Source organism: Elgaria multicarinata, chromosome 11, assembly GCF_023053635.1.
Source record: "Elgaria multicarinata webbii isolate HBS135686 ecotype San Diego chromosome 11, rElgMul1.1.pri, whole genome shotgun sequence".
Lineage (NCBI taxonomy): Eukaryota > Metazoa > Chordata > Lepidosauria > Squamata > Anguidae > Elgaria > Elgaria multicarinata.
The window spans coordinates 4,519,776-4,638,299 of NC_086181.1; the positions used below are offsets into that span (position 1 = coordinate 4,519,776).

At 45.2% G+C, this 118,524-nt stretch overlaps 1 protein-coding gene across 4 annotated transcripts; it reads left to right on the forward strand.

Annotated features, from left to right (window-relative positions):
* The first annotated feature begins 20,827 nt into the window (after positions 1-20,827).
* On the forward strand, positions 20,828-87,604 carry UBTF (upstream binding transcription factor). Of its 4 annotated transcripts, none has more exons than XM_063138292.1 (21): positions 20,828-21,187; positions 24,992-25,143; positions 29,278-29,453; positions 31,297-31,380; positions 37,628-37,783; positions 39,355-39,419; positions 40,926-41,046; positions 42,576-42,686; positions 42,990-43,123; positions 45,247-45,388; positions 48,748-48,789; positions 49,749-49,862; positions 50,588-50,743; positions 54,940-55,095; positions 70,359-70,469; positions 71,056-71,144; positions 72,098-72,287; positions 72,912-72,959; positions 75,376-75,444; positions 85,179-85,319; positions 86,396-87,604. In XM_063138292.1, the coding sequence occupies exons 2-21, from the start codon at positions 25,086-25,088 to the stop codon at positions 86,507-86,509; spliced, it is 2,277 nt and encodes a 758-aa protein (XP_062994362.1). In that variant the 5' UTR covers positions 20,828-21,187; positions 24,992-25,085; the 3' UTR covers positions 86,510-87,604. The 4 variants fall into 4 exon arrangements, with proteins under 4 accessions (XP_062994362.1, XP_062994365.1, XP_062994364.1 ...); XM_063138293.1 differs by lacking the exon at positions 20,828-21,187 and adding an exon at positions 21,518-21,535; XM_063138295.1 differs by lacking the exon at positions 50,588-50,743 and having other exon boundaries at positions 20,830-21,187.
* The last annotated feature ends 30,920 nt before the right edge of the window (positions 87,605-118,524 follow it).

Genomic DNA, 118,524 nt, shown 5'->3' on the forward strand with positions numbered 1-118,524 from the left:
CCAAACCAGGAATTGTTTTTATATGATCTAGTATAATGACTGCCCTGATTCCTACATGCCTGTTTTCTATGTAGAAGCAATTATTATTGCTTTTACACAGAGGAGCATTCAATAACATGACCTCACTCCCTTCTTCAGTCTGAAACCAGCTATTTAAAATTTCCAGAAGTATTGAAGCCACAAGGAAGGAGATGGGTGGGGGGGGGGGGCTCATTTTTCCTAGGGTTTTTTTTTTTTTTTTTTTTTTTTTTTAGGAAAATATATATGAAAGTTTGGGGGGAAATTTCCTATCAGCCCTAAACCAATTGTACTACTTTAAGAATCTGAAATACAGTCCTGTATATGTCTATTCAGAAGTAAGTCCCATTAGGTTCAATGGCACTTACTCTCTGGTAAGTGTGTATAAGATTGCATCCTTTAAGCTACACATGCTTATTCAGAAGTGAATCTCACCGTGTTTAGTGGCGCTTACTCCCAGGTAAGGCACAGGGTATTTAGCCCTTTTCAGATCTTGTCCCCTTATAGGATTATAATTATGTGAGGCTGAGAGGAAGGCCATGCTCACCTGCCCTCGATGGTCCTGTCCATGTGTTAAGGGGGAAGGTCTGCAGCAGGGAGCCTACTTTATGCATGTGGGCTCTTGATGTGATTTTGAACCCTTTGCAAACGCACGGCAGGAATAGGGTCAGTGGGAGAAATATCAAAGTGTTCCCCTAACATACGGGGGGAGCAGGGTCAGCAAACATGCAATATAAACCAGTAATCAGGAAGAACCCCTAAAAAGTGCTTGTATCACAATCATCTGAGGGAAGAGGTAAAAAGGAAGACCACAAAGATGGGGGCAGGTCAAAAGAACAGCAGGTGCAGGATACTTCCAGTATCTCCAAACTTGATCAAAGATTATGAGAAGAAGGCATGCAACCACTTTCAAACAATTAAGGCCTTATATGCTTCTCTTATGAAAGTGGTAGCACCCTCTAGGTGCAGAAATGCATTTACACTGAGCGTGACTTATCTATGGCAGTGGTAAGCAACCTTTTTGGGTCGTAGGCAGATCTGCAAATTTGAGAATCTGTCCTGGGCACCATCAGGAAATGGCTGCCATGTGAGTTGTGGCCAAACACCAGCACCCTGCCCAAAAAGCTGTGAACAAGACAAAGGAGAGGGTCTGAGCTCCAACATATGAAACAACTACTTTGCACTCATGGGTTTCAGCATCAACCGAAACCTATTTCACAACAATCCCAGCTGTGCCAGTAAGAAAATGTGTTAATTTAAAAAGGGGGGGGGGAGAGGTAGGATATCTTGGTGGACACCAAGAAAGATATATGGGGGCAAATTGGATTTCGATTCTTAGATAGCTTGAGTGAGAAACAGCTTGAGAGAAAACCCTTGTCTTAAAAAGCACTCATTCCAAAAAAGAAAATACATCATAGCAGTCCCCCGCTCCTCACCAATTCATTTTTTTCTGTTGAGGGCAAAAGGGAGGAAATCTCCCCCACCCACCAATTTCTCTGTGTTGTTTCCAGGCCTTCACTTCTCACCTTAGTGAGAATTAGGAGAAAAGAAGGTTGAAGAGACAACTTGAAGTCAGGGAAGGCAATGCAGGTTGGTTAGGCTGATGTAGAGAGAAAAGTGGGCTGTGATGGAAGTGATGGACTGAAAAAGTAGGGGAAGGTGCACAGTGACAGGAAATTTAAAATATTCTTTTGCTTAGGAGACCCAAGTTTAATTCCTTGAAATTCAAAAAGGGCTTCGGGCCAGACACTCTCACTCAGCCCAACCTCCCTCACAGGGTTGTTTTGAGGATCAAATGGTGAGGAAAAAACCAATATATGCTGACCTGAGCTCCTTGGAGGAAAGGTGGGGAAAGTGTGATAATAATAACAACTAATATTAAAAGCTGGGTCAATGTCAGGAATAGAGTTTTATTTTAATTAGATTTTTTTTAAAAAAGAATATTTTTACAGGGTTTTTAAGGACTATACCCCTTAATGTTTGATGCAATTATTTATTAAATAAGCTTTAAATACTACTACGGGGCAGCTTAAGACAAATGTCTTTATCGATATTTTAGACAGGTAAGGGAAATGCACCCTTTAATTATCCAATTGGGCATTTAAAAGACCTAAAATGTGTTTAGAAGTAATTAAATTATGTTAATATGCAGCCTTGGAGTGCTTTTTTGGTTTTTTTTTACAAATCTTGCGGTGGTGGGGCAGGGGGTGGGCTCTGTGAAGCAGAAAAAGTATATAGACTCTCACCTGCAGTTACTCAGCCCAGTGGATGGCTTTCATTTTGGATATGTTGGTCTATGATGTTCTTCAGGCCCTCCCAACAGCAGGAGGGGGATGAATGTTATTAAATAGAACACACATCTGTGGCACAAAAGAAAAAGAAAAGAAAAAGCTGTGTTTCATGTTGACACAATGCCCAGCTTTGCTCAGAACTTAAAGATTAAATGGAAGATACCCTTTCCTAGGCAAAGGATCTTTCAACCCTCCAAATCTAGGAGGCCCAATCCTGGGAAAGACATCTGCATGTGTATGCAAAACATGGTATTGCTTAGTCTTTATAAAGAACCAAGCCAGGCCTCAGGCCTGCCAGGAAGCTAATTCAAGACCTAATTCATAAGCATTAGACTTCTGGCTGTTGTTAGTGAAAGAGAGGCAATTTTGCATACTCAGGCACACTTAGTTGAGCCTGGAGAAACATGGTTTGGTTTCCTGAATCCCCAAAGGCTCTGTTCTACCACCCTGACCCAAATGATAATCTTTTGACAAACTGTACAATTGTCTTTTGAGTTGCTTTCCACCATCACAGAGATTTAAAGAATATTTAAACATTTAAAGAATTCAGAGCCCAGGAACTTGTTTTAAGTATCAGAACTAAAAGAAGCTCACAGTCCTTCCACACAACCCCCACACTCCTGATTATCCCAAGATTTCTTCATTTCAGCAGTATAATTTGGGGTGATGTGTGGCTGCTTTTGTTAAACAATTGTGTGGGAATAGTGCACTTTCTCTTTAAGATTTGTTATGCATTTAGTAATGTTAACAAGGAACTGGTTTGGACTAGTTAGAACACAGGGCATGGCTCGCTCCAGAGAAGGGCGGAGCTCCATGCAGGGTAGTCACATGGTATCAGGAGTGGGCTGGAAAGAAAGAAAAGAAAAGAAGAAATTATAAACTGGTGAAGAAATGAAGCATTTAAAAATTCCCAAGGAACTAATAGCAATATTCTTGAACACAGCAGAAAATGAGGCTGTGGATGTCTTTAACAAAATGCAGCTAAAACAGGAAGACAGCATTTAACAACGCTAAATTTGTTTTCTAATGGACCCCAGAACTGTTGTTTTTAAATGGATACTGTTGTTTTTATACTGTTGTTTTTATGTTTCTGGTGGTTTTTAAATTTTGTATACTTTTTTTAATGTTTACTGTTTTTAACTTTTGTAAACCGCCCAGAGAGCTTCGGCTATGGGGCAGTATATAAATGTAATAAATAAATATAAAATAAAAGAAGAAAAGCTATGTGACTGTGTGAGGGAACTGGCTGTCATTTCCGGTTATGACCTTAATGAAGGCCGTGCTCTTTGTGCATGCCTGAAGTCCGAGGCAGACATTCCTACCGAACAGGTTTGAACCGGTTGTGCTATGCTGCCAAGATGCGCACGCAATTCCTTTGTGTAAAAGTGTGGGCGTTTCCTCTGCATGAGGGGCGTGTATAAAAAGCCCCTCCTCCCAGTCCCCAGGGCAGCTGCCCGTGGACTCATCCCGGGCTGCTGTTTCGCTAGCGAATAAAGCTATCTGTTTGGACAAGAACTTTGGTGTGGACTCCAGTTTCTCCGTGTGGGCTCCAGTTTTTCCGTAACAACTGTGTTGCAGAAGTTTGCAGAATACTGCATACCAAAAACAAGTGAGACAATTTAAAGATATACATTCCACAAAAGAGTTCAAAAAGAGGATCAATGTTCTGAAGAATTCCTCACATACTTAAAGCTAATAAGCCAAGATTGTAATTTTGGCCAGTTTACAGAATCTAGAAAAAGGCATCAGATTGTAATAGGAATTGGAGATCCAAAATTACAAAAATGACTTTTAGAAGATGTGAGTTTGACCCTAGACAGGGCAGTGAGAGTCTGTCAGGCAGCAGAAGTTACTCTGCAGACTGTGCAAGCAATGGAAAGCAAAACTGATACAGAAAGCAAAAGGACAAGCAAAGAAAAAACAGAAAGCAGAAACGTTGGATTTTGCACAAGAAATTAGGCTGCAGGTGAAACAGTAAGAAATTGCAAGAAATGTGGCATCAAAGACCCAAATAGGCAGTGCCCTGCACTATGAAAGCAGTGTAATGCATGCAAACTATTTAATCATTTTGCAAGAGTCTGCAAGCAAGAGCAGCAAGCTCAAAGAAACCCAAGCAAGCAAACTAATGCAATCTACCAAGACAGCACAGATAAAAGCACAGAAGAAGAGTTCTTTGTGGGAACAGTAGCTGCAGAGCCGGAAGAAGCATTTAACAAGCTAATCTCCATTGGAGATTAATGGACAGATTGTCAGTTATAAAATGGACACAGGTGCACATGTGAATGTGCTTCCAGAGTTAATTGGGGGTGGGAGACGTAAATTTTGAGGCAAAAATGGATGAAGGCCAATGCACCACAGTACAGAGAACAGCTCCAACAGTGTCCCAAAATAGTGTCTGCAACAAGGTAGGAACAAAGCCAGACTATAAAACACATGGTCTTAGATGTTTATATACTAATGCCCAGAGCATGGGAAACAAACAGAATGAACTTGAACTCTTATTACATGAAGGCAAATACGACTTGATAGGTATAACTGAAACTTGGTGGGATGACTCCCATGACGAATATAGCAATTGACGGATATAACTTGTTCAAAAAGAACAGAAGAAATAGAAAGGGAGGTGGAGTTGCACTATATGTTAAAAATACCTATCCCTGCACAGAAATACAGGCGGATGAGACTGGGAGCCCCGTCAAGAGCGTCTGGATTAAAATAAATGGGGCTAGGAATAAAAAGAATATGATGATCGGAGTCTACTACCGACCACCCAATCAAGGAGAAGACGAGGTCGAAACTTTTGAGAAACAAATTGCCAGTGTTTCAAGGAAGTGTGATGTAGCAATGATGGGGGACTTCAATTACCCTGATATCTGTTGGGAGACCATTACTGCCAAAAGCGGCCCTTCCAAGAAATTCCTGACATGTATAGGTGATAACTTTCTCCTACAGAAAGTGGTGGAAGGAACTAGAGGATCGGCAATCCTTGACTTGTTATTGACCAACAGGGATGACTTAGTGGATAAAGTGGCAGTTACGGGAACTCTGGGGGAAAGTGACCACGTCATACTTGAATTCTTGATTATGAAGGAGACAAAAGTCGAGCGTAGCCATACACGTACTCTGGATTTTAGGAAAGCTGATTTTAATAAACTCAGAACTATAATAAGTAAGGTCCCGTGGCAAGGGAGCCTAATGAGAAAAGGAGTGCAGGATGGGTGGGAGTATTTAAAAAAGGAAATTTTAAAGGCACAGTTACAAACAATTCCAACCAGGAGAAAAGATAGAAGACAACAGAGGAAACCAATGTGGCTCCACAAAAAGCTTAGAGATGACCTGAAAACAAAAAGGGATACATATAGGAAGTGGAAGGAAGGCCAGGCTACAAAATAAGAGTACAGATAAGTGGCGCAGAAGTGCCGAAATGGCGTCAGGAAGGCTAAAGCTGTGAATGAGCTGAGATTAGCGAGGGATGCTAAAAGCAATAAAAAGGCTTTCTTCAGATACGTGAGTAGTAAAAGACAGAGGAAAGAAATGGTGGTTCAACTGCTTAATGAGGATGGCAAATTGATAACAGACGACAAAGAAAAGGCTGAAGTGCTCAATTCCTACTTTGCCTCGGTCTTCTCCCAAAAGCGGGTCTATGACCCCCCTGGAAAAAGTGAAGCAGAAGTTGAGGGGGCAGGATTGCAGTTTGAGATTGGTAAACAAATGGTCAAAGAACACCTAATTTCCTTGAATGAGTTTAAATCTCCAGGGCCCGATGAACTGCATCCAAGAGTAATGAAGGAGCTAGCAGAAGAACTCTCAGAACCTTTGTCTATTATCTTTGCAAAATCATGGAAGATGGGTGAGGTGCCGGACGACTGGAGGAGGGCTAACGTTGTCCCTATCTTCAAAAAGGGCAAAAAGGAGGAACCTGGGAACTACAGACCAGTCAGTCTGACATCCATCCCTGGGAAAATTCTGGAGCAGATTATAAAGAAGTCAATCTGTAAACACCTTGAAATCAATGCAATGATTACTAGAAGCCAACATGGATTTTTCCGGAACAAATCCTGTCAGACTAATTTGATCTCATTTTTTGATAGGATAACCTCCCTTGTGGACTTTGGGAATGCTGTAGACGTCATAAATCTTGACTTCAGCAAAGCTTTTGACAAAGTACCACATGACATTCTGATTAACAAACTAGCTAAAAGTGGGCTAGATGGAACAACTATTAGGTGGATCCACGGTTGGCTACAGAATCGGACTCAAAGAGTACTTATCAATAGAACCTTCTCAAACTGGGGAGAGGCAACGAGTGGGGTGCCGCAGGGCTCAGTCCTGGGCCCAGTGCTCTTCAACATTTTTATTAATGATTTGGACGAGGAGGTGCAGGGAACGCTGATCAAATTTGCAGATGACACAAAATTGGGTGGGATAGCTAATACCCTGGAAGACAGAAACAAACTTCAAAGTGATCTTGATAGGCTGGAGTGCTGGGCTGAAAACAACAGAATGAAATTTAATAGGGATAAATGCCAAGTTCTACATTTAGGGAATAGAAACCAGATGCACAGTTACAAGATGGTGGACACTTGGCTCAGCAATACTACAAACGAGAAAGATCTTGGAATTGTTGTAGATCACAAGCTGAATATGAGCCAACAGTGCGATATGGCTGCAAGAAAGGCAAATGCTATTTTGGGCTGCATTAATAGTATATCTTCCAAATCACGTGAGGTACTGGTTCCTCTCTATTCGGCCCTGGTTAGGCCTCATCTAGAGTATTGTGTCCAGTTCTGGGCTCCACAATTCAAGAAGGACGCCGACAAGCTGGAGCGTGTTCAGAAGAGGGCAATGATCAGGGGTCTGGAAACAAAGCCCTATGAAGAGAGACTGAAAGAACTGGGCATGTTTAGCCTGGAGAAGAGAAGATGGAGGGGAGATATGATAGCACTCTTCAAATACTTAAAAGGTTGTCACACAGAGGAGGGCCAGGATCTCTTCTCGATCCTCCCAGAGTGCAGGACACGGAATAACGGGCTCAAGTTAAAGGAAGCCAGATTCCGGCTGGACATCAGGAAAAACTTCCTAACTGTTAGAGCAGTGCGACGGTGGAATCAGTTACCTAGGGAGGTTGTGGGCTCTCCCACACTAGAGGCATTCAAGAGGCAGCTGGACAACCATCTGTCAGGGATGCTTTAGGGTGGATTCCTGCATTGAGCAGGGGGTTGGACTCGATGGCCTTGTAGGCCCCTTCCAACTCTGCTATTCTATGATTCTATGATAATTGTTGATACCTTAAAACAAGAACCACACTGCGTTAAGGGTAAAATGGTAAGCATTTACAATGGGAAAGTAATTCCCACTAAAGGAGTTTGTCTGTTAGAAGTAAAGGTTAAGGATCACATGGAGCTGATAAATTTTGTAATAGCTTTGGGGAACACTAGGACTGAAGACTTGTCAGCAATTGGGCTTAATTAAAAGAGTTTATATGGTAACAAATGCCAAGGATAAGCCAATTGAAGATCAATATGCAGATGATTTTGAGGGCATAGGTAAATTAGGAAATGAATACAAAACAGAGTTAGCAGAACCTAATTGTCCAGTCATTCATGCATCCAGAAAGGTCCCATTAGCCATCAAAGGGAGGCTTAAAAAGGAGTTAGACAGAATGGTGACCTTAAAAAAAAATTGACAAGGTAGAGGAATCTACTGAATGGGTAAATTCATTAGTCATCATAGAAAAAAGAAGACTCCTTAAGACTGTGTCTAGATCCAAAAAAGCTTAATAAATATGTAAAAAGACAACATTTTCCACTGCCCACAAGGGTTGATGTCATTGCAGGCATGAACCCAAATGATGTTTGCATTTTTAATAGTAACTCCTGGGTTCAGAAAGCACGTGTATTACGGGAGGTGGCACAAAGATCTCACGAAGTACAGACTCAAGTTGGACATTCATATTGCTGTAACAGGAAACATTTGCAACTAGTTCCTGTATCAGGAGAAAAGGATGGGATGCGGGATCAGGAAGAAGCTACAAATGAACTGAATTAGAAAAGTGCTTTTTCACCAATCTTCCCTGAAATTTACATGTGCCAGAAAGAAGTCCCTATTTTACATAACATGAAAATTTCAGGAAGATTAGTTAAAGACTGAGAAAGGGCAGTTAATAGAAAAAAGGGGGGGGAATCTTGGTCATGAAAAAGTGTTTCTGAAGAAGTATTGGAAACCATTTGTGCTTGCTTCTGGTAGAGCAAAGATGGCCGCCACACGTTAACCATTGCCATTTCCAGACTCCCTTTCTACTCTTCTTCAATTTGGGGGTGGGGGTGGTTGGTTAAGTAATTGTTTATTGCTAATGAAAGCCTATGGAAGTTCATAATGCAGCACTTGGTATGTTGAGGAGGAGGAATAACGGCCCGCAGCAAACAGCAGCAGCTGTGAGTTTCTGTGACAAGCACTCCCCTCAGCATGACCAGACCCTACCAGAAGGAAGCTATGGAACTGAATGGGAGTGAAACTTTAGTTCATAAGCAGGCCTTGCTTTCCTTGAGGGCAGAGAGTTTTGCTGCCTGAAGTCTGAGAAGTAGACTCAGCCTGGTTCTTTCCTCCCTCTTGAGAGAAGAAGGGCATGGCTAGACGAGGAGGGTTGAGGGGGATGGTCTCGCCATTTTATGATCGCGAGATCATCCCCCTCAATCTGCACGCGACATCGCAGGAGGAAGAGGACGTCATGGCTGCCATTTATGTTTTAAAGGTGCAGGAGCTGGAGCGCACTACCGCTCCAGTGCAAAGGTTAGGTTAAAAAAAGCAAAAGAAAACAGCCCCGACCACACCCCCGATGGGCACAGAGCACTTGCAGAGCTCCCTGCTCTGTGCTCGGGTCCTGGCTCCTTGCGTTTACCCACGAGGACAAAACTGCAACGGCGGGCCACTCATCCCACAGTCTCGGGATCATCCCAAGACCATGGGGAAAAACGGGATGGAAGGGTAGGGCCATATCCTGGGGAAAGGGAGGAATCATCCCTCCCTGCTACCGGGATCCCCTGTGTGTCATGTGGACACATGGGCGATCCCCGGGACATCACCCCATCTAGACATGCCCGAAGAGTCCTCTTTTCTCTTTCAGAACATGTTTTCCTTTGGCTTTTGGGACTATTTTGGACTATCTTTTCCCAAGGCAAGTTACTCTGACCCAGGCAGGATCTACACCACTGCTTTAAAACAGTTTATAACAGTATTGACAAGTGTTGGGGCCCGGGACACGCTCCATATACAGTTTTCAAACTGTTTTCAAAGTGCTATATCCTGCCTGGTGTAGATCTGGCCCCAGGCACCTGGCTCCTGAGCAACTTGGTGCAGTTTTCACCCCCTATTTGCTTTTGGTCACTGGTGAAGGTTGGGCTTCAAAGCAGTTTCCATTTTAAAATATTTTCTACACTCTCTACTTGGATTAATTTTCCCTACCTGGATTTTGCTGAGTTCTATACCCTGGATTCTAGGAGAGATCTCTTTTAACCTTCCTCCAGATCCATGATAACCTGGTCTTCAGATCTCTCCTTGGAATAGGTAAATTAGTTTTAATTCCCCACCCACCCCCACACGTGCTGCTCCCTTACTTTTTTCTAAGAATTTGAACCATACTGCTATTTATTTATTTATTTATTTATTACATTTTTATACCGCCCAATAGCCGAAGCTCTCTGGGCGGTTCACAATAAAGCTGAAAGCTTTAAACACTTCATTTAACTAGTCTGGGCTGGTGCAAGTTTTAAGTACAACTTCGAAACCTTTCAAAGTGCTTCTGGGCCTACAACATTGTTTTTCTAATAAGCCTTAGAATTGGTTAAACTGTAGTGTATTTTGCATAGTGTACACATGTATTTTCTTTCTAACCATTGCATGTTTGACAATTTACTTCTGTATCTGATGTATGTTTGCATTTACTTTATAAACCATTAATATCTTAAGACTTCTTGTGTGGCATGTTTTCATTGGTTTAAAAAGTTAAAAAGGTTATTCAGTTTTCCTGCTTATGTTTTAAAATTCATTTTCAACAGGACTAGTAACTTCAAGAGTTACAGAGTTGTGGAAATTCCTCAATCTCTTTGCAATCATAGGCACTGAGTAAGGTACCCCTGGAGATAATTTAGACTGACCCCAATCACATAACACTATTCCTCCTTCTGAAGAACCACACACTACTAAAGACAAAGTGGCACACTGTAATAACAGTTCCCATGTGCCCATTTGCTGTATGAGGCAGGTGCTCCTGTAGGCTACCAAATGGAGGGACTTACAGGCTATAAAGTTGTCTGGCTGGGTTTGCCAGAAACCTAGCCTCACCACTCCTGGCAAGTCCATGTTCTACAGCAACCGCTCTCAGCTGAACTTGATGAAATCCCACCCTCCACCGCTGGGTTTAATTTACTTACCTCCTCTGTCTGGGCCTTGCAGGAACTATAGGGACAGACGGAGCAGGCATACATAGCACACATAGAGTGCTGAGACTGGCAAATCTAAAAGCAAGTATGTTGCTTTTCAAGAACCAAGGAAATTCAATGGGACTTACTTTTGAGTAAATATCTATGGATGGAAATCCAGCCTATGCAGGCTTAAAAAAACTTGACCATAAACTTGATCTACTTTGAGATCCAAACAGGAAGAAAAACCATGTAGCATAAAATAATTACTGTAACATAGTAAACTGTAACTTATTCTAATATAGAATATTTTCCTTATCTTGTGTGCTTCCAGAATTAATCAGGTATTTTTAATTCCAGTAGAACAATTTATTCAAGTTGTCTCCAAATGTAGACACAGAACATGAAATGCTTCCTTTTCGTGAGGCAGTGAAAAAGCTTTTATCTCTGGACACTGGCTATTGAAAAGATCAAATGAGTATCATCAGAGCATAACTTCTGGGGTCATTTATTAATTTGAAAAGTGGGTTCAATGCATAACACTAGCTTTGATTTTATATTGGATGTCAAGATGGGGTAACATCCTGGCTGACGCTGGCTTGGTTGTCAACTGTATAATATCCGGTTATTGGTTACACAAAGCCATGAAATTCATTAAACAAAAAAGTTATGGTTTACAAAACAATGTTAAGGCTCTAGAGCTTTCAACCAAGCACCCAAAAGCAGGGAAATTGGGTGTTAAGGCTCACAAGCCTTAATGGTACATCCACCCTAAGGAGGCAGAAACTGCAAGTGAAATTCTCGTTCTCCGAAAGCAGATAAACTATGAGGACAAGATGGAGAATATAATGTGCAGAGGTGACTAGGGTTGCGGAAAACTCATGACGAACTTAGGGCCACCTACTTCTCTTTTTTTTTAGAGCAGCCCTTCCCCAACCTGGTATCCTCCAAAGATGTTGAACTACAATTCCCATCATTGCAAGTCAGGATGTCCCATGGTCAGGAATGCTGGGCCTTGTAATCTCAAACATCTGGAGGGCAGCAGGTTGGGAAATGCTGTTCTATATTTACAGATCTAGAACCAGAGCATGTGCCAGGCACTTTCCATTTTTGGTCAATATTCTGCCCTTTAAAGAGCCAAAGGTTTTTTTCTTAAAATGTGTTTATACAAAATATACTGTTCACTCCCCACAATCCCTCCACAATACATCATCTCATCAAAGTGACAGAGGAGCAGGAAGGGTTTAGTTTGGCTGTCTTGAATGCTTTTCAGATGAGATTAGTTTGCAATCCTATACCACTTGGGAGTAAACCCTAGTGAACTCAGTGACAGTGACTTCTGAGGAGATATGTACAGGATTCAACTGTAAACCAACCTTCCCCAGCCTGGTGCTGTCCAGATGTGTTGCACTGCAACTCCCATGTTATGTGTTATGGGAAAGACAAAAATCATTTTCATCATTAATTTTAAAATCTTTACACATGAAAGTACTAGGTGCTAGCTCTGCCTTTGATCTTACACTGCTGAACACATAAGAAAAATCCTCTATGTTAGTCCCCCAACACCATATATATGATATTCAATAAACAGAAAACCTATGCCATGTGTTGAAAACTATTTTTAATGTCTGACAAACTGTCTGGATTGATTCATTCACTGTCGCTTCATTTTGTTTAAGACAGTCTATTTAAAGTGTTGTACTTCTTTTGGAATTCCTTGACGGATCACATATCTTAATGCTGGAATACAGCACACTTTAGAACAGACGTGAGCAGAAATTAAATCTATGCTGATGTTTTGGACATCAACTCCCAGCATTCCTGATCACTGCTCATGCTGGTAGGGGCTTTTACAAGTTGAACTCCTAAACATCTGGAGATCTATATTCTGCCTGCCCTTGCTCTGGAACAGCCTTCCCCAACCTGGTGCCTGTCAGATCTGTTGGGTTGCAACTCTCAACATGAGGAGATGCTCTAAAAAAAGAGACGTAGGTGGCCCTAAGTTGTTCATCATCAATTTTCTACAACCCCACAGTCATCTCTGCATATCATATTCTCTATCCCGTCCTAACGGCCTGTCTGCTTTGGGGGAATGAGAATTTCGCTTGCACTTTCTGCCTCCTTGGAGAGGATGTGGCGTTAAGGCTTGTGAGCCTTAACATGTAATTTCCCTGCTTTCTGGTGCTTGGTTGAAAGCAATAGAGCCTGTTTTGTAAACTGGGAGGAGGGGGACTTCAAGCCTTTGCTCTTGCCATGGTCCTTACTAGAATTCTCAAGGGATGAAAACACTTGCTCCCATTGTGAGGCACTGAGCAGGTGGAGGTGGGGTGGGGTGGGGATCACAGTGGGGGCAGAGATTTAAGCTCCTTCCCCATGATGGCTTCTTTTTTAAGCAAGCACACTAAGGCGAACTACATGACAAATGTCACATCTAGCTTGGGCCTGAAGTGGGGAACCCATGCGTGGGCTGGTGCCCTATGTCAGACCATAGGGTGTGTGTGTGTGTTCTGTACAGCACCATGAAAATTGATGGCGCTATATAAATAAATATTAATAATAAATAATAATAATGTGTGTGAGGGGAGTAGGGTTCCACAAAACTGAATGCTCCACCACATTAAAAACTAGATGTTAGAGATAAGTTTTTCTGGCTTTAGTTTCTTGACATGCATTTTTTTTTTGTACAAGCTAGGATTGTTTTCGTATATAAGAGCATTTAACCATATGTCTGAAGTGATACAGCTTTGCTTACAACCTCAGTGAAAGGCAAGCCAGCTAGATGTGATGGGGATAGACATGTTTTTTGTTCTTGTATCTGCTCCATTTACATATAAGGGTGTTGGGAGAAGAGTCTTATTTTAACATGAAAAGGGGTGTGTGGGTTAGGCCTACCTTACTTCCCCAGTTCTCCGCTACTGCAGGTCTGTTTCTCCTAGCCAACCCTGTATTACAGTGGTGCAGAACCTTTTTCATATGATGGTGGTGCAAATTGCTCCCACTAGGCTCTCCATGGGCAGGAAGACATCACTGAGTGAAAGACAAAATTCTCCAGTGTGTATCTGCCTGGATTCTCACACATTCCTATATAGGTAAAAAAAGGAAAGGATGCAAAATATATACAGTGAAACAAAGAGATGCAAAGCTTGCTTGGATGAAAGTGTAAATATTTAGTTGTAAATTAACACAATTTAGTGCTCAAATTTGTTCAGGAAATATATATTTAAAAATTCAATGGGAAACTTGATTTAAATCTTCCTTTTTTCTTGCTGATTTAAATCAGTGGTTTTAATCATCTTGATTTAAATCAATCTATGCTAATGTAGCTATCCTCTTTTTCCAGATTTGCCAATATTTTTAATTAACTAAAGGATATTTGGACATTTGTTCAATTTTTGAATGTTAGTGACCTTAACTGTTCTTCCAATGTCAGTTGGTATTGACTTTCCAATATTTTGTTTAAAATTATAAGCAGGGCTCCATTAAAGAAAAATAAATACCAGCGTTCTCCTCTTGAAAGTGTGTATATGTTAAAGAATTAGTAGTAGTTACTAGCAGCACTACAGAGGACCAGGAGAGTGAAATGTTTTAGTAAACTCTTTATCTCTATAAACCATTACTTTGCCTTCATGGTCTCTGTGCATCACATACATGGTCTCTGAGCCTGCATGGAGATACTGTTCAGGAATTTTCCATACCTGAGATTTTTGGTGGGAACCGTCTCTCACCATCAAATTATTGCACATGCCTTAAGAGAGTTCTCACCTAGTTTTTAATGTATTTTATATTCACTGTTCTTCCCTGCCTCGATCCAAGTGGCGAGGTGGGTAAGAAATTATTATTATTATTATTATTATTATTATTATTATTATTATTATTATTATTTGCACCGGCAGGAGGTTGGTGCAGGTGCTGCTGGGGTGGCATGTATTTATATGGCTGCATGTACAGTGTGCTGGACTACTCGGAAGGCCGCTGCTAGGGATCGGATGGCTTCCGTTTAGCGGTCAATGGCAGCTGTGCACTCATGCATGCCTGTTGCGATGGGTGTCATCGGTGGTGGACATGGCCTCCGTCAGGCTGTTGACATGGTTGGGGTAAGGCCTTGGTGCATGCTCTGCCTGGACTCCCTTATGGTGTTAGCGCAGTCCCCCATGGCTTCAGTGGCTTCCCGTGTTGCCCACACGGTGAGGATGCACTCCTTGGTGCATCTGCTCTCCTCCTCAGCTGCTATATATGTGAACAACTCGTGGATTCTCCCTCTGGTGGCCTCTATGGCTGTGACCAGATCCTTCGCCACCTGCAGCCGGTCTGCTTTGCGCTTGTTGCGAAACCGGGCACAGCTCTGCGCGTTCATCAGTGGGTGGGCTTCTGGAGCAAGGCCTGCATTGTCCGCAGCACTAGCAGGTGGGGGGGGGCGGGCTCCTCTTCAAGCACCAGTGTGCCCTGTATTTCTCCCTCCACCTCCTCTGGAGGGTCGTCCAACTCTTCGGCATACATGACCGCTGCAGCTTGTAGGGCTTCCTCCTTGACTGTCTCCCCCTCCATGGCAGCAACAAAAAAGGATACATATAGGAAGTGGAAGGAAGGCCAGGCTACAAAAGAAGAGTACAGACAGGTGGCACAGAAGTGTCGAAATGGCATCAGGAAGGCTAAAGCTGAGAATGAGCTGAGGTTAGCAAGGGATGCTAAAAGCAATAAAAAGGCTTTCTTCAGATATGTGAGTAGTAAAAGACAGAGGAAAGAAATGGTGGTTCAACTGGTTAATGAGAATGGCAAATTGATAACAGATGACAAAGAAAAGGCTGAAGTGCTCAATTCCTACTTTGGCTCAGTCTTCTCCCAAAAGCAGGTCTATGACCCCCCCTGGAAAAAGTGAAGCACAAGTTATGGGGGCAGGATTGCAGTTTGTGATTGATAAACGAATGGTCAAGGAATTCCTAATTTCTTTGAATGAGTTCAAATCTCCAGGGTCCAATGAACTGCATCCTAGAGTAATGAAGGAGCTAGCGGAAGAACTCTTAGAACCGCTGCCTATCATCTTTGCAAAATCATGGAAGACGGGTGAGGTGCCAGGTGACTGAAGAAGGGCTAATGTTGTCCCTATCTTCAAAAAGGGCAAAAAGGAGGAACCTGGGAACTACAGACCAGTCAGTTTGACATCCATCCCTGGGAAAATTCTGGAGCAGATTATAAAGAAGTCAATCTGTAAACACCTTGAAAACAATGCAGTGATTACTAGAAGCCAACATGGATTTGTCAGGAACAAATCCTGTCAGATTAATTTGATCTCATTATTTGATTGGGTAACCTCCCTTGTGGACTGTGGGAATGCTGTGGACGTCATATATCTTGACTTCAGCAAAGCTTTTGACAAAGTGCCCCATGATATTCTGATTAACAAACTAGCTAAAAGTGGGCTAGATGGAACAACTATTAGGTAGATTCACAGTTGGCTACAGAATCGGACTCAAAGAGTGCTTATCAACGGAACCGTCTCAAAACAGAGAGCTTCGGCTGTGGGGCGGTATATAAATGTAATAAAATCAATAAATAAATAAACTGGGGGGAGGTAACGAGTGGGGTACCGCAGGGCTCAGGGCTCTTCAACATTTTTATTAATGATTTGGATGAGGAGGTGCAGGGAACGCTTATCAAATTTGCAGATGACACAAAATTGGGTGGGATAGCTAATACCCTGGAACACAGAAAAAAACTTCAAAGTGATCTTGTACTGGGCTGAAAACAACAGAATGAAATTTAATAGGGATAAATGCCAAGTTCTACATCTAGGAAATAGAAACCAAATGCACAGTTACAAGATGTGGGATACTTGGCTCAGCAATACTTGTTGTAGATCACAAGCTGAATATGAGCCAACACGATATGGCTGCAAGAAAGGCAAATGCTATTTGGGGCTGCATTAATAGAAGTATAGCTTCCAAATCACGGGAGGTACTGGTTCCTCTCTATTCGGCCCTGGTTAAGTCTCATCTAGAGTATTGCGTCCAGTTCTGGGCTTCACAATTCAAGAAGGACACAGACAAGCTGGAGCATGTTCAGAGGAGGGCAACCAGGATGATCAGGGGGCTGGAAACAAAGACCTATGAAGAGAAACTGAAACAACTGGGCATGTTTAGCCTGGAGAAGAGAAGATTGAGGGGAGACATGATAGCGCTCTTCAAATACTTGAAAAGTTGTCACAAGGGCCAGGATCTCTTCTTGATCATCCCAGAGTGCAGGACACGGAATAATGGGCTCAAGTTACAGGAAGCCAGATTCCGGCTGGACATCAGGAAGAACTTCCTGACTGTTAGAGCAGTACGACAATGGAACCAGTTACGTAGGGAGGTTGTGGGCTCTCCCACACAAGAGGCCTTCAAGAGGCAGCTGGACAACCATCTGTCAGGTATGCTTTAGGGTGGATTCCTGCATTGAGCAGGAGGGGGTTGGACTCAATGGCCTTATAGGCCCCTTCCAACTCTACTATTCTATGATTCTAATCCTCAATTTAGTGAGCTCTCTGGGCCTCATAGCAAGCACAGAGCAATCCAGACTCATTTCAACTCAAACAATTCTATTATTGCAGCCGTTCTCGATGCCGACAGAGCCTACCTTCCTCGGGACACAGCTACTGCCCCTCTACTCTCACAGGCAGGTGTATGACCAATGACAATACCACTACGTCCCAAGTATAGAGACTTCTGGGACTACTGAAGTCCACGGTTACTGTTATTCAGAGGGCGAGTTTTCGAATGTGGGACTTACAGTTTTTATGGAACAATACCGATGCTAGAGGGTTCGAAGCGTTGATACCAAACAAGGTGGAACAGACCCTCTGTCTGTAGACTTGCGCAGACAAGTTGCTGTGGGGCATGCCCCTTGTATTTCCTCCTCCATCTCGCATGTTCATAGCAGACGCTTTGCTGTTCGGCTGGGGAACTCATTGTGGCTCTCTTTGATCCCAAGGAATGAGGTAAGGGAGAAACAGAATGCATAACATCAACATTCTGGAACTCATAGCAGTAAAAAAGGCACTCCAGTCTTTTGAGACCTATCTGACTGCCCACAGAGTGTGAGTTCTTACAGACAACACAGCTGTGTTGTGGTATATAAACAAGGAAGGAGTAACCCACTCTTCTGGGTCTACCCTAATGTCAATGAATATTCCAATGGGACCATTGGCAGGGGAATCTCGCTTTGGTTCTACACATGGCCGAACGAGGCAAATGTCTAGTGGAATCACTCAACAGACTTCAGAAGGATCCACACAGGTGGCAGTCAAATCTGTTGGTTCTATCTCAGCTTTGCTCAGGAATATGGGACTCCAGAGATAGACTTCTGGCAACACCTCACAATACAATTGGTAGCCTGTTTGTTCGAGAGCGGGGTTCAGAAAAGATCCCTAGGAGATGCATTTCAGATTGAGTGGACCAGGACTCTATTTACCTGTTTCCCTCATTTTCCTCTCATTCCATGAGTACCACTAAAAAGAAATAAATTAATAAAAATCATGTAGTCCACACAGGCTACATCATAGTCACCCCTAGGTGGCCGAGACAAGCACGACTCACTCTACTTCCGAAGATATCACAGAGTAGGGTCCTCCAACTCCCATCTGTACTGAGCCTCTTTTCCTGACATTGAGACAGAGTCCAACATCTCGATCTACAAACGCTCAGACTCATCACATGAAGAATCTCAATACTGTGACTAATTTTGACATGAGGTCGATTCCATGTTACACCCAGCCCATAAGCCGGCAACAAAGAAATCATATACCGTGAAATGGAATGTTTTTTTCTAAATACTCAGATCTTTAGGGCTTCCAACCTCATTCAGCCTCCTTGAAGGATGTACTTACCTTAACACTCCTTATATGCTAGGGCTGAAATAGTTGTCAATACATCTGTATTTGAATGCTTTATCTGAGCCTGAGCTTCATTCCAGCATGCAGTTTATCTGTTTTGCTACACTCTCTGGACATCAAATCCATCTGAGCCAATGGCATCCTTGAATTTCAGGTTAAATTTTGGGAAGGTTCTTTTTAAATTACTACCTTCTGTCCGTTTCCTTCTACTCCGGTGGAAGTTGCATTACACTCACCTGAAAATGGGTCCCAGGTGTGAACTCTGGTGAGTGCTGGCTCAAATTAAGCCTTACATCTGTAGTTAAAACAATAATTATGAAGGGGATATGCCAGACTTTGCCATCTGATAATTGCCTGTTACAGGATGTCCAGAAAGTGAATGTGGAGCCCAAGAGTCCCCAATGCACTAGAAAGATAAAAATATACAGGTTCAGTCGTGGGTTCATTTCTAAGAGTAGGCCACAGTCCAGTGCAAGTAATCTGTGTGCAGTAGTCGGTTCCCACACAGAGGCGGGGACACCTGCAACTAGTGGGGAGGGATTGTACGAAAAGAAGCAAGCCTACTCTCAAAAAACAAATTAAGTTAAAAAATACAATTTGATTTATTTATACAACAGCCAAAATTGCCAATATAATGGAATATTTTCAAGCAAGAAAACCAAGACTGAAATTTTCATGGGCCAGGGAAAGAGAAATGGGGCAAAAATCCTAAGTGTCATACTCATGAAAATCAATGCATGTGTGTGTTTAATCAATGCAATAATTTTAGCAGGAATTTTTAAAATATCATAAAACTGATATCATATGCTAGGAAATGTACCAAACATTAAGTGTGAACAATAGTAAAACATTTTTTAAAACATGAAATGCAATTATAAACTATTCTGATGACAGTGCTGAAAGAAGTATCTAACAAATTTGGACCATGCATTAAAAAAACCTTACAAAAATGTTACAGGGTTTTTCAAAATATACAATGTGTTGCATTATATTAACTAACTTTTACATTAAGGCGGCTTACTTTCAGTTGAAAGCTATAATTCTATATACCCTTACTTAGAAGTAAATTCTACTGAGCACAGCCTGATTTACTTCTAAGTAAATTTGTATAGAATTTGTATTTCCAAATCTAAAAGCTACATAGATGTTTAAATTGTCACGCTATTGGTTCCAACAGCTGGGGAGTGGGACAGGAAGAAATTAAGAAATATACAATATTCTGGATTAACATTTGAGCGTTCAAATGAAGGGTCTGGTAGCACAAAATGTTAGGCAGTCCTACGCACGTTTAGACAGAAGAAGGCCTACAATTTTCAACATTCCAAAACATTTTTTTAAAATAAACTATTTCGTAGCCATATTCCCAATTTTTAAACCGGGTGTGTGTGTGCAGAATGATTCCTATCTATTTGCAAAACAAAACAGAAAATAAGTAAACTTGGCTCATTTGTGGTCGCCTAAGGGGGTGGGGGAGAGTAGGTTGACGATTTCTCTAGTTGCCTCCTCGTCCTCCAACTCATAACTCCTAATTGCGTTTTAGTGTGTCTGTAAAAGTCGTTTTTTTTGCGTATTAGAATCGGCGTTAATTTGACCGGCAACTCCAAAAGCAAATGATTGGCTGTAACCGGAGATGACGCCCTTAACAACAAAGGTGGAGCTGGGGGGGAAATTAGATTAAAAAAAAAGAGGGAGGGGAGAGAAAGAAGCTTGGCTTTTGACTGTGAGATCCATATGAATGTCATTTTCACGCAACGGTTTAGAATCCAACCCCAAGATGAGTGTCAGTGACGCCCGACGGGGCGCGGTGTCCCACATACCCCTCCCTTCTCCCTCCTGTTGTTTACAAGGCAAGTTGGAACCTTTAAACACACACACACACACACCCCGTTTGTTGCCAAAAATATGTCTGCCCTCAGAAATAATCTGTCGGTTTTGCGACAGCCAGCTCTCTTCAATCTGTATTTTGTTGTTGTTGAAGATTCCCCCCTCCCTGTTCTTTTGAAACGATCGTTATGAAGGGGGGAGAAAGGGGAGGTCGGAGGAGGAATTAAAATCGAGTGCGTGTGATTTGTGATCGTTTTACAAACGCCAAACGAAGAGGATTTGTGGCAAATGTAAGGCTTCCCCCCCGCTCCGCGCTTTCCCTTTGCTCTCTTCCCTTTCCCCTCCTCCCTCTTCTTCTCGTTTGACTACAGTGTTGCAAAAGCAAAGAGCAATAAAAACATACGCACATACGCACACACCAGATAGACCCACAACCTGGTAAGATCAAAGAGAGATCGAAGCCGAGCAAACATGGTCCCTTTCTTGCAAACCCGTTTAGGGAGCAGATGGAAAAGTGGGGACTTGTGAAGAAGGTCTGTGAGGTTGCCTAAGGATCCGGGAGCCGAAGAGACCGGCTGATTGGAAGAAAAAAGCAGAGCGATGGAGGCGGGGGAAGTGCGAGCTCTCTGCGGGGACTGGAGCGAGTCCACGCCCGGGGCCAGCGCTGCAGAGCTGGCGTGCATTCAACCAACGCTTCCCAGCTAAAGCAAGCCCAGGAAAGAAGAGGGGGGAAAGGGGGGAGCGTTTCTCCAAAGCCTCCCGATCTGCAGGTAGGTTGCAGACGTAGAAGGGGGCTAAAAATCTCCCCTCGAATCAGCTCCAGTATGGAGCCCCCCGTTGCAAAGGAGGGTGGGTGGGTACGGACGGATCAGGGGGAGGGGGGGAAAGAAGGCACGATCCGAGGCGACGCTGCCTACAGCCGGGGCTGGCTTTGCGGCAGTACGAGCGCATGTGGAGCTCGCCATTAACCCGACGCTGCGCTCCGCCATCTGGGGCTGGAGGGAGGCGCTTTTGTTACCTCCGCGGGCTCCGGCGGTGGAGGAAGACGGGCGGGCAGGCTGGTTGGCGGCTGCAGCAGCCAGCGTCGCGGGTTTCTTCTAACCTCTCCTGTCTCCTCGGTAAGGCTGGAAAAGGTGGGCTTGAGCTCGTTTTTCGGGGGGGGGGGGTGCATTAAAAAAAATAGCAATTAAAAATGTTGGGGTTGCTTTTTTTAAAAAAAAGGTGTCGGTATTTTCAATGTAATCATATTTAGGAATGTGTGGGGTGTTTTTTTGCAGACCCCTTTTGGGGTTGCATTTTCCCTAGCACTTCCTAGCGGTGCATTTGTCGAAGGCATCGATATTCGGGGGTCCTTTCCTGCCTTCCACGCGCTCGAGGCCGCGGCGTTCGGCCATGGCAGGGCGAGAGAGCAAGCAGGCGTCGGCGTCTCCCCGCGCTGCTTGGCCGCGGCGGGGGTAGACGGGCAGGGTCGGGCTGCAGGCCGTAGGTTAAGAGCGCCGATCCCCCTCCCCCCGGCCTGGCCGTCTTTTCGAGCCGAGGGGCCCTGCGGAGGCGAAAAAGAAAGGGGAGGTGGGAGAAGCGGCCGAGCCGCCGCCTTCTCCGCCTTTCTCGAGCCGCCTGCAGAGGAAGAGAAGCGGGGCGAACGCCGTATTTCCCCGCTACTATTTTTGCCACGGTACTTGCGCCCTGGGTTTTATTACATATGTTCCATGTCTTTCTAATTTTAAGAAATGGAGGGAGAAAAGCAGCCGCTCGTTTTTGTTTTCAACTGCTCCCCATTTTTCTCCCGCGCCGCGAAGCCTTGGCGAGGTCGGTCATCATGGCTTTCCCGACCGGTTGCGGCCAGCGCGCTCCGCCATCCGGAGGGTGGATCCATTCAGGCGGACGCTTCGGCGGCCCTCCCTCTTTTCTGTCCCCCGACGAGGAGCTTTTTCTGGGCTCCCCGCTGCGGATGGGTGTGGAGAATCGGGTTAACGGGGTTTTTCCTCGCCCAGTTCCCGTGCGCCTTAGGCGCGCAGGGGGAGGCGCTCCCCGGGGGTCTGGGCGCTGGTGGAGCGAAAGGAGGCGGCGGCAGCCGCAGCAGTGGCAGCCAGGACGTGCTGCCCTCCCTCGGCTCTGCCTGGACGCCCCCAGCCGGGCATTCATTTCTCCCTCCCGCCTGCCCGCCCGCCCGCCAGCCTTCCCCGCCCCCCTTCCACCAGCGGCTCCGATGGGGCTGCGGCGGCGGCGGCGGCGGCTCCTCTCCGGCTCCTGCTCCTCCCCACTCGCGACTGCCGCTGCCACAACGAGGCGGGCTTGTCTCATCCTTATTAGCCGTCTGAACGGGGTTACACCGACGGAGAGAAAAGAGAGACGAGGGACTCGCCTGGTGCGTCCTCTTCCCCACGCACGGCGGGCATTGGTTCGCTTCCCGTCTCGCGGCTGACGGAGCGGGGTCCGCTGCTTCGCGCTCTGGCACGGGGCTGGCGAAGACCGACCCTTCCCCTTCGTGCGCGGGGAAGGCTGCTGGCGTCCTCCGCGTGATCGGGGGAGAACGCGAGAGACCTCGACCAGGTTGCCCGACCTACTCTTGGTGGCTGGCTGCTTTAGGGACGGGGTGGGTGAAAGAGTCGGGAGAGAAGAGGGGTAAGGAGCTAGGGTTTCGATGGAAAGGGTTTGGTTAGTGGGAGGAAAGTGCTGCCTCTCCTTGAGAGACGGTTTGGGGAACAGAGTCGGTCTCCTTTTATCAGATTATTGGGAAGGGATCCATTGGGAAAGGAGGGTTATCTCGGTCGACAAAAGGGGAAAAGCGTGTATGTGTCGGGAGAGAGCGCTGGATCGTGAATAAATCCTACCGAAATCCAATAAAGCGAGCAGCAATTGGGAGAGAAATTTCCTAGGGAGGAGCGCGCGGGGGTGGGGGGAGATCCTGGAATCCGGTGATCCAAAGATTCCCCCTTCCCTGGAAGGTCGACCTAAGTCAATGGACAGGGAGGGAGGCTGGATCTGGCGGGAGCCTCTAACGAAGCACTCCCTCCTTTCTCCTTGCCCCCGGGAGCCAAAGCGGGAGGAAGGAAAGAACAGGGCCAGAAGGCTGGAGCCCGTCCCGGGGTTTAAAAAATGGAGGAGGGAGCGGAATCGGGCAGACGCGGTGGCTGGAAGCGGCGTCGGCGTCGGCTAGATTTCCCCTTCGGTGGCGCCCGCAGGGCGTGTGGAGAGGAAGGAGGCGGGGGGAGGAGATGCAGCAGCTGCAGCAACAGCTCCGTCGGCGCGGGCTCGGCTCGGCTCTCCCGCCTGCCTGGAGACAGGCAGAGAGGGAGGGAGGCAGGCAGCAAACAGCGGCAGCTGCGCCTCTTCTGCTGCAGGGCGGCGGCGGCGAAGATTGGCTGGTGGTGGTACGGCCTCTGAAGAGCAGAAGGAAGGGGAGGGAGAGAAGAGAGATCCGCAGATCCCTCCCACTCGCCTGGCCTGCCTCCCACCCTCCCAACTGATCTTCCTCTCCTCCCACTCCGTGCCAGGGATCTTCGTTCTCTTTCCAAGATTCCTCCCTCTCCCCCCCCCCCCGCAGCTCTTCGTCCAAGAAAATCTTAGCTTTTTCCTTTAGCGAGAGATCTCTCGATTCTTTCATCCAATCAGGTTCCTCCCAGCCTTTTTTCCTTTCTCCTCCCCCATTACCCTTGCAAAACATCTAGCAACTTCCTTTTCCCTCCCTCATGACCAGTTTTCCACCCTTTTCAAAAATGCTGACTGATTCGCTACCATGGTGTGTCTTGGTTCTCATTTCTTATTTCTAGTAATTATTACAACTACCACTACTCACATTTCCTCCAAGGAGCTTGAGGTGAACATAGGTTACCCTATTTTATCCTCACAACTATGTGATCTAAATTAGGTTGGGATGTGGTGACTGGCACAGGATTACCCATTCAGTTTCATGGCTGAGCAGATATTCAGACGCAGGCCTCCCGGTTCTAAATGCAGCACTCTGACCACAAGACTATACTGTCTCTTTCTCCCTCTGCCTCTTGATTTTTCCCTTGATCCCTCTTCAGTGACATATCAACCATCTCCTACCTGATATTTTGTTTTCCCCTCTATTTGTAAAATGAATCCAGCTCTAGGGATTTTCTTGTTAAGATCCCACTGAGTACAGCTTCGGAAGAGGAGGTCCCCTCCCCTGAACACTTAGTGCACTTTTATGCACTTAAAACCATTCATGAGAGGGATCTATTTCTGAATCTAACCCTATACACTGACGATCCCGACAACCATTCTTTAGGCAAGGATCTTGCTGCGATCTTTGGCCTTGGAGCTACCTCACACTATAGGAAGCTACACACAATCCACCAGAGAGATGATCCAGTTATTGTTCATGATCATTGATACTAGGGTGAAAGAGAAATGTGTTGAGACTTCCTGCCCTGTCCTTCTGTTCACAACAGTCCTTGAATGTGCGAACAAGTCTGACTTAAGGTATTTGTTTGCACAGTGTGTTATGGTGGGATAGCAAGCTCTCTGCAGTGTATGAGCCAGTGTCACTTCAGGAGGATAGTGGTATGCAGAGGCCATAGTTCCAGTCCGTTTCTTTCTTTCAGAGTGAAATTGATTGACGCCATCGTGAAGGGGGAAGAGAGGGAACTGGAAGGGGGAGACCCAGGAGGTGTCACCCTAGGGTCCAAGAGGTGGAGGATGAACGGAGAAGCGGATAGTCCAACTGACTTAGAAATGACGGCCCCTAAAAATCAAGGTGAGAAGGAGGTTCTTTGAAGGCGCAACTTGACTACACTAGAACATTCTGTAGAATTGAATTTCCTCCTGCTGCCCCTGCACCAAAATCAGTTCCCCCCCCCCCCCAATTGCAGCAACACTTATTGTGATTCCTAGCAGGTCAGAAATGTGAAAATGTTCACTCATATATGTGATAAACTCAGCTTAGTTGCGTTTCCCAACTCTGGTGATTGTTTTTGAGGCATATATATATAAATATATATGCTTAGATATGCTTAGAGAGAACTCAGAGAACATGGTATGGGAGTCAGATTTGAAGGTACAAATAGGGCGACAGAGATGGGAGGGACTATGGAAACAAAGAGTGTTGAGAAGTTTGTCAGTGAGAATAAAGGAGAACTATTTCAAAATTTTGTGGAGGTGGTACCTAACCCCGATTAGATTGAATAAGATAAATGATCAGCATTCAGCAAATTTTTGGAGAGGTTGTGGGGAAAAAGGAACGTATTTACATATGTGGTGGGAATGCAAATATGTACAAAGATTATGAAAAATGGTGTTTTCAGAAATTGAAGAAATAGTGGGAATGAAAATAGAACAAACACCAAAGATTGCATTACTGTCACTATTTGAAGATATAAAGTGTGGAAAAGAAACTATAGAGCTGATATCGAGTTTGCTGGTTGCAGCACGATTGATGGTAGCTAGGAACTGGAAGATTCAAGGGGAATATTCTATTGAAGAATGGTATAAAGAAGTATGGGATATAGCCATTAATGATAAACTGACATGTAATATTAAGTGGAAAAAAGGCGTAACTAAAATAAATGAGTTTGAAGGAATCTGGAAACAGTTCCTAATATTCGTGTTTATTAAGGGAAGTGGGAAACCGCCAGCAGAAGAAACGATCAGATTTTGGACTCAGGAATAGATCCCGAGGTGGGGGGTGCACTTTTATGTTAAGAATGATTATGTTGTAGTATGATAATGTATAGGTAATACTTATTCAACATATATGTACTCAACGTTTATTCAATATAAAAAAAAAAGATATGTTTCCGTAAAGGCTTCAGCTGATACAGGTTGCTAAGCAACAGTAACAATGTGTAACGTCATCTGATACAGGTTGCTAAGCCCCTCTCCTGACTCCTCCAGGCTTTCCAAGGTAATCCTACCCCCCTTTCTGCCTCTTCACCCCCCCCCCCCCATGAAGGGGGCAGCACCATGGTCTGGAGCATGAGCAAGGCATGGCCGGGGCCCTTTGGTGGCTGGGTGGGAGGCCGCTCGCCTGCTGCGAGCCCAGGCCCCGGCCTAATCTCATGCGAGCTGAGATTAGAACTCAATAGGGCTTACTCCAAGGTAAATAGGCATAGGATTGCATCCTAAAAGACTCTAGGAGGGGATCCGCACGTTGCTCCCAGAGCACTTCTATGCGATTTCAGTGCACCCCGAAAACGATAGTCTGACTTCCCTGTAAAAGAAACGACGAAGAGCCGTCCATGCCGCCGCTGCCGAGGAGAGCTCGGCAAAAGAAGGCGGGGTAGAGAGCTTCTTCCGCTCTTCACCCCACCTTCTTTTGCTGAGCTCTCCTCACCGGCGGAGAGCTCTCCTCGCCGCCGCCGGCAGCATGAACGGCTCTTCATCGTTTCTTTTACAGGGAAGTCAGACTATTGTTTTCGGGGTGCACTGGTGTCGCATAGAAGCGCTCTGGGACCGACGTTCGGATCCCCCCTAGGATTTGGGGCTGTTGTTGTTTTTTAAAAAAAGATCCTCACTCTAGGCAGCCCAGGTGCACCGATTTTCTCTTGTCAATACCAGATTTATTGTTGCTTTTAAAAAACATTTCATTCTGTTTTGTATCCAAATTAAAAAGTTACTTTGCTATTGGTTTTGCTTTCAATAGGAACCACATGCTGTTGGGGCTCAACTGAAATTGGTACTACTATGTTTTTTATACGCAGATCTTCCAAACGTCTTGAAAGTTTAATTTAGAAGTTACTGTAATAGAATATACTCTGTGTCCCAAAATTAAAAAGCAAAAATTAGATTACCCTTTTTCTGAGCCATAGTTCTTGTATATTAATTTTTGAGCAGTAGTTCTTGTGTATTAAACCAGTGGTCCGTGGCACCAGTTGCATATTACCTCTGCATGGTCCGCATTTTAATAAAAGAAAATACGTCGTCTCTCGCGCTCCGTTTGCTTCGATGGTGATGTCATGAGCGAAAGCAGTAAACACAGGACGGATTTGTCGGCCCCCCCCCCCCCGACTCACGTGATCCAGAAGGAGCCCAACATAGCGTAGTCCTAGGCAGCTTCATCCGCCGCAAAGCCCAGGAGGGAGGTTAAGGCAAAAAAGCGGGAGGGGCAGGGGGCATGCGCTGCATTGCATAGAGGAGAAGCAGCCAGGAGTCTGCTGAGTGATGGGGGTGGGGTAGGGGGGTGAACACTGCTAGGCTGGTTCAACGGGGGTGGGGGGTTCTCAATTCTCCCTCCCTCCCTCCTTGCAAATTTGCCCCCCAAAGTGCATCTTCCTGGCTTGCCCTTGGTCCTCCCAACAAGGGAGGCTTCTGGATCAGGTTCCTTGTTCAATCCAGGAAGGGCCCATGGAGCAGGGAAGGATCCCCCCCCCCCCGGTACCTGGCGAGGCTGAGGTCCTGGGTGGGGAGGGGGCGGCTCCAGGCAAAGGTGGGAAGGTGAATCCCAGCCCGAGGATGGAGAAGGGGGCAGGGAGGGACTAAAAGCCCCCTTCTAGGACCTTCCTAGACGGGGATGGATCATCATTTGGGTGGGGGGAGATTGGAGGAGGGGGGCATGTTTCCAGAGAGCACCTCCCCATAAGATCCACCCTGAATTCGACCTACTGAGTCATAAGAACATCGAAAGAGACCTGTTCACACGGGCTGAACAGGGACCCACAAGCAGGACACCGGTGAAACGACACCCTCCCACACATGTTCCCCAGCCCAGCATTCTGTTCCCACAGTGGCCAGCCAGCTGCCCCGATGGGAAACCCATGAGCACAACAGCATCCTCCCACCTGGGTTCCCCAGCAGCTGCTGCACAGAGGCGTCCTGCCTCCAAAGCCATCAGGGCTAATAGCCACGGATGGCGTCCTCCAGGCATTGATCCAGCCCCATTTTAAAGCCACCCCAATTGCTGGCCATTGCTTCATCTTGTGGTAGTGAGTTCCATAATTTAACTATATGCTGTGCGAAGAAGTCTTTCGTTTTACTTGTCCTGGATCTCCCCCCCACCAGCTTCATGGGGTGACCCCTTTGAGTTCTAGTATTATGGGAGGGGGAGGAAAATGTCTCCCTATCCGCATTCTCCACACTAGGCATCATTTTGTCCACCTCTATCAGGTCTCCCCTCAACCTCCTTTTTTCTCCAAGCTAAACAACTCTCGTTGTTGTAACCTTCCCTCCTAGGGGAGATGCTCCAGCCCCTTGGTCATTTCAGTTGCCCTTTTCTGCATCTTTTTCAACTCTACAGTATCCCTTTTTTAGGTGTGGGATGTATCACTGCCCCCAAACCCCCATGGTCTGCCCCAGCTGTGAGGTGATCGGGGGGGGGGGGCAGGCTAGCTTTTTCGGGATGCTTTTCTGCAACCAGTGTTGGGAGAGGGGTGTTGTGGCTCTTTGCGCACACTAGCCCTGATAGCTGTGTGCTGCCTCCAGTATCAGAGGCAGTAGGCCTGTATACACCAGTTGCTGGGGAACATGGGCAGGAAGGTGCTGATGACTGTCCATTGTGTGAACAGAGTGCTGGACTAGATGGACCCTCAGTCTGATCCAGCAGGGCTCGTATTTGAGAGAAATGATCTCTTCAGGACCCTCAAAACGGGATGCCCTTTGGCTTATTGTGAAATATGTACAATTTTATATTTAAATAACTGATTTCATTAGTCAGCAATGAACACTTGGAAGGTTTCTAGCTCTAGTGCAGCCTTCCGCCACCTTGTGTCCTGTAGATGTCTTGATTACAATTCACATCATTGGATAGGAGGAGATGTAGTCTCAACATATCTGGAGGGCACAAGGATGGAGAAGGCTATGAAGGATGTGCAAGTATATATAAAGTGCAATCTCTCTCTCTCTCTCTCTCTCTCTCACACACACACACACACACACTTTCCCCTCTGTTTCCACCCAGACCGTTGGACCCAGGAAGACATGCTGACACTCTTGGAATGCATGAAGAATAATTTGCCTTCCAATGATGGTGGCAAGTTCAAAACCACTGAATCCCACCTGGACTGGGACAAGGTTTCCTTCAAGGACTTCTCTGGTGACATGTGCAAGATGAAATGGATTGAGATCTCCAATGAGGTAACCGCTTGTTTGGCATGATGAGGTCTTGTCATGAAATGTCACTTTATGTATGATGCACTGCTAACTTGATCTGGATGCGGGAGCCAGTCACTCTTCCAGTGATAACAAGGCAGTAACACTGCTTCCTTTCCTAGTTCTTGCCTTATTTCATGCCTGCAATGACCTGCCCTCTTCACCAAATGGCCCAGATCTCCTCTTTCAAATTCCCCTACATCTGCAAGCTGCCTTAACCACATGCCTCTTGCTGCTTGTTCCTACCTGTCTCTTCCTTATCACTCTTTTTATCACATCTTCTCTACTTCATTCATCTTTGGACTGTTGGCTCCTTATTACTCTCCACATCCATGTCCCTTTTAAGCTGCAATCCAGTATCCACTTACCTGGAAGTAAGCCTTTCTGAACTCAGTGGGACTTGCTTTTGAGTATACACACACACAGAATAGTATTGTTAAGCTTCTAACTCAACAAATGAAAACTACTACGAAGATAGTCTTTTGGGACACTGCTCTGGTTTACATGTGTGCAATACTAAAGCATGATTTAGCACTACATGGGGGAGCCTCAACAAGCCTGAGCCAAAAAAACTGGGCTTGTGTGCTCCCCCACCTTCTTCAAGGCCAGAAGGAGGACTCCTGCTGAACTTTGTTTTAAAGAATCTCAGTTAGCATTACATTTAAATTAGGAACTCTGGTTTAAAATGAACCTTAAGTCTGTTTGTTAAACAAGCCAACTTTAAATTGTGGTTTCAAAAGCTGGCTTGTTTAAACATTGTTTCTTTTAAAGCAGGATTCCTGGTGCAAATATAACACCAAGCTGAGATTCTTTGAAAATGAAACTCAACTCAACCAAAGTCTTCCTGTCTGTGTGGGAGGAGCAGGCAGGGCAGCACTTGGGCTCAATGCCCTGGTCAGGCTTGTGGCTCTTAGCCCTGCTTGAGCTTTGCATGCAAACACAGCCATTCTCTTTCTGATGTTATAATCATGTTTTGGAAAAGAAAACATATCGAAGAAGGACTCGGAACATGAAGCTGCCAAATTTAACTTCTCACTAATGGCCACTAGTTGGGAATAGTTATACCCAATCTGATTGGATCTTGTATTCGTTTGTATTGTGCATACCAGTGTGTCCTGCCCACTGCCTATCCTATGCTTTTGGCTGTGTAAAACTTTTCTCTCTCTCCTTCCCCCCCCCCCTACTTCTTTTTATCTCTCCTGTTCTCCGTGCTTTACTAATGTATGTTTACAGTAAGAGATGACTTGTTTTAGCTCTTGAAAGCTTATGACGTTATAAGTGTGATAAGGTGGTCACAGCACTTTTTTGCTGTAACAAACTAACATGGCTGGAGCTCTAGAATATGCTATTATTTAATGTATGTTTAGTGGGAGCTGTGTGCTAGGTGCTTCACAGAACGTAGAAAGAACATGGTACTTGCGTAGAAAAAGTGAGTACTTCACAATTAATTCCCCCCCCCACACACACGTAGGTAATTATTAGGGCTATCTGCTGTTTAATCACCTGCTTGCTAAGTGAAATGTACCTATTGTTTCAATTGACATGCCTTTTTTGAGAATGAAAGGAAGTAGAAGGGGTTTTAATTTAATAATAAATACTGCCACACATTATTAGAAGAAAGACCATCTTTTGATATTATTCATTCTATTAAACCAAAATCAAAACAGATTTAGAAAATAAACAAATGTTCCTTTAACCCTTAACCCCAGTCACCAATTGAATCATACAGTTTTAGTAGATTTAATGAATCGGTTAAAATTAGCGACCCTAGAAATTGTTGACGATGCGGTTTCTTGCATTCTCCTACAACTACTGATTGTCCCTGCAGGTGAGGAAGTTCCGAACCCTGACAGAATTGATTATGGATGCTGAGGAACATGTGAAAAACCCCTACAAGGGTAAAAAGTTGAAGGTGAGTGTTGGCTCAGTGGAGGGGTGGGTCCATGGTGGAATGTAGCCTTCTGACTCCAGTTGGCTGCGCTATTACCTGTTCTGCTCATGTGGTACATTGGCTTGACCTATGTTTCCTTCACTTCTTATAGCTAAGGCATGCTTTTGTCTTCCTTTTTGCCATGGATGACCTAGGAGGGGCATTAAAAAGCCCTGTAAAGCATTCCCCCTAACTCGTGTCACTTCACACTCCACATATGCACCTGCAACAAAGGAGACTATCGTTCTGCAGTGTTTAAAGTCCCATTGTGTGTGTAATTTGTAAAGGTTTTGCTAAAAGGGTAGAGGCGCACCTCACTCCTACCTGTGAAAGGGTTACTTTTAAGGTGAGAAAGATTGAGAATGACTCCTTCCCAAACTGTCTGCCAGGAAAGAACTGTGAGAGTGCCAGCAAGAAATGCATTAATTACTAAAACTTGATCAGAGCACCCCTCTGAGAGGCATTTGTGCCCCTGTAGCCCTATTCAAGTGTACAAATTGCACAAACAACCATCACATGGAGCAGGACTGGGCCTGCTGTCACCACTGACAAGCTGTTATGGAGGGGGGCACATCTGTAGGTGGGGAGCTCTGCAACAGACGTGCCCCATAACATGGGGGGAGGGTGGTGGAGCTGAGACCAACAGGGACATGAGGATGGGGCTCAAGAACTCTACAGGGTGTTTGTATAATTTGCATTCCTGAATAGGGCTTGTGTCTCTGCATGATCCATTGCTTCAGCCTCCCCTTCTTCCAGTCCGCATCTGATAAAAGGGCAGGCATTTCTGCCATGTCTCTGGCCTGGATGGATGCAGCTGAATCATTTAACACTCTCCTGATGAAGAAATTCTGCGGAATTAATTCACCCCACCCTGTGTTTCTATTTGTTCAGAAGGCATGCTTAGAAACTTGATCCATGCAGAACAAGGTGGGATGTGCGGGCAGGTAAATCTGAGCATTGGATTTGATAAACCCCCTTCCCCTGCTCAGCTGTGCTGTTTCTCTGAGTTTCTATTGCAAGACATACCATCTCTCTAAGTCAAACCTTTCTAAAATAATTGTTGAGAAAATGAAATTGGATAAATGTATATGGGAATCAGCCTTCATTCAGCGAGAGAAGGCAGAAAACGTAGATCGAAAACGAGAATTATAACAGTGATCCAGTGTTCAGTCTGCTTGGATGGAGGTGGGTTATTAGGGGTTGACAATTGACCAGGGGTGGGAACTGGACAGGTCTGCTCTACAGTAGCTTGATAATCAACAAGTGATACTTGTCAAACCATGGAAATAAGCATGGCCCACCAGGTCATGTCTGCCACTCAACCTGCTGTTAAAGACGTTGGAGTAGTGAGTGGTAAAAAGGCTGGCAGTCCCACATATTACTACACAATTGTTGCTCTGTGGGAATAAAACAAATCTGCCCTTATCTATCACAATTGTTCTTCAAGAGGGATTACATACTCGGAAGCCTCTCTGACATGCCATTTGGAAGATGTCCCCCTCTTTGTGCCCTCTTTCCAAGTCATTCCCCCCTATAGCAATTGCACTTGCTCTTTGAATGGTTGGAACTCAAGCCGACTTGTTTCCAAGTGTCTGCGCCCTCTTTTTATGAGTCCTAGCTGGCTCCTTTCAGGCAGGGATGGGGGGAGGCTGAGGCTAGCTGTGGAAACCTATTCCTAGTGGATCCCACATATGTTTTATGTTCTGCAGCAAGGCTGGGGCACCTTTTTAAAGCTGAAGATTGCATTCCCTCGAGGGTAATGTGTTGAGGTGTGGCCTACCCTTCATTCCCCTTTGTTTCAGCCCTCCCCTTCTCTCCCTTCTGTCTCTGACCCCCCCCTCCCCCCTTCTTGTCCACACAGCAAGGTGCTCTGGGAGGGACAGATTGCTCTTGCCAGAGGGCTGAATGGATTGTCTGCAGAGGGCTTCTGAAGTTTGGCCAAGGGCTGTGTAAAGCCCTTGGGCTGCAAGTTGCCCAACCCTATTCTATAATATGCACCTTTGTAATTTAGTGTAAAATATTTACACTCCGCATTTCCTAATAAATGTTTGAGGTGGCTTGCATGAAAGCAGAATAGGTTTAAGGAAACTGGTAAAAACAATATATCAAATTTTGGTATAACTATGCCTGTTAAAATAAGACCATGTGTTCATAGAAAATATATTCAATCTTAAAACAAATATGTACACTTAAAACTTAAACAGAATGGTCCACATACAACAAACATAAATCCCAAACAAGTTTCAACCATAAAGGCCTTCATCAGTGGGGGGGGAAATTATATGCCTCGTCCCCCGTCTTTTTTGCCACGTTTTTGACGTCTTATAGGAGCCAACTTTTGGTAAATAATTATTGTTAGAATAAATTCTTGGGCTCAAAAAAAAGGGGGGGGGAACACCAATAGGCAGTTGACAATCATTATTTCTTTTTTTCTGCTTTTCAGGTCCTATTGGAAATCTCTGTACCTGGGGCATTAAAAAGTTGTTTTAAAATTTGCATATTACATTTTTAAAAATCCGCATATAATTTCCCCCCCACTGATGAAGACCTTTATGGTTGAAACACATTTGGGATTTATGTTTGATGTTTGTTGTATGTGGACCATTCTGTTTAAATTTTAAGTGTACATATTTGTTTTAAGATTGAATATATTTTCTACGAACACATGGTTTTGTAGTGTTGTTTGGCCTGTCTTGGACGGGGTTGCACTCTCCCTAAAGGATTGGGTCTGTAGTTTGGGGGTGCTCTTGGATCCAGAACTGTCACTTGATGCACAGGTGAACTCAGTGGCAAAGAGCACCTTTTATCAGCTCAGGCTGATATACCAACTACACCCTTATCTGGACAGAGATAGCCTAGCTACAGTTATCCATGCTCTGATAACCTCTCGTTTGGATTACTGCAATGCGTTATACGTGGGGCTGCCTTTGAAAGTGGTCCGGAAACTTCAACTGGTACAAAACAGGGCAGCACGGTTACTGACAGGGACTGGCCGACGAGACCACATCACGCCAGTCCTTTTCCAGCTTCATTGGTTGCCAGTCCAGGTCTGGGCCCGATTCAAAGTGCTGGTATTAACATTTAAAGCCCTAAACGGCTTGGGGCCAGGCTATCTGAAGGAATGCCTCCTCCTTTTCTGCGAGCCCCTGCCAATGGAAGTGAGGCAGGTGGCTACCAGGAGGAGAGCCTTCTCTACCGTGGCACCCCGGCTGTGGAATGAGCTCCCTAAGGAGGTTCGCTTGGCACCTACGTTATATGCTTTTAGAGACCAGGTGAAGACCTTTTTATTCTCCCAGCATTTTAACAGTCTATAAATACATTTTAACTTGGTGTTTTAAATTTCTAATTTTGCATTGCTGCTGTTTTTATCTGGTTGAGTTTTTATATTGTATTTTATATTATGGTGTTATACTGTTGTTTTATTTATTTTATTATTGCATTTATATCCCGCCTTTTTTCCTTCAAGGAACCCAAGGCAGCATACATAATTCCCCCCCTCCTCTCCATTTTATCCTCACAACAACAACCCTGTGAGGTGGGCTGGGCTGAGAGTGTAATTAATAAATAAATAATAAATTTTAACAGGCATATCTATACCAAAATGTGATATATTGTTTTTACCAGTTTCCGTAACCCTATTTTGCTTTCAGGTTTGTCTTTGGTTTAAGATAACAGTTTTTATTAGACTTGAGGTGGCTTGCAAACAACATAAAGATCCAAAGTCACAATAAAGAGGAGCTGGGTCTCCTCTTGCTAGAAGAAGAACAAAGGGAGATTTCCTGACTGTTATGTTTGAACCCACTCGCCCTTGTGTGTATGGGGAGATAACCATTCTGAGGGATACTCAAATAGGAGGTATCCAGCCTAACAGGCAAGCTTTCCAGAATGTTCCACCAAATCTTGTGCTAGGCATCTGCTGAATACCTCCATAAGTGGAAATGTATGTGACCATTTGGAAGAGAACAACAAATAAATTTTCGTTCCATGCAATGACTCTTTATGGAGTTCATGTTATAAAGTAATGCTATTAGTTGTGGAATGGTGGAGGGGGACTGGCTTTCAGCTCACTTTTCAGAGGAGACTAATTCCTGACCAGGAGCATAGATGGATGTCCTGCTGAAGAGGACGGTGTTAAAATACATTGCCCCTTAAATGGTGGCTCACTTGCTTAAGCCTAAGCCTGTATTGGAAATCTTTTCTATGATTTTAACAAATAAGCAAACCTAGCTTGAGTTGAGTTTTTCCAACTTCTGGTTAAGCTGTTGATGGAGTGTGTGTGTGCAGGTATGTAGCTGGGATTGCAATCTTATTTGGAGTTTGTAGGTTTGTATTTCAAACATCAGAAACTCCCCAATATCAGGTGAGACTCTCTGTCCGTCTAGTCCAGTATGACATACTCTGACTAGCAGCAGCTCTCCAGGGTCATGGGCAGAGAAGGCTATCCCACATCGCCTTCTCCCTGATCCCTTAAACTGGACATTGTGGAAGACCACCTTCATAGTATGGAAAGAACAACAATAGCAGCAGCAATAAGGAGGAGGAGGCAGTGACAGACTTTGTATTTCTGGGCACAAAGATTACTGCAGACGCTGAATGCAGCCAGGAAATCAGAAGACGTTTACTTCTTGGGAGGAGAGCAATGACAAATCTTGATAAAATAGTTAAGAGCAGAGACACCACACTGACAACAAAGGTCCGCATAGTTAAAGCAATGGTATTCCCCGTAGTAACCTATGGCTGCGAGAGCTGGACCATAAGGAAGGCTGAGCGAAGGAAGATAGATGCTTTTGAACTGTGGTGTTGGAGGAAAATTCTGAGAGTGCCGTGGACTGCAAGAAGATCAAACCAGTCCATACTCCAGGAAATAAAGACAGACTGCTCACTTGAGGGAATGGTATTAAAGGCAAAACTGAAGTACTTTGGCCACATAATGAGAAGACAGGATACCCTGGAGAAGAGGCTGATGCTAGGGAAAGTGGAAGGCAAAAGGAAGAGGGGCCGACCAAGGGCAAGATGGATGGATGATATTCTGGAGGTGACAGACTTGACCTTGGGGGAGCTAGGGGTGGCGACGGCTGACAGAAAGCTCTGGCGTGGGCTGGTCCATGAAGTCACGAAGAGTCGGAAGCGACTGAACGAATAAACAACAACAACATGGGTGCTAAATGTATAAACTTCAGATAATATATGCCAAACAGACACGTGCGATTTTTGTGGTAAACAAAATAATTAAAATTTATTTTAAAAAGTTCACAAGCTTTGTTTCAAAATAAAACCTTTAAAAACCTTTTTGAAACTTTTCATTCAATCCTTTCACCCATTCACATACGCGCTTTCCTTTCTCTCACACAATCACTCTTGAGCTTTCACCACACTCCAAAGACACCACTCTCTACACTGAACCTCAAATTCTCCAGACCCAAGTACTTTAAACACCAAGAGCTAACGCACAGAGAGCGCCAAAGACTCTAAGAGTACCTAAAAAGTCTCCCTCAATCCTCTCAGTCCTTCCTTTATATATCACTCCTCCCCATCCCCAGACATTCTAACTCTGCCCACTCAGGCCAACATTCTACAAACCACAGACTTACAAACTGCAGACATACATTTGGGAACTGACTTGTGGGGTGTAACGCCACAGGCAGTAAGGGTCGATTTCACTCTGAAGTTCTTGCTGCAGTAGTGACATTGGTGGGGTTTCCCTCTCGTGTGGATTCTCTGGTGATAAACTAGAGTCGGTCATTCACGGAAGCTTTTGCTGCACTCGTAGCATGGATGGGGCCTGTCGTCTGTGTGAATCCTCTGGGCTAATTTGCAAGTGAAGCTTTTCCCACAGTCCCCGCATGCATAATGTGCCCCTCTTCTGGCAGAGGCAACATGTTGAAGGAAGGCAGAGCTGCTGTTTAAGATGTTCTCAGAGTTGGTGGTGCAGGAATAGGATTTCCAGCCTTAGGCTGGTGTTTAAGATCATAAAAACAAGAAAAGTGATGGAGAAATGGGTGATTAACAGTTAAAGGTTGGGGAAGGCTGAACTGATCGTCATTGGAATGTTCAGGGGTTTCCCCCCCACATTGGTTATTTAAAATATGTAATCCAACTCATTACAAAGGCTCAGCTCAGCAAAATTTTATTTAAAGCAAGTTGTGGGGGGGGAATACTATTTTCTAAATAACAAATTTTACAGTTTAGGCACGCTGAAAATAATATTTCATCTTCTGTCCCAATTCAGAAGCATCCTGACTTCCCCAAGAAACCTTTGACCCCATACTTTCGTTTCTTCATGGAAAAGCGAGCTAAGTATGCTAAGCTGCATCCAGAAATGAGCAACCTGGATCTTACCAAGATACTTTCCAAAAAGTATAAAGAGCTCCCTGAAAAGAAAAAGGTGAGCAGTCTGTGTTTATTGTTGTGGAAATGCCATATGTGCATCTGTAGGGTTTCATAAGCTGCTTGCCTGCACCTTAATAGGAACACCCTCTGTTTCAGCAAAAGCCATGAGTGTGCGTGAGTGAGACAGGAATCGTCTCTCCTTTCCTTCTTGGTGTGGTTTTCCTCCCCTTCCTCTGGGTATTTGCAGAGAGTAGCATCTTTAAGGTACTGCTTGGGCCTTCTGCAAAAGCCCCACACAAGGGAAAATACCTCTCACTTTCCCTGAGTTTTCTGCACAATTTGCAGTGCTAGTAAATTTAGGCACCCCTGATCATCTGGGATTTTAGGACAGTTCCCTTCTGCTGCAGTGTGGCAGTGGCTGGAAATAATTAGGGTCTTGAACCTGCAATGTGCTTGCTTTCATTGAGAGGCCTGTTTATATCCTTCTGGGATAACTACTCCCTGAACTCACATTAGCCTCTATGTTTCTGCATACGTGGGGGGCAAATTGAGAGGTTTAAGTGTGGTGGCTTGCCTGTCTTCTCAGAATCAGCAGTCATGTAAATAGGAGCAGGGATCACAAAGGCAGAAACCAGTGAAAGATCCAAAATGGGTCAGCACAGGATTGCACCTGAGGTAACAGGGAAATCCTTATAAGAAAGGGGTGGTATTATCTTGGAATAACAAGATAATTTGAAAAATCATGTACTTGTGAAAATAAACCCCAGTTATCTGGAGTCTATATTCCTTAAGTATAGGGGAAAGTCACAGGAATAGTGTGTGTGCATGTGGACATTCACACGCGTGTATATGTCTACAGTAATTTCCAACATCACTTCCGACAGGATGCAAGAAATCTTGACTGGTGGAGAATGTTGAATTCATTCATACTTTTTAGATTCTGAGCCAAAGGAATGCCCAGGATGTTACACTTGGAAGAGCATTCCCAGTTCTCTCCACGATGGAGAGAACTGGGAATCGATCATTCAAGGCTGGAAACGTTGGCAAGTGCTGTCAGAGGCTGGCACCTAGAATCCAGCCTTTTCCTAATTCTCTCCACGATGAATTTCCAGCCTTGAATGATATAGGTGCCTTGTTCACTATGGAGGCCAGAGAGGGAGTGTAATGGGACATGAGTGGGGAGGAATGGCGTGTGAGGAACTCTGTTCACTTGCTCCATCCCAACTGACCTCCAGCCATGTAAGTAACTGCTAGGGGCAAATAGCAATTTGCCCTAGGCAAGGAGCTGGAAGTTCATCTACTTGTGTGCTTCTACCAACTGTCTTAGGCCCTTGCAGTGTTTCCTCAGTTATTGTGTGCATACACTTTTAATAGTGTGAGGTCAAAAGGAGAAGAAATGAGTGCTTCTTCCAAACACACCCACCTGTATATGGCATTTAAGTTGGTTATTTAGTACTTACTTTTAGGATTGGGGTTGGGGGACTTAATGTTCAGCTCTAAGAATTTGACAGCTCTGTCCCCTCGTGCTTTGTGATATGGGGTTTGCGTTGTGACAATTCTGGAGATATCACATAGCCTTCACCACCAATTGTTAGCATCTGTTTTTCCCTTTTGGCTGTTTTCTAGATGAAGTATATCCAAGACTTTCAGCGAGAGAAACAAGACTTTGAGCGAAATTTGGCAAGATTTAGGTAAGAGTCCATTAAGCAGCGGGTAGGGAGGGAGGGTGTGTTCGCAGTCCTGGAGCTAGTCAATTGTGGCCGTGGACTTCAGTTGCTTGCATCTACCAAACACTACATGAACTTTGCTGCAAAAAGCTGCTTTGGTTTTGGTGGTGGCTGAGGAGAATGGGGGAAGCATGAGCACAGGCAGGAGGCACCTTGACTAAAATGTTGCCTGCCCTACCACCGATTTCTGTGGGTTATGGAATGGCAATAGATGTATTTTCAGTCAAGTAAATAATTTGCAAGCGGATATTTGAAAGAGGACCTCGTATAAGGGAAGCCTCGACCAGCCTTTCCTAACCTTGGGTCCCATATGTTAGACTACAGTTCCCAACACACCAGCAGGCTTGCCCAGTGTTCTGGGATGATGGGAGTTGTAGGCCAACAACATCTGGACCAGCATCCTGTTTCCCGATGTGACAGCCAGGTGCTTCCAGGATGACAGAAAGTGGGGCTTGAAGACCTCTGCCTATGCCTGCTCCATGGCGTTTGAATGGGCATTCAGCACGTGCTGTTAAATTTTTGATGACCTGTTCAGCTGAAAGAATTGTACATATGTAACTCTTCCTACCTAGTCTGTTGGGAAGGGCTTGGTGTTTTGGTAGGTGGTGGGCTGGGGAGTTCTCACTCCTCATTCTCTCTCTTTCCCACATCTTCCCTCTTCTGCTACCTCTGTCTATTCAAGGGCCCTTGGCTGTTTTTTTTAAAGTGAAAGAGCACAGACTTAAAGTGAGAGAACACACCTCCAAAGCGCATGTGTGCACAAACCTTTCTCTCTTTTCTAACATTTATGTAATTATTATTGTAATTCTTTGTCACATTTATATGCTCTCCCCCAAGGGCAGGGTGCATGACCCTCCTGTCTATTTTATTCTTATAACAATCCTGTGAGATAGGTTAGGCTGAGAGTTGGTGACTGACCTAAAATCACCCAGTGAGCTTCATGGCTAAGTGGGGACTTGAACTTGGGTCTCCACAGCGCCCCAGTCCAACACTCTTAACCGCTACGGCACACTGGGTCTCAATTTAACACCCAGTAACTTTTTGACCCTAGGAGTAGGAAGAGCAAGAGAGGGAGTTGCACATGATCTCATAGACGTTGCGTGTTGGTGGTCATTTCTAGAATTGAGCGTTTGCTGTTTCTTTAATGTACGCGCACAAGAGAGAAAGCGGCAGAAAATGGGGGGTGGGAATTCAGACTTGGACTCTACTACAGGAAGGAAAGACCCTCTTTGCCCTTCCTTGACTTTGGGTGATTGAGAGAGGACACATGGGTGGAAAGGAGGCAGAAGTGTAACAGATGGAGTTCATTTCAGTTGCAGCCTACAATGTGGGGATTAGTTTGGCGTTCCAGAGGGGGAAGTGGTGTGTGGGATTTTAGAGGAGTCAGTGTGTGTCTTTCCAGTCATATGTTTCCAGTATTACTGATGCTTCATGTTCCCCTCCCTCTTCTGTGACCCCTCTTCTGTAAAGGGAAGACCATCCCGACCTCATTCAGAATGCCAAGAAATCTGATATCCCAGAGAAACCCAAGACCCCCCAACAGCTCTGGTACACCCACGAGAAGAAGATCTACCTGAAAGTGCGCCCTGATGTAAGTAGCTCCACCTGGGTTTATACGTTAGAGGCCAGAGTGAGCAAAGGGGATACAAGGAAGATCCCGCAAAAGGAGGAGAAGCAGTGGTGGAAACGTTGGGGGTAGAGGCAGGGGTTATGTCCTTGAAACCGAGGGCAGGGAAGGGATGCCAGGGGGGCTGCACCCTCTGCTCTTTGGAATTAGTTGTTTTGATTCATTTTAATTTCACCAGAAATTATTTTCATTTGTGGTGCTTTCCCCACACTAATGGGCAGTTTACAGTATGAGCAGAACCAAGTGGTAAAGACTTGTCATAGTCTATACTGTCTGGACTGCTGGTGGGAGATCGCACATTTGAATGTTTTTCCCCATCCCTCCAAAACACCTTTTGCCACCTGCGCGATTAGCATGTCATGAGGAAATGTTCCGCCTCGCCTACTTTTGCCATGGCATTTTCCTATGGGCAGGGTTTATTTATCATGGAGGAAGCATTCACATGTATCCAATCCCCCATCTGAAATCTGAGGGTGGTACAACCCAGAAAAAGTTTTGCTGAGAGAGCTGCGGAAGGGATGATGTGAATTAAAATTAGCTGGAGAGGAGAGGAACAAGTTCCTGATTAAAGGGCGTAATAAACCCAAGCTTTATTGTCTTAAACACAATTGAGGGGCAATAATGAGATTCATCAATCTGAGAGTGAATCAAGGGAAATGATTTACTTTTTCTCTCAAGCTAGTAACGTTTAGGGTCACCCAGTGGAAATAACAGAAGGTACAGGACAGAGAAAGGGGGAAGTAATTTTCATGCAGTGAAGAATTAACCTACAGAACTCACTGCCACAAGATGTTGCTGATGGACATGTACGTAAATGGCTTTAAACAGAATTGAAGAGATTTGTAGAGAAGGCTCTAAGCCATTAGCCATAACCGTGGAGTGGGACCAGAGACAATGAGTTGGGACAACAATAGAAGGCGCTTAACTGCATCTTGTACTGCATATGAGCTTTGCTGGAGGCTGCTGTGCTGAAGGCCAAGAGCTCGGTCAGGTGGGGGCAGTTTGTCTGAATCCAAGGAAGGGTGATGGTTCTCAGAATTCATACGTGACCCTTGCATGCAGCTTGTATTTGGTATTCCCTGCTTCCATAGTTTAGATTATCCAGATAGTTTTGTCCTTTTGGTCAGAAAGAGGTGAATAAAAGGAGGGCAAAGATATGAGACCCTTAGAAGCACGGCCATGGGGGTTAAGAACACTCTATTTAAAAATAAGCAAAAGCTAACTTACTCAGGATGCCAGATTCAATGCAAGGCATGAGATTTTCCACTTAGGCAGCAAATCAGTCAACATAGACCAAGCACGTTGCTTGCATGAGCATGTAGATTTCCTATGTGTTGAGGTACTACCGAGAAACCTTTTTTTTAAGGTAACCTTCCCAAAAGTTTAGCTTAGCTCACTGCCATACCACTAGGGTGGGCAGTGTTACCCCCCCCCCCAATATTTTTCCTTTTTACCTAATTTTTTATTTCCCCCTCCCCACCTGGGTTTTTCAGGCCACCACGAAGGAGGTGAAGGATGCGTTGGGCAAGCAATGGTCTCAGCTCTCGGACAAAAAAAGGCTGAAATGGATTCATAAGGCTCTGGAGCAGCGGAAGGAGTATGAGGTAGGGAACACTCAACAGTTCCCCTCCATCTTCTCCCCCCTGTGCTCAGCCCGGCCTTGTCGCGGCTATCGAAACCCAGCCGCGCTCCGAGAGCCGACTTGTGGGTGTCACTCCCTCTTATTGAGCCTGAAGGGAGTTGCAAAGCAACTCCTTTGCCGCCGCCGAGTGTTAAAATTGGTCAGGGCCATGCCAAGTGTGTTCTATCCTGCCCACCCCACAACCCTAGAGCCTAGGGAGGGCTTCTCCCCATAGCTCTTCTCTGATTCTGCCGTATTAAACACCCCATGTGTTTGCTGTCTGCAGGAAATGATGCGGGATTACATGCAGAAGCACCCAGAGATGAACATTGAGGAAGGGGCTCCCCCCCGTTCCACCCTGACTAAAGCAGAGAGGCAGTTGAAAGATAAGTTTGACGGGCGACCCACTAAGCCACCTCCGTAAGTTGCTGGAGTCCTTGTGATGGGGTTGCAGCGTGTTTATTTTCCTTTTGGGCAACTCGTATTGGTTAGAAGGGCCTGCTGATACAAATATGTCCAGCTGGAGGGTGGCGTCTGCTGCTGCTATCCATCCACTTGCTACAGCTGGGGTGTAGAACTTAGACCAGGAGAGACCTGGGTTCAACTCTCTGTTCAGGCATGACACTTTACTGGGTGACCTTGTGGCAAGGCATTGCCAATCCAATCTACCTCACAGGGCTTTTGTGAGGATAAAAAAGTGTGAACATACTATATTGCTGTCTTGAGCATCTTAAATGAAGAGCAGGATACACTTGATTTTAATTTGATTGTTTTGATTGGTTGGGCAGTTTACCACCCGCACACACAAATCTTACTGGGGTAGGGAAGTAACTTCCCCTTGCATGATTGCCTCATAAGGAGGAATGAGTCTTTCTTTTTGGCACCTGCTGAAGTTTTGACATTGATGCAGGGTGGAAGTGGGACCTTCATTTTAGCCTTCCCAAACTGGTTGCTCAGGTTATCGGAAGGAGGTGTACAAGTATCCACACTCCTCCTCATCTGGAGGCCTGCTGTGAGAGCAGTTCGGGAGATCACTTTGCTTCGGGGTGGGGGGAATGCGTGCGTGCACATACACACACACACACACACACAAGATACCCAAGGATCTGTCCCAAGCAGTAACTTGCAGTGCACCTCTGTGGATGGAACAGAACAGTGGTTCCCCTCTCCCCTTACAACCACTTTTCACTTCCTTTGGTTCAATGTTTACCTGGCTCTTCAGTAAAAAAATAATAAGGGGGCAGCTTACAATCAAATAAGAAAACATAAAACAACACCATAAAACCTCAATTACAAGTGAAAATGGCAGAAGAATAAAACTACGTCAGGAGCAAGATAAAAACTTTGGCAAAAGGCTTGGAAAGAATAAAAAGTGTCTCCGGTTGGCCCTGAAAGGACTTCATAGCAGGTGCTGGGAGAGCATTTCAAAGACAGGGCGTCGCACTCACAAAGGCCTCCTCCCCGCTTGCCTGCTGCTGCTCTTCGGGGCACTTGGGGATGGCCCTCGCTCAACGATGGGAATGCACAGCTAGATGTTCACACCTTCTGAGTTCATCTAGACCTTTTTCTTTGTTCCCCAGCTGCTTCTGGTCCCAGTGGCCTCTTGCTGTGCTGCTCCATGTACTCTGTATACACGCGCACACACATCTGTCAAGCCTGGGGCCTCACAAATACCCACTTGGCCATTACCTGTCCTTACGGGAGCACAATACAAAGAAGGCGAGAAGCAGGAGGCGTTTCTCCTACTTCATCGCTTCTCCAGACATTTCCACCTCCTTCCCATACCCTCCTGCACCCACAGAGGTGGCTTTCTCTGCTTCCTAGAGAACTTGAGAGGACAGATTTCTCTCTCTCTCTCTCTCTTGCATGTAGGTTGCTTCGCTTCTTCAGAGTGCAATACAAAGAAAGACCCTTGTAGGCTTCTAGGGGTACTCTCCTCTGGCAAGCAGAAGTGTGGATGCCTGGTCATGCCATAAAGGCCTTCTGCAAGACCCATTTCTACTGCAAAAGCTCTCACTGAACTCCCTGCTTTTACTTGGCCTGCAGCAGTTGGTATTGTTGAAGTAGCTGGTGTACCAACTAGAGTAAATTTATGTTGCTTTGCAAATTTGGCAAGTCTGGGATGTTTGTAATTCATTTAGTTTTAGCTGTCTCAACAGAATAAATGCAGGACCCAAAGTTCATATCATCCAACTCTCCTCACCCCCCTTTCTCCTGTTCACGCTAAGAGCAGGATTCTGGGGTGAGTTGGACTTTAACATCCATTTAAACTCAGTAAAATCTGAGCCTCAAAAGAATGGCACCCTTGCAATCAAAAGTCAGATGGAGCGAAAAATTAAGATGCCTTTACACAAGAGTTGAAAAAAGCCACTTGCCTGGCCGTGCAGGATTGGCAGATGAGAGAGGGAGGACAAATTTCAGTGTGCTCTGGATGTCTGGGCTTTGGGTGCCCGAGTTATTGATTTGACTTACTGATTTGCATATACCATCCCAAGTACTAACTTAATGGGGTGGTACTATATAAAGAAAATTATTAATTTTAGGAATAGTTACTCGCTTTACTGTGCTGAGCTGATGGCAAACATGAAGGATGTCCCAAGCACAGAACGGATGGTGCTCTGCAGTCAGCAGTGGAAGCTTCTTTCCCAGAAGGAGAAGGATGCCTACCACAAAAAGTGTGATCAGGTGAGCCCAGCCGGTGTGTGTGTGTGTGTGTGTGTGTGTGTGTGTGAGAGAGAGAGAGAGAGAGGTGGGGGGATTAAAAATGTCGCCCAGGGGCATATAGTGAGTATATGGTTCTAGAAATACAAAAGGCAGGGTTCAGGTGTGCTTGCATGCCCTGCTCCTGAGAAGGAATGCAGCATGCATTGTCTGTCTCCTCCACTTTGAAGATTAATGCCAGCTGTCCCATGTGCTGCCGTGAACAACCACAAAGTGGTCAGGAAAACGCACAAGTGCTGTTTGTAAATTAATATCTGACTCTCTAGTCTGATAGCCCAGCTGAAATTGTTATGCTCTATTTTGACTGCTGCCTAAAAATAAATTAATGACGGTGGTTTCTTCTTCGTGGTCTCTGTGCATCACACTGATGGGCTCTGCGCCTGCGCGGAGCTTCATTCGGGAAGCTTCCATAGCCTAGAGTTTGGACGAGGAATATGGACGATAGGAGGGTGTTGGTGCAAGGAAAAAGGCAAGAAAAGTATGGGAAATGTTCTAGTGCTTCAAGCAGCCAAATGCTGGAGAGGCCTCCCTGTGCTTTGTCTGACTTTACCAGGAGATCCTCCAGGCCTGGAGACTCCCCACCACCTCCCTGAATCAACTTCCTACTGACAATGGCAGTGCTGATAGTTAGGGGTTGTAGTGCCCATTCATTACTGCCTGAAGATCCAGCAGCCATTTTAGGCATCTTGCAGCCCTTGTTGGTAGAGACCCTTTTCTAAAAGGCAAGCCCACCAATAGTAAATGCTCTCCAGCACCCTTGAGATGTTCCTGATTAGCACTCTCTCAGCCGGGCAGCTGTTTGTCCTCCCATATCAGGGAAGGTAAATACTTTAGGATCACCAGACCAGGTTGGAAAGAACGGGGCTCCCTGAAGTGGGGGTGGGCCCAGGGGATCTCTCCCATCCTCAGGAAGTAGCTGCAAGTGGCAGAGCCCTTGGAACAGGTGTTTGAGTTTATGAGGTTGAAGTCTCCTCACCTGGTCTAAAGGTTTCTGCAGTGGCTCTCCTTGGGTGGTTGAACATGGCTGGTCATTCTCCCAAGGCAACGGCAATAGGACAGCGGTAGGGGTCTAGGTATTAGAAGGCCAGAATGCTTCCTCCTGCTCCCAGTTGTTCCAGCCACTGCTCAAATTGCCCCTGGTGTTTAATCTATTGGGTACACACACACACACACCCCTCCTACCTCAAACCTTTTAGAAGATGCTAGAGGTGACAACAGTAGAGCCCCTGGCTAGCAACTTGTTTTGCCAGAGGGCCAGTTTTGCCAGCGGAATGTGCCTCCCCTATTGTCCCAGGTATTGCTCACCCTCAGCCATCTTTGGAGTTGGAAAATCAGGCACCTCTCAGTAGGATGGGCTTTATTTAGGGTTGCAAGACCCTTCAAGTAGACCAGTGTTGCTCAAATTCAGGAATCTTAAGAGATGCTTCCTCTAAGGACCATGAATCTAAATATCTATTAGGATGTCTAGAAATTTGTCCTTGGCAACCCAGAAGTTGAATGGTTTGGGGAGATAAATCTAGAGTGCAGGCAGAGCAGGAGAAGTTGGGGGGGGGGGAACTTGACAATTTGATGGCAAATTGATAACAGACGACAAAGAAAAGGCTGAAGTGCTCAATTCCTACTTTGCCTCGGTCTTCTTCCAAAAGCGGGTCTATGACCCCCCTGGAAAAAGTGAAGCAGAAGTTGAGGGGGCAGGATTGCAGTTTGAGATTGATAAACAAATGGTCAAAGAACACCTAATTTCCTTGAATGAGTTTAAATCTCCAGGGCCCGATGAACTGCATCCTAGAGTAATGAAGGAGCTAGCAGAAGAACTCTCAGAACCTTTGTCTATTATCTTTGCAAAATCATGGAAGACGGGTGAGGTGCCAGACGACTGGAAGAGGGCTAACGTCGTCCCTATCTTCAAAAAGGGCAAAAAGGAGGAACCTGGGAACTACAGACCAGTCAGTCTGACATCCATCCCTGGGAAAATTCTGGAGCAGATTATAAAGAAGTCAATCTGTAAACACCTTGAAATCAATGCAGTGATTACTAGAAGCCAACATGGATTTGTCAGGAACAAATCCTGTCAGACTAATTTGATCTCATTTTTTGATAGGATAACCTCCCTTGTGGACTGTGGGAATGCTGTGGACGTCATATATCTTGACTTCAGCAAAGCTTTTGACAAAGTACCACATGACATTCTGATTAACAAACTAGCTAAAAGTGGGCTAGATGGAACAACTATTAGGTGGATTCACAGTTGGCTACAGAATCAGACTCAAAGAGTAATCAATGGAACCTTCTCAAACTGGGGAGAGGCAACGAGTGGGGTGCCGCAGGGCTCAGTCCTGGGCCCAGTGCTCTTCAACATTTTTATTAATGATTTGGACGAGGAGGTGCAGGGAACGCTGATCAAATTTGCAGATGACACAAAATTGGGTGGGATAGCTAATACCCTGGAAGACAGAAACAAACTTCAAAGTGATCTTGTACTGGGCTGAAAACAACAGAATGAAATTTAATAGGGATAAATGCCAAGTTCTACATTTAGGGAATAGAAACCAAATGCACAGTTACAAGCTGGGGGACACTTGGCTCAGCAATACTACAAACGAGAAAGATCTTGGAATTGTTGTAGACCGCAAGCTGAATATGAGCCAACAGTGCGATATGGCTGCAAGAAAGGCCAATGCTATTTTGGGCTGCATTAATAGAAGTATAGCTTCCAAATCACGTGAGGTACTGGTTCCTCTCTATTCGGCCCTGGTTAGGCCTCATCTAGAGTATTGTGTCCAGTTCTGGGCTCCACAATTCAAGAAGGATGCAGACAAGCTGGAGCGTGTTCAGAAGAGGGCAACCAGGATGATCAGGGGTCTAGAAACAAAGCCCTATGAAGAGAGACTGAAAGAACTGGGCATGTTTAGCCTGGAGAAGAGAAGATTGAGGGGAGACATGATAGCACTCTTCAAATACTTAAAAGGTTGTCACACAGAGGAGGGCCAGGATCTCTTCTCGATCCTCCCAGAGTGCAGGACACGGAATAACGGGCTCAAGTTAAAGGAAGGCAGATTCCGGCTGGACATCAGGAAAAACTTCCTGACTGTTAGAGCAGTGCAACGGTGGAATCAGTTACCTAGGGAGGTTGTGGGCTCTCCCACACTAGAGGCCTTCAAGAGGCAGCTGGACAACCATCTGTCAGGGATGCTTTAGGGTGGATTCCTGCATTGAGCACGGGGTTGGACTCGATGGCCTTGTAGGCCCCTTCCAACTCTGCTATTCTATGATTCTATGATTCTACTCTAGTAACTGACTCTTTTGCCGCTTTGCCCCTACAGAAAAAGAAAGATTATGAAATCGAGCTCTTGCGTTTCCTGGAGGTGAGTGTGACTCAAAACATTCTGCCAACTGATGTGCATGCTTAACTCTTAACTATTTTGTGAACCGCCCAGAGAGCTCCGGCTATTGGGCAGTATAGAACTGTAATAAATAAATAAATATCCCTTATTAAAATTAATTGATCTTAAACATATTTGACTTAGACTGACCATGTCCATTGCATTGCAGTGATTTTTAGGCTCTTCTGGGTAGGTTGTGATCTACAAATGATGTGGCCCCAACCCTAAAAGCTCTGCTCCATCCCATAACAGAATTTGCCTCTTGTACTGAGGGGCCTCCTTATCAGAAGCCATTTGTTGGGAGAGATTGGTTCTTATGTGAAAAAACAGGCTCAATTCAGACATCTCACCAACCATAGTTTTTGCTAACCACATTTCAGAACCTAAACCATAGTTTGAGTGTCCAAATTTATAGGCAAGCCAGAACTGAGAGTTGTTTGTCTGCCTATAGATTGTTAAACGTAGCTTTGAATAGTGTCTAAATTGACCCGCTGCCTCAAATGTATGTGACCAAGGTCATTTAGGGCTTTATTCTTGTTAGCTAATTGGTAGCCTGCACTCTTGTTTTAGAATAGTCAGCAGGTCTCTCTTTTCCTCTCCCCCACTCTTCACCACCACAATACCACATCCTGTGAGAACTGATGTTTCCACATGGTCTTCAGAGGTAGCTTACTTACGGGGGTGGGGGTGGGATGGAAGGAGAAGAAGCCAGTGCAGATATGCTGGACTGCTGACGTAATATTCTCCTGGGAGACTAAAACTTCTCAAGAGGAAGTGGGCAGCCATATTCTTCACTACCTGAAGCTTCCCAAGTGCTGCCAAATGATGCATATATTAATTTTCTAGATAGATGCAAGACAGAGAAAATAAAAAAAATGCCCAATATCCAGGAAGTCATCACCCATTTCTGGGTTGCTGTTGTTTTGGGGGTGGTTATTTAGAGTCTACCTGAAGAAGAACAACAGAGGGTTCTGGGAGAGGAGAAAATGCTGGGAGTAAACAAGAGAGGTGCCACCAGCCCTGCCTCTAAGAAGTCGTCACCAGATGCCAGCAAGGTGAGTGACACATATCCCCTCCAGGGGTGAGGGCGACAAGCAGGATGCATTGTGGGTATGTGTGCATTTTTGAATTTAAACAGTGGGATGAATCTGACTTTTAAACCAGCCTCAAGACTTCACTTAAAATGGCTGCTGGCTTTGTTTTGGAAATGTGACCAAAAATCCATCCACTTCTAAGGTTTCTGATAGAGATAGATGATAGATAGATGGGTTGTCAGCAGCTTTGAATGATGTTTACTTGATTTAATCATCTGCCTTATAACTAAGTAACTGACTAATCAATTTAAATAAATTTGCATACGCCCCCAAAATCTAGTATGGTGCCTTTCTGAGATACTGTAGGAAGTGTGAAATAATTGACAGTTAATAATAAGTAACCACTTTCATTGTTATATATAAATACCCATCTTCAGTGTGTTTTTTTCATTCCCTTTTCATTACAATAATGCACCTGAACCAAACTAGCCTTAAAAGATAAACTTGATTTTAATTTGCAGCCCCGCCAATTAAAATTTGAACTTGCTGGTAAAAATTGCGTCTCCCATTGATTAATCAACTAAAGTGTTAGTTGATTAACCTACTGGGTAAGTTTTAAAATAAGCCTCTCCATTTTTTCCTCCTCTTCTTATCTGCTTTTTTCCATAACACTTAAAATAAATTAAAAAAACAAAGGTACAAACTCAAAGTTCCACAACCACGAGTCCCTTTGTGCTCTTTAACAGGGAGGTTCTGAGAAACCCAAACGGCCCGTTTCTGCTATGTTTATCTTCTCGGAGGAGAAACGCAAGCAGCTGCAGGAGGAGCGACCCGAACTGTCGGAGAGTGAACTGACCCGGCTGCTGGCGCGGATGTGGAATGATCTTTCAGAGAAAAAAAAGGTTGTTTAATCAATAATGCACATTCTCCTTTCCATATTTTTTGTGGGGAGGAATGGGGGAACATGTATTCCTGGGTATCTCAAAGTCAGCTGGATTCTTTTTTCCTGTTGACTTAGATGAAACCAGGATCTTGACCCTCTCCCTCACCCTTAAAAAAAGAAAAGAAAAAAACCTGCTAGAAACCTACAGAAGGTTCTGGAACATTCCAGAGCCATCGGTTCTCTGTAGAAAGCACCAAGCAGCTCCGTCACAGTCTGGGCGCTCCTACCATTCCATCTTGCGTTGCCGCTGCTCATTTTTTTTCTCTCCAATATGGGGGGTGGGGGGACCAGATGCAACAATATCGTCACCTGAGCGAAAGTGGGCAAAACCTGAGCCCCATGCCATTCCTCTATACGAGCCACCTCCCAGCGCGTCTATGAATATTACGTGGAGCCAAAAGGGAGAGGTCTTGAGGCTTGGTTTAGAAGCCTGAGAAAGGAGGGTGTGGGGACCTTTGGAAGTTGCCTAGACTCCATGGTTTGGTTGATCAGCAGCAGTTAGGGAAAGGTACTCCGTTTGAATGGAGCTGGAGTTGGTGTGGTTTGGCTGCATGTGTTGGAGGCTGAGTTCAGAGGAAGACAAATAACTACGTATCATTCAGTGCCTTCACTGTGGTGGGCATGCCATCATATGGGACAGCAGTGGTCTATGGCATCCATAGAGAATTTTACCATACATTAGCAACCAGTCAGAAACACACACCCCCCCCCAGGCAGGAGGAAGGTTTGTCTTCCTTCGTGGGAGCAGGTGTTCCTTCTGGAGCATGTGCTGCATTGCTGTTTTTAACTTCCGTTCGCTCCTTTGAGTTTCCTGTATTGGCTGAAAATCCAGGATATAAATAAGCACAGCCAACGTACTGGGGTACGTTGCCATGTGGTAAATGGCTGCCTGCATTCAACGTCTTCTGTTTGCAGCACTCACAATTTTCTAGGGGCGGGGACAAATAGGACACGGGCTGGATGGGGATGATAACGGGCTGTGCTGAGGAAGCCTCCCCTCGAGAAACATACAGGCCCACAGACCTCATAAGTTGAACTTGTCTTTGTAACTGTGGGGCTTAGAAAAAGAAAGAGGGAGAGGGCAAGAAAGGTGGAGGGAGACAGGGTGTTAGAGGCGGGGAGAGAGGGGGTGGCAGAGGGGCAGGGAAATGGAGGCCTGGGGGGTGTGGAGAGAGGGAGGGAGGCACAGGGAGAGGGAGAGGGGGGAGAGAGAGGCACAGAGTTACGGGTACCACAGGCACGGAGAGGGGAGGGAGAGGCAGGAAGTGGGTGGCAGAGGCTCGGACAAGAAGAGGTATGGGGGGAGAGAAAGAGTGAAGCTCAGAGAGGTGCAGGGAAAGACCCAGGGAAAGATGGCGGGGGTGGGTGGAGAAAGGGCGGCAGGGGGAGAAAGGGAGGCACAAGTGGGGAGAGGGAGAGGGAGAGGCAGGGAGAGAGAAGGGGAGGTGCAGAGTGACAGGGGGAGGGCACAGGAAGAGGCAGGGGGAGAAAGAGGCGCAGAGAAGGGAGCACGGGGGGGGGGGAAGAGTGAAGGGGGGGCAGACCGAAACAGTCAGACAGAAAGACAGAGAATGCCTGGGAAGCTGGATGTTTTCATTTGCATAACCAACAACAGTCTTACATTGAAGTTGCCCCGTTTTAAAATTGTTAATCTGCCAATCTACTCTGTGTTTGATAAAATATGTGTATGAGAGCTTTCAGTTGCAATCCATCAGAAGAGGTTGCTTTAATGAGAGATGCATAAAAGAGTGTGTGTGTGTGTGTGTGTGTGTGTGTGTGTGTGTGTGTGTGATTTCTTACTGTCCTGGACCTGTGCCTGACCCATATTTATGAGGTTCAAACCTCACACAGTTTTCTAATGCATGCAGGAGAGGGGAGTTTCCAGAAGGGAGAGCCTTGAAGCTATAGGTCAGGGGTGGACAACCGACGGGCTACATGTGCTCCTCGCGTGACCACCGCCAGTGAGCCATTGGAAACCATTTCACCCCCACCCCCACTACTGCTGCAGCCTCTGTCACCAAATTTGGACTCCCCCCTCATGGTTGATAACTCCCTTTGCCCCTTCCTCCATGGCTCCATGACTTCCTTAGATATTTCTTCAAGCAGTTCTTCCCATTTGCACGTAACACATGAAAGATATTAAATAAAAGTAATAAATTGCTTGGGAAAATAAAGGAATCATATGGAAAATAACTGGGAACGTAAGGAAATGGATGGAGGATTTTCACTGCCTGATTGGGTTGTGTGTGTGTGTGTGTGTGTGTGTGTGTGTGTGTGTGTGTGTGCACGCACACGTGTGCATTCCTCAGTCCCTCAGTTGAAAACAGATGCGGCCCTCGAGGTTGAAAAGCTGCTGTTGAGAGAACAGTGTTCCAAGCCTAAAGCTTTGATAATGTCAGTCTTTTAAGACCGTGTCTGTTTCCAGGAGGAGAAAGGTGCATGTCCGCAAAGTCACTAAAATATAGCACTCATAAAAAGTTAGTTCCTCTGCTGCTGTACCATGTTCCCAGGTTTGTTTGTTTTTAAAAAAGGCAGGGAAAGCGAATTTAAAGTTCTTTTGATCGAAAGCAGTGTTTGATTAAGTTAAAATTTCAAACCATTAAGAAGGTTAAATATATTCCACTACAAAATCTTTCTTATTAACCCTATAAACAAATACAATAATAGAAAATAAATCTGGATTTATATGTTATTGAAACTTCAAATTCTCTCTTTGGCTGCTGTTTAAATTTGGGCAATTTTAGCAAATTAACAAAAGCAGCCAGAAGTTATTATTGACATATTTTGAGATTTCTATTCTTCATTTCTGTGCCAGTCAGCTAATAAGTTAAAACTAATTTACAAAGCAGTTAACACATAAAATATCATTAATAATATATTCTAATTTTTTAAAAGGTAACAGCCACTTAACACAGAAATATCCTTATAAGATATCCCTCAACGCATACTTAAAATATTTTACATGTGTCTCATGAAAACGTGTAGGATCCCGCTGGTAAAGGGGGCCAGCTCTCTGCAACCAACCTCTCCCCTTGCAGATCTTATGCAGAGCTTACTGCCTTCGTAGGGCAGGTTCTTGTTGGAAAAGGTGCTCCCTATGAGATGTGTTGGGTCCAGGCTGCCAGGTTGTTGTTGTTTAAACAAATTTGACTTGCATTTCAGAAGCTAATAGTTTGGCACATCGCTGGTTGAATGATGAGATATTTTCTTCCTGACTCCGTATGGAGGCGGTCTAGGGCAGTTTATACCAGATGAGGTTTCCTCGCAGGGCATCTCAAGTAGTGAGGCTAAATTTATTTTATTTTATTTATTTATTTATCATATTTATATACTGCCCCATAGCTGAAGCTCTCTGGGCGGTTTACAAATCTGAAAAGAATTAGGGACCAGATCTTCTTTTCATTCAAGTTTTTATTCCAGTTGGCTTTAAAGGTTTTGGTAAATGTAATTTACAAATGATGCTGGTTTGTTTGTGGAATTTTAGTTAGGAAAAATTTGGAGGTGTGGAATTTTTGAAAGAAAGTAAGAATGTAGTAGTCTGGGCTACATAACATATATGTTGCAAAACAACAACAACAACTGCTGTCACTTCGCCCTGCATTTCTCTCTTCCTCAAAATCTATGGCACTGGGCCAGGGGAGGACCGATGCAACCTTAAGCTATGCCCTCTGTATCCGGATTGGCTCCCTGGTGGAGGAGTTAGTTGGGGAGACACGTTTGTTGTCAGCTCTGAAGAAGGAAATAATTTTCTGCCTCTAATAAAGCAAAAGTCTTCAGACTTTCCACCTTCAGTGAATCCTGCCCACATTTATTTGTGTGTTATAGAATCCTGTGTGTTACAGAGGACTCTTGGGCATGTTGTAGGGACACATACAGCTCACATGGAAAAACTAGTCAGATCTGTTAGGCCTCACAGTCATCCTGTGTGAACTGAGTGGGTGTCCTGGATCATGTCCAGTATTTGCCAGTGGCTGCATTGCAAGAAGGACCACTCATTAAGGAACTCTGATAAGCTTCTGTTAGAACCCTGGGTTCTCTGAAATGCACGCTTAAGGCTTAACTACATTGACTTCCAATCAACTAGTTTTTTCTTTCTTGCTGCCAAGTCCTGTTTACCTCAAAAATGTTGACCGTCTGTGCTGTTTTCTCCCATAGGCCAAGTACAAAGCTCGTGAGGCTGCCATGAAAGCTCAGACAGAGAAAAAGCATGGTTCTGACAAGGAGGATCGTGGCAAACTTCCTGAGTCACCCAAGACTGCTGAGGAGATCTGGCAGCAAAGTGTCATTGGAGATTATCTTGCCCGCTTTAAGGTAAAGTGAGAGAATGGAGAGGGCAGGAATGACTGAGGCATATTGAGTGAATATTGGCATCCCTGCCCAAAACGGAACCTCTGCCTTTTCCTGAACCAGAACAGCATTTTTTGAGAGAGCCAATAGATAATTGATCACTGCCCTGGGGGATGAGAACTCGCTCCAAGTTAGCTTGAATCACAAGCATGTAAAACTAACACATGGGACTGTTTTTTACACTCCCTGTATGGGTCTTGGCTTTGGTCATGTTTCAGAGCAGAAAGCAACTGGGTGGGGGGGGGGGGGAAGGCTTACTAATTTAGGGATGCAATTGGTAGTAATCAAATGGTCCAAATTGAAACCCATCTTGCAACTTTCATATCGGACGTTCTAATTTGTTTAACTATTTTAAAAATATGTGTATAGTATTTCCTTGGCTCGAAGTGGTTTCCATTAAAATGCAATAAAACAAGTTGAACAAAGCAATAGACCATAAAACGCTACAACACATTCAACGTACAAAACCCAGTAATTTAGAGCAGCCGCTCGTCATCAGCCTCCAAAAGTCATTCAAAATCACTGGGCCAACAGCCTTTGCAGAATGCCATCAGGAAGAGGAGGTCCTTGACCTCCATGAGGAAGTCATTTCAGGGCCTTCTCACAACTATTTATTTTTATTCCCTCCTGCTTTTACAAATAAAAACCTCAGAGTGTTATCGTCTCTTATGAAAATATTCCCAGCCTGTTAGGAAATCCAATAACAACATTAAAATAAGTCAACCGTTGTTGTTTTAGTTTTAAACCTGGCTGTTGAGCGACAGCCTAGTTTGGAAGACTTTGAATGGCTTCCATAAGGCTGTGGTGATCCTCCACGGAAGAGAGTTCCAGAGAAGCTGAGCAATCCCCGAGAAGGCTTCTACATGTACCTGTAATTATTATTTAAATGTGGTGCATGGAAGATTGTACAGAGGGCAACTGCGGTCCGTATCTCTTTTGGGGAGGGGAATTTAGTGCAGGGCTGTATGCACTAGAACTAGATCACTGTTCATCCTGCTTCCGGGGCACGGGCAGGCAAACCTCCAACAGGACTTGAGCGGCACTTTTTAGCCATGCCTTGAGAGGTGAGGTGGGGAACTTCCTGCCCAGTTCCTTCAGAAGCCAATGCACAAGGTGTCTGAGGACAGAGGGGACATCTTTAACAGGGAAACAGGGCAGGTTGTGTGACTGCACAGTTGACTATGCAAAGAGCTTCAGTTTGGAGGCAGGAGCTGGCAGCCTTAATAAGACATCCCAGGAAAATAAGGAGTGTTAAGACAGGCCTGCCAAAAGCCACATTGGCCCTCGGGCAGACATCCAGGGTATAGTGTTTAAGAAAAGTTGATGGCATGGACTAGGTAGCTGCCTTGTGCAAATCAAGTACATTGATGGTGCTATATAAATAAATAATAATAATAATAATAATAATAAAGTATGGAGATTCCCCAGAGGAAGTAAGGATGGGCCTTGTGGAGTGAGCAGCCTCTTGATAGCTGCTGGGATTCACCAGCAAGTGATTTCATGGCAGAAGGTAATAGGTCCTGTAGACACAAGTAGTGGCCTTTCCTGAGCCCAGAGTAGCAATGGAAAATATGATTGCTTTTGAAAAACGGTGCCATTCTGTGCTGGTAAAGGGCAACACCCACTGGACATGTTGTGTGTGAAGGGCCCAGTCCCTATTATCCAAAGATTTGGCAGAGGGGAGTGTAGGTCTTGGGCAAAGTGAAAGTCCACTGCAATCTTAGGAAGGAAGCTACATCTAGGTAAAGGCATAGATCTCATGTTCTTTTGTAATGGCATACTTACGGAGTGCAGAGCATTTTTGGAAACCTTTTATTGCTTAGGCACTGACAACTTTTGTAGTATAGTCGCCCCTGTAGACCAGCACGATTGGCAACGACTTTCCAGGGTTTCAAGTAGGAGTCTTTGCTTGCTGGTGATGCCAATGACTGAACATGAGACCTCCATGCAAAGCACATTCCCTACCACTGAGCTACAGCCCAGTGGTCACACCGTGAGGATGTGTTGAACTCAGGAATTTCACGTCCACTTTCTTAAGCTTCAGGTCCATGCCTCATCTGCTGCAGAAACTAGGACTTCATATTTACTGGGGTTGTGAAGAGGTCATCTGAGGACATATCCAAAGTCAAAAGATGGAGATGAAGGTCTACATATTAGTGGATTGCCTGGTCTTGCTCAGAATGTCTGTTGTTGAGGCCCAGTAGATCAATTGACGTAAGAGAATATTGTGGATGAAGCATCCAATCCCAGACACTCATAATCATGGGGCTGAGCTCCCCATTTCCTTGCTTGCTGATGTAGAGTTGGCTAGCTTCATTGTTTTGGTGGCTATCAATATTTCCACTTCGTCCTTCAGGAAGGGAAGAAATCAAACCAAAGCTCTGGGAACAGTTAGCACCTCTAGGCAATAGATGTATATTGGTCACTGTTTAATTCCATGGTCTGTTGACCATCTGCATACTCCAGCCTTCCCCAACCAGCTTGGTCATGATAGGAATGAGGTGAGAAGTCTCATGGCTTGATGGTCCTGAAGGGAATTGAACACACACAGAGGAGCCACAGCTGCAACAGGCACATGAAAACATGGGCAAAATGAATGACAAATGCAGTTGGTATAATAAGCCGAACTAGTCTTTGGATTTTACCCATTAGTTGCCAAAGTTAGTTGTGGACTTGTGGCCCTAGGATGGCAACTCAATCCTACAATAAGAGGCACTACTGGTGTGTGAATTGAGAATTTCACCCGTGTCATGGACGTGGTGTGTTAGTATAAATTCTTCTTCGTGGTCTCTGTGCATCACACATATGGGCTCTGCGCCTGCGCAGGGCCAGGTTCGGAAACTTCCATAGCTGAAATTCTTTTAGGTGGGAACCCCTCCCCCCACCGTCCACTGAGCATGCTCAGAGGTTCCCACCTAATCCCCTCAGTTCTCTTCAACCGCCTGTAGGGTCAACAGCGTTTGGAGACTTCTGTGTTTGGTATCGTTATACCTTAGCTGAATAATACTATTTTTCATCCTTTCCCTTAATTCTACAGTTTTCTAACCTTTTCTATATAGTTATTACAAAAAAAAAAAAAGATTTATATTTGTTGTTCGTTACCTCAGCCTTGGTGCCTATGGCACTACAAGGCCTCTTCAAGAAGTGCTCCGGTAGTGGGCAGAAGATTTCCCAAACCGACGGACATTCCCGGTATTTGCTGTGCTTGGGGGAGACGCATGTCGTCAAGTCCTGTTGTTTTTGCCTGAAATTCTCGAGGCAAACCAGGAAGAACCGATCTGATCGCCTTCGGGCGTTACTTTGGGAAAAGGCGTCGGAGGCAGTGGAGAAACCGAGTGCGTCTCGACGCTCCAAATCTCCCAACATAATGGAGTCTGTGCCCCAACCTCCTCCATTACAGAGTGATGCCTTATCGGTTCCCCCCTCCTCCTCTCTTTCCGCCTTGTCAAAAGCAGCCAGAAAAATCTCTAAGAGAGCAAGAGAGCACATTGGGTCCGAAGAACCCCAACGGAAAAAAAGCAAACTTAAATCAAAGGAGGGAAAGAAAAAATCTACAAAGTCGAACCCTTCGATACCGAAGACTCCGGTACCGACGACTTCAATAACGGAGTGCCCTACGGCAACGAGGAGCCCGATATCAAGGTTTTCTCTGCAAAAAACACCTCCAATATCGGCAAGTCCGATACCGATACTTTCGGTACCGAGAGCCTTCTCGATACCGAGACGGGCAACTCCGTCTTCTCCACCCGCCTTGACGCCGTCACGAACGGAGCAAATAATGCCTTCCCCGGTACCGTCTCTCAATATCATTACGGTACCGACAGAGGAGACAAGTTTAGGGGCATCAATCTCGGAAGGAGAGATTAGAGGCTCCTCACAAGATCCGACAATGGCAGAAGAGGGTCCTACCTCCCCTCGATACTGCCAGAGCCAACAACCAACCTTTGATACCGATGGACATCGGTACCGACAAGGACATGATTCACGACCGATGTTCGATACCGGCACACATCGGTACCGAGATTTCGATACTGACTCACATCGGTACCGAGATATGCCATTCCCCGATACCGACGGCCGTCGGTACCGTCCTGTGTCACCTTATGCCTACAAATGAGACCGTTCACCGGCTTCAATTCACTCTACTCAATATTGGCATCCTCTGTACTATCCTCCGTACCAGTACGAGGATTGGAGACATAGGCGAGAGCAAGACTTTTATTATTACCAGGAGCACTATGCCCCGTACCCGCGTTTCCGGCAACCTCCATCTGAGACAGTTTCCCGTCCTCTACCCGCGGAAGATACTGTCGCTATGCCACCACCACCGCAGCCCTCGGTACCGATGCCCCCACCTCAACAGGTGCAAACTACAGCGCCGACAACGGCGGGTACCGTCGCAGGCTCTGCAAGTGCTCGCAGCTAGAATGAGGGGAAGTGCACTGGATGAGCTCTCTGATGATGATTATTGCTCAGACTCCTCTCAGGAACCATCACCTCCACCATCATTCCCTTCACCAGATGATTTGGTGGTAGCCACAGATGTTATTTCACCTTCTGAGGACTTGACTCATTTCACAGATCAAGTACAAAGAATGGCGAGGTCCCTGGGGACCGAAACTTCTCAGCCATTGGAGAAGTTAAATGACCCAGTATACGACGACTTATACTGTGAATCGTCTACCCCAGCGGCAATCCCATACCTGCCTGTGCTATTACGCACAGCCCAACAATCGTGGAAAATGCCCTCCTCTATGCCACCAACGTCAAGGAAGTTAGATAACATCTACAAAATCCAAGAAAAGACAGCGCCGTTTCTTTTCACCCACCCCAAGCCTAATTCAATCATAGTTGAGGCATCCCAAGGACGCACTCAGAGAAAACATAATGCTCCGGTTGACAAGGAAGGTCGGAGACTGGACGGCTTGGGAAGAAGAATTTATTCTTCCACATCTTTGTCACTAAGAGTGCACAATTACCAAGCCACCATGGCTAAATATCAATCCTTTCTATGGGAAAAAATGGCATCTCTTTCTGGATATCTGCCAGACGATCAAAGAGAGTTGTCAAATGTGTTTTACACAGAAGCCATGAGGCTGTCACGCCAACAACTCAACACAGCGAGGCATGCCACTGACTGCTTCAAAAGCAATGGTGGCCTCTATCGCGCTAAGACGACATGCATGGCTTAGGTCCGCAGGACTTTCTCAAGAAGCGCGCACCTGGATAGAGGACCTTCCCTTCGACGGGGAAGGACTCTTCCACTCGTCCATGGACGAGTCTATGGAGAGCATCTAGAAAGCCAAAAATACGGCTAAGAAAATGGGGATTGGTCAGAAGCATCAACAGCTTCAGAGACTATTCCGCCAGAGACGCTGGCCGAGAACGCAGCAGCAATTCCAACTGCAAGACCGCCCTGCTGCATACCAACCTCAGGGTCAGTACAGGAGGCAACAGTACCCGGGTCGGTTCAAACAAAACAAAAGCAAGCCTGACCCGAATCAGAGATGGCGTCTTTGACTGTCATACACCAAAAAGCCTAACACCTAAGTTTGGTGACATCCTTGCCCCTTTTTTCTGCAGTTGGACCACTATTACATCCGACACATGGGTCCTTAACATCATATCTCGGGGCTACAAAATAGAATTCTCCACACACCCCTCCCCTTGGAACCGCAAGGTTCTCACCACCTACAGACGCTCTGTTGCAAGAGACTACGTCTCTGTTAGAGAAGGGCGCCATAGAGCGATTACCAACTTGCGCACTAGGAGGCGGGTTCTATTCCCACTACTTTACGGTTCCGAAGCGGGATGGGGGACTGAGACCTATTTTGGACCTTAGGGAGCTAAACAAGTTCATCGCTTCTAAAAAATTCCGGATGAACTCTTTAGCAAGCATCCTACCTTTCCTCTCCCAAGGGGATTGGTTCACGTCTATCGACCTTAAGGATGCATATTTTCATGTTTCAATCTATCCCGATCATCGCCAATACCTCAGGTTCATAGTAGGAGAAGACGTTTTCCAATTCAAAGTGCTTCCTTTTGGGCTTTCTACTGCCTCCTGAGTCTTCACAAAGTGTATGGCACCAGTTTGCGCCTTTCTGAGGACTTGAGGGGTAGAGATCTACCCCTACTTGGACGATTGGCTGATAGTGGCTAATACGGAGCAGGAAGCCGCCCATAATACCCACCTCACCATCAACCTCCTCAACGAATTAGGCCTTTGCATCAACAAAGAAAAATCAAATTTTCAACCAACTCAAAAAATAAAATTCCTTGGAGCAATTCTGGACTCAACCTGCTCCAGGGCTTTCCTCCCAGAGGATAGAGCTAATATGTTAATTAAACTTGCAATTAAGCTCTTCTGCTCTAAAATCACCTCTGCCTTCCAGGTGCAAAGGTTATTGGGTTTCATGGCAGTTACGGTCAACGTCGTCCTTTGGGCACGTCTGCACATGAGACCTCTCCAGTTGTGGCTTCTGCGGGAGTACGACAATACATTGGACGCTCATCGAGTGAAATTGTCGCTCCCTGCCAAAATAAAGGACACGCTCCTTTGGTGGATGGATTTGTCCAATATCACACAAGGCTTGGACTTCAAACCCCCAATACCATCGCAACATCTAATGACAGACGCATCCCTATTGGGCTGGGGAGCCCACTGCGGGGATCTAACCATCCAGGAGCGCTGGAGCTCCCTCGACAGAAAAAGACACATCAACGTCTTGGAGTTGATGGCTATCCAAAAAGCTCTGTATGCCTTTCAGCAGACCTTATCGGGTCATGTAATCCAGATCCATACAGACAATATGGCTGCTGTTTGGCATATAAACAAGCAAGGTGGGACGAGGTCTATGGACCTGATCTCCCTCACTCTGGACATTTGGCATTGGGAAATTGCCCACGACATGACTTTGTCTGCCATTCACATCGCAGGCCAGGACAATGTCCTGGCAGACGACCTCAGCCGCACCTTTGTGGACACGCACGAGTGGCGGATGAAAGACACTGTTCTGGACATGATGTTTCAGGCATGGGGACAACCTGTAATAGATTTGTTCGCGTCACCAGAGAACGCCATCTGCAGCCAATACTGCATGTGGGCAGGCCAAGGGGCAGCATCTCTAGGAGACGCCTTCGAGAGGATGTGGACAGGACAGCTCCTGTACCTGTTTCCCCCCATACCACTCCTCTCAAGAGTTATTATAAAGCTGCGCAGTGACAACGCCAACGCCATCTTAGTAGCACCTTGGTGGCCAAGGCAGCCGTGGTTCACTCCGCTACTCAAACTGTCCTCAGCGGAGTTTATCAGACTGCCTCAATGCCACAACCTCATATCGAAGGGGAAGGGACTCATCTTCCATCCAGATGTCAAGTCCCTAAACCTAACAGCTTGGAGGATAAGGCATCGCTAGACAACCAACCGCTGCCTACTGACGTATGGAACATTATTCTAGCAGCTAGGAAACCAGCTACTAGAAGGTTATACGCAAAAAAATGGACAGCATTTTCTGCCTTTGCCCTCAGTAGAAACGAGAACCCGTTTTCAGCACCAATAGCAACAGTGCTTTCCTTTCTTTTTTCTTTATTTAAAAAAGGACTCAAGTTCTCATCACTTAGAGTTTATTTAGCAGCTATCTCCTCACACCACTGGATTCAGGGCTGCTTTGACAAAGCAGTTCATGAAGGGCATGGAAAACACCATTCCACCAGTTCGCTGTTTTGTTCTTCAATGGAGCCTCTCCGTGGTGCTCAAGGCACTATCTGCCAAGCCCTTTGAGCCTTTAGCAAGGGCTGACTTGCAGTTACTAACTTTCAAGGTGGCATTCCTTGTTGCAGTCACATCTGCTAGGCGTGCCTCCGAACTAGCAGCACTTCGCATAGACTCACCATACACGGTGTTTCACGCTGACAAGGTGGTCCTTAGATCGGACCCAGCTTTTCTGCCAAAGGTCGTTTCTTCTTTTCACCTTGGCCAGGACATCACGCTCCCAAGTTTTTTCCCTTCGCTGACGTCACCTATTGAGTCGGCTCTGCATACCCTGGACGTAAGACGGCCCCTTGCCTTTTACCAGTCCAGAACTGCTACCCTCCGGAGATCCCATAGACTTTTTGTTTGTTATGGGGGCAAGCAAAAGGGACTTCAGGCATCTCTGCAGAGAATATCTGCTTGGGTAGTTCAGACTATTAAATTAGCCTATGAACTCGCTGGCCTCCTGTTGGAGGGTAAGGTGCGTTCTCACTCCACGAGAGGAGTGGCCACCTCTACAGCCTTTGAAAAGGGGATCGCTCTACCAGACCTCTGTAAAGTGGCTACCTGGTCGACTCCACTGACTTTTGCCAGCCACTACCGTCTGGATGTCAGATCGCGTAGAGACTGTGCTTTTGGGCGTGCCGTCTTATTGGCAATTCTGTGAGACTCACCTATCACCTGACACCACCCACCTCCGGTAAGTCAGCTTGTTAATCGCCCATATGTGTGATGCACAGAGACCACGAAGAAGAAAGACAGGTTGCTTACCTGTAACTGTAGTTCTTCGAGTGGTCATCTGTGCAGTCACACAACCCACCCACCGTCCCCACTATGGTGTCATTATTTTTGATCACGTGGTGGTTCTCCTCAGTGAGACTGTTTAGGCGGTTTCAGGAACTGAGGGGATTAGGCGGGAACCCCTGAGCATGCTCATTGTACGGTGGGGGAGGGGTTCCCGCCTAAAAGAATTTCAGCTATGGAAGTTTCCGAACCTGGCCCTGCGCAGGCGCAGAGCCCATATGTGTGACTGCACAGATGACCACTCGAAGAACTAGAGTTACAGGTAAGCAACCTGTCTTTGCCAGTGTTTCAAGGAAGTGTGATGTAGTAGTGATGGGGGACTGCAATTACCCTGATATCTGTTGGGAGACCAATACTGCCAAAAGTGGCCCCTCCAAAAAATTCCTGACATGTGTGGGTGATAACTTTCTCCTACAGAAAGTGGAGGAAGGAACTAGAGGATCTGCAATCCTTGACTTGATATTGACCAATAGGGATGACTTAGTGGGTAAAGTGGCAGTTACTGGAACTCTGGGGGAAAGTGACCACGTCATACTTGAATTCTTGATTATGAAGCGAGGGATGCTAAAAGCAATAAAAAGGCTTTCTTCAGATACGTGAGTAGTAAAAGACAGAGGAAAGAAATGGTGGTTCAACTGCTTAATGAGGATGGCAAATTGATAAAAGACAACAAACAAAAGGCTGAAGTGCTCAATTCCTACTTTGCCTCGGTCTTCTCCCAAAAGTGGGTCTATGACCCCCCTGGAAAAAGTGAAGCAGAAGTTGAGGGGGCAGGATTGCAGTTTGAGATTGATAAACAAATGGTCAAAGAATACCTAATTTCCTTGAATGAGTTTAAATCTCCAGGGCCCGATGAACTGCATCCAAGAATAATGAAGGAGCTAGCGGAAGAACTCTCAGAACCTTTGTCTATTATCTTTGCAAAATCATGGAAGACGGGTGAGGTGCCAGACGACTGGAGGAGGGCTAACGTTGTCCCTATCTTCAAAAAGGGCAAAAAGGAGGAACCTGGGAACTACAGACCAGTCAGTCTGACATCCATCCCTGGGAAAATTCTGGAGCAGGTTATAAAGAAGTCAATCTGTAAACACCTTGAAATCAATGCAGTGATTACTAGAAGCCAACATGGATTTGTCAGGAACAAATCCTGTCAGACTAATTTGATCTCATTTTTTGATAGGATAACCTCCCTTGTGGACTGTGGGAATGCTGTGGACGTCATATATCTTGACTTCAGCAAAGCTTTTGACAAAGTACCACATGACATTCTGATTAACAAACTAGCTAAAAGTGGGCTAGATGGAACAACTATTAGGTGGATCCACAGCTGGCTACAGAATCGGACTCAAAGAGTACTTATCAATGGAACCTTCTCAAACTGGGGAGAGGCAACGAGTGGGGTGCCGCAGGGCTCAGTCCTGGGCCCAGTGCTCTTCAACATTTTTATTAATGATTTGGACAAGGAGGTGCAGGGAATGCTGATCGAATTTGCAGATGACACAAAATTGGGTGGGATAGCTAATACCCTAGAAGACAGAAACAAAGTTCAAAGTGATCTTGATAGGCTGGAGTGCTCGGCTGAAAACAACAGAATGAAATTTAACAGGGATAAATGCCAAGTTCTACATTTAAGGAATAGAAACCAAATGCACAGTTACAAGATGGGGGACACTTGGCTCAGCAATACTACAAACGAGAAAGATCTTGGAATTGTTGTAGATCACAAGCTGAATATGAGCCAACAGTGCGATATGGCTGCAAGAAAGGCCAATGCTATTTGGGGCTGCATTAATAGAAGTATAGCTTCCAAATCACGTGAGGTACTGGTTCCTCTCTATTCGGCCCTGGTTAGGCCTCATCTAGAGTATTGTGTCCAGTTCTGGGCTCCACAATTCAAGAAGGACGCAGACAAGCTGGAGCGTGTTCAGAAGAGGGCAACCAGGATGATCAGGGGTCTGGAAACAAAGCCCTATGAAGAGAGACTGAAAGAACTGGGCATGTTTAGCCTGGAGAAGAGAAGATTGAGGGGAGACATGATAGCACTCTTCAAATACTTAAAAGGTTGTCACACAGAGGAGGGCCAGGATCTCTTCTCGATCCTCCCAGAGTGCAGGACACGGAATAACGGGCTCAAGTTTAAGGAAGGCAGATTCCGGCTGGACATCAGGAAAAACTTCCTAACTGTTAGAGCAGTGCGACGGTGGAATCAGTTACCTAGGGAGGTTGTGGGCTCTCCCACACTAGAAGCATTCAAGAGGCAGCTGGCCAACCATCTGTCAGGGATGCTTTAGGGTGGATTCCTCCATTGAGCAGGGGGTTGGACTTGATGGCCTTGTAGGCCCCTTCCAGCTCTGCTATTCTATGATTCTATGATAAGGTAACCTCTCTTGTGGACCGTGGGAACGCTGTGGACGTCATATATCTTGACTTCAGCAAAGCTTTTGACAAAGTACCACATGACATTCTGATTAACAAACTAGCTAAAAGTGGGCTAGATGGAACAACTATTAGGTGGATTCACAGTTGGCTACAGAATTGAGCAGGGGGTTGGACTCGATGGCCTTGTAGGCCCCTTCCAACTCTGCTATTCTATGATTCCATGATAAGATATATATGTCTTCCTAGATATATTAATGGAGCAAAGTGACCAAACTGATCTTAGAATAGCAGTGGAGTTGGTGGCTTCGATGTCAGTGGAGTGGTGAATTTGCTCCAGGTCCAGATCTACACCAAGTATGATAGAACACTTTGAAAACTATATGGAGTATGTTCTGGGCCCCAACAGTGGTCAATATTATTACAAACCATTTTAAAGCCTTTGTGTAGATCCTGCCCTAGCTTCAGCCAGACCTCTAAAGGAGCTATCCAAGGTGCTCCTTTAAGAGTTGGTGACTGCAACCCAGAGCAGATTCACTGCCCCACTGACATCAGAGCCACCAGCCTATGTAGGAGAAGGCTTAAGTCCCCTACTGGTGAAGGAACACAGTAACAGGCGCCATTCCCTTTGTGAAGAAACCTTGTGCTGCGGCTCGTCCAAAGGGAGGTACGTGGTATTGGCCAGTTTTGATGATGAGCTTTAGGAAACTCTTGTGTTGTGGACAGATGAAAAACTGAAAGTGTTGCCTTTAGTTAAGGAACACAAATCAGAGACCAGCATGAGGCAGGCTACTTGGGTTATCATACCGAATTCCCTGGGAGTGATGAAAATATTTTTTATCCCTTGTATAAGTCCAGATCAGAGGCCTTCATCTTTTGTGGTGTGTGTGTTTCTGTGTGTATTAGCAATACCAGGCATATTTCTATGCCGCCTTTGTGCCGGAGAGCACTGGCCTCTTAAAGTAAAGAGTCGGATTAGTAAAAGTTGTCTGAGGTGGCAAAAGCATCAGAGGTGGTGAAAAACCAAGAGGACCCCATCTTACATTTTGAAAATTTCTCAAGGTTCTGAAGAACTTAGACCCACCATTCTCTAGGCCAATTCCTTCCTGGAGTCTGTCCATGACTGCTTTGATGTCAAAACATTTGAACCCCATGCCAGGTCTGACTTTAGACTGCTCACTTTTAAAGCGCTCTGGATGCTGAGCAAGTGAACTAGCAGCTCTTGGGTCTGATCTCCCTTTCGCAGTCCTCAGGACTCTTCCCGTCTTTTTTTCTGAACTAGACCTCATTTTCTGAGTCCTCCCTCCACACTTTAGATATATGGAGGGCTCTGGCTTTATATCTTCAGCGAACATTCTTCTTTTGGAAATCTCAGAAACTCTTTGCCTGCTATGCTAGCAAACATAAATGTCTTGCTGTCTCAACTCAGCGCCTTTCAGTTTGGGTTTTGGAAACTGTGGCACTTCTCTACACTTTGGTTTAACGCCCAGTGCTGCAGTCGGTATGGGTCCATTCCACCAGGGCTGTTGCTTCCTTGGGTTGCTTTTTCCTCTTAAGGAATTAGGCAGCTACCTGGTTGCAGCCCACAATGTTCATTAAACATTTCTGCCTCAACGTTCGCACACGAAAAGATGTCTCCTTCAGATGTGCAGTGCCGGCTTGTATATTGAATTGCCCGCCTGTTTCCACCTCCTTTGGTAAGTCAGCTGGCTAACTGCTCATCTGTATGATGCATAGAGGCCACAAAGAAGCAGTCACACCACTCACCTTCCTACCCCGCTTCAGGTGTTCTAATATGTTTTCACTATTCCTCTCCATCTCGAGCTGACATAGCGGCATCCTCAGAGAAGCTGAGGGGAAAGGCAGGAGTTCTGCCCTAGGTATGCACAGGGAAGGGGAGGCAGTCTTCCTGCCTAAAAGTTTCAGTTCTAGAAAGCCCTGGCAACTCTGTGCAGACACAGAACCCATACGTGTGAATGCACTGATGACCATTCTAAGAACGATAGTTATACGTAAGCAACCTGTCCTGTGGGAACCAGCTCCTATATTTCTATACCAAGAGAGTGATTTGGACCTCATAGATGAAGAGGTCCTCAGATAAGGAGGAGATGAATGAGGGGCAGCGTCCATCTGTCAGGGAGGGGGAGAGGAAGAATCCCAAACCAATGGTGCAGTGGAAGGAACAGGAACAGAATGGGTGATAACTGAAACTGCAGCTCCCAAAGTCCTCAGGACTGATACTGGTATTGTTGGTTGGCTTGATAGCCAACCGTTTAACTGTATTAGTAGTTTTACTGCTTTTAAATTATATATCGTTTTAATTTGGTTTATGGTTTAATTTGTTTTTAGCTGTATATACTGTATGCTTTTATTTGTACGCTGCCCTGAGATCCTATTGATATAGGGCGGGATATAAATGTTTTAAATAAATAAATAAATTGCTGGAATTTGGATTGTGACAGTGAGGGCCAAACACATGCCCAGATGGCTGCAAGTCTTCTTTCAGTGGAAAGGGGTATAAATCCCAGGGCCTGGTAAGCAGTCTAAGGCTGCATTCAGACAACATGATTGTCAACAGTGGGTGGAGTAATAATCAACTCCGCATTTGTTTATCTAGGGGGTACTCCCCACACAACATGATAATAATCCACTATGATATGGATTAAGATCAGCATTTAGTTGCCTGTTAGTCCACGCTGAGTTGACTCACTCATCGCCTGCCCTCTCTCCCCCTTCAGTCCTCCTGCTAGTATCCCATCAGCATTGCTGTTAGAAATCTATCCTGCCAGCTGGACTAGGGCGGCAGACACCGCTTGACTGCTCTTGCCTTGCAACTCTGTGGCTGACGTAATAACCAACGGTGCCTTTCACACAACACAATAACCAATGGTGGTTCAAATAGCCAACTCTGCACAGACTTTGGTTATTTGTGTTGGTTATTTCGGCCAAATAGCCAACCATTGGTTAAAAAGCTCCATCCACACAACATGATTACCCATGGTGGGTTAAATAACCAACCATCGACTATTAAAACCACCATGGATTATTGTGTTGTCTGAACCCAGTCAGTGACAGTTCTGCACAGCTACAGAACCCATCTGTGTAACTGCCTAGAGCAGTGGTTCCCAAAGTGGGTGGTACTGCCCCCTTGGGGTCAGTGGGATTGCATAGGGGAGCATTAAGAGGCAAGGGGGTGGCAGAGGGTGCTCGAGGTGGTCTTTTCCGAGACGTGCCTCTCCAGAAGGTCTTAAAATCCTGGGACATTTTTGTGGGAGAAGGTAGTTTGGTCCCAAGCCATATAGGGGAAGAATCCACACATGTAGTAATACCGTATGCTGAACATACAGAGTGCAGGGCAGGATAGGGCCGGGCAGTCTTTGTTTTAATGCAAAATCACGTTCCCCTGGGATTTTCCATTAAGACAAGGCATGTGCTTCCTGCACGTCTTGTTTTAAAACGAAAGTGCAGCATTTTTGCCACTGCTGAATTGCCCCCAAATTGCAGTAGCAATTCTGATAGTGGAGACTATGGCCCTTGATGGGTTCTGGGATTGCAAATCCCCCTGGACCCTCTGAAGCTGTCCACCCCTGGTGTAGACAATGCTAGCCTAGAAGTACCAATGTTACAAGATGGTGTCATATGTTCACATAAAAGCTGGAGGGGTTCTATATGACACTCCTTCCTATAAGTAAAGAGTAAATCCTCATTGTGGGAATATGAGGGAAGAGAAGGACATCATAGGTTCACTGTTTTTAACTTTTGTAAACCGCCCAGAGTGCTTCAGCTCTGGGGTGGTATATAAGTATAAATAATAATAATAATAATAATAATAATAATAATAATTCTTTTCAAAAGAACATGAGCCATGCTTGGTCAGACCAAGGGTCCAGTATTCTCTTTACGCCGTGGTCAAACAGCTGCCCATGGACAACCTGCAAGCAGGATATGAGTGCAGCAGCACCCTCCATCAATGTTCACCAGCAATTGGTGTACATTAGCATAATTTAATTGAATAAACTAAAAAAATGTAATTGGATTTTGAATAAATATTCAACTAATTGTTACTGTTTTGAATTTTATTATTATCTTCCTTAGTGGGTCATAGAAAACCACTATTCTGAATAAAGATTTTTATAGTGTAGGGTAGAGGGGCACTGGGCATGAGTTTGTGGAACCAAGGGGGCGGTTACTTGAAAAAGTTTGGGAACCACTAGCCTAGAGGATCAACTGAAAAGTTAGAGCTCTGCACTTTATGAAGTCTACAAACTATATAGAAACACTCTTTCATCTGCTCTAGAATGACCGTGGAAAAGCACTAAAAGCCATGGAAACCACCTGGAATAACATGGAGAAAAAGGAGAAGTTGATGTGGATCAAGAAAGCAGCAGAAGATCAGAAACGATATGAGGTTGGTATTGGTGTGTTTGTAAAAGAGCAGCTTGTTTCAGAATGATGGCAGTGCTGCCAGTGTGTGTGCATGGCTTGCATTTTCACAGGACTGCAGAGGAATGGCTACAGAATAGAGCATCTCAACTGCATGAGAATCTCCACTTCCATTTTAAAAAGAAAGGAAGCAGCAGCAAGTTTCTAGCTGCAGTGAAATTTGCTTCAAAGTATGTGGCCAGTGCCAGTGAAGTGGCTGAATAACATTAGGTGTCACTTACACGGATTGCAGGATTCATCTTTTTTTCCTTTGATTGCCTGAGTACTAAATTGTGTTCTATTTTTCTTAGCGCTGTGTTCACACAGCTCCTCTGTTTTACAGCTTAGGAGTGCAAATTTCTATATAATGAAAATTTCAGTTTTAAATTCTAAAGCAAGTTATTAGTTTTCATGGTTGTTGAAGAAAACTAATGAATGTCAATGCTTCCATGTGAAGACTCAGGCATCTTAGGAGAGGCAGGGGGGACAGTTAAAATTTCCTGGTCTCTCCCCTTGAGCTGGGCCATTCTCCATTTTATCAGTCTGTTTCTTCACCCTTTTCTTTTTTGCAGCGAGAACTGAGTGAGATGAGGGCACCGCCATGCTCAACAAATGCCTCCAAGAAGATGAAATTCCAGGGTGAGCCGAAGAAACCCCCTATGTGAGTATTGCTGTTTGGGGTTGGGTTGGTGATGGGTAGTTGCATGCTTATGTTCAGAGGTGCATTTTTTGGCAGATAAGTCAACTTGAGGTGGGGCAATGGTCAGTTATGGATGAGGGAAATTTATTTTATTTTACTTTATTCCTATAGTATGTTTTTCAGCTAATGTTCTCAAAGAGTTGTTATCTTTATTTATATCCCACCTTTTGCCCAATTTAAAATTTTGAAAGCAACCATAGAAGCTGAAATCACTTTAGAATGAACAGAGAGCGAGCAGAACTACTTATAAAAAGGACGTAATTCTCTAAAAGATTAGTGAAGCTAAAAGACTTCACCTGTTTTCTGTCTGGAACAAAGAAAAGAAAACCAGTGGGCCTTGTTGGAGAGGCCGTTCAAGTTCTGGGCTCATTGCACACACACCTTGCAGGACTCCTGTCACTGAAGGCTAGACCCCTCCATGTCAAGGATGGGGGCAGGTTATGAAGTGCTGCTGCTCTGGTGGGGACTAAACCTGCCACTGATTGCTACAGTGGCCCCCAGCCACTGATCATCAGGTCAGCTTCTGCTTTTGTAGTCCCACCTTTTTATCAGTACAGCCCTACCATAGGTCTGTTTCTTGATCATGCTACAGTGTGACATAATATTGGAAGTTAACATCCATGAACAGGAAGGCCAGAAATATCTCCAAGTAGCTAATTACTGTTCATATAGTTCCTAGAAGTCTCTGAGAATGACAGTTACCTGTTCTCAGCAGCATAGATCCATCTAATTGGAAGAGAAAGGCTCCATGTAATTGGTTGTCTGGTTGTGGGAAGTCTGGAACCTGAGAAGGGTGCATCAGGAATGTCAGGGTTAAGTAGGCCCTGCCATCTTTTTTTTCTCCACCCCCACCCACCCCGCCCCACCAAATTTACTCAGATTTTCTCTCTCCCTGCCTTCTGTGTTCTCACCAGGAACGGGTATCAGAAGTTTTCTCAGGAACTGCTTTCAAATGGCGAACTCAACCACCTTCCTCTGAAGGAGCGGATGGTGGAGATCGGAAGCCGTTGGCAGCGCATTTCTCAGAGCCAAAAGGAACAGTACAAGAAGTTGGCTGAAGAGCAGCAGAAACAGTACAAAGTGCACCTGGATATGTGGCTCAAGGTGAGCTGGTGGTGGGAGAAAGGAAGAGGAGGACAGGTAGGAGCTTCAGGGTATTATGCTAAAGGTTAAATTGAGCCATATTGTCCTTTAACAACGGCTCTGCAACCAGAAGTTTCTTTTTCAGTGTGTATCTGTATTCAGTTCTGCTCTCTCCCAGATCTTACCAGCAACACACAGACCTAAACCCCATGAGAGACTTTGAGCCAGGTCTCCCCCTACCTCCAAAGTCCTCAGCTGCCTTGCCTCACTGATCATCCTGCATCACAAAGCTTCCTCTTTGTTTGTATACCTTGCCTGAGGTCTTTGTTTTGTTTTGTTTTTCCTCAGCCCCAAACAAACTTCCACTGTCCTCACAGCATCTGCCCAGCTTTCCGGCATTCTCCAGCCCCCATTCCCTATCCGTAAAATGGAATAATCATTTATAGGGCAAAACTCAGTGAAGGCTAGTAAATGCTTTGCCAGAAATGCAGGTTTAAAGCACTGATGGGGAATGATTAGTGAGTGGTAATACATTCTGGTTGTTCTAGGTAACTGTTTTTCGATCAGTCCACCCCACTCTCCATGTTTTGAATAACCTTGTGAAGCCTTTAATCTTGATTTCCCCCTCCTCTGTCTTCTCTACAGAGTTTGTCACCGCAGGAGAGAGCTGCATACAAAGAACATACCTCCAGTGTTAGTGTCTTGCAAGTATTTGGGGCGTGAGGGTGTGGTGTGCATGCGTGGGCCTGGCAGGAGTATTTCTTGAGCCTTATCCCTCACATGCAGTGTAGCTTGGAAGGGGCTCTAGCTTGGTGAAAGGAAACCCGTATTTGCATGCCTGAGATCTTGGGTTCCATGTTCTGCCCTTCCAGTGAGCATCTTGGTTTAATTGGACTTAGGAAGATTTACGTTTTCTGAGATGCTGGAGGCAATCAGCGGTTTCTAGCCATGATGGCTATGTATTACCTTATATCGGAGGTATTATGCCTCTAAATACCAGTTGCTGGGGAACTCGAATGGGAGGGTGCTTTGTCCTCCTACTGGTGGCTTCTCACAGGCATCTGGTTGGCCACTGTGCGAACAGAATGCTGACTAGATAGGTGTTTGGGTCTAATTCAGCATGATTGCTCTCATCTGAGTTTGAGACTCGCTAATCAGTCAGGGACGGTAATACCGAAGCAGGGAAATTCCAAAATCCATAATAGTTTACCTTTATTAAGCCACCTGAAAGATCACAAAAAATGTGCAAGCTTTTGAGTTCTCCAGATCTCTTTGTCAGGCAAGATGATACAAAGAGTGTGTGTGTATTAGTTTCCTTTCTATTCTCTCTACGCCCCTGCCCCCCAACATACAAACACACACACACACACACACACACGCACACTTTTTATAATATCATGCCTGATAAAGAGACCTGGAGAACTCAAAAGCTTGCAAATCTTTTGTGCTCTTTAAGTTGACCTAATATGAATTTTGGATTTTTTTCTTATAGCCAATACAACTACCTTTGCTTTTTCTGAAGTAGAGACCTAATCATGCTTACTCAGAAATACGTCCTTGTCAGCTCAAAGGGACATAGTAGAAAGTAAGTGTGTTAGCATTGCAGCTCAGTGGCCTATCTGTTTAAAATATATATTTTGCCCTATATTGTTTAACAGTCTAAGAGTTACAAAGAAGGTGAAAATCCTCTAGACCCCTAAACCAAGAGTCTCTACCATGGCATCCACCAACCGATTGGTGGATGCCATGGTGGCATCCCGTGGATGATTGGAGCGATTCTTTCATTCATTCATGGGGGGGCAGATTCTTCTTTGCTGAAAAATTCAAGGGGGGGGCAAAAATCAACACCACACAAAAGAGCCCTTGAGGCAACAGATCCTAGTGGGGTGATCTTCACCCACCCCTCCAGCTGATTTTTAGAGGGGGCTTATTGTTTCTAATCCTATTCAATAAAATGGAGCAATTTTGTCCATTAACTTAAAAAGGGAGGGAAAAAGTCCTCTCTGCCAAAGATTGGCTGGGGTGGTAAAGCGCGCGCACACACACACACACACACCAGGAACCTTGGGGCAACAGAGTCCTTGACAGGGAATGACCTTTGCCCCCAGTCAGTTTTCAGCACAAGGGCTTTTTCTTGCTCCATGCAAGTAAATTTGCTATGTTCACTTGCCTGGAGATAGAGGGAGAGGAAAAGGGAAGGAGGAGCCAGAGAGAGACGCCAGAGTGAGTAGCACACACCCAAGGTACGCATTCGTGCACACAGGTGAGCAAGCCGGATGCCGGCATAGGGCTAGCGATGGAGGTAGAAATAAAACACAACTCCCTTCTGGATTTCACTGTGGCTGCACTGAACATGCAAGAAGTTGCTAAGCAGCAAGCAGGCAAAGTCTTTCAGGTATTTGTCAGTGTGTCCAAGTATACGCAAGTTAAGCAGTGTGTACTCGTTATCTAGCAACGATTCCCCTTTCCTTTCCCCCTATAGGAAACTGTAGAGTTGGACTATTGGAAATATACAAGTTGGCCAAATGTTGTGGGGGGGGGGGGATATCCTGGCTGAGTAGAAAACATGAGTTGCTTTTGTATTCTACTCTGCTAAATTTTCAGAATCTATAACTGTAAGAACTTGATCGTTTGTACAGGAATGTCTTTGGGGACTCGTGCTCGTTTCCAGGGGTGAAAGAGTTAGAGTGTCATCAGACGAGCATTTTATTGCACGCACATTACTGCCCACTCACGGTTTGTCGCAGGTCCTTTTGACCCCTTCTGCTCATTTTCCCATTGCAAAAAAAGACCTGGAAAATCCAATTTTGTTTAGTTGTAGCAAAACGTGCCACCATTTCCTGCTGTGTGCAGGAGAAGCAGTGGGATAAAAATGGCCACTGAATGGGCCATGTGGTCACTGTTAACATCCCCTTTCTTCTCCATGTAAGGAAAGAGGAAGTATTGTGGGACAGAAGTGGGGGCAGGGAGGGGGAAGCGATGGTAAGGAAACGCGATTTCCCCCGTGTCTGATGACGCTCTTAGGGGGACATTCTGCCTCTTGTAGCTGAGTGTTTTCCATGTTGATTCCCTCTCTTGCAACCCCCGCTGCCCACTTGTATCTCAACAGAAACGCAAGAACATGGGGAAGATGCGGGGCCCAAACCCCAAGATGAAACCCTCAATACAGTCAAAGTCGGTAAGCACCTCCGCACTGCTTCTCCCTCATGCAGCTGATGCCCAGCATGAAACGTTCTAGGCAGTCAACTTTTTTCCAGTGTGATACACCTTCAAAAGGGCCCTAACTGAACTTGAGAACTGAGTTTTCTTTCTGGAATGGTCTGGTGAAGAAGGCCCACCATGTACAAAATAATTTGTTCTCCGGGTTGCTGTGCGGAAGGCATCCCACAATGGGTTATCTGCCCCTGTCGCCCAGGAAAAGCAGGGACTCACGTGACTGAGTTTTAAGCCCTCTTATCAGTCTGAAGCTCTTCCTAGCCAGTTCATCCTTGCTTTTCGCCCAGGACAGAGCTAATTCTCATCTCCTATCTCAAGCCTATACCTATCTCTATTTCTAAGATTATTTTTTAAACTCCTTACCTTTTTGATCTTCTTTCTTACTACCAGCCTTTATTTTTCACTTTCTCTTGCCAAAAAGAAAAAAAAAAGTTCCTTTTCTGCTTCTTGCCTATGGTTCTCCATGACCCCTCCGGCAAAGAGAACCATTTCAAGGCCTGAAAAGAAAAAGAAAAGGATGACTCGTTAAGGAGCCGATCTACCAGGAAGATCAGGGAGAGAACCAGTTTGCCAGCTTCAGCTGCCAAGTAGGATCAAAGAGATCACCAGCCCGGAGGCTGCAGCCCCTTGCCGAGTCTCTTAAGACACCAGGAATGGTGTGATCCTGACCTCAAAAGAAGTGGCCGAGATTGAGGGGGGGGAGGGGCAAGCACGCCACCCTCTTCACTCAGAGCAGCAGGAGGAAACAAACAGCCAGATGCTCCAACAACATCAAGGGGGAGAGATCAAATCCATTTTCCCCCTCCCTCTCATGGAGGTTTCCCGCCAAACAAAGCAGGCAGCCATTTTAAGTTGCAGTTTCGATGCTGACTTGCAAAGGAAAGCCCCTCCCCCTCCCCCATTGCTCAGACAGAGAACAATGAGATCGCCCAAACGCCTATCTCAAGCATGGCTCAAATAGAGAATCAGTCTTAGCACAGATCACTAAGGCAGTACTGGACAATCTGACTGACCATTTATTAGATAAGCAAACCTTGAGATCAAGCTGTTCTTCAAAATGCACCAGAAGCTTGCACAATTCCAAGTCTTCCTGCTCTCCTCATCTGCACTTAGAAAACAAAAATAAAAATAAGGCTTCAAAATCAAAATAGCCCAATCCTTCTCTCAGTCTGCACTCAGCAGGTTCTGAGGATGACTCTCCAGTCCCACACTCCACAACCAGATCCACATCCACTAACAAAATCCATGACCGCCTTGGCTGGGCTCCATCCTGACAGTGATTCCTCTGCAATATCGCTGCAGGAGTCTTTCAGAAGGAGAGGAGGGTGGTTGGTCAGACACAGAAATTGCAGACCATTTCTCATCTGATCTATTCTTTAACAAAGAGGACTTTTTACCTTTATTGTCCAAAGCAATTGCCTCCATAGCTAGCAAGCCAGGACAACCTGAGCTTTTATTTAGGTAACTTTATTTAGAGGGGCAGCAATGTTTCTGGAGCCCAAGCCAGCCACCAAAGAGTTGCCTTTTTCCTAATTCCTTCAATAAATTAATTAAGGATGAGTGGAAATCTCCCTTCCAGTGAAAAAAAGGGAGTCTGTACAGCACAGAGGTTTTACACTCTTCCTCATGATGTGATAGAAGAACTAAAAATTTCCTTAGTAGATACCTCTGTGGCGGCTTTGCTTTCAGGTGCTGTAACACCAAAAGATGGTGACATTCCCCTAAAACACCATGGGGCAAGGAAATTGGATACACATTTTTTAAAAAGGCACATGAATTTATTTATTTATTTATTTACAACATTTATATGCCGCTCCACAGCCAAAGCTCTCTGGGCGGTTTACAAAAGCTAAAAACAGTAAACATTAAAAGTATACAACATTTTAAAACCATCAGAGACATAAAAACAACAATATAAAAATAGCAACATCCATTTAAAACAACAGTTCTGGGGTCCATTAAAAAACAAACTTCGCGTTGTTCAATGCCGTTAAATGCCTGGGAGAAGAGAAAAGTCGACCTGGCGCCTGAAAGGTAACAATGTTGGCGCCAGGCGAGCCTCATCGGGGAGATCATTCCACAGTCGGGGCCACCACCAAAAAGGCCCTCTCCCTCGTTGCCATCCTAAGAGCTTCCCTCGGAGTAGGCACTCAGAGGAGGACCTTAGATGTTGAGCGCATTGTATGGGTAGGTTCATGTTGGGAGAGGCGTTCCATCAGGTATTGCGGTCCCAAGCCATGTAGGCTAAATGTAAAAGCCATGTAGCCATATAGGTTAAAACCAGCACCTTGAATTGGGCTCGGAAACGTATAGGCAGCCAATGCAAACGGGCCAGAATCGGTGTTATTTGCTCTGACCTCCCTGTTCCAGCTTTCAATCTGGCCGCCACATTTTGCACAAGCTGCAGCTTCCAAACCATCTTCAAAGGCTGCCCCATGTAGAGGGCATTGCTGTAATCTAATATCAGAGTATGAACAACTGAAGCTAGGTTATCCCTGTCCAGATAGAGGCGTAGCTGGGCCACCAACCGGAGTTGGTAGAAAGCACTCCGTGCCACCAAGGCCACCTGGGCCTCAAGAGACAGTTCTAGGAGAACGCCCAAGCTATGAACCTGCTTCTCCAGGGGGCAGAACCGGTTGAACACCCCACCATCCGGTCAGAGGAACCACCCACCAGCAGCATCTCAGTCTTACCTGGATTGAGTTTCAGTTTATTAGCCCTCATTCAGTCCATTGTCGCAGCCAGGCACCGGTACAGCACATCCACAGCCCCACCTGATGAAGATGAAAAGGAGAAGTAGAGCTGCGTGTCATCAGCGTACTGATGACAACACACTCCAAAACTCTGGATGACTGCACCCAACAGTTTCATGTATATGTTAAACAGCATGGGGCAAGACCGACCCTTGCGGAACCCCATACTGGAGAGTCCACAGGGCCGAGCAATGCTCCCCAAGCACCACCTTCTGGAGCCAACCAGCCAGGTAGGAGCGGAACCACGGTAATACAGTGCCTCCCATTCCCAATTCAGCCAGATGCTCCAGAAGGATACCATGGTAGATGGTATCGAAAGCTGCTGAGAGATCAAGGAGAATCAACAGAGTCACACTCCCTCTGTCTTTCTCCCGACATAGGTGATACAGGGCGACCAAGGCTGTTTCCGTGCCAATACCAGTCCTGAAACCCAACTGAAATGGATCCAGATAATCAGTCTCATCCAAGAGTGTCTGGAACTGGCCCGCAACCACCCGCTCAAGGACCTTGCCCAGGAATGGAACATTTGCCACCGGCCTATAGTTACCAAGATTTTCCGGGTCCAGGAAAGTTTTCTTCAGGAGTGTTTGCACCTTCACTACCACCTCTTTCAGACGGCCTGGGACCACTCCCTCTCGCAGAGAGGCATTAATCACTTCCTTGACCCAGCTGGCTGTTCCATCCCTGCTAGCTTTTATTAGCCAAGAGGGGCAAGGATCCAATACAGAGGTGGTTGCACTGACCTATCCAAGTACCTTATCAACATCCTTGAGCTGTACCAACTGAAACTCATCCAAGAAAACTGGACAAGACTGTACTCTGGATACCTCACTAGATTCACCTGCTATAACACTGGAGTCTAAGTCCTGGTGGAGGCAAAAGATTTTATTTTGGAAGTGCCTAGCAAATTCATTACAGCGGGCCTCAAATGGTTCTACCTTGTCCTTGGGGCCGGCATGTAATAGCCCCCGGACAACTCTGAAAAGCTCCACTGGGCGGCAAATTGAAGATTTAATAGTGGCAGCAAAGTATTGTTTTTTTGCTGCCCTCCGTGCCCCTGAATATGCCTTACTATAGGCCTTTACCAGTATTTGATTTCATCCTTTAGGTGTTCGTCTCCATCTGCCCTCAAGCTGTCTCCTATTTCATTTCATCGCTCTCAGCTCTGGGGTATACCACAGAGCAGTACGAGCTCTATTCAGGAGAGGGCGCTCAGGAGCAATCATGTCAACCACCCGGGTCATTTCTACATTCCACAGATGAACCAGGATTTCGACAGGAGAGCCAGACCTATCAGCCAGAAACTCCCCAGAGGCCTTTGGAAACCATCCGGATCCATTAGTCTCTGGGGGCAGACCATCTTAATAGGTCCCCCACCCTTGCAGAGGGGAAAAGCTGCTTTAAGACTAAACCTCTACAAGCAGTGATCTGACCATGACAAAGGGACTGATGTAAGGTCCCCCACTTCCAGATCACCATCTCCATGTCAAGTTGTGAAAACCAGGTCAAGAGTATGCCCTGCTACATGCGTTGGGCTGATGACATCTTGGGACAGTCCCATGGTTGTCATGGAGACCATGAAATCCTGAGCTGCTCCGGATAAGGTGCCCTTGGCATGAATGTTGACATTCCCCAAAACCAACAGTCTGGGGGATCTCAGCAGTGTAGTCGAGACCACCTCCGTCAGATCACTGAGGGAGTCTGTTGTGCAGCAGGGTGGGCGATACACCAACAGAATCCCTAATCTGTCCCGCTGACCCAATACAAGGTGCAAACACTCCAGACCAGTAGTCACATGGACAGGGAGCCTGCAGAGGGAGATGGAATTCCTATAGATCACAGCAACCCCCCTCCCCGGCCCTCAGGTCTACCCTGATGCTGAACCAAGTACCCTGGTGGGCATAGCTGGGAAAGACTCACTCCTCCCTGCTCACCCACCCAGGTCTCAGTTACACATGCCAGATCGGCTACTACCTCATCCACAATTAAGTTGTGGATGAGGGAGGTCTTATGCACTGATCTGGCATTTAAGAGCAGCATCCGGAGGCCTGAGGGCTGGCTGATAGAGCAACCAACAAACCTGCGGGTGCATGGAGGACCGGAACATGGCAGAGCCATTAACTGTCTGGGCCGCGTTCCCCATACCTGGCAAGTCCATGAAGCTTCAGCATTCACTTTAAAGGCCTCAGCAGTATCATTTTATTTTTGCTGGAGCTTCCATTTTATTGCTAGAAGACATAATAAACAATAAGGAATTAGATCAGACCACTTTATATAAAAGGACTGGTCAGATTCTCTAAATCTTTTGCCTTACTGGCTGATGCTACACAAGATGCTCTCCAGTTTTCAGCCACCTCCATAGCAGCTACTAATGTGGCCAGACGTTCTATTTGGCTCAAGCACTGGAATGTTGATCTTCCCTCAAGGGGAAATCTTGTGACTGTACCCTTCATGAGTGCACATCTTTTTGGAGAAAAAGTCTTAAAAGATGTGCTCATAGAAACTAAGGGTAAGAAAAAAGTTATACCCTCATTCTCTCAGCCAGAAAAATGAAATAATAATAACAACAACCTCACCCGGTCTTATATGACCTTTTGCTCTTTCTGGATCACTAACCAATCTTCCTTTTGATCCAAAAAGCTACAGATTCCCTAAACCAACATGGTCCAGATCCAGCTTTCAGCCAAGAAGCACCTCCTCCTCTAGCTCTTCTACCAAACTCCCTCCTACTTTCCAGACCTCGAGGTCTGGAGAACAACAGTTCTGACCCTAGGGAATCCATCATTGGAGGGAGACTTCAGCATTTCTTCCCATCGTGTGAACATTCCACAGACAATCGCTGGCCACCAAGAATCACATCATATCTACCACAATACAGCATCTATTTCAATTAGGAGTGCAAAAACCAGTACCATCTAATGAAAAATACGAAGGAATTTATTCCATCTTCTTTCTGGCTGTCAAAAATGGCAAAGGCTGGAGACCAATACCAGACCTCACCTGAACAGGTTGTCAGATACCAAAAAATTCCATATGTGGATTCTCCAAACCATCAAGGAAGCCCTCCACAAAACAGAATATTTGACATCAATAGACCTCACAGAGGCATATGTGCATATTCCCATCTCACTGCTTCACAGAAAATTCCTACACTTCACCTAGCAGAACTGGTAAAAGCACTTCCAAATGGCTTATTCTTGGCACCTTGCATCTTCACCAAGATCACGTGTCATTAATAGCTCACCTCTGACTAAAAGGTGTGCATATTTATCCATATTTGGGCAACCTTATCTGGTGTGTTGCCAGTCAGAAAGCCTCTCAGGATCTCCAGACAACTGTCAAATACCTAGAAAGACATGACTTTATCATAAACAGAAAACAGAAAAAGGGGACAAAAACAAACAAACAAAAAAGGCCACCTCACACCCACCTTTTCCTCTCTCCAGAGAGATAGTCAAGCCCCAGAATAGTTCTAGGGCAATTCATCGTCAAAGAATAACCAACTTAATGGACACTGCACATCTTCTAAGCTTGTTGATCTGTCTCGGCATTCTCCTGTAGTATGGAGTGTACGCTTGCTCCCTTCAATGGTTCCTATTACCCTTCCAAGCTCAAATAGCGTTAGGGATCACCTTCCCATTCATCTTCACATCAGAGACTCCCTCAGGTGGTGGCAAGTCCTCCAAAATCTTCAGGTGGGCAGCCCCTTCCAGGAGCCAAAGAGGATCACATTGATGACAGATGCTATCCTCGAAGGGTGGGAAGCCCACTGGAACTCCCTTCTGGTCAAGGAAAATGGAAAGCAGAGGGGAATGGCCACAGCATCAACCAGCTGGAGCTCAGGGCAGTCCACCTGGGTTTAAAAACGTTCTCACGCTATCTGACATTCTCATATCCTAGTCAGACAACACAATAATGCGAGCCCACACAACATGTCAAGGGGGTTCCAAATCCTGCTCCCTACACCTAGAGGCCTAGTGCAGTGCATGCTATTATGGGCTGAACAGAACTTCGCCTCCATATAAAGGTACCCTGATCCATACAGCAGAGTATCTGAGTTGGCAACAAATAGACCCGGGGAAATATTGCCTACATCCAACAGTCTTCCAGGAAATCATACAATGCTTTGGCCCACTAACGCTGGACCTGTTTGCTCCCAGGCACAACCACAAGCTGCCAAGATCTCTCCAGATTTCAGACTTATGGAGCCGAAGGAATAGATGCACCATACATCAACTGGCCGAAAGAGGCTCTCTGCGTTCCCTCCAGTCCCCTTCCAAGTGAGAGTTCTGCAGAACATCAGAAAGGAACAAGCGACTGTAGTCCTAGTAGCCCCGTTCTTCTGCAACGCCTCTGATTCTCCAAGATCCTAGCCCTAGCAGTGCAAAGTCCATGGTTCCTGCCCCAGATCTCAGACCTCTTGTCTCGGACTAGTTCTCTACACAGACCCAAATTGGCTCAAACTAGCCACCTGGCTGCTGAAAGGTCCATCTACTTAACTCTGGGTTATTCTGAGGATGTCATATGTACCCTGCTGGCATCCTGCAAGGACTCCACCACCAGAATCTAAGAAACAACCTGGAAGTCCTGCAGGTGGAGTGAAAGGGAGAAACTTAATCCACAGGCAATAGCGGTCAAGGAACTCCTAACCTTTCTCCAAGAAGACCTCCAGATGGGTCTGAAACTGGGTACCCTGTGCAGACAAACGTCAGCCCTGTCATCAGTCCTTTCCAAGCCCAGTAGGCAGCCACTAAGTTCACACCCTCACATCAAAATATTTCTCTGTGGAACAGCATTCACAGAGTCCTCCCATAGTCCATAGGACTCCTTCTCGGAAGCCTACAAGTTGTAGTTTCAGCATTGACTAAACCTCCCCTTGAACCAATTGCCTCTAACTCGCTACGCATTCTGTCACAGAAAGTTCTTTTCCTTGTGGCCATAACATCTGCTCGCAAAATCTCAGAGTTATCTGCCATCTCGATCAGAAAAGGCCTCATCACCTTCCATAGGGATTCCGTCATCCTTCGAACAGACCTGACCTTTATTCCTAAGGTCAGCATGCAATTCCATAGCTCACAGCAGCTTATTCTGCCATCTTTCTGCCCTAACTCTTCTCATCCACAGGAGAAGGCCTGCCACATGTCCACAGAGCCATCTAAGAAGGACAGAGTCCTTCCGATAATCTGACTCAGTATTTCTTCCCTTTCACCCTGTAGCTAGGGCCAAGAAGATTACCAGATCTACCATAGCTAGGTGGTTAAAAGCATGTATTTTTTCAGCCTATGAGTCTTCATGCCTCCCCAAGCCATTAGGAGTCACAGCTCATTCCAATAGAGCAGCAGCCACATCAGCTGCCTTAAGTGCTAATGTCCCTCTGGCAGAAATCTGCAAGGCGGCCACCTGGACAAGTCCTAATTCCTTCATAAGACGTTACAAAATCGACACATATGCCTCAGCGGATGCCTCCTTTGGCAGGAGAGTTCTCCAGCAGGTAGTAGCACTACAATAGACTCAGCCTAAGATTTTCCCACCCAAATAAGGGTTTTTAGTTTTTGCATGTCCCATTGTGGGATGCCTTCCTCACACCAACCTGGAGAACAGAACATTGGTACTTACCGAGAAGGTTCCTTCTGGGTTGGTATGCAGAAGGCATCCCAACCATACCCTGAAACACCACTGAATCTATTTGTATAAGTAATCAGGCCACTTGTCTCTGCACTTAGCTGGCCAGACCTTTGCCTAAGCATCCTCAAAGTTTGTACTCTCAGATTGATTTCTAAGTACTTACTAACAAGTTATCTGTTCCTCTGGTTCTTCCTCACCTATGATACAAAGAGATGTTTTCTTCCTCAATTTCTGAGCTTTAGCCATGGATGGAACTGGCTAGGAGGAGCTTCAGACCAATAGAGGGCTTAAAACTCAGTCACGTGAGTCCCTGCTTTTCCTGGGCGATAGGGGGAGATAACCCATTGTGGGATGCCTTCCGCGCACCAACCTAGAAGGAACCTTCACGGTAAGTACCAGTGTTCCGTTTCTTTCTAGAAAGGGAGGAAATGGGAACAAATCTTCTGCACTGGATAGGTCTTTTGGCTAATGGCTGAGGTCAAGCTGACCTTCCTTTGCAGGTCTTCCCCTGGGAAGGAGAGGGTGCCCTGCTTTCCCTGGCTGGTGAGAGGGGGAAAGTCTCTCTTTTTCCCTTTGCAAGTGCAGGGCAAGTGATATTGAACATTGATTCATGTGGCCATTTGTAGGATGGATTTTAAAATGGTGGATTTGCCTTGTGAAAGTGTCTGCAGTGGTAAGATCACATGTTGACCTGTTCTGAAATATATTGTTTTTTATTGTATTCTATTTTTCCATTTTTTCCATTGTAGAACACTCCAGTTTTCTTCAATGGGTTAGCTTGAGGGCCCTCAATTGTAAAAATCTTGGAACACTTTCATGTTCATTTCAGTGAAATTAAGCTAGAGCTGCACTTAGTTTTTTTATCTAATGCAAATGTTAACTTCTGTTTTTCTACAGGCTTTAAAAGGGGTGGGGAACACATGACCCTCTAAATGTTTTTGACTCCATAAGCCCCAGCCAGGATGGCCAATCATCAGGAATGATGGGAGTTGTGGTCCAACAACATCTGGAGAGCCACAGGTGTCTCCCCCCACCCATTTCACAGACCATGGGAGGAACATATTTTGCGCTACTCAAAATTTTCTGCACATTGTGAAAGTGTCCTCTGTTCCTTGAAAGCCTGAACCATGTCTGTGCCTCCCTGGTGGACATCTTAACATTTTGTCCACATGCAGAAATGGGGATATGGTTGCCTACTTGGTCCTTCTTACTGTGATCTGGGATGTGAAAAGGTGAATTCCATCTGTTTGGTTGTAGATTTGTTTGTGGTATTTTCATTGACTCCATATCTGCATTAAATCTTCTCTTGGATCCATAGGAATCAGAGGAAGAGGATGATGATGATGACGATGATGATGAAGATGAGGATGAGGATGAGGATGACAATGGTGACTCCTCTGAAGAGGGAGGGGATTCCTCAGATTCAAGCAGTGAAGAGGAAAGTGAAGATGGGGATGAGGTGAGGCTGTGGTGTGTGGGTGTATGCACCCTATTTTATGTGCAGTACTGCTTGCATTACAACCTGGGGTCCACCGGAGTATTACCTGGTGATCCTCCCACCCCAAAATGGGCTACTGGTCCCTGCTCACCCATGCAACCATTTCCAGTAAAACATCTCAGAAATGGGACCCTCTTCCATGTTCCCCAGTTAAAGAGTTTCCATTTTCTGGTGAAATATTCCAGAAAGCCACAGTTCCACTTGTTTGGTTGGTTTATATATGGCCCTGATTAATCTTTTTGAGAGAACATTTCGAAATTAATGTACAATATCAAACATATGTCTCTTATTTTAAGCCAGTTCACACCTTAGTGGCAGTGACCACTTGGCTTAACCATGCTTATTAATCTGTGGACCCAGCCCTAAATAGATGGTAAAAAAGTAGTCACAGAATGGTGCCAACGAGAATTTAATTTTTAACATGAGAGGTAGTAATAAAGAAGAGTGCCTCTGAGCATGGACAGGAAGGCTTTTCTGCATTACTGAGCAGCCATATCCCACCCACCTCATTTGAAATAAGGTATGATATCAGATGTGTGATATCCAGACTGTTATGAGCCCCAACACCTCACATATGAGAGGGTAGATGGACTGGTCCAGGGAACCACAGTAATTAGTGGTGTGTCTAGTCTGCAGTAAAAAAAAAGTGCTATTGCAGTCTAAATTCTGGACCAAGAACAGCTGGATTCAACTATCTAGAAACTGCAAATTGAACAAATTTATTTTTTCCATAATTTTATTCTATGATGGTTCTCTTCCCCCCCCCCCCCCCCAATTGTATGTAGGCACCAAAGCTCTGACCACTGGAAACTTCTACTTTTTGGCTTCTGAGTCAGTAGCTGTGGTCAACACAGTTGCAAGCATATCTTCAGAAACAATTAGAGCTAGAGACTTTTTTTTGAAATTGTTAACAATTTCTGAGATTCCTGGAAAGCTGAATTCTAAGTCCACCAGCCCACAGCCACATTCTGTAATACCTAATCATCCATTTGCCAGAACATTACAGTTGACTTGATACCTTCCTCTTTTTTTCTCAGAACGAAGAAGAGGATGATGAAGACGATGACGACGATGACGATGACAATGAATCAGAAGGCAGCAGCAGTTCCTCATCCTCCTCAGGAGATTCTTCAGATTCGGACTCCAATTGAACCATCCTCTTCCTCTGGCCACCTTTCTTGTTTTGTACTCTTATTCGGTTTTATTTTTCCGGATAATAGTAACATCCACAGCTGGAGAGCTAGGATGGGGAAGAAAGGGGAGGGGGAAATCACTGTGGTTTAATTATCTTCCTCTCCTCACAGGCCTCACATTGTATTTAACGGTGTGTGGTTGTGTGTGAGGGGAGCAGGGTAGAAAATAGCTGACAACCAGCAGAGGCTTTTTTGTGGTGGTGTGGGGAGAGAATTTTATTCTGTGCTCCTCTTCTCCCCCACCCCCCATCAAAATCTCTTAGGGGGTTCTCCCCTTTTTCTGAGAGGTGGGCAGGGGTCATGCAAAATTCAGGCCCCTTTTATTTTCCCCCTCACATCTCTTCCCTCCGCTTCCCCCCACCACAATTCTAGCCACCAGCTCGGGAACTTTGTACAAATTCTTTTTTAAAAAACAACAACATGGCAATGAGATACTCCCCCCACCCTGTCAAACAGCCAAGGAGAGATGGGTTCCAGAAAGCATGAGCCATGGAAGGTTCTGGACTTTGCCAGTGAGACCCACCTCTCCTCCTCAAAGCGGACAATCTTGTACAGTCTTGAAAGTATACACCTTGGCAAAAGAGAGAGAAAAAATGGCTGCAGCTGTACTTAGCTATTTCCTGTGATGAACTGGATATCCAGCATTTCCTGTTAAGGGAAATGGGGGTGGGTAGGTATATTTCATGTCAGTGTGTGGCAAGGTCAGGGGATAGAAGATGAACCGAAGAACAGGAATTTTTTTTGCAAAGGGAGTGACTGGCATGCTGTTGGGGGAAGAGAGGATTTCAAGAGCTCTAAGGTGACTGACTTTATTTTGCAGGAGGTGGACTTTTTCTGTCGTTTTTCTGACCAGCATTTGGGCAAAGACAGTAGTGGCCAGACCCCTTTGGGTTGTTGTTAATATATATATTATTTTTTACAATGACTTGACCAATAATTGTACCAAAATGGGGCATTTTGTTGACTGTCTTTGGAAGGGGGTGGTTGGTTGTGGGGAATCGTCTGTGTCATTAGCATTTTTTTTAAAAGATTTTATAAACCAAGTAAGACAAACATCTTTTTTAAAAACTATACTATCCTACCTTTGACATCAAGTATTTCATATGTCTCTTAACCCTCATGAAGAGTCTAATAGTCTAGAATCTTAGGGGTGGGCAGGTGGAATGTGCATATAAGAGGCACACAGATAGTTTTTCCCAGCATGCCTTAGTTTCACTTGGACTGTACTTGTTCATTCAGGTTTGGGCAGAAGTGTGTTGTCAAGAAGAGACAGATTCCAGAGAACATGAGGTATATTTCTTAGCCTCTTCTATAGAAAAGCAAACACAATACTAACTTTATTGTTTACCCTATAAATGAGGCCAGAGTTGAATATTATGGCTGCCATCAAATGCAGCAGTGTCCGTATCTCTTCCTTTTGTAATGTCCAATCATACAAAATGTCACCATGCTGCAAATCTCCCCCCACCCCAAAGGAGCAACCAATGAAGTGGAGCATGGAAGGGATATTTGCACTGTGGTGATGTCATGTCATGCGTTCTTTATGGCTCGACATTGCCGGAAAGAGCAGGACCAGTTGTGGGGTTGCTGTTTCCAATAGCAGTGATGTATCTTTTGTAATCTTTAGTTCTGGCCTGAAAATTGAGGCTGAGACCATGGCCTTGTTCACATGCAATGCTGAATTATGTCTTAGCGCAACCTTTCCCAACGTGGTGCTCTCCAAATGTTTTGAACTATTAACTTCCATCATCCCCTGCATGGCTGGAGATGATTGTAGTACAACAAATTTGGAGGGCACCAGGAACAAGCCTCAGGCTGTGAAGAGAAGATCAAAGGTTTTTGTGTCTGTATTTTTAACTAACTGCAGTTACTTGTTATGTCTGAACACAGATAAAGTTGGAATTGGGAAACAAGCCAGGATCATAAATTACAGTTCACAGTCCTGGTTTGCTCCTCTAAACCATAATTAAGATATACTGTATCAGTTTCAGGTTCTGACATAATAAATCACTGTTAATTGAAAACGGAAGTGAAAACTTACAATTTCCTCACAGCTGCACTAGTGGAAGGGAGAAGGGAGCGTGCAAGTCCAAGGTTTGTTAACATCTATTTGAACCACGTCATTGCAGATGTAATTGGTGTTGGTGATTACCTCCAAAAACAGACTAGCATGCTGCATCCTACTAGATAAACATGCTAGTGGCATTTTTCTTCTGTTCACAATTATTTTTGTTGCTTCTTCCCATCTTTTCTTTTTCCTCTTCCTCATTTTTTTAAAATAACATATATGAAAAATGGTTAGTTAATTGCGTATATGAAAATACGTCTTTGACTAGCTTTTATTTTTGCATTCTTTGGAAGGTTAGTTGTTATGATTAATATTCTCACATTTGTAAGGCCATGGTCAGCAACTGGTGACTTGTCACCCTAATCTTGCCTCTGAACAACCACAAGCTGACCTGCCCCACCTTTCTCCCCACACTTTTTTTTTACTCTCCCTTGATCTCTCCCCTCCTCCTTTAGGAGAGGGGAAAGTAGAAAACTGAATACAGCTTTCGTTCTACATGTAGGTGAATCTGGAAATCTCTTGAGGAAAGTCTGGTATGATTGCTTGGAACCCAAGTTCTTCTTCGTGGTCTCTGTGCATCACACTTAATGGGGCTCTTTTAATAGCTGAAACTTTTTGGGCAGGAACTCCTCCCCCACTGTCATGTGGTATATATGCTATGTTCCTGCCCAATCCCTCAGTTCCTCTTCGACTGCCATCGAACTTTGCCTCGTCGGGACTTTAGTTACATACTCACCATCGCTGTGATCTCCAGCTTCTTCATTCTTTTTTCTTTATATGTTCACCATCTTTCTAAAAAAAAAAAGAAGAAGAAGAAAAAGATTAACGCCGTTCTTCGCGTCCTTTGGACACATGGCATCCAAAGTGCATCCAATGTGGCAGTAAGTTGCCACCCTCCGACAGACCCACGCTCCGCTTACTGTGCCTCGGAGAAAGCCACATCGTTGAGGCCTGCAGACATTGTATGTCTTTTTCGAGACAGGCCAGGAAGAACAAAGCCGACAGGTTAAAAGCTCTCCTCTGGCAAAAAGCACTTCAAGTGGTCGATTCCAACCGACCAACATGGCGTCCACGGATGAGCCTACCACATCCACCTCACAAGACCCGCCTTCAATCCTCCTAGCCTCAGGGGCTCCATGGCGCAAACCGCAGCCAAAAAGCTAACTAAGAGGGTGAAAATGTCCAAACTACCGGCTGAAACACGGCCCAAAAAGAAGGACAAAACTAAACATCACAGCCCTCCAAAAATAATGCCACCACCTCCCCCTTTATTCAATTCCCCAATTCAAGTATTGGTGCAGTCGCCTTTGCCTCCGTTGGTCATTGAACCCATTTCAATGGTGTCAGAGGGGGAAATTAGGGAGTTCTCGCCTCAACGGCAACCTCCCATTCCTCAGTCCCAAGAACCATCATCGGATCAGCAGATACCTCCAAATCAAGCCGTCGCTACCATGTCCCCTTGACACCGACACTCCCCGTCACCGCAGCACAGCTGACAGGTCAGCCCTCCAAGCCATTCCCCCTCGCATCCCAGCTCCAGGGAGAAGGGAAGACAGCTATACTCACACTCCGAATACAGCCACTACCGTCCTTGATCCAGGTCACCGCACAGAGACTGGGACTGCTTCTATGAGTACTACCAGCCTCCTAGCCACCACTGTTATGGCTATTGGAGAGACCACTCGGAGAGCTCAAGCCCACACTACCGAGAGCACTATTACCAGCCTGCCTCTCCTTGACTGTGCCCCAGGCAACCAACACCGCCTCCACCGCGAGGAGCATCTCCCAAACCACGCAGAATCCATCGATCTCCATTCTGAGACCGATCTCTGCTGCCTCCACCAACTGTGACCAGACAGCCGGCTCCAATCTGAGCTACTCAACGCACAACTCTTCCATCCGATAAAGACTATGAGTTGGATTCATCCTCCACTTCATCCCCGCCATCACCTCCCTCCCCAGAGGACACAGGAGAAGGACGCTTCCTTCCTTTTCTCACACCCCTGACCAAATTCCATAATTGTGGAATCTGCACAGGGGAAATCCCACAAACAACATAGTGCACCGGTCGACAAGGAAGGCCACAGGTTGGATGCACTTGGAAGAGAGCTTTATTCCACAGCATCCCTGGGCCTCCGAGTGTTGTTGTTGTTGTTGTTGTTGTTGTTGTTGTTGTTATTATTATTATTTATATAGCACCATGAGCTTGCTTTGTGACTACTTACCCAGAGGACCAGAGGGAGTTCGCCAGAGTATTCCAGGCAGAGGTGATGAAACTCTCCTGCCATCAAATCAACACTGCTCAGCACCAAACCAACTGCCATGCCAAGTCCATGGTAGGCGCCATAGCATTGCACTGACATGCATGGCTCTGCTCGGCGGGACTAACGCCTGAAGCTAGGACCAGAATTGAAGACCTCCCATTCGACGGAGAAGGCCTGTTTAATTCCAAAACTGACGACCAAATGGATTCAGTACAAAAGGCCCACTCCACAGCAAAAAAAATGGGCCTGGGGCTACAGCAAGCACAAACGTCGACCAAACTGCGTAGGTGGTTCCGCCACCAGAACTTCTACAACAACAAACAATACTCAGATCGTCTACCACGATACCAGCCCCAACAACAACGAAAGCAGTATCAGCCCCAACCCGTGGCTTCACCAGCCCGCCTCAAATACGTCACCTTTGACAATCTACCAGTTGCGCCCGTCATATTCGGCAACAGACTTTCCCACTTTCATCAAGCCTGGGCTACAATCACCACCAATTCATGGGTCCTCGATATCATCACAAATGGATACTGTATTGAATTTGCCTGCCTCCCACAGCTAGGCATTGTCAAAACCACAACACCAACACAGACACTCAGAGCAGAAACATCAACTCTTCTCTGGAAAGGGGTAATATTACCACCGACCCACATACCAGTGGGTTCTTCTCCCACTATTTTACAGTCCCCAAACACGACGGTGGACTTCGCCCCATCCTGGACCTCCGCCCCTAAACAATTTCATCATCTCTCCAAAAGGTTCATAATGAACACACTGGGAACAATACTACCCCTCCTCCGACAGGGAACTTGGTTCGCATCAGTAGATCTCCAGGATGCATACTTCCACATCTAAATCCACCCAACTTACTGCAAATACCTCCATTTCGCAATCGGCTCAGATGTATTCCAGTTCACAGTTCTCCTTTTTGGCCTCTCGTCTGCTCCCAGAGTCTTCACAAAATGCATGGCCCCAGTATGCGCACTCCTTCGCACCCGAGGCCTCGAAATATACCCATACTTGGACAATTGGCTAATAGTCGCATCCGACAAGAACAAGCTCCAATCCGACCTGCTCTACACTCTCCACCTTTTGGACACACTCAGTCTCTGTATCAATACCGAGAAATCCCTCCCAGACCATTCAATTCATTGGAGCGCAACTGGACACACAAGACAGAAAAGCTTATCTTCCCCAAGACAGAGCTTTCAAACTCGCCACCATGGCATCCTTAATATTCAACAAGAGAACCACAACAGCCCACGCCATCCAGAGACTACTAGAACATATGGCAGCATCAGTAGTTGTTGTAGAATGGGCCAGACTCAAAATGAGACCTCTCCAACTTTGGCTGGCAGAAACCTTCGATTTCGCATCCAACGGCCATCGGATCCACCTCTCCGTCCCATCTACCATAGCACAATCCCTCCTCTGGTGGATGGACACTTTCAACCTTACACAGGGCACTCCATTCCTAATTCCTGCTCACACCAGGACAATAACAACGGATGCATCCCTCAAGGGATGGGGAGCCCACTGCAGCCATCTACAAGCTCAAGGCCTATGATCCACTTCCGAGAGCCAATACCACATCAACAGATTAGAGCTCCTAGCGGTATGGAAAGCGATGATCGCTTTCGAACCGGACATCACAGGACGCCAAATCCAGATCCTCACGGACAACACATCCGTCTTATGGCATTTGAAAAAGCAAGGAGGCACGCACTTGCCACACCTTGTCAACCTCACAATACAGATACGTACCTGGACGATCCCCAGAAAGATACGCCTAACTGCAGTACACATTGCAGGCATTTCCAGCACACTAGCGGACTCATTGAGCCACTCCGCAAAGATGTCACACGAATGGGAGCTTGCACCCCACATCTGGCAGACTGTATTCCACAAGGGGACATCCCACAGTAGATCTTTTCGCCTCCCCACAGAACGCAGTTTGCGTCGAATTCTGTTCCGGGGAGGTCACCCGACATCGCTTGGGAACGCTTTCTCCATCCACTGGTCGGGGACACTTTTCTACCTGTTTCCACTTTTTCCCCTTCTGACAAGGGTAATCGCCAAGATCAACAGGGAACAGAGGAATGCCATCATCATAGCACCGTGGTGGCCAAGACAAATGTGGTTCCACACACTCCTCTGCCTGTCAAAAGGACAGTACACATACCTACCCTTACAGGACGACCTCATCTCTCACAGCTCAGGCAGAGTTCACCACCCAGATCTGGAAACTAAAACTAACAGCGTGGAGGATACACCAACTGTAAACCCCACCCCACCCCAATTCCTAGCCAGGTCCAAAGAATACTTGATGCATCAAAACGACCATCCACAAGACACTCCTACTCATCCAAATGGACAGTCTTCCTCCATTACGCAACCGATAACGGGTGCGACCCAAGGGATGCTCTGGTAACCGATGTCCTTCAATTCCTCACGAACCTCTTTGATACCGGACTTAAACACTCGTCGATCAAGGTCTACCTGGCAGCCATATCCAATTCATGACCATCCATCGATGGATACACAGTCTTCTGCTATCCACTTGTCAAATCTTTCTTCAGGGGCTTAAACAACCTCACACCAGCCCTCAGAACCCAGACACCATCATAGGACTTACCCCTGGTTCTAAGAGCGCTTATGGCTAAGCCCTTTGAGCCGATGGCAACCTGCCACCCTCCAACTCCTTTCATGGAAAGTTGCATTCCTTGTAGCCGTCGCTTCAGCTCGGCGGGTCAGTGAATTCAGCCCTAAGAGCAGACTCCCCGTACCTCATTTTCCACAAAGAATCTGCATCGTTGCGTTCGAACATCTTCCTTCCAAAGGTGGCATCAGATTTCCACATTAACCAATATCATTGCCAGTCTTCTTTCCTAACCTGTCTTCTGATCTGGAAAGACAATTTCACTCACTAGACTTTCGAAGAGCCCTGGCATTTTACAAGGCTCGAACCCAGCCTTTTAGATCCACTCAGAGACTAGTCTGTTATGGAGAACCTAAAAAAGGCTCGCCAGTCTCAAAACAACAGATCGCCGCTTGGATCCGTCAGACGATCCAACTGGCATACCAAGTCTCCAATACGGAGCTTCCGACCTAGGTTAAAGCCCACTCCACTCGAGTAGCAACATTCACGGCATTCGCCAGAGGCCTCTCCGACCTCTGTAGGGCAGCTACCTGGACGTCGCATTCCACGTTCATTAGACACTACAAGATGGACATATACGCCAGATCCAGCTCTCACTTTGGAAAGGCTGTGCTATCGTCTGTCCTCCAATAAAGACACTTTACCCACCTCAGGTAAGTGAGCTTGCTAATCACCCTATTAAGTGTGATGCACAGAGACCACGAAGAAGAAATGCAAGTTGCTTCCCTGTAACTAATTCTTCGAGTGGTCATCTGTGCATTCACACTACTCCCACCACCACCGTCCCCACTTCAGTCTCTTTAGCCTACCGGTACCGAAGTATGGGTTAATCCCGAAGCCCGGGATCGAATAGTCGGTGTCGAGGAACTGAGGGATTGGGCGGGAACATTGCATATATACCACACGATGGCAGGGGAAGAGTTCCCACCCAAAAAGTTTCAACAATTAGAAGTCTGACGAAGGCTCTGCGCAGGCGCAGAGCCCCATTAAGTGTGTCTGCATGGATGACCACTCGAAGAACTACAGCTACAGGGAAGCAACTTGCATTTTTCACTGCTGCCTCCTTCTCTGGATGCTGTTGCAGACACAGGGAAAACTGATTCATTTTTAAAAAGACATGATGCTGCCTACGCCCCTTTGAGAGCCATGCCCTTGTATTTGTCAGCCTTCGTGCCGAACGTTAAATGTATACGGTCAAGCTGTAATTGCTAAATGACAAGAGCAAGGTGTTCTGTAGGTGGTAAAGGCCTTAAGGCCTATCTATGGGAAAGGGGGCGAGATGAGGGACGTTGGCATCAGTGGAGATATACAAGCAGAGAAAGCCAGGACGGGGTGGGGAGATTACACTGAAAGAGGGACTTAATCCACATTGTTTTGGAATGATCCCTCCAGCATCCCATGGACTATGTAGTTGCTAGCTGTGCCTTAAAAGTACCTTGTGATTGCCATATAAAATGTAATACTGGTTCTGGGGCACAGTATGGCATCCTGAACATTTTTAAAAAATTAAATCTTGTGTTTCTGGCCCTCAAGGTTGTGAAGACAGACTTAAAAGCAAAGTCTCAAAGCTTGGAGGGATTGGAAATGAGGGCTGAGCAGTGGTTGGAACAGGGGTGTCAGCACCCTTGCGTGGCTCTTGACCCTGTCCTGATAACTAGCCAAAGCAGGATAAATTTTGCAAACTGGAAGAGCTCTTTTTCTTTGAGTAGAATTTCATTCATTTAGCAGAGGATACACTCGGCCCTGTCTTAGCACTTCCAGCTAGAGACATAGACTGAAACTGAAGGAACAGCAAGTGATAGATATGGAGAAATGCAACTTTAATAAAGCAAAAAGCAACTCTGGCTTTTAAAAGATTTCCTTCTGTAATCCAGAGTTTTTCCAATTCTTCAAGGCCTCAATTTTTTGGCGGAAAGGTGGCTATACTTAGTATACTTATATACTATCCTTACTGGAAGAGAAAGTTGGGAACTTTTTAAAGGAAAATAATGCAAATGTACAAACAAGTAGTTGCAGACATCAACATAGTTCAGTCAGCAGTTGCATCTTCCAATTTTTATCCTGAGAATAGCTGCAAATTTAGGAGAAAGAACAAGTACCCTTTTGCTGTATCCTTCCAAGCAAAATGTACTTTTCTTGCAGTAACTGGTCGAGGTGGAAAAACAATTAACTAGTAGTTCTTTAAAATGACACACCAATTTCCAGGGTTTGTAAGAACTCCTTGAACGCCACTTTTTCATTTGTCCTGTTCTAAACTGCAAGCAGAGAAGAAATGAGGCTCTCAAGGTCCAGATAGGAGGGTAGGGAAGGCTCTGGACGGAGAGGCAATGGATTCAGGAAAGGTGTTGAGAGACTGTGTAAGCAGGGCTTTGTGTGCTGTGTACTTAATCAAATCCAAATTGATTACCAAATTGTGTACCAAAAAAACAAATTTTGCATTCTATATAAATTATGCAAATATATATTTGCATAGTATTTTGGAAATTGTTTACAAGGACTAAGGCCACTAAAGAACTAGAAATCATTATTTCACTTAACATTGCCTTCTCACTTTCAAAATACTTTTTTAGGTTTAAGGGATAAAAATACACTTTTTCAAAACATTCTCCGTTTAGTCTGTCCTTCACTACCACCAGCTTCATGCTCTGCCCACATTTCTTTATTCCCCTTGAGCATCTTGGTCCCACAATTGCTCTTTAGAATTGTGCTATGCCTCCAGGAAAGAGATAACGTGTAAAGTTGCTAGAACTTCAAACCAGCAGCTTGAATAAATATGAACATCTCCTGTGCTCACAAAATGTCTCAGGAGGACCTCTTCTGCCCTCCACCCCAGGCTCATGTTAAAAAGAACTGCAGTATTAAAGCTCTGGCTTTTTTCCTAGCTTCACCTGCATTATCTAGAAAAGAAAAGAAATAAGACTGTGTTCTTAGCAAACAAACCGAGTCTACATAATCCCAGTTTCAAAGGAACTTGTACAAAAATCCTTTAAGGATTCTGGAACCCATGAAATCCTGACTTGGTTGAAACCTGAGTGATTATTGTTAGACTTGGGAATCCAAACTATAAGGTTCACTTTTGCACCAAATCACCTGTCCCTGCCTGATAGCAAGTTTGGCCTCTCAGCCCAGTCAAAAATCTGTCCCTTTGGTGATGCTGTAATCATGCTTGAGCTAGAGCCTAAGCAGGCAAATTCAGTTACTCAAGTGTAAGCCATAGAAGTAAAGAAGTGTAAGCCTGTGGTGCGACTGTGCAAGGTTAAATATACAGCCGAGAATTCTGTCTGCTCTTCACCTTCAGGTCCGTCCCTAAATATTTTAACAAACTAGAAATATGGTGTTTCGACAACTGGTGAACAGGTGGCAGTGGCTCCCTTAGGAACCCAGTTCAATGTGCTAATATGGGAAGACATCTCTTGCACTATGGGAATAGCTGCCTCGATTAATTTTGTTCTGATAACATGCCTTGAGAAGTACTGGTGGGGCTTGATCCTCCCACTGCATATTCATTGAGATGAAAAGCCATCCCCGTGGGTATTAGCCTATTGAGAAATACATTGATCTCCAGACAAGGAGCCTGCTGTCACATGTGTGGGAGTGAGTATATGTTGGTATGTATGAGGAAGTAATGGGAAAAGTTCTGAACAATTCAGGAGCTCTGTTCTCTGGCTACATTGTGGTCTGGATTGCTTTGGGTTGCTCGGTGGAGGGGTGTGTGAATATGTATGTGTACTGCCTTTGGCCAAGGCATCAAGTTCAATACCCTTTTGGCCTTTTCAACTCAATACTTTATAAAATGCCAAAAATGAATGCAAACAGGAATTTATTAAATAACCCAGAACTTACTTTGGGCTTTGGAAAGCTATTCATGGGAAAAGGCATTTGGTTTAAGAACAAATGGAATTCATGTACAGTACATATAAAAATAGATACTTTTGTGCACTTGAAGAACACTTTAAAGGTGGATGGTTCTTGTGGACTTCATTAATACAAAAGTAAAACTTCCAAACACAAAAACTTGGGAAAACATTTACATATATGTATAAACCTAAAAACAGTCAATTAATAGCCATACCGTTAACTAAGAATAATTAAATGATTACAAGTAAACACAAGCACTTCATACTTGGTAAATAATAAATTATGAAAGGACAAGATAATGCAGTTACTAGCAAACCCTGAAAATATATAAAATGGAAATGACTTAAAAGCTTTTTAAGTAGGTATGATCACAGTTGCTTCCTAAAGTCTGAAATTTATTGGGATATTCAATAAATTCTTGCTTGCAACTATTTCTTGAACTTGGACTGATGTATACAAGACACATGAAAAGCGCCTGCTTCACTTATCTGCTGTCCCCTTGCCATGCAGCGTCCACGTGCACATAAGTTACAAGCCATTTAAACGAGACTGGACTGAAGAAAACCCTGTGTTCTTCTTTGACCTGTAGAGATTGGCGTTACCCTCTGGAGACATCTCTTTGGAAACAGTGGGTCTTTTTCTGAAGCTAGAAGTTGCCATGATTGTAATCATTGCATGTCATTCAGAAGGGAAATCCTGTTTTTCCTCAGCTTGTGAAAAAATGTGGTTATGCTAATGTGTGTAAATTTCAGCTAACTCCTCATTGCCTTCTTGCCCTCTGTCCATTCAGTGCTGGCTTAATCATTACATGAATGGCATGGAAATGCTTTTGCTCAATGAGGGGGTCATATGCAACCATGCAGGGGACCTAGTTTTATGGAACCCCGAATCAACGTGGAGTCCCTCCATGCCATTGCCACATGTTCAGAGTTGAAACAATCCAGTTCAGAAGATTATTTGGTAAGTATCTTTTATAAGATAACACCTCCTCCATGGAGTTGTTCTAATGTATCATCTGGCAGGGGCACATGCATGTGTACACCCCCACACACCCCTGTCTCTTCAGAGTAGGTAGGTGTGAAATCTTATACTGGTGGGATTCTTTTTACATAATTTTGTAGTTGCTTCCAATAATCTGTTGGGGGGCTGGGGGAACCTGTAAGAATGGTCAGAAATTTGTCCAGATGACATGTGGGATACTTCAAGGTATTTCATGTAATGTCTTCACATAAAAAAATACCTAGGTTTCTAGACTCTGATTATCAAATGGGAATGATGGAGACTATCACTCTGATCCAGTAAATGTGGCCTTATGCAGAAAGATTGTGAAAAATATTAGTACAAGGAAAAGAGGACTGAACAGCAACCTGGTAAAGCATACAACAGCATTTTTATAGAGCCTGTGCATAAGCTCATACCCAAAGCACTGTTTAGCCATAAGGTAATGTGTACACTGCCACCTCTTGCTCTAATGCAGGACTGGGCAATTCGTGACCATCCAGATGTTTTGGCTTACAACTCCCATTGGCTCTCAATATTGGCTATGCTGGCTGGGGCTGAAGGGAGTTGTGGGGTAAAACTTCTGGACGGCCACAACTTGCACATCTGTGCTCTAATGGATGCTACCTGTTTGAATTCTGATGAACACCTTAGCCATAACCACAACTAGATGGATTTCTCCCCATTAACTTACCTTTTCATTGCCATGTGTGAATTCTAATATCATGTGCCCATGTATACATCTAATTATAAACCAACCCATTTCTGCTCTCTCAATCAATCTCCCTTCTCGCCCCAAAATGAGACACCGGGGTTTGATTTTGCTGAATGTACCAGCTGTTGTATTTTAGTAGGTGTGTTTTTTAAGTAAAAAGAAAAGAAAAAAATCTTGTTCTTTAAAATTCTTACAGTACTGATGTGTTTTTTTAAAGAAAGAAAAGTGTTCCGGGCGGGGGAGAGAGAGAGAGAGCAGTTTGTACTGTAAGAAGATGGAACTGAGTGCATTTTTGCACTGTTGACAAAATGTGATATTCCAGATAGAAGTTCTTGTGAAAAAGGAATCATTTTTTTCTAATATTTAAAGTGTTTTTGTAGATTAAAAAAAACTTTAAAATGCCAAAAAAAAATTAAACATGTACCCAATTTTCAGTTTCTATTGCTAAATGGGATTTGGAAAGCTAAGGATCCCTTGATTTTCTTAGAAGTCTTTGCTATTTGCATCAACTCGGCTAGGGCTTCTGTCTCAAGTCTGAATAGACTTAAAACTGTGGATTTTCACCCCATTTTTTCTTTTGTATAATAAAGTGCAAAAAACAAAAACTGTTCTCATGTCGTTACTTGAAATAATTAAAAGTTGCAGGATAAAGAGGTTGTTTGGGCTGTTTTCTTATGTTGCTTTGAGTTTGTCCAAGTTGTGTTTTCCATTTCTTGTGACTATAATTACTAAAGATTGCCACTTCTGACACACAAGAGTTGGGACTCCATGTGGTCCAACAAAGCTAAGCATCTAGATTCGTCCTTCACCAAAAGTGACCTACTGCATTTCTGGATAACCTGAAATTTGAAATCTCGTCTGATCCAGTAAGTCTATTAAGCACTTGTATCTGTTTTCTAAGGGGCCCAAAACTACATACATATATGCCTCCACAGAAAGCATGCCTGAGATCATACTGCAGGTCTCCAGAGTTTAGCTCAATCATCGCTACTACATACCACCATCTAACGGAATGGATGGGCTGGCCTAGTGGGCCAAATTTGGGTTGTGGGCCAGAGATTCACCATCTCTGTTACAGGGTCTTCAGAGAAAAATGATCATAAAGCTTTGGACTGTTATTTCTCAAACAAGACTGCATTGCAGGGTTGATTATTTTTGAAACTCGGGAATTACAAAGCAGGACGTGATATGGTAGGAGTCTTTCATACAAGACAAGCCTTTTTTAATGCCACTGGGTAGGTTCATTTCTTCACTGGCCACCTGTTAGATTTTGGGCACAATTCAAACTTTTGAACCTTCAAATAAAAGCCTTTTCATATGGCTTCGTTCCTGCATCATTTTGGAAACTGTATATGGATCTAACCATCCACTAAGCTCTTTAGAAGAAGACCTGAACCAAGACTGTATACTTTATTTAAGATCTAGTTAGGTGGGCATGGAAGAAGGCCTAAATTAGTGGAATCCCTCCCAATGTCCCACAAGATGCCTGCCTAAGTTTCTGTCCCAAAATTTATCTGATTTTACGTTTTATATTGGGTAAGCTGCATGTGGGGGGGAAGGTTGTCTGTTGCAGCCCCCAACACCCCACCCTTGCCAAATTTCAGCAGCGAGAGAAAAACCAAATTTTCCTGAGACTTGGGAGTGCAATTTTACATTAAAGGAAGATGCACACTGTCTACTAAGCAAGTTTAAAAGAAAAAAAGTATTTCCTTCTCATTCCCTGCTTTTAAAAGTTTTAAACACTTGATTGCAAATCAATGAATATACAAAAGAACAGAAGTAATGTCTTCCCCCCCTTTTTTGTTACGTATTTCAGTAACAAACTATGTTAGAACAACTAAAATGCAACAGTACCCCCAGCAATATTCAGAATACAAATGAGAATCTAACCAATGATATTTTTTTCTAGATTTGTGCATAAATGGCTGTTCTTCTTCGTGGTCTCTGTGCATCATACTATGGGCTCTGCGCTTGCGCCGAGCCTGTGCCTCGGAAAGGTTTGTAGCTGAGAAAAAACGTTATTTAGGCGGGAACCCCTCCCCCACCATCCACTGCGCATGTGTCGCGTGTTCCCGCCTTACCCTCAGTTCCTTTGCGACCGCTTTTTTTGCAGTAGCTGAGTTTTTTCCTTCCATTCTTTACTTTTTTCCTACTCCAATCTTTTTTCTATATTCTTACGCCTTTTTTCTCCTAAAAAAAAAAAAAAAAAAAATTAAATTAAATTAAAAAATTAATTATTCATTCTCTTTCTATCCTACTACTAAATCCTACTTTGTATGGCCCTTAAGGCCCTTTTCGTAAATGCGTCCGCTGTAGCAGTAAGCTACCTGCAGCAGACGGACATTCTCTTTGTCTCCTTTGTCTCGGGGAGACACACATTGTAGAAACCTGCCACCATTGTCAGGCTTTTTCCAAACAAACTAGACGCCATCGCTCAGACCGCCTAAAAGCACAACTTTGGAAACAAACCCTCCAACCCGTAAACATGGCGTCCCCTACAACCTCGATACCTAAAGCTTCGACATCGACCGCCGCGTCGATACCGACAACAATTCCACCGCCAGCATCGACCTCGCGATCTCTTACCATATCTACAGCAAAGAAAATCTCCAAAAAGGCGAAGAAAGCCAAATCTCCTCCAGAACCTTGTCCGAAGAAACAAAAGAAATCATCACAACCAGCAACATCAGAGAGTTCAAACCTGGCTAAACGCCCGACCATTGAACTTCTCTCTTCCACGTCTGACGGCGAGATAAGGGAACCTCTGTTTACAGCAGAACCCCTTCCGCCATCTCCCGCCTCTCAACAAGATATGCAAGGCGAGGCAATACCTCCCTCCATTGCATCTGGACATCGTGGACACCAACGCTCTCCAACTCGACAACTATCGAACAGAGAAGCACCACGCTCAGACAATCTCGTACCCATACAACGAGACCACGACTTATACTATCGCGATCGATACTCTCCTAGATCGACATCACGCCAACGCTCCCCACCACACTACAGGGAACATTACAGCCGGTACTACCATGTACCACATCGCAGTCGGTCTAGATCCCCTCACGACTGGGATAGATATTCCGACTACTATTATGCGCACAGAGACTACTCTCCCCACTATAGGAGAGAAAGATATCGTGATCCATACCCGGATACATATCACCGGCAACACTACGTTCAAGAAGTAGAACAGGATACACAACTACCTCCGGTTCCACCACGCTCAACCTCACTCCTGGTTTCCTCCCAACAGCTCGCTCAGCTTCCGGCGACTACGGTACCAAGACCTATGCTTCAACCTTCCATAGAAGACTACGACTCTGACGCATCTTCAGCACCCATTTCTCCACCGTCGATGCCGTCCCCAGATGACGCAGTGGGAACCAAAGACCATCCATCCCCATCGGAGGAAATGGGGTCTTTTGCGGAACAAATCCTCCACATGGCTACAGCATTAGGAGTCGATGCTCAACAGCAACAGGAGCAAATTCAGGACCCCTTTTTCGATGTGATATACCCGGAATCAGCAACCCCAGTGGAGATTCCCTTCTCACCCATCTTACTTCAAACAATAAAACAAACCTGGACTTCACCCTCAACGATGACACCAACTTCACGTAAATTGGAATCTATGTATAAAGTCCAAACCAAAGATGTAGAATTCCTATTCTCACATCCAAAACCAAACTCGATCATCGTGGAATCCTCCCACTCTAGGTCCCAAAAGACGCATACTGCCCCAATAGATAAAGAGGGGAGACGCTTAGATTTTATGGGACGCCGCGCCTATTCAGCCGCAGCTCTTGGTCTCAGAGTTACCAATTACCAAGCATTAATGTCCCGTTACCAACTGTTTCTGTGGGATAAAATCGGGTCGCTTTGCGACTATCTACCCGAAGACCAGCGAGAACTTGCCCGCGCATTCCAGGCTCAAGCCTCCCGACTGTCTAAGCTCCAGACTAACTCTACCCGCCACCAGTCAGACTGCTACTCTAAACTAATGACTGGATCAATAGCTTTGCGCCGCCACGCTTGGCTTCACTCAGCTACCCTTACTCCAGAGACTCGCTCCCGCATCGAGGACCTTCCCTTCGATGCCGAGGGACTCTTCAATTCCAAAACGGATGAACAACTCGACACCATCCAAAAAGCACGGAACACCGCAAAAAGAATGGGCTTAACCCCTTCTCAGCAACAACACCAGCCCCATAGACCAAGACGCTGGCTTCGCCCGCAACAACAGTATCCTCAAAGACCTACTTTTGATAGGCTACCAAAATATCAACCCTCTCAACAGTTTCAAAGAAAACCAGCCAACTCCTCATCAAAATTCCGTACTCAAAAGAAAACGGATACTTTTACCAAACGCCGCCTTTGACGCCATACCTCCTCAACCTCACATTTTCCAGGACCGTCTTGCCTCTTACTTCCACACATGGGAAAACATCACTTCCGATTCATGGGTCTTAAACATCATCCTTACAGGATATCGCATCGAATTCGACACCATACCACCACTCGGCGTCGTAAAACGCACCACCCCATCGCAGCCGATATTAGAAGAGACCCTCGCTCTACTACACAAGGGTGCAATCGAAAAAGTCCCCCACCACCTTTACAACAACGGGTTCTTCTCTCGGTACTTCACAGTACCCAAAAGGGATGGGGGCCTTCGACCCATATTGGATTTAAGAGGCATCAACAAATTCATCCGTCCCAAGAAATTCAAAATGATCACTCTCCAATCCATCCTCCCGCTCCTAAGAAGAAACGCCTGGTTTGCAGTCATAGACCTCAAAGACGCATATTTTCATATTGCCATCGACAAATCCTTCCGTCATTTTCTGCGTTTCGCCATAGGAGACAATGTCTACCAATTCCGAGTCCTCCCGTTCGGCCTCTCGACAGCCCCGAGAGTCTTTACCAAATGCATGGCCGTAGTATGCGCACATCTCCGTTTACAAGGCATTGAGGTATACCCTTACCTCGACGATTGGTTGATCGTATCGAATTCCAAAACCAACCTCCACAACAGCATATCATACACACTCACCCTCCTCAACAACATGGGTCTCTGTATCAACCAAGAAAAGTCGGTCTTACAACCAACCCAATCAGTACAATTCATCGGAGCCCACCTCCACGCACCTACAGCCAAGGCATATCTCCCTCGGGACCGAGCACACATTCTCACACGCAAAGCACTTTACGTGATGTCTGCTCCACGCTCCTCGGCCCACTCCATCCAACAACTCCTAGGCCACATGGCCTCTACAGTAGCCGTAGTCGAATGGGCCAGATTCCATATGAGACCACTACAGCTATGGTTCATCCTACATTTCAACAAAGACTGCAACGCAAGACGTATTTTTCTCACTCTACCTCCCAACATCGCTCACTCCTTACACTGGTGGACCATCATAACACACCTGCTAAAGGGCATCCCCTCCCAGCAGCCACCACCGACAAGAGTTCTCACGACAGATGCCTCCACCATAGGCTGGGGAGCCCACTGCGACACCCTCCAGATCCAAGGCAAGATTCAAAGAAACACATCAATTTTCTTGAACTTCAAGCTGTCAAAAAAGCTCTATTAGCCTTCGAGAACCATTTTTCTCACCAACATGTGCAGATCCTTACAGACAACACTACCGTACTTTGGCATATCAACAAAGAAGGAGGCACTCGCTCACCCGACCTCGTCAATCTTACTCTCCGCCTGCTCAAATGGACTATTCCTCGAGGCATTCGCCTCACCGCTCTCCATATTGCGGGATCAAACAACACCCTGGCAGATTCGTTAAGCCGTCAGTTCCATCTCCAATACGAATGGAACCTCGCACAGCAAGTACTACACACCCTCTTTCGCACCTGGGGTCACCCCTCCATCGACCTCTTTGCCTCAGAGGAGAACAGCATATGCCCATCATACTGCTCCAGAGCAGGAATAGGCAACAATTCTATGGGAGATGCCTTTCTCCACACTTGGCAAGGCACCCTCTTCTACATATTTCCACCGTTCCCACTACTTCACAAGGTAGTCACGAAGATAATCCGGGACGACACGGACTGCATACTCATCGCTCCCCGATGGCCCAGGCAAACCTGGTTCTCCCCCCTCCTCAAAGCAGCGAAGGGAGTATTCTACCCTCTACCTCTAACACCAGACCTGCTATCGTGCAACCAAGGCCTCATTCACCACCCGGATATCCAAACCCTCCATCTAACAGCATGGAGAATCCAGCCTCAGAGACCCATCCATCCTCAACACATCTCTCATCACAGATAAGAACCGTACTGTCTGCAGCCATAAGGCCATCAACCAGAAAGTCATACCAAAGAAAATGGGACTGTTTTACGCAATTTGCAGAACGCAACTCCTTTCTACCAAACACCTGCTCTATCAACCACATCCTAACATTCTTACATCACCTCTATGAGAAGGGCCTCAAATACACTTCTATCAGAGTGTACCTCGCTGCCCTATCCATATTCAGAGGAGAGATTAACAACAGGACTCTCTTCTCCACATTCATAATCAAACGGTTCATGAAAGGATTAAAAAACCTCATCCCACCCATAAAACCAATAACCCCAAGTTAGAGTCTCTCCGTGGTTCTGAACATACTCACCACAAAACCTTTCGAACCTCTCGCTACAGCTCCCTTACATCTCCTAACATGGAAAACAGCCTTTCTAACAGCCATATCATCTGGAAGAAGGGCTAGCGAACTCTGTGCCTTGCGCATCGACCCTCCCTTCACTATCTTCCACAAAGAAAAAGTGGTTCTCCGACCAGATCTAACCTTCCTTCCCAAGGTGGTTACTGATTTCCACATTAATCAACCAATAGTTCTACCTACCTTTTTTCCATCCCCATCTTCCGACTTGGAAAAAAGACTTCACTGCCTAGATGTACGTCGCTCTTTAGCATTCTACAAAGAAAGAACACATCAATTTAGAAAGTCACAAAGACTCTTTATTTGTTATGGGGGAAAAGAAAAAGGACAAAATGTTTCCACCCAACGCTTTTCAGCTTGGATTACACATACCATCAAACTGGCATACCAATTATCCAAACTAGAACTCCCACACGGAGTCAAAGCGCATTCGACTCGAAGCCTAGCCACGTCCACAGCATTCGCCAAGGGAATCCCTCCCATTGACATCTGCAAGGCTGCCACGTGGTCACGACCATTGACTTTTGCCAGACACTACAATGTTGATACCAGGTCTCGCAATGATTCTTCCTTCGGCAGAGCAGTCCTCTCAGCAGTTCTACTGTGACACTGACCCTCCACCGGTAAGTCACTAGCTTTGTACTCGCCCATAGTGTGATGCACAGAGACCACGAAGAAGAAGAACAGGTTGCTTACCTGTAACCATGGTTCTTCGAGTGGTCATCTGTGCAGTCACACAACCCACCCACCATCCCCTCTTCGGTGTCCCTGATGCAGAAGAGGCCTGCCTTTCTCTCGGTTCATAACTATGTTGCAAAGGAACTGAGGGTAAGGCAGGAACACGCGACACATGCGCAGTGGATGGTGGGGGAGGGGTTCCCGCCTAAATAACGTTTTTTCTCAGCTACAAACCTTTCCGAGGCACAGGCTCGGCGCAAGCGCAGAGCCCATAGTGTGACTGCACAGATGACCACTCGAAGAACCATGGTTACAGGTAAGCAACCTGTTCTTCTTCGTGGTCTCTGTGCATTCACACATATGGGCTTTGCGCCTGCGTGGAGCTCATTCGGGAATTTTGCATAGCCGAGGGAAATGTTTGGGGCGGGAGCCCTTCCTCCACACCCTCCCTCCTACAGACTCAAAGTCACACAACCATCATCAGTACTAATAGAAGAACTAGATATTTTTCTAAACAAGGGAGCTATCAGACCAGTGCTCCCTCACGAGACCCTGAGAGGTTTTTATTCCCATTACTTTACGGTCCCAAAAAAGGATGGAGGTGGGTGAACCATTTCATTACCCAAAAAAAAGTTCCAAATGGTTACAATATCTTCCATTCTTCCTTTGATGCACAAAAATGACTGGTTTGCTGTAGTAGACCTCAAGGATGCATATTTCCATATATCCATCACAGAATCGAGTCAACAGTTCCTTTGTTTTATGGTAGGTAGCCCCCCATTCCAGCTTATGGTCCTCCCATTCAGCCTCGCCACTGAGCCACGTTTTCACCAAGTGCATGTCAATTGAATGCAGCCATCTAAAAAAAAAAGGGTATATCTCAATGACTGGTTGCTAGTGGTGAGGTCACACAGTCAACTTCAGGAGGCACTGGCTGCCACTCTGCTACTGTTGGATACCCTGGGACTATGTATCAACATCGAAAAACCTACCTTAGTACCAAGAAGAATTATAGGAGTCACACGCAATTCAATAAAAGGCAGAGCATTTCTCTCCAGGGACAGAGCCCACAAATTACTTCACCTGGTCGAGCAAGTCCAAGTTCTCTGGACTGTCAAGGTGCACACCATTCAAAAGTTGTTGGGCTACATGTCGGCTACCACAGTGGTGGTATGTTTCACTCACCTCCGCAGGAGGATCCTTCAAAATTGGTTCCTCCGTACCTTTGACATGTGGAGGAACGCTCGATGGGTTCAACTGATGTTACCAACAGCTGTACTTTCATCCCTCGCTTGGTGATCAATACAGAGCAATCTCACCAAAGGATTGCCATTTACTCGACCAATGCCATCCAAGATGATTACCATGGATGTGTCTCTGGGACGATGGGGAGCGCACTGCAACTCTCTCCTCGTTCAAGACACATGGACAGTGGACGAGTCCAACAAGCACATCAAATTTTTTGAAATGCTGGTGGTGGAGAAGACACTGAGGGCCTTCGAGGTATTACTGCAGAATCGTCATGTACAGATTGCTACCGACAACATCATGGTAGTATTCCATCTCAACAAACAGGGCAGCACAAAGTCCCTGCCACTGATCTCCCTGCTGCTGCACATTTGGGATTAGTGTATGATTTTATTAGAATGTAAGCCTATGCGGCAGGGTCTTGCTATTTACTGTTTTACTCTGTACAGCACCATGTACATTGATGGTGCTATATAAATAAATAAATTAATAATAATAATAATAATAATAATAATAATATAACGGCCATTTGTATCGCTGGATAGGACAATTACATAGCAGATGTCCTCAGCAGGTCATCTCAACTTTTGTACGAATGGGAATTAGACTGGAAGGTCTTACAGGACTTGTTTTGTCAATGGGGGAGACCCTCCATCGACCTTTTCACGATGGAGAACAACAAGACGTGCCCACACTTCTGCAGTTGAGCAGGCATAGGACATGCCTCTCTGGACGATGCCTTTGAGAGGGCCTGGAGTGGGACACTCCTTTATGCCTTCCCACCGCTACCGCTACTGACTCGAGTAGCAGCAAAGATAGAGGCAGACAAAGCAGACTGTATTCTAATAGCTCTGTGGTGGCCTCAGCAGCCATGGTTTGCATCCCTTCTCCAAGCATCAAACAGGCTGTACCTACGCCTGCTATAGATACTAACCCTCCTGACACATGAACGGGGCAGGATTCAGTAACCAGATGTGAATACACTGAAGCTCACTGCATGGAGAATACATCAGTGACTATCCTACCATGTGAACTCCTGTTACTCTGTGACCAGCGCCATGACTTACCTGAGCCTGTATGTTTTGTTCTGGATGTGGCAAGGAAGCCGGCCACAAAGAAATCTTATGGCTACAAGTGGAGAAAATTCACCGTTTTTGCCAACTCCAATGCTTTTGACCCAGAAAACAGCCCAGTAACTAAAGTCATGGAATACCTTCTCCATCTTCATAAGGCAGGACTAAAACTGTGGTCCATTAAAGTGTATCTTGCAGCTATTTCTGCTGCTTGTTCTTCTTATAAAGGGTTCCCTATATTCTCCAATCCTATTCAAGGGCTTGAAAAATATAGCACCACCAACAAAGACATTATTTCCATCATGGAGCTTATCAGTGGTCCTTCAGGAACTTACAAGGAAACCTTTTAAGCCCCTCGCTACCGTGGAGCTTTACCTCCTATAAATGAAGGTGGCATTCTTAGTTGCTATGACATCGGCATGACGTACAAGTGAATTAAAAGCACTACGAGTAGACTCTCTGTACCTAATATTTCATAAAGTCAAAGTGGTCCTGCAACCTGATTTAGCCTTTTAACCCAAGGTTATCTTGGCTTTCATAATACCCAGGATATTGTTCTTCCCACATTTTTTCCAGTACCGACAACCTTGATTGAGTCAATGTTGCACATGCTCGATGTACAAAGGGCTCTTGCCTTTTATAAACAGCGAACAGGCAGACACAGCAACTCTTTCTATGTTACGGGAAACCACGTAAAGGTCACCTAGTCTCTTCTCAGAGACTAGCGTGCTGGATTACGCTAACTATTCAGCTAGCTTTCTCTTTGGCAGGACTACAGCTTCCTGATGCTGTCAGGGTTCACTCGACCAGAGCAATGGCTATATCTGTAGCATTTGGCAGAGGCATTCCTCTTTTTATCTGGTTGAGCTTTTATATTGTATTTTATATTATGGTTTTATACTGTTGTTTTATACTTTGAATGGTTTTAATTTTTGTGAACCGTCCAGAGAGCTCCGGCTATTGGGCGGTATAGAAATGTAATAAATAAATAATAAATAAATAAATAGGAAATTTGCAAAGCTGCAACTTGGTCCACCCTGTCTACATTTGTGCAAGACAGAACTGGATGTAAGGGCGAGACAAGACTGTTTGGAAGAGCAGTTCTATTGGAGGTTCTTCATTGACACACCAACCCGCCTCCAGGTATGTAAGCTTAACAGTCGCCCATATGTGTGATGCACAGAGACCATGAAGAAGAAAGTTAGGTTGCTTACCTGTAACTGAAGTTCTTCAAGTGGTCATCTTTTCATTCACACAACCCACCCTCCATCCCTGCTTGGTGTTTATGTCTTACTTATTTTTATGTTATGGGACGATGATTCTTTATTATATCAAGGGGCCTTTTTGAGACTGAGGACTGGATGGGAACCAATAGGACATGCACATTAGCGCTGGGGACGATTCCCGCCAAAAACGTTTTCCCTAGCTAGTGGAAATATCCGAATGAGACTCCGTGCAGGTGCAGAGCCCTTATGTGTGAATGCATAGATGACCTCTTGAAGAACTTAGGTTATAGGTAAGCAACATGACTTTTTGAATCCTGACACCTTCCCATACTCTTGTAGTTCTTTCTGGACAACTGGGATTGATATAGTGGGGATTAGTAAGGAATAGGGAAATGTCATCTGCCCCTTTTATGAAGGGATTGGCTCTCAGCTACTTTGCCAAGGGCTCTAAGGAGAGAGCAAATAAAAGCAGAGAGAGCCCTGCCTCATTTAGTCCCCCAATGAAGCCTTATGGGCAGCACATCCTGTGCATTGACCCTGAATTTTATTAAATTATTGGTAGAATGCCTGTATGGCATTCATGTAGATGTTAAAACAACATATGGGACAAAATAAAGCATGGAGGAACCTTATAGGCTAGTGAACACTGAACCAGTCAATAGATCCCAGAAGATAGCCTCCTGGGAAGCTAGATAAGAACATCAATATCATGCCCCAAAGTCCCATATTAATCATATGTCCCAGAGAGATATCATGGCCGATGATGCTGTGTGGTCCAGTAGAATCAACAGGGACACACTCCCCTATCTAGTTCCCAGCATAGGACATAAACCAAGGCAATTTCACTCTCAAAGCCTGGAGTTGAGTCAACATCACTCATTCTAGGATCTTGTTCAGAAAAGGAGTGTTGGAGACTGGCCAATAGTTATCTAGAATAGCTCATATCACAGGGTTGGTGTGTGGATTACTGCAAGATAGTGCATCTGAAGTGCTTTGAACACTAAATAATACTTTATAATTTAGATGCTAGGTAGTGATAATAGTAGCAATATTCTCACACCAACAATGACTACCTGAGCACATAATTCCTTCTGCCACTCTGAAGGCTGTTAACCGCCTTCGGTATGCATTTACTCTACCTGATTTAAAGATAAACTATATATGGGTGGTGGCAATTGGGACCTGAGAAGCAGTCAGGGAAGGGGCAGTTTTCCCATCCAAAACCCCCCCTCCTACATTATTTAAATGCATTTGAAAAGCTGCTGTGGGATGGAAACAGTGCTGTGCATGAAAACAGTGAGGAAAGGGTTAAGCATCCTCCACACTACCCACTCACTACTTCACCATTAACTGATTGTCTCCATCAGACGCAGCTTTCCTCATCTAAACAGGCTCTCAGGCTATCCATATAAGAATTAGCACAAAATATCTACTTTGGGCATCAGTATTCAATTGCATGCATGTACAGGCATGTTCTCTGCACTACAGTGCAGTGTGTGTGTGTGTGTGCGCGTGCGCACACATACACACACACACACACACACACACACACTGAAGAAAGGCAGTTCTAACAACTCATACTATCAACATTTTTAAAGGCATACCTAAAAGTGGTTTACCACGGGCAGGTACCAAAAAATTGGTTAATAGAGGTTTCTGAATAAATATATTGAGTCACAAAGAGTAATTACAATTAAAAGGATGTTTCATATGTGCCAGTGTTACAAATGTTGCAAGGACAAGTACTGAGATTAAGATTTACTCTCTGTGATTTTCTGTTTCATATGATGCTCTTTGGAATAGAACTAAACTTGTTCTGCCTGGCAACAGTTGCTAGGCAGCCTAACATTCTCATTTTCAAAGCATCAGTGAGACCATATATCTATGAAAGAGGAGACCCAAATTGAAAATAAACAGGTGTTGGGAATCCTGATATTGGAAAAGGTGGGTATTGAGGGAAGTGTTGGGTAAGGGTGGTGGTTGGCACCAGGTATAGAATGAGTGGAGTGTTGGATGGCACTGGGCAAATAACTGTTTATTAGCTTCAGTTCCTTCATCCATAAAATTGATATACTAAACATTTATTTCCTAGGGTCTGTGTGAGAATAACAAAACTCAATCCTATTCCTCTACTACACCTGAGAGTAAACCCAAATGAATTCAATGATACTTAGTTCTGGGTAGACATGTCTATAGGATTGTGATTTAAGTGGTAAATCGATATTTATTTATTTATTTCAGCAGTTGAGTAATCTGAACAATTAACTGAGAAACCATGGTTAATGATTAAAATGTGAAGGACTGGGTGGTAGGACAAAGGCCTACCTGAAAGTCATATTTTCTGACCTGGAAGCTCTGGCCCACCATAATCCCAGACATGTGTGAGTTGGCCACACAATAGAGCTCAGGATGATAGAAATGCCCAAGTTGAGAATGCGCACCTCTCTTCTTTAATATTAATTCACCCATTTCACAGATCCTGCTACTTCCATCCCTGCGATCCAAGTTGTGGGCTCCAACTCTGAAGGAGAGAGATATCCCCACTTCCTTCTCATGAACTACTTCAGAACCGATCCCCATCTCTAGGGGATCATTTCACTAGGGGTTGCTCACTTTCCTGCCAGTCCTATAAAATATCTCCCGAATCTCATTACTCTCTCACCCTCATACCACCATCACTCCTTACGAGACAGACATGGATACAGTTTGTCCCACTCTCCCTCTTACACCTGGGTAAAAGATGGTCCTGACCGTACCATCAATCCCAATCATGTCCAATACATTAATTAGCTCAACTATGCGAGCTGTCATGAACATCATCTCTCATTTCCTCCTAGCGTGGCTGCCAATCACATCTAACTCCTGGGTCTTTCAAATTGTCACTATGGGATATGCCAAAGAATTTGACACCTTGTCCCCTTTGGGGGCAATCTGCACATTGATTTATTTATTACATTTCTATACCATCCAATAGCTGAAGACCTATAGGCAGTTCACAACTCCCCCAGCCCTCCCTGCATAAATTCCCTCCTACAAAAGGGTCACATTGAACCCATACTGGCTGGTACAAAGTTCCTTTGCTTCTACTCCCGATATGTCACAATTTCCAAATGCGATGGTGGAATCCACCCCACCCTAGACCCTGGGGTGTGAACTACTTTATCTGTCCCAGAAAAATTCAGAAGGTCACCTTATTTCAAATACTTCCTCTCCACTGCAGGGGTAATTGGTTTACGGTTACCAACCTAAAATATACATCATCATTCATCATCACCACCAGGTCATGCTCCTGGTGGTTCCACATCGACCCATCCTCCAATTGGAGTCCACCAGGGGAAGAGCCTTCAGCGTGGTAGCCCCCCTCCTATGGAATTCCCTGCCTCTGGAGGCCAGGCAGGCGCCAACTTTATATTCCTTTCGGCACCTCCTGAAAACGTCATTATTCCAGGAAGCCTTTCTTTAATGACCAGCTGTACATTTTAATGACCAGTTCACTGTACATTTTGCTTCTTTTAAAATCTATTTTAAAGTGTTTTATTGTTTTTATTTTATTTTATCTTGTACACCGCTCCGGAATTTTCAATGGGGAGCGGTATATAAATCTTGTAAATAAAATAAATAAATAAATAAATAAAGTAAATCCTCACATAATCAAAACTTCCACTTTTGGGTCTTTGGCCAATAATACTAGTTGAGTCATTACGTTGAGCCACTTGATGGCACCATGGATAGTGCATAGCCATCATAGCCACATACATTTATCTATATGAACTAATCATCCTTCCATATACTGATGATTAACTCCTGGTCATCCCATCCAGAAGTACCCTTCATCGTTCTGGAAAGTGTGCTTTGCCCTATGTATCCTATATTCTCTTGGTCTTAACATCAACAAGAAGTAGTCACGTCTCATTCCCACTACTACCCTGACTTTCATTGGAGCCTACCTCCACTCCTTTTCTGCCAGGACATTCCTCACAGACAACAGTGACTTGTCTCTCACTGGGCTGGCACACATGTGGTTGCCTCTACACACAGACTACAGTCTTCCAAAGTCCAATGCTAGCTTGACCTCATGGCAGCCACAATGGCAGTAGTCCTGCTTCCTCACCTACTGTTAGTTTTACCCTACCCTGTGCCTGCTTACCCTACCCTGTGCCTGTTTGCATTCTCTTCCCCTCCTTATTGTTTCATTATGATTTTATTAGAATGTAAGCCTATGCGGCAGAGTCTTGCTATTTACTGTTTTACTCTGTACAGCACCATGTACATTGATGGTGCTATATAAATAAATAAATAAATAAATAAATAAATAATAATACACATGTGCTGCTTCCTCACCTCCAGAGCTGGTTTCTGGATCATTGCCCCAATCCAACTCAGGCCTGCTTTCTTTTCTTCACCCTATCCCCATGAATGCAGACCTCTCTCTTCTGGTGGCAGCAATACTTGAACTTCCTCTGTGGATGCACATTCCACCCTTCAGACCCCACATGTACCATCACAACAGAAGCCTTCCTATTGAGTTGGGGAGCCCATTATGACTTTCTTTGAGTTTATAAAGAAACAGCCCAGACATGTGCTTTCTTTCAAAGGTAGTCTCTGATTTCCACCTGCAACAATCTCACTCCATATCAACACCCTCAAATGTCTTGCTGTTACAAAAGCCCTACAAGCCTTCAAAAATTATTTGATTGGCCATAAGATACAGATAGACTCAGGGGCTGCCTAGATACTTTGAAAGCCCCATGGTCACTATGTGGTGGAGCTGTGTCAGTTATATGACGTAGCAGCCAACTCGCAGCCATCACAGGGCTTTCTGCAAAGCGGTGATTTTAAAAAGTCGGGGACTTAACACCAACTTTTTCACTGTTGTGAGGTGAGTACGGCACATCCGCCATCTAATCTCGCTCCGATGTCACAGCAGGGGGCATCCCTGGGCTGATGGCAAACCCTGATTGGTTGCCATCCACTCAGGCAGAGGGCAGGGCATGGTCCCGGTGAGCTGAATGGCCACCAGAAAGCCCATGCCTCTGCATCGGGATTAGCTGCTGTCACCCTGCAGCAGAGACAGCCCCTCAGACAACAGGCATGCACCCTTAGGTCAGATGAGTCTACCTCACCTTCCACAGGACTAAAGTTTTCCTCAGCCCAGACGTGCTTTCTTTCAAAGGTAGTCTCTGATTTCCGCAACAGGCCATCTACAGTACTTGACCTTGTCTTTTCCATTGCATTAGACAATTGGGAGTCAGAAAACCCTGCTGATCTACTGAAAATCATTCAGAGCAGTAGATCTTGATTTACCTTCTGTCCACCTCTTGCCTAAGGAATATGCTAAGTTAATGTGATCTTGGACAACTGAAATTGAGGGAAAAGTATGCAGTTTTACCCCAAAAAAAATTGTCAGTGAAGGAAACCTTGAAGTCTGTACTGCTTGTAACATCTTTCAAGACTGAGTTAATATACAAGAAACACAGAATGCTTCAGAAATACTTCTATATAAAACTAGACATTTTTAATCTGCTATGCATTACTGTATCACCATTTACTTTACACAACTATCTAGGGTGCAGTCTTCAAAGTTTAAGGGCACAATCCTATTCATATTCAGACAAAAGAAATCCCACCACTCCTAATATTTCCCAGTCCCACTGAAAGGGGCAGAAGTGAGACCACTCCTTGAGTGGGTGGTTGCAAGCCAGCTCCAGGCACTCTTGGATGAGACAGATTATCTGGATCCATTTCAGTTGGGGTTCAGGCTGGGTTTGGGGATGGAAACTACCTTGGTTTTCAAGCCTTGGTTTCAGGTATGATGACCTATGTCAGGAGAGGGATGGGGGAGAGTGACCCTGTTTGAATCTCTCGGTGGCTTTTGATACCATCAACCATGATATTCTTCTGGGGCGATAGCCTGAGTTGGGCGTGGAGGAGCAATGATTCTGCTCCTACGGATGGTTGGCTCCAGAAGGTGGCGCTTGGGGGAAACTGCTTGGCCCCGTGGATTCTCCAGTATGGGGTTCTACAAAGGTCAGTTTTGTTTCCTATGCTGTTTAACATTGGCCCTGTTCAGAAGACACCTTAAACCACAGCTTTAACCATGGTGCTTAAGGCTTTTTGGCTTAAGTACCATGGCTAAAGCTATGGTTTAAGGTATCTTCTGAACAGGGCCATCTACATGAAACTGTTCAGTGGAGTCATTAGGAGATCTGCAGTGCATTGCCATCAGTATGCTGATGACACACAGCTCTATTCTCCTTCTATCCTCATCAAGTTATTTTTGTTGTAGTTATTATTAATTTCATTTCTATACTGCCTAATAGCCAAAGCTCTCAGGGCAGTTTACAACAGTTCATAAGATAATAAAATACAGCATAAAATACAACATAAAAATATATACAAGATTTAAAACAATTTAGACAACTAAAAACCATTTCAATAGAATACTAGGTCTGTTTAGATGGTTGGCTTAAGTGCCCCATCATCATATGCAGTTAAATGCCTGGGCGTAGAGGAAGTCTTAACCTGGCATCAAAAAGATGGCAGTGTTGGCACCAGGCTGGCCAGTGAGACTGTGGATGTGCCAAATCAGTGCCTTGCTATGACAATGGACTGGATGAAAAGTAATAAACTGAAGCTCAATCCAGACAAGACTGAAATGCTGTTAGCTGGTGGTTCTTCTGACCAGATGGAGATTGTTCAGGCTGTTTTGGATGGGGTTGCACCCCGCTGTAAGAGCAGGTTCACTTGAGGCTCAGGTGGCCTCAATGGTACAGAGTTTCGACTGTGGGCCTAACCACACCCCTATCTGGACAGGGATAATCTTGCTTCAGTAGTCTGTGCTCTGTAACCTTCAAGATAGATTACTGCAATACACTCTTTGTTGGGCTCCGTTTGAAGGAGGTTCAGAAGATTGATAACAGGGATCAGAAGGTCTGAACACATAAAGTAGTTCTGGCCCAGTTGGACCGACTGCCTGCACATTTCTGAACCTGATTCAAGAGGCTGGTGTTGACCTGATGGAGTGCCTCGTTCAGTATGAACCCACCTGTACATTACAGTCAACATCTGAGGCTCAGAGGGTGGCCAGGAGAGGACCTACTCAGTGGTAGCCCCCCAACTGTGAAATTATCTCCTCCTGGGCCAACATTGGCATCTTTCTGGCATCAGGTTAAGACTGTCCTCAACTCCCAGGCTTATGATGGGATTTTAACGGTCCTGTTCACACGACACTTCAGCAAAATTGTGGTTCTCTGTTGTTAGTACTAACCACAAGCTGTGCTGTCACACACAACACTTTAAGCCATGATGAGAGCCACTAACCTTGGTGGTTAGTGAATGAGCAGGGTTTAGCAAAATGCATCACACAAACCCTGCTGCTTAACCAAAAGCCTTAACCAGCAGGGTTTAAAGTGTCTTCTTAACATGTCGAATGTCAGTTATTTTATCAGATCCTGATATCTCACTGTAACTTTTTGTAGCTTTTAAATTGTTTTTAAACTGTGTATGTTAAAGTTTTTATATTATGTTTTGTAATTTTTGTGAACCACCCAGAGAGCTTTTGTGATTAGAAGTAGAAATAAAATAATAATAATAATAATAATAATAATAATGAAAAAAAAATCCCACCACAATACTGATATTTAAAAATATGTTTAAGTTGTACATCATTTTGGTAATGTTTCAGGGAAGCAACTTATAACAATTTTACTTTATTAAAATAATAATAATAATAATATTTAAACCATCGGTGTTCTTTTGAACTTGACATCATTAAATCAAACGAATTAATTTCTGCAGTGTGTGTGTTTGAAGGAAAGTTGTCAGGATTAGCATACTTAAATCTTGAGTTATTTGTTTCTGTAGTCATATTTTCAAGATGGCAAAAACTATGTTTCACAGAACCTGACTTCTGACAAGTTATTATTACTGTGTATATTACCCAGCACTACACAGAAATGAAACTTTAAAGAAAATTTGGATCTGCCTTTTTCAGATTTGAATTTGAATGTGTTGTTACACCTCTGAATTGACCCTCTCCCAATGCACGTTGTTGGAGATGGGATTTGGGAAGGAGAGTGTACTGTAGAGCGGGAGGGGCAGGCAAAACTGGAAACGCCACCCTTTGATTTGAAGTCCCTAATCTCCCCCAATCTGGTGCCCCTCCAGATGTGTTAGACTGCTACTCCGAACATCAGTTACTCAGGGGAACTCTTTCCCATCTATTCTTACTTCATAGGTTCCAGAGCTGAATGTCCAGGTACGGAAAACAGTAGCTGGCGCTGAGCCCTAGTCAGTGGTAAGGAGAAAGCCGTCTGCACGTGCTCAGGGGCGTTTCTACCATACGTTTTCCAGAGTTGGAAGTCTTGGTATTGAAAAGAGAGGCGGGGGCGGCGCTCCTGGAGTGAGTCCGCGGGCGGCACACAGCCTGGGATGCGCGCGCTTCCCTGGGCCCCGCTCCCCAGAAGGGGCTTCCTCCCTTCCTCCTCCCCAGAAATC

What these genes read in the sequence shown, in the direction of transcription:
- UBTF (XM_063138292.1), top strand. Translation starts at nt 25,086, where the DNA reads ATGAACGGAGAAGCGGATAGTCCAACTGACTTAGAAATGACGGCCCCT. An exon ending in GACGGCCCCTAAAAATCAAG is followed by an intron (nt 25,144 to 29,277) that starts GTGAGAAGGAGG and finishes GTTTCCACCCAG; the next exon opens with ACCGTTGGACCCAGGAAGAC. An exon ending in ACCTGAAAGTGCGCCCTGAT is followed by an intron (nt 41,047 to 42,575) that starts GTAAGTAGCTCC and finishes TGGGTTTTTCAG; the next exon opens with GCCACCACGAAGGAGGTGAA.